At 41.4% G+C, this 144179-nt stretch overlaps 4 protein-coding genes across 7 annotated transcripts in view; 2 read left to right on the forward strand and 2 right to left on the reverse strand.

The window, feature by feature from the left end:
- The window catches only part of C3H11orf97 (chromosome 3 C11orf97 homolog), a 24395-nt gene extending 13069 nt beyond the window's left edge, over positions 1 to 11326 (reverse strand). For both annotated transcript variants that reach the window (XM_045145467.1, XM_012949527.2), the window contains exons 1-2: positions 11181 to 11326; positions 4959 to 5063 (exon numbers count right to left, since the gene is read on the reverse strand). In XM_045145467.1, the coding sequence (XP_045001402.1) occupies positions 4959 to 5063; positions 11181 to 11316 (241 nt within the window). In that variant the 5' untranslated portion in view covers positions 11317 to 11326. The remainder of the gene's footprint in view (positions 1 to 4958; positions 5064 to 11180) is intronic.
- Positions 11327 to 34669: 23343 nt separating this feature from the next.
- Ankrd49 (ankyrin repeat domain 49) lies at positions 34670 to 39908 on the reverse strand. Its single transcript, XM_004661927.2, has 3 exons — positions 39763 to 39908; positions 37789 to 38139; positions 34670 to 36160 (listed from the first exon to the last, which is right to left on the reverse strand). The coding sequence occupies exons 2-3, from the start codon at positions 38044 to 38046 to the stop codon at positions 35699 to 35701; spliced, it is 720 nt and encodes a 239-aa protein (XP_004661984.2). The 5' UTR covers positions 38047 to 38139; positions 39763 to 39908; the 3' UTR covers positions 34670 to 35698.
- Mre11 (MRE11 homolog, double strand break repair nuclease) lies at positions 39903 to 104172 on the forward strand. 2 transcript variants are annotated; one of them, XM_045145226.1, is made up of 20 exons: positions 39903 to 40032; positions 40544 to 40658; positions 43415 to 43547; positions 46039 to 46199; positions 49966 to 50053; positions 53006 to 53147; positions 54636 to 54750; positions 59834 to 60019; positions 61822 to 61993; positions 63639 to 63719; positions 64785 to 64911; positions 70386 to 70489; positions 78022 to 78195; positions 84271 to 84333; positions 91302 to 91527; positions 93456 to 93536; positions 97335 to 97393; positions 100204 to 100271; positions 101485 to 101560; positions 103763 to 104172. In XM_045145226.1, the coding sequence occupies exons 2-20, from the start codon at positions 40639 to 40641 to the stop codon at positions 103817 to 103819; spliced, it is 2133 nt and encodes a 710-aa protein (XP_045001161.1). In that variant the 5' UTR covers positions 39903 to 40032; positions 40544 to 40638; the 3' UTR covers positions 103820 to 104172. The 2 variants fall into 2 exon arrangements, with proteins under 2 accessions (XP_045001161.1, XP_045001162.1); XM_045145227.1 differs by having other exon boundaries at positions 39945 to 40028.
- A 26610-nt stretch (positions 104173 to 130782) lies between these two features.
- On the forward strand, positions 130783 to 142713 carry Gpr83 (G protein-coupled receptor 83). 2 transcript variants are annotated; one of them, XM_004661929.2, is made up of 4 exons: positions 130783 to 131142; positions 135861 to 135986; positions 138374 to 138507; positions 140208 to 142713. In XM_004661929.2, exons 1-4 carry the CDS (start codon positions 130783 to 130785, stop codon positions 140830 to 140832), a joined length of 1245 nt encoding a protein of 414 aa, XP_004661986.2. In that variant the 3' UTR covers positions 140833 to 142713. The 2 variants fall into 2 exon arrangements, with proteins under 2 accessions (XP_004661986.2, XP_045001717.1); XM_045145782.1 differs by lacking the exon at positions 135861 to 135986.
- Positions 142714 to 144179: the final 1466 nt, after the last annotated feature.

Here is a 144179-nt window from a genome sequence, read left to right on the forward strand (position 1 = left end):
CTTGTGCATCTGGCTTACATGAGTCCTAGGGAGTCAAACCTGAGTCCTTTGGCTTTTCACACAAGCACCTTAACCAGTAAGCCATCTCTCCAGCCCTCCTTAGTTATTTTTGATTAAGCTTCCTACTGAGTGCCCAACTAGTGGAGTCTTCAGGAGGTAGAGCATTGCTGTAGAAGATATATTGCTAGGGGTAGACCTTTGGGGCAGATGAGTCTATCCTACTGTGTGTTCAGAGCTAGTTGGAACTTGTTCTTTCTCTGTTGTGCTTGGATGAGGTAGTGAGCCAGCTCCCTCCACCATGATGAAGTTGTCCCTCAAAACTGTAAGCCTGAAATCAACCCTTTCCTCCCACAGGCTACTTCTGATCAGGTGTCTGGTCTCAGCAATGTGAAGGCAACTACTCCAACCAATTAGATTGTATGCATCTGAGGATGCTCTTGAATTCCTGATCCTCCTGCTTCTACCTCCCAAGTGCTTATAGGCATGTGCCACCACACTCAGCTCCCTGACTTTTTAATGTTGACAACTGGTTCTGATAGGGAACTATATATTACAGAACACATGAACTGGGCATTTGAGTCAGCAGTTTGGGATCTTGAGCCAAACTAAGTCTCATCCAATGTGGAACATGGCTATCAGGAAGGGAAGGATAGCTCTCTGCTCTTGGACCAGTACCTTAAGCCATGTCATTCAATGGAATGTCTGGTCCAGGAGAAGAAGCAAGTTGGGAATTGGTACAAGTTTTGATCCTGAGTACTAAAAGACATTCAGGAGAAGTTTTGCTAACACACAAGATTTCAGAAACATCTTGCTGAGGTCATAGTGGGGGTAACAATGGGAATAGCTTAGGGAACCCTGGGTGAGTTTGTGGAGGATTAGAAGACTGAGCAACACCCAGGTAAGCCTGAACACTTGGGGAATGATGATAGCAAGAATTCTTATTTTAAAAAATATTTTTATTTATTTATTTATCTATATGTAAGAGAGAAAAAGAGAGAGAGAATGGGTGTGCCAGGGCCTCAAGCCACTGCAAATTAACTCCAGACACATGCACTACCATGTGCATCTGGCTTATGTGGGTTCCAGGGAACTGAGCCTGGGTCCGTAGGTTTTAGGTGCAAGCACCTTAACTGCTAAGCCATCTTTCCAGCCCAAGAGTTCTTAAAGAAATATGAAAAGACAGAACAATTTAAGAATGAAAATATTAAAGAAAGCCACCAACCACATTTAATTAAATATTAAATATTAAGTCAATGAAAGGAGAAACAAAGTCCACTGGGCTCATCTTTGTCACCAGAGACACCATTGTGAATAGAAGGTCAGTGGGATTTGGAATCAGACTTGAATTTGGAATCAGACTCTGCCATCTATTGCATAACCTTGGAAAAATTTTAAAATATCAAAACTCCCAGCTTACTTATCCTAAAATTAGGTCATAGTACTTAGGTCACATAAGTTTTGTACAAGTTTATCATAAGCAAAATAAAGCCACTGTCTTCAGGTAACTTATACTCTGTTTGTGATATACAAATAAATGTGTGGTTTCGGGTAATGACGGGACAAAGCAGAAAGCAGTAGAGGGGCCGTGGAGTGAGCCGGAGAAGCATAAGGCTTCTCTGAGAAGATGTCCTAAAGCCAAAACCTGAGTGAAGAGGAACACATGCAGTCGTCTGGGTGAAGCAGGAGGGCCCTAAGGTAGAGATGGGTTTCCAGAATATCAGGAAAGCCTGTGTAGCTAACCCAGACTGGGAAGGCTTAGAAGATGAGTTGAGAGAGGAATCTGGAACCAGACTTGAATTTGCAGTGTGATTCTACCATTTGTTACATAACCTTGGAAGAGTTTGAAAAAAAAAAAAAAAACTCTCAGGATCCCAGTGAGCAGGTTATGTACTGGGAATTAAACTCAATCTTTTGTTTGTTTGGTTTGGCTTTAAGAGCTAGGATCTCCTAGCTCTTAGTCTGACCTCAAATTTGTTGGATGGCTGAGGATGACTTTGAATTAGTGATCCCTTGCCTTCACAGTGATATAATTTTATTTATAAAAGTATAAGATCACTGGAGAAGCTTGAGTATGGAGGCCAGATGGTTGATTTGTTTGGTAACTGGTGTTCTGGTTTCTGTGCAGAGGATAGACTTATGGCATCAGAGGAGTAGCTGATACAAGAGCTACTGTTGAGCCTGAGAGGAATGGAAGGGGCTTGAGCAAGGGTGCAGCTGGGGAAACTTGGGGTAAACTTCACATGTAGATTCAGTAGGATTAACCAATGGGCTAGAATTGAGCTTAACAATTTAACATCTAAGTGTGGTGCTGGTCAAGTAAGTGAAGGTGCATTGTTTCTTGATGTGGGGAAGACCTGTTCAAGAGTCATTTTTTAAAGTCTAGGGTACAGAATTGGAGCTTTGTTCAGGACATGTTAAGTTTGAGATGTCCATCATTCAGCCAATTTGGAGAGTCAAGTAGGCTCTGGAGATCTGAATGGGAAAGTAGAGGCTAGAGAGAACACATTTTGGAGTCATTATCACAATAGGACTAGGTTGAAGTTTCAAGAAGTGAGTCTAGGTACAGAGTGAATGAAGAGAGAGAACTTGCAGACTGGATCCTCCAAATTTTGGAGATCAGGAAGAGGTAGATTCAGCTAAGAGAATAGGGAAAAGGTGGCCAGAGGGGTAGAAACAGAGCCAGGGGGATGGAGCATGGTGGCCCAGAGGCCACACTGGGGACTGGGATTTAATCCATTTTGTCAGATGCTACCAAGAGGTGAGTATGCGGAGGGATCACTGGCTTTGACTTTCAAGAGGAAGGTGATTTGCAGGCTGGAAAAGAACAATTTCCTTAACCCATGGCAACAAAACTGTAATTGCAACAGGAAAAAGAAACAATGGCTGAATAAAAAGTAAAGACAATGGGTAAAGTGTGCCTCTCTTAAGATCTACAGATAGCTACTATAGGACCCACTCACTCACTCACTCATGTCCCTAAAAAGAAGTATGCACAATCCCAAGTATGTGTGACAACTGATGTCTTCCAGGAAGGGATCCTATAGCTGTCATCAGGTATTTAAAGGAACAGGATGTCCCTGCACAGTCCTCCTAAATGTTCCAGTGGCTGAGTTGGGACTACCAACACTGTGGGACTAGGTAGGAAAAGTATGGCATTCTCTCTGGGATCAAGTTTCCTATTCTGGCTAATGATATGTGGCTTCTAGCCATTAAAAAGCAGGTTTCTTTTTCATAAGAAAAGCCTTTTAAAACCCAAACTTAACATGACCTATTTTTAGCTTTTGTTCCCCTAGGCTAAAATATTGCCTTTGTATGACCTGTGGTAGATGCTATAAAAATGCAACCCAGGCATAATCTCCATTATTTGAAAAAAGAATTTTTATTTCCTATTTCCCTAGGTGGTCTCACATCAGATGTATCTAGTAAGAATGATAAAGCATGCATTCCTTCCTCAGAAAATAGTGACAAGGAAGATAAAACAATGAAGATAAATAAAATAAAACAATGAAAATAAATCCAAAGTATAATCATAACATTTTTAATCACCAGGGAAATTATGCATATAGACTGGATAGGCCATTCATACAGTTCAAGCTTTCCTTAAAGACTTCATATGAAGCTGGGTTTAGTGGCGCATGTCTTTAATTGCAGCATTCTGGAGGCAGAGGTAGGATGATCACTGTGAGTTTGAGGCCAGCCTGGGACTATAGATGAGTTCCAGGTCAGCCTGGTTAGAATGAGACCCATACCTTGAAATAACTAAAAATAAAATAAAATAAAAGACATTGTAGGAGCAAATTTGGCTACTGGTTATACAGTAAGACCCAAAGGTGTTTCTGTGGCTATTTACAAATATGAAGCGGTTCTATGTGTTTCTTTTTAGCAAATTCAGGAACGCTCAAGCATTGTAACAAAGTCCTATTATTTGACAGACATGAAATATTCAGCTAGTACTCAATGAGAAGAAACCATGACAACCTTGGGCTAGCCATTCTACAATAACATGTGTGCTGGCCTCTGCAGCATGTCTGCTCTCACAAGAACTATCAGTGAGCATGTTCTGTAACCAGATCATGTAATTTACTCCCTGGATGTTTCTAGGATAAAAATCTTTGTCTGATTTGACCTATTTAAGTGACTTAGATCCTGCTGGGTCAGTGGTTGGCAAAGTGGGACCTCTAGACCAGGAGCCCCAACTTCACCTGGGAAATTGGTAGAAATGGAAGTTCTTGGGCCCTCCCCCAGACTTTCTAGGCACTGGGGCCAGTGATCTGTTTTTAACAAGCTCCTGAGTAATTCTGATGCAATCAAACATTAAGGAAGCTCTGGTGTTGATCACACCCACATTGCTCAGACTGAAGATGTTTCTGTGTCTCCCAGGCATATAGAAAAAAAAAAAAAATCCTACTTGCCATGAAATAGAAATAATGCCATCCAAAAAAAGGGGGGGGGGTTACCAAAGTACACACTGATGATCCAATTCATTTTTCTCTAATTGTAAAGTGGAGTTTGACATAGACAAAACAATGCTAGACTAGTTTAAGAATTTCTGGTTGGGGAAATGGCTCAGCAGATAAAACCCACAGAAAGCTTGACATAGTAGTGAGCAGCTGTAATCCCAGTACCTGGAAGGTAGAGACCAGTAATTGTAGCTGGCTAGCTAGTCAGTGAAACCTTGGCTCAGTGAGAAAGCTCTGTCTCAACAAACAGGTAAGAAGAAATTAAGAAAGACACCCCATGTTGGCCTGTGACCTCCATATACCCCTATACATCTGGGCCCATGCACCTCACATGTGGCCACACAATCTGAACAGGCATACACACATGCAAAAAAATGTAATTTTCCCAGAACCCATTTTTTCTTTTGAACGTTATAGTTTAATCATAAAATAATCTCCTTTCCATCAAATAGAGAATTTCCTCTTTATTTAAAAAGCATGATTTGTCCTGGAGATTACCTGCAGGTGGATTTTTAATGTGGCATTCATCTCTCTTAATATAAAGTTCTTCTTCCAGGACCTCCTTAATTCTCTTGTGTGGCTCACAATATAAAAACGTCTTCCCTGTAAAGACATCAAAAATAGTTTTTATCATAAATTCTGCCCATCCTTCTAGCCATTATAACTACATGGATAACTTTCTTTTAAAAAATGACCTAGTATCCCATAGAAACATCAGACAGCCTCTATCTTGGAAAGATCTCTTCGTTTGTAATTTTGGGTTCTTCAAGGACTTCATTCGTTCATGTCATTCCAGGGCTTGTGCAGTAAGTTTCAAGTTCTTCTTTTAGGGATTGAAGGGAATACATACAACTTTATTATTTGTCTTAAGAACTTTCACTCATTAAAACAATATTTTCTCTTTTTTTTTGGTTTTTCGAGGTAGGGTCTCACTCTGATCCAGGCTGACCTGGAATTAACTCTGTAGTCTCAGGGTGGCCTTGAACTCATGGCAATCCTCCTACCTCTGCCTCCCGAGTGCTGGGATTAAAGGCGTGCACCACCACGCCTGGCGAAACAACATTTTCTTTAAGAGAAAGTCTTACTATGTCTCCCAGGCTGGCCTCAAATTTGCCCCAGTCTCCTGAATATTGAGATTACAAGCCTACACCACTGCATCCAGCAATCAATTCTTCCTTAAGACCTGTTCTGTGCAAGGCATTTGGTTCATAGATGAAGACAGAGCAATGGATGACAGATGTGTGCATGAGCTTGAAATCCATATGTAGAAAAGAACCACCTCAGCACATTTGGCCATAATTTAAAAACCTGACAAAAGCCTGAAGTACAGAAGTGAGCCAGAGATGGACTTACGATATTTTCCTGGCCTCTAAACTTGCCCTTATCTCTCTCTGCTAGTACAGCCCACGGCAGGTGTTTGTTCTCAGTACCTTGTGCATGGCTTCTGCTCACCTCAGAGGGACAAATGACCTCTGTGCTTCCAGGCTCCTATCTGTCTCTTCAGTCTCACTGTTGGCCTTTCTGTATTGTACTCTCAGCCACCAGGCCAACCTATCTGTCCCTACCACTGTACATGCTATCTTCTCACTTGGTTCACATTTCTCCTGATTTTTGCCTGTATTGCATCATTCACATTTTAAGTGTCAGCTTTAGTATTAGTAACTTGGGGAAACTTGCCCTGATTCTGAAACCTAGAAATGTCTTTTTCACTAGTACCCTTCTTTTCTCTTTTTTTGCAGTTTGAATACAGATTCATATAATTATTGTGCAGATGTCATTTTAATATCTGTCTTTTTTAGCAGATCATCAACACATAAGAGTAGGGATCTTGTGGTTAATGCATGTGCAACAGATGTGTGCTCAGGTAGAAGAACTAGGCAGACCTGGAAGGACTTGTTTGGGTGCAGTCTTGCAACTGACAGACAAGTGGTTCCAGTCTCAATACCCACAAATGCAATTTGAATGCCGTGGAGAGCTTCAGCAAATTCTTTAAATGTTTAAGGTTTTGTTTTAAGTCAGGTGTGATAGCACACGCCTTTAATCCCAGCATTCGGGAGGCAGTGGTAGGAGGATTGCCATGAGTTCAAGGCCACCCTGAGACTCCATAGTGAATTCCAGGTCTGCTTGGACTAGAGTGAGACCCTACCTCAAAAAAAAAAAAAAAAAAAAAAAAAAGATTTTGTTTTAAGGGCTGGAGAGATGGCTTAGCAGTTAAGGCACTTGCCAGCAAAGCGTAAGGACTGAAGTTCAATTCCCCAGGGAAGCCAGGTGCACAAGGTGGCACATGCATCTGGAATTTGTATGAAGTAGCTAGAGGCCCTGGCGTGCTTGCTCTCTCTCTCTCTCTCTCAAATAAATGAATAAAAATATGTAAATATTTAAGCACATAACAATATGGCAGGTGTATAATATTTTCCATATTTACCAAATAAAAATACAGTGAGTGCACTTGACCTGAGAGTGCAGATTGGCTCAAAAAGGGCAAGAGTCAGGCTGGAGAGATGGCTTAGTGGTTAAGGTGTTTGCCTGCAAAGCTGAAGGACCTCAGTTTGATTCTCCAGGACCCACGTAAGCCAGATGCACGAGGGGGTACATGTGTCTGGAGTTCATTTGCAATGGCCGGAGGCCCTGGTGCACCCATTCTCTCTCTCCCTTTCTCTGCCTCTTTCTCTCTCAAACAAACAAATAAATAAAAATATAAAGTTTAAAAAAAATAAAGGGTAAAAGTTCTGTTGCCTCTGACATTAGCCATTCCTGGCCATAGAACTCAAACACATTCCCGGATGCAGACAATGTCCACTTCGACACTTCAAGGTTCTCACTCTTGTTTCCAAAGTTGTGAGTTATATGAATGAGGTAAGAGTCAGTATTACTCAGCCTAACTTTGTTTTAAACTTTCCTATAGAATCATGATCTTTAGGCCAAAAAGGCTTTGGTGAATTTGGCCAAGAAAGAAGCAAAGTCTATATAACAGAACCTCAGAGAGAAGAGTTACCTGCTGGAAGTTCAGGTTTCCTGACAAATTTCCACTTTGCTGCTGGGAGTTCACAGAGGAACTAGCAAAAGGTAGCTTGTGGAACTGTGAATAGAGTCATAGAGAGCCATTGGGGAGAAATCCCTCGGCTAAGAAAAAGTAAGGGAGTGGAGAGAAAAGGAGAGAATGGGGAAAGGAGGGATGGAGAGAAAGTGAGGAAGGCAGAGAAAAGAAGGGGAAATGTGTAAGCTATGCCTAGCAGCTGTCTACTGTGAATATTTTCAGTGCCAGTCAGCATGCAGCTGTGTGCAGAGGCTTTGAGGCTCCTGTTACTGAGCAATGAGGGCTGCTAAGAACTAGAAGGTGCTAGCCTTTCATTTGGAATAATGCTTTTACAGGCTTTCTTTGTTGAGAGATAACATCAGTTGATACAAATTGTTGCTCTCACAATTACCTGTGAGCAAGTACAATTGTTGTTGTGTTCCCGATGAAGGAAATAATTTCCTGAAATCATAAAACCAGATTCATTAAAAACTATAAACCACCTGCCAGATTGTGATAGTTAATCTTGTCAATTTTATGAGATTTAGGATCATGGTGGAAAGAAACCTCCAGGCTTATATGTAAGGGAGTTTCTAGAATAAGTTGAGAGGGAAAGACCCACCTTAATTGTGGGTGGCACCATCTGTCTCCCATGAGCTAGATTTCTGGGTTGTTATAAAAATAAGGCACTTTCTCTCTGCTTACTGTGGACTGAATGTGACCAGGTGCTTCCTGCTCCTGCTGCCGTCCTTCCATGCGTGGTGGGCTGTAACCCTGAACTGTCAGCTGAAACAAACCCTTCCTCTGAAACTGCTTGTCTCAGGTATTTTGTCACAGTTGATGAAAGGTAGCTATTACATTCTCCTAGACGGGAGTCACTAAACTACCAGCTTTGATAGACAGCCATAATGGATTTGCACTTCAACAGTGCACTTAGGGTGGGGATGTAGAGGGTGGAGGGCATGGTCAAGGATGCCAAGTAACAGATCATTAGGCTTCCAGACACTACTGGTCCTACTTGGATCATCATCTAGTTTGATTAGATTCTAACTTGATTCTAATCTGATTTGAAGAATGGAATCACAAGCAAATTCACCATTTATGAGAATGGCTTAAACTTGGATGAAGAGTTAAACAGTAGAATAAGAGACACATGACTCAAAAGGCAATGTCTGTTCTTCGAAGAAAGTGTGGAAATCCGCAGGATGGTATTAACAGGGGTGAAGACAGTGACTCGGATTTAGGGTCAAACAAATGAAATAGATAAATACAGGATTGAAGAAGCTCAAATCTCACCTGCCAAGAGACCTGAACACAGGCCAAGGGAAAAGACACGTTTCCTAGGTGTTGATGTAGTGTCAGCTAAATGGCTTATGCAATTTGTAATTTAGATCCAGTTAATGGAAGCTTAGGTCCAGAGAGTTTACAGTCCCTACGAATCGTGTAATCCAGTTGTGCCTAGAATTCTGTATTAGGCTATTTTGTTGACTGGACCGGAAGGCAGCCAGAATAGTGAGAGTACCACAAATGAATTTCAAGGTGTAATTAATTACTTCTGTGATACATTTGGTGAGTGCTTAAACACCTTTTTTTTTTTTAAATTTATTTGTTTGCAAGAGAGAGAGAGAGAGAGAGAGGAAAAAGAGGCAGGAGAGAGAGAGAAAATGGGCATGCCAGAGCCTCTAGCCATTGCAAATGAACTCCAGATACATGCAATACTTTGTGCATCTGACTCTACATGAGTACTGGAGGATATCAAATCAGGTTGTTAGGTTTGCAGGCAAATACCTTAAATGCTAATCCCTCTCTCCAACCCTTAAACACCAACTTATTTACAAGATACAGAACAAAGAGAGAAGAACATGGGCGGGGGAGTGGGGAGGAAATGGGCACATTAGGGCCTCCAGTCACTGCAAACAAATTCCAGATGCATGTGTCACTCTGTGCAACTGGCTTTACATGGGTTCTGGGAGTTGAAAACTAGGGTCTTTAGGCTTTGCAGGCAAGCACCTTAACTGGAAGCTATTTTTATGAAATTTGGTGTTTATACGGGAAAGGACCTGGCACCCCTATTCACATTTGAGACCAGTCTGTGGTTCAGGAGTTGATGCTATGGAAAGATGGAAGACTCCCCCAATGACTAGAGACATTTTACAATTGAATGGATACTTTCTGTACTCACTGAAGTCCTAAAAGACAGTTCTCAGGAGTTTAGGCCCAAACCTTTAGCATGCCCTTTACCCAGGTTTTGTGAGCTGGTGAACATTCACCTGCAGCATTAATGCTTGACTCCTTCCCTTGTAGTCAGCCAAACATTTTGGCATGTGGGAAAGACTTGTTATGTACTCAATGGGTGAATGAGTGACAAAGTCCATCTTGTACTCCAAGGACTAGTCCTTTATCAGAGGACTAAGAAACATTTTAGGTACTGACATTTTAATGGGGAAGTTGCCATGAAGAATTTTAAATAAAAGTAAGGAATTTCATTGCCTAAGTACTGAATTTAATTGCACCCAAATAAAAAAGTCTGCATGCTGTTGGTAATAATGTATGGGACTCACAGTGGGACTGATGCTGAGGAAGAGGCTGATCACCAACATGCAGTGGTTCTGTGACTGGTTCTTTGATGAGGTCTCAGGGGAAGAGGGTGTGGGGTCCTGAAGCACAAATCCTGAACTCTTCAGCCCAATGCTCCCTTGTGTGGGCAGTGCCCTGAGCAGAGGGAGCCTCCAAACCCTCTGGCTCTCCCCAGAGAGGCAATTAAGGAGCTGCTGTGGAGCAATGGAAGCTGTTCACATTCCTCCTGGCTGTTATCTCACCATCATTCCCCACCACAGAGCTGCAAGAGGCTGTGAACTACCTGTAAATTTATGAGCACTGTAACCTGATTAGGAATTATTGCGGTTAAAACCATGCTGTTTGTGGCTGTGGAACAGACCTGGCTATTATTTATTTGAATATTGTTTGGATGTTTGGGGGGCAGAGAGGAAAGCACCCTGTGCTGCAGTGTGAAATTCTAGAAGGGTCAGTTAAGAATTTGGGGACTCCAAGTCCAAGCGATGAGAGACGAAGGCCTTTAAGAAATGGCTTACCTTGGCAAGCCACTTCCTTTCTTCTGCTCTATTCTCCTGGTATGAAAATAAAGGAACTGGCAAAATGATCAACATGTGTCTGTGCACATACATTCATACACAAACACACATAAGTAAATACCTATGCAGGCAGTACATACATTTAAACACATAATTATACAAACGTCCAGGGACGGGCATATACACATAAATATAGAAATGGGAGGGGAGGTTTTTTAACCATGGTTTTCAGACATTTTGTTTTACTTCAGTGCTGGGGATTGAAGCTGTTACCTGAAACATGTTAGGCAAGTCCTCTGCGACTGAGATTTATCCCTAGCACCTAGACATACATAAATATCTATATATAATATACATGTGTCTATGTGAATAAACGCATGACCCTTCTTAAAAAACAATTAATGTCATTATCAACCAAGTAAGTTGGAGATGCCAGGGTCCGGAGTGGGCGCCAAGGGACAGGATGCTTTCTGCCAGTATCACCTCAACTCTCCATCTCTCTCAGACTGTCTGGGCTCCAGCCAGTTCCACCTGAGGTCCGCAGATCAGCTTTCCTTTGTCCTTCACAGCCCCACCTCCCCTCGCCATGACCTAGGCAGTAGCTGAACTCACACTGTTTGCGGGGCTCCTGCGGGCAGCCGCCGGGCTCCCCACGCGCCCTGCACCCCAGGCCTGCGAGCTGCTCAGCATCACGGCCGGCCTCCTTGGCCATCCCCGCAGTCACCACCAGCGCGTCTTGCCGCCTCATACCCAGTGGGTCTTCTCCGCCCGGGCCACCGGGCTTTCTCAACTCCTGCTCAGGAACGCGAGGCGTCTCCGGTTGCCATAGAGACGCCGATGCTCCCCGCCTCCAGCAGCTCTGACAACTTCCCCCTGCCAGGGTGGGAGGTCCTGCGCTGTTCATCACTGACCCAAGCAAAGGTCCTTCCGTTAATCTCTCCCTTGTGTCCACCTTGGCTTCTCAAGAGAGGCTTGAAAGATCCGTGGTAGAGGGTTGGGAAATTGTCTGAAGCCACAGGAGTCAACTGTAACTCAGAGAAGCTTGGCTCCAAAGCCTATCGGACAGGAAAGTAACTCCAGACACATGCACCACTTCATGCATCTGGCTTTAGGCGAGTACTGGTGAATCAAACCCAACCGGTTAGGCTTTGCAAGTGAGCACCTTTAACTAATGGGCCATCTCTCCAACCCCAGCTTTGGTGTTTGTTTTTTTTAAATTTCCACTTACCATGTGTGTATTATCTGTTTTACCTCATTTCAAATTCTCATGGAAATTTGGCTACAAAATATGCTTTCCAGGCTAGAGAGATGGCTTAATGGTTAAGGCACTTGCATATAAAGCCAAAGGACACAGGCTTGATTCCCCAGTACCCACGTAAGCCAGGTGCACAAGGTGGTGCATGCATCTGGAGTTATGCAGTGGCTGGAGGCCCTGGTGTGCCCATTCTCCCCGCCCCCATCCCTCTTTCCCTCTCTCTCAAATAAATATAAATAAAATAACTTTAATTATGCTTTTCTTTTTTAATTCAAGAAAAGTAAATATGAACAATAAAAACAGGGTATTTGGCTTATTATTTTTCCAATTGAATAAAAAAGATCAAAATGTCCACTAGATGGAGGCCAAATGCAAGACCAAACTTTCTTATAAAAAATTTTTAAAAATACATTCAAGTAAAAACATATTTGTTGTTGTTGCTTTGTTTTTGGTTTTTCAAGGTAGGGTTTCACTCTAGGCCAGGCTGACCTGAAACTCACTATGTAGTCTCAGAGTGGCCTCAAACTCATGGCAATCCTCCTATCTCTGCCTCCCAAGTGCTGTGATTAAAGGCATGTGCCACCACACCTGGCTAAAACATAAAATTTTTTATCAAAAATAAAAGCTAATATATTATTGAAGTCAATATATTATTAAAATTAGTGATATTTTAGTAAAAATCTACGTGAATTTTCTGCTTAATTCTATAGATTTAGGACAGGTTTCAAGATAACATCTGTTTAGTTTTTGAGTAATTAAATAAGCAACTGGATATTTCATACTATTATTATTTCTTCAAAGAAGTACATTCAATGCTAACTTCAGTACCCTATTCTAGAGTCTAATAGTACTTATGTAAAATATTTAAAAGTCAACCAATCCTAGCCATCATTTCAAACTTACTGAACACTTCCAAACTGATTAAACTGTGGGGCAATTATTTTATTTCCCATACTATAAGTCAATGGTAAAACTGCTACTTACAAAAGGGGCTTGTTGCTTGGAATTTAAAAATTCCAGTGAGGGAGCCAGGCGTGGTGGTGCATGCCTTTAATCCCAGCACTCCGGAGGCAAAGGTAGGAGGATCGCTGAGAGTTTGAGGCCACCCTGAGACTACATAGTTAATTCCAGGTCAGCCTGGGCCAGAGTGAGACCCTAAATTGAAAAAAAAAATTCCAGCAAATTAGGACTTCTGGGTAAGATGATGGCATAGGAGTCACGTCAAATGAGCTTAGGGAAGGATTTATGCAAAATCAGAGCAAAATATACTCTTCTTCCAAAAAGTGAAGGTGTATACATTATTATTGGCCATAGCAGAGAAGCAGGAGAGACCAGATCTACCAGAAAGGAGGAAACCGGCCAGAACCCCACCAACGTGCTTGAGTCAGACAGGATGGGTTCACCTGCCCTGTTCAGTGCCAGTGAGCTGTGGGGGATTCTGCACTCACATCAGCCTCCTTGCAAAGTGAAAACCTGAAGGGCAAGATAACAGGTGCTATATGAGGAGATGCTGAAGGAGATCAAGACAGGTCACAGGAGCAGTTCCAGTACAACTTCAGGCTTCCTGCACTCTCCCATCCCCCAAACGGCAGGACCAAGAACTTCTGGAGAACTCATTCAACCCCTGGCAGCAGGGCATCCAGCACAGCTGATCAGAACACCAGATCCACAGCACAACCCAAAGGGATTGAGGTGGGCACTCAGCATTGGTGAGATTGGAAGCCACCCCAAAAGGTAATGTGGCTGACTGATAAAAAAGCAGGTACATAGGCCTGCAATGGAAGTGCTAATCTCTCCTTCCACATAAAGGCAGGTTATAGGTTACATATTCTTGGTTGGCTTTACCATTCTCAATTAAACTGTAGTTGGGGGCTGGCTATTGTTGCCTTGGATGCTTTAATATTTATAGGGCCTTTGTCTTTTGCTTCTGTCTTTATTGAGGGCAGGGTCTGATTCAGACCCAAGCTGATCTGGAACCCATTACAGAACAGAAATCTCAACCTCCCAGCTGAATGTATTAAGGGTGTAGACCAACACACACACCTAGGGACTTTGGCATTATAAGGTTATCTGTTTATTTTAATCCTCACGTTTGCATACTCTACTTATTTGGAAATGTTATTTTATTTTATGGAATGTGTATGTTGCTCAGTTGAATTTTAGAATTTTCAAGTAAATTTTTCCAACCAGTCTACTAGAATACTTAAATAGCAGGCAAACTCAACACCTGTTGTCTTGGAGGAAAAGTGCTACACTTGACTTCTTAAACTCCTACCCTAAAGATATATAAAGTTGGATTTGCACAGAACAAACACTCACACTGTAAAAGATGGGATTGGGTATAGCAAAGAAATATTCAACCAATACAAGATTTAAAACAAAAAGGGCAAACATCAAACTCTGTAGCTCCAAGCCCAACAACTCTAGCCAGTGACAAATCTCCAAATCCAATAATTCTAACCAACAACAAGTCTCTGGAGTTCCAATTCCGCCCCTCCAGCTAGGCTACTCACAGTCCTGGAAAACTTCATCCAGGGCCAGCAGCTTTCCTTAGCAGCCATCTCACAGTCCCAGTATCTACACTGGGTCTCCACTGCAACCCACAGTTCAGTCTCATGGCTCCATCAGGTCTCCATACAGGCATCCAGCAAACCTGCTTCACACTGCCCATGGCCATTTACAAAACACACGACTGCATTGCAAACTCAATGACCCTCCCTTTCCTGCATTTCTTATACTTCACAATACCAGATAGGGTGCCAATCTGTTAATCCAGGGGGGAATAAAGCAGACTTTGAGGAACAAAACACTCCTTGAGCACTCAGGCCCCTTAAAAGACTCTACATTCTTCCTGTTGCCCCCGTGTAGATCAGCTGGCCCAATCTCAAAGGTTTTAATCTCATATAATTATAGCTGAGCAGTAAATTTCAGCTGAAAGATTTCATTTCTATGCCATATCCTTCTGCTCAAACCAGTCCATTTCTATGCAATGTAACACTGCACAAATTCTCAAGACATGGGTATAACAGCAAGCCTCTCACACAAACTGCATCTAGCCCAGTCCAGGCAAAGCTCTTTCTCACCCTCATAAGCCAAACTTCATAGTCCATAGTTCTTACTGCATTCAGGTCTTTCAACTCTGACCAGAATAGTCCATCAAGCTGTACTTACACCACTGCACAGCATCTCTTAGGCCACAGTTTCAAATCCTTCCACATTCCTTCTGAAAATCAGCTCCAAAAGGCCAAAGCCACACAGTCAGGTATCTAGCACAAACCCCACTCTCAGAACCAATTGTACTGTTGCAGTCATGTTCACATTGCTGCTTTTGGGGGGAAAAGGGTTTATTTTGGCTTACTGACTCAGGGGGAAGTTCTGTGATGGCAGGGGAAAATGATGGCATGAGCCAAGGGAGAATATCACCCCCTGGCCAACATCAGGTGGACAATAGAACAGGAGAGTGTGCCAAACACTGGCAAAAGAACACTGGCTATAATACCATAAGCCTACCTCTAATAATGCACTGCCTCCAGAAGGTGTTAATTCTCAAATCTCCATTTGCTGGGAACCTAGCATTCTGAAAACCTAGGATTATGGGGGACACCTGAATCGAACCACCACACCACTTTCATCAATGGACAGGTCATCAAAGTAAAAAACTAAGCAGAGAGACAGACAACTGGATTAAATGATGTTATGGAACAAATAGACCTGACAGGTATCTACAGAACATTCCATCCAAATACTGCAGAATAAACATTTTTCTCCACAGCACATGGACCATTCTCTAAAATAGACCATATATTGGACACAAAGCAAATCTTGACAAATACAGGAAAATTGAAATAATTCCTTCTACTCTAGCTGGCCACAATGGGATTAAACTACAAATCAGCACCAAGAAAAACTACAGTGTATATGCAAATTCATGGAGACTAAACAGTATGCTGTTGAATGATGATTGGGTCATTGGAGATATCAAAAAGGAAATCAATAAACTCATAGAATTAAATGATGATGAGAATACAACATAGCAAAACCTTTGAGACACAATGAAGGCACTCCTAAGAGGGAAATTTATATCTTTAAGTGCCTACATTAAGAAATTAGAGAGTTCATAAGTAAACCATTTAATGCTTCACCTTAAGGCCTTGGAAAAAGAACAAAGCAAGTCACAAATAAGTAGACAGGAAGAAATGACAAAGATTAGGGCAGAAATTAATGAAAAAAAATCAAAAGAATCAATAAAACAGAGTTGATTCTTTGAAAGGATAAACAAGATTGATAAACCCTTAGCAAATCTGACCAAAAAAAAGAGAGAAGAGATAAAAATCAATAAAATTAGAGATGAAAAAGGCACCATTACAACAGATACCAAAGAAATTCAGAAAATCCTAAGGACATACTTTATATATCCCTCTAAGTTTTAAAATCTGAAAGAAATGGATGATTTCCTTGATACCACAATTAAATCCACATGAGATTAACCACTTAAATAGACCTATAACAAATATGGACATCCAAACATTTATAAAAAGTCTCCCAACTAAAAAATGTCCAGTACCAGCTGGATTCACTGGTGAATTTTACCAGACCTTCATGGAAGAACTAATACAAATGCTTTTCAAACTTTTCCATAAAATAGAAAAGGAAGGAATTCTACCAAATTCCTTCTATGAAGTTAGCATCACCCTGATACCAAAACGAGACAAAGACAGAGCAAATAAAGAAAATTACAGACCAATCTTCATCAGTGATGTAGATGCAAAAATTCTCAACAAAATATTAGTAAAGAGAATATCAAAAAGATCATTCACCCTGACCAAGTATCCCAGAGATGCAGGGATGGTTCAACATATGCACAATAAATGTAATACATTACATAGATGGGCTGAAGGACAAAATTCACATGATCATCTCCATAGATGTAGAAAAGACATTTGACAAAACCCAACATTCCTTCATGATAAAAGTCCAATAGAAACTGGAAATAGAAGGAACATATCTCAACATAATAAAGGCTATATATGACAAACCTACAGCCAACATAATACTAAATGAGGAAAAACCTGAAGCTTTTCCACTAAAATCAGGAGCAAGACAAGGGTGTCCACTGTCCTCACTTTTATTTAGTATAGTACTTGAAGTCTTATCTATAACAATAAGACAAGAAACACACATAAAAGGGATACAATGGAAAGGAAGAGATCAAATTATCATTTGCAGATGATATGATTCTATACATAAAGGACCCTTGGGCTGGAGAGATGGCTTAGTGGTTAAGCGCTTGCCTGTGAAGCCTAAGGACCCCGGTTCAAGGCTCGGTTCCCCAGGTCCCACGTTAGCCAGATGCACAAGGGGGCGCACACGTCTGGAGTTCGTTTGCAGAGGCTGGAAGCCCTGGCTCGCCCATTCTCTCTCTCTCCCTCTGTCTTTCTCTCTGTGTCTGTCGCTCTCAAATAAATAAATAAATAAATAAATAAATAAATAAATAAATAAATTTTTTTTTAAAAAAAGGACCCTAGAGACTCTACTAGCAAAGTGTTAGAGCTGATAAACACTTCTAGCAACATAGCAGTATACAAAATAAACACACAGAAATCAGTAGCTTTCCTATATACTAACAACAAACATGCAGAGGATGAAATGTGGGAATCAGTCCTATTCACAATTGCCTCAAAAAAAAAAAATAATAATAATAATAAGGTGCCTTGGAATAAATCTAACCCAGGAAGTGAAGGATCTCTACAATGAAAGCTTTGAAACAGTCAAGAGAGATATTGCAGAAAACATAAGAAAATGGAAAGACATGCCATGTTCTTGGATTGGAAGAACCAATATTGTGAAAATGTCAATCTTACCAAAAGCACCCTATACATGTAAAGCAATCCCCATTAAAATTCCAATGGTATTCTTCATGGAAATAGAAAAAACAATCCTAAAATTTATTTGGAGGCACAAAGAACCTTGAATAGCCAAAACAATTTTGAGCAACAAAAAAATAAAGCTGGTGTTATCACCATACCTGATTTTAAGCTATATTACCAAGCCATACTAACAAAAACAGTGTGGTACATAGATCAATGGAACAGAATAGAGGACACAGATGTAAATCCAGGCAGCTACATCCACTTGATTTTTCACAAAAATTCCAAAGACATACATTAGAGAAAACATAGCCCCTTTAACAAATAGTGCTGGGAAAACTGGATATCTGTATGCAGAAGGATGAAAATAAATCCTTATCTCTCTCTCTATGCACAAGAATCAAGTCCAAATGGATGGAAAACTTTAATATCAGACCTGATACTCTGAAACTACTAGAGGAAAAAGTAGGAGAAACCCTTCAACATATTGGCATAGGCAATGACTTTTTGAATATAACCCCAGTTGCTCGTGACATAAAACTACTAATCAACCCATGGCACTTTATGAAACTACAAAAGTTTTGTACAGCAAAGTACACTGTGAATAGAACAAAGAGGCAACCTACAAAATGGGATAAAATCTTTGCCCAGCTATTCATCTGGCAGAGGATTAATATCTAGGATAGACAAAGAACTCAAAAAAACTAAATAATAAAAAAAATCAAGTAACTGTATTTAAAAATGGGTTAAGATTGATCTACCATATGACCCAGCTATAGCACTCCTAGGCATGTATCCTAAGGACTCATCTCATTTCCTTAGAAGTACGTGCTCAACCATGTTTATTGCTGCTCAATTTATAATAGCTGGGAAATGGAACTAGCCTAGATGTCCCTCAACTGATGAGTGGATAATGAAGATATGGCACATTTATACAATGGAGTTCTACTCAGCAGTAAAGAAAAATGAAGTTATGAAATTTGCAGAAAAATGGATGGATCTAGAAAGGATTATACTAATGAGGTAACCCGGGCCCAGAAAGCCAAGTGCCACATGTTCTCTCTCATATGTGGATCCTAGCTACAGATGATCGGGCTTCTGTGTAAGAAGGAAAACACTCAGTAGCAGAGGCCAGTAAGCTAAAAAAGAGATACAAAGGAAAGAGAAAGTAAAGGAGGAGGGTACTTAATATGTTGGCATTGTATATATGTAAATAGAATAATAGATTAATTGGGGTAAAAATGCCCAAACATAACCTCTAGAACTCAGGGGAAGGTCATCATATGTCCCTGTTTATATGTAAATAAAATGATAAACTTTAGTCATCCTTGGAGGATATCCGCCCTCACTGAGACACCATGGTGGAGGAAGCACAAGCTGTAATCCCAGCCCTCTCGAGGCTTAGGCAACAGGGTCATGAAGTCAAGGCCAATCTGGGTTTTATAAGGAGTGTGTCTCAAGAAAACATTAAAACAAAATTGGGGCTGGAGAGATGGCTCATCAGTTAAAGGCACTTGCTTGCAGAGCCTAACAGTCCAGGTTTGATTTCTTAGCATTCATGTTGTTATAGGAAAAATCTGAGTCAGTGAGAGTAATCCAGCAAAACTCACTTCAGAGAGAGGAGAGAACCTTTATTGAGTTTCATGCACAGACCTCTACTGGCTAATGCCAAAACCGACAGAGGCCCCCAGTACAGAGTGAGTAAGAGTTATATACCTTTTTAAATCATTAGTCTAAAGTTTCCTGTACCTGGAGAGGAGAAATTTATGAGTGAATGCAGAGTTCTGTTAAATAAGATTAACTACAGGTTGCTGTCTCCCAGGATAAGGTAGTTATATATTATTTAAAGGGGTCAGGTTCAGAGTCACAGAATTCTTGATAGCTATCATAAATTTTAATTGTTTGAAGGAATCTCTACAGCTGCAGCTTCAGGAAAGGGGAGTGATAAAGGTTAGAAACATCAGTAATATGTTAATTTCCTCAGGAATGTAAAGCCAGATGCACAAAGTAGCATGTGTATCTGGAGTTTGTTTGCAGTGACAGAGGCCCTGGTGCACCCATTCATTCTCTCTCTCTCTCTCTCACTCTCTCTCTCTCTCTCTCTCTCTCTATCTCTCTGTCTCTACCTTTCAATAAATAAAATATTTCAAAAACTTAAAAAACAGCATTGAAGTATAATTTGCGTGCAAGAAGTGCATTCTGCTTACAGGAGTCTAGAAGTTCATGCTGGTTGAGAGTCACATTTTCATAATCAGCAACAGCCAGGAGACAGTACATTTCAACCACCTTCAAGGGTTCATTCTGTCATTTTGCAGTCCATCCTTAAGGAGTTATTGTGACAAACCACTGTTCTTTCTGTCTGTAAATGAGATCACGTCTTCCCAGATGAAGAGCCACTTATTTGAGCATCATTTGCTTAAATTTCTTGGCACCTTTGTAAAGAGTCACCTGGTCACTTTTATCTGGATATCGTTCTACTCTGTTCTGTTGATTTCTATGTCCCTCCACTAATACCTGTGGTGAGTGCTGAATTAAGTAGTCAAGAGGAGGATTATGTTAATTTAATTACCATATTTTAGTCACTCTTCACACATGTTAATTAGGCCAAATCCTTTCCTTTATCCTTTCAACTAGTCTAGCCCCTTAGGCACTCACCTTTGATGTCTCTTGGCCCACGGGCAGCATTGGGTCCTCCTCCCTCTGCTCCACTCCATGCCCGGCTGCCAAGGGCTCCCACAGACCGCTCCTTCTTCTCCTGGTGGGCATCAACACAAAGAGGGACGTGGAGTCTACCTCTCTGAGTTGAGTGGAAGTGTTCTGAGCTTTTGCTGGGGTTTTCATACACATTTTTTCCTCAGTCCCTTTAGTTGCCAATAGCCACTCAGGGTTAGCTCATTTGCACACCCAAGCACAGCTGGTTTCTGGTCATAGCCCCTGGTTGCTATGGTGATGCCATCATTGCTAGGTGAGGACCTTTATTTTTCCTTACTATTACTAGTGCTCCTAACATCTCACTCCCTGGTGCCCCAAGCCTATGAAGGGGCGAAGGGGCAGCACAATTGCCCCCCCCAAAAAAGGTCAAAATATAACACTACAAATCAATGAATAGTAAAATTGAAAAACACTGCAAACAATCACATCACAACAATTCAAAACAACTCAATATAACACATTACAAGGGTGTTTCAACAGTCTGTATTCAATAAATGACTGTAAGACTGTTGGTACAATTTTCAAGTCAAATAAACAGAAAGTTGAAACAAAAAAAACTTAGTAAAAAGTTGTACCACTTCTCTTAGGCAATACTCCTCCAAAGATCTAGTAGGAATTGCTGGGTTTTTATCAGTATGTTCCGTAGATCTCTGAGAGAAATTTAGCATAATGGCCACAGAATCAGGGACATGTCTAATCAGTTGGATCACAGCAGAATACATATAATGTCTGTTAGAGACATACAAGGCTACCAAAAATCTAACCATAACAATAGGCACTATGGTTGTGCCATTGGCTAATATATATTGCCAAATTGTGGTGACAGATATGGCACAAAAATGTAGCAAAGAAAGAATCATTTTGTTCATGCCTGATACCAATAACTACCCACCATCTCCATTTACAAAAGTAGCAAGTAGATGCTGGTGTGTATCCTATCAATTGATGCAATATGCATCTAGTCTCATAGTCCAAGCAATGTTTCCAACATTCTCTAAAAAAATCTATCTCCCAAATGGACAGAACAAAACCTGCATTTGGAAAGATATTTTATATTAGGTTGTTCCAATGGGAGTTCTATGGACGGGCTGGTCTTCTTGTCAATGGTGTTGTGCAATCTCCATCTGCAAAAGAAAAACAATACTCTCAAACAATTAGTATAACGAGGCAAATGCATGCATAGAGAAGTTGTTTAAGCCAATGAAGCAGGTTCCAAGTCCAAGTACATGTTGTGTCCAGGTGTGCCAGTCTTCCAAGTGTGTCCAAAAAGGTACAATGTCTGATGTCTCGAACTTTAGACAGCCAGGCCAGAGTTTTGGTCTGTAAAACATGCACCAAACGAGACATATGATTGCCTTGTTTGTCATATTTGTGGAACTATTGTTTGATAGCATTGTCCATGGTGGTATACAGCCTCTGGTTATGCCGTAGGAGGTCTATTCACTTTTGTACAGAGGCTTCTGCCTCCCTGTAGTACCTGGCGTCATTGAATTGTTTAGCTTGTATGTCATGGAGTCAAAGATGTGAGATTGTGGTATCATTATTGTGGAGATACGAGTCATGGAATTGGTCAAGAACTTGGTGGTCACTCTATATGTGTTAGAAGCCAAATGGCATCCTTCAGGTAACTGCCATAAGATTGCAAATATTCCCAAGATGTGATATTGAAAAAGTAAGTGGTAAGATTTAATGGCATAGTCCCACAAATTGAGAATACAAAGTTACCTAGATCGTTCATCGTGTCATAAAAGGTGGTCAGCATGACTCCTGAAATCTGCAGTTCAGTAAGCAGAGTTTGGTGGCTACGTAGGTATTAACTCCAAGATGTAAAGTGCCACCCAAAGGATAGTACTGACGTTCATTAGAAATGTTCACCCAGGGCTGGAGAGATGGCTTAGCGGTTAAGCGCTTGCCTGTGAAGCCTAAGGACCCCAGTTCGAGGCTCGGTCCCCCAAGTCCCACGTTAGCCAGATGCACAAGGGGGCACACACATCTGGAGTTCATTTGCAGAGGCTGGTAGCCCTGGCGCGCCCATTCTCTCTCTCCCTCTATCTGTCTTTCTCTCTGTGTCTGTCACTCTCAAATAAATAAATAAATAAAATTATTTAAAAAAAAAAAAAGAAATGTTCACCCAGATGTATGGTCATATAGATTTGATGAGTGCTTTACCCAGCTTCCGTGGTAATGGCACAGTCTAGTATGCAGGTACTGCTCTGTCTACAAAGACCTGTAGGTAATTGATTGCACATATACCATTTTCATATGAAGTTTTGTGACCTTCTAGAATGGATTTGAATGTTGGGGTTTCTGCACCCATGCCAGTAGCAAACAGTGTTCAACTCTACTTCTAGCTTATTCATAAGTAATTGAAATTGCATGCATCATTGCATAGATCTGGTGTCTTTAATGAGTGTCAACAAATTGTCCAGGATAACATGAGTAGACTTCACAGATTCCTGCAGTAGTTGTACTTCATTCTGCATTTGGCTAACTAAAGCATGAGTAGTCTGCAGAGCATGTGACAATGCTGGAATTGCTTGTCTCTTCCTGTTTCATATGTTTAATATCTTTGATACCTGCTTGTATGGGTGCCATCATGGCTGATGCAATGCTAGTGCTTAAAGCCATATCCACTATGAATGTGCCAACTACCAAGAATTGAAGTGGCTTCCTTGTTGACCATCTATTATTAGAAGAGTAGGAAAATACTAGGAGAGGTTGTTCCTGGCACAGCCCCTTTGGTGGTGTCTAGTCCTTTAAAGGTCACTGTCATGGGTTGGATACAAGATTGAACTACAAGTCTTGCCAGAGTTAAAAAGTCAGGAACCAGCATCAGTACCTCTGTGACCTTAGGTGTGTCTAGCAAGTTCATGGTTCGCAAGACTGCTCTCTCAAATAAATAAATAAAGTATATATTAAAAATAAAGGGAGGGAGCAGGGTTTGCAACCTTATACAGCATCACAGGTTTTGTTGATTCTGTTGTGAAAAATACTGGTATAGTCAAGTTGGCAAAGTATAATTGCTTCTGTGTTTGCCATTGTGTATGAACATGTAGGTGGAATTATATGTTATGTTGACATAATGTCATATAGGTGTGGTTGTGGTCGCTGTGAATGTCCAATCAGCTGTTATCCCATTCAAATGGAGCTGGTTGGGGCTGATAAAAGTAGCTGTCATATTGTTTAGAAATAAAAAGTAGTAATTACCCTTGGACATAATCATCACATTGTGTGTGCTCCACAAATATTTCATGGTAAAAGGTAGTCTCTGGATGCTGCACACATAGGGCTGCAGGGTACACCTGGGTTTAGTAGATTTATACAACCCAGGGGCTGCCAGAGCCACAATACATATGGTATCATATTCAAGGCATTTATAATTTATCTGGGGATCAACATCACAAGTCTCATAAGGTTGTGGTATTGGTCAGTAAGGATAACTGGGAATTGATAATGTTAGGTACCCAAGGTCAGTACTTATGCCAATCTGGTACTGGTAAGAAGCTCTCATGAAACCAGGCGTGATGGCACATGCCTTTAATCCCAACACTCAGGAGGCAGAGGTATATGTATGACTGTGAGTTCGAGGCCACCCTGAGATTACATAGAGAATTCCAGGTCAGCCTGAGCTAAAGTGAGATCCTACCTTGAAAAACAAAAACAAGAAAAAGAAGCTGTCATTAGTGACGTCCATATCTACTATCTGTGAATTCCATCCAATTTGCCATAATACGGCAAATTGGGAATTTTCGCCAGATACACATAAAATAGTATAATTGGTCGAGTTCAGCCTTCAGCACAATCCTAACAGTTCTTTGGGGCAAGGAGCCCCATACAGTGATGGGATTGGTGCCCACTTAAAACTGTCAATTAGCTTAGGTTCCCAGTGGGGAGGCCAAGGATAGGCAGTAGGTGGATCGTTTGTTGTCACGTTGTCTGTGCTGTCGTCACAATCATAAAAATCCCCAGCAGGACCCAGCATCTGTTTAGTCCATGGTGCAAAGAAGGCTGACAAAAATTTTGTTTCTGTCCCATATTTGCATGTGAAGGTTTGATCTGTACTTCATTTTCCCATTCAAAAGTGTATCTGGAGGTGCCCCCATTGCAGTGAACTTCCGTGATGCACCTGGTGTGGACATCAATCTTGCACATGTGCATTACATAAATTGCAGAAGCTGGCATGACCTGGTGCCAGAGTTCAGTACCCTGACAATGTAACAGATTTTCATCATGAATATTCATCTGATCTATATCTTTCATAGTTCTGACTACTGAGCTATGCTGGGCAGTTGCCTTTCTATACTGTTCACAGTAAGAATAGCACACATGGCAGTCCACATGTTGGCACCAGTCATATTTAGCCCAAAAGGAGTGTCTTGCATAGGTAACATTAAGGCCAATATGGTAATGGTTCCAATATTGTGGGACCAAACCCTGTAACTCTGGTTGGGGTTTAGTTCATATTACTGGTGGTGCCACTGTGGTGGTGATTGTGTTGCGATGCTGTCACTGCCAACAGCCCACTTGTCATGAATAATAATTACAATAATATAAAAAGCCACCTCCTTCATCCTCCTGGGGTGCCTTATTCCACAGGTTCCACATATCATTGTGGGAGGTGTCTATAATACAGAGGGTGTAATTGGTCACCTATGCATGGGCCCACTGAATGGTCTTGTTATTATAGTTCCTGCTACTGCAGAAGGAATAGTGCCCCAGCAGCAGGATCACTATTGCCAGTGTACACATTATGCCTATGACCCAGCCAAATAGCTCCACTATTCCCATGTTGAATTGCATTCCAGTGATATCCTTTAATTTCATCATGTGTAGATCACCATTTCCCCCTGTTGTCCAAACTGTGTTACCATCACCAGGCATGACAATTTCCTGAGGGGAGATAAATTTGTCAGCATTGCGCTGTGTTATCTTGTATGGTAATAACATTACAGGTGTATCATTTATTTTGGATAGGTCAATGACCCCACACCCACATACCTCATCCAAGGGGCTGGTTCTTTGCTGTCTATATCTGGAATTTAACTCAAAACAGGCTATTTCCAATGCTTTCTTTCTTTTTTTTTTTAAATTTTATTTATTTATTTATTTATTTGAGAGTGACAGAGAGAAAGACAGATAGAGGGAGAGAGAGAGAATGGGTGCGCCAGGGCTTCCAGCCTCTGCAAACGAACTCCAGACGTGTGCGCCCCCTTGTGCATCTGGCTAAAGTGGGTCCTAGGGAATGGAGCCTTGAACCAGAGTCCTTAGGCTTCATAGGCAAGTGCTTAACCACTAAGCTATCTCTCCAGCCCCCATTCAGGTTTCTCTTATGTTCCAATAGATGCCTCTTTTGGGGGAGGGTTACTCATGGTCTGGGTATCAGAAAGAGCATAATTGTAAAAAACCAGTATATCCATATATATGTCATCATTAGTTTGTATAATATATATGTGGCGAAACTCAGATATATATGCACATCTTGATCAAAAGCTTGTTGTTGCTGTTCTCCCCATTGGAAGCCAGCAGCATTCCTGGTGACTTTATATAGTGGTTTCAATATTAATTGTAATTATGGTATATGGAGATGCCAATATCCAAATAATCCAATTAGGTATTGCATTTGTGTCCTATTCTCGGGTGATTTTAAATTAGCTATTTTATTAATAACACTTGAAGGGACCTTAGGTCCTTCACTTGTTCAGATTACTCCTAAGGATAGTATCTGGGGGGGGGGGGTGAACTTTTTGTCATTGATAGTCCATCTATCCCACTATAAAGTCTTCATTAGAATATCTAACACTTCCTGCACCTTCTCATTGGTATGGCTACAAACAGTTAGGTCATCCACATAAGATAATTATCAGGATATCAGGTAAATGTTCCACCTTATTTGGGCTCTACTACATGTTGACATGTGCAATGATTGGGCTGTTGTGATATCCCTGTGGGACTCTAGTAAATTGGTTCTGTTTATTTCTGCATATGCATGTAGTATATTCTCTACTATTAGGATGCAGAGGAGCGCAAAAAAACATGTCTGACAAATCTACCGTTATAAAATATTGCACATTAAATTCCTAATTTTGTTAAATATTTCATCTACTTCATGCAAATTTCCAGGCATGGCTGGTGTTTTTGTGTTTAAATTTCTGTAGTCCACTCTTTTTTTTTTTTTTAATTTTATTTATTTATTTATTTGAGAGCGACAGACACAGAGAGAAAGACAGATAGAGGGAGAGAGAGAGAATGGGCGCGCCAGGGCTTCCAGCCTCTGCAAACGAACTCCAGACGCGTGCGCCCCCTCGTGCATCTGGTTAACGTGGGACCTGGGGAACCGAGCCTCGAACCGGGGTCATTAGGCTTCACAGGCAAGCGCTTAACCGCTAAGCCATCTCTCCAGCCCTGTAGTCCACTCTTCCTCACAGGCCATACTGGGCTGTTATATGAAAAGGATTGGGTGCATTCAATAATAGCTTCCTCTAGGAGTTTCTTCACATTCTCAATTATTTCACCATGTCCCCCTTCAATGGACACTGTTTAGTAAAAGACGGAGGAACCTTCGGTAGTTCTACTGGTGGTGGGTGGACAGTACTCAGCAGTGCACTGGCCGCCTTCAGCCACTTATATGTATCCATTGAGGGAAGATTATATTTATTGTATCTATCCCTAATATGTCTGTTGGAGCTGTCATAAAGATAGTATTATAAGGTACAGTGGTATCAAACACTTGAATATTTATTCTCTCTATGGGAGCTCTCTGGCTAGTTTGGTGGATGCCTTCAATTTCTATTTCCTTTCCAGTTCCATTGGCAGGCAGGCTAGTTATTATTGTAGCTTGACTCCCTGTGTCCACCAGAAACATGAAGCAGTGAAGACTGCCTCTTATCTTGCAGCATAGCTACGCACAGAGCCAGAGATCCTACGTGGCTCCCAGGGGTACACCATGACAGGTCTTATGTGTGTCCATGGTCCTCACCTGTTGAGCCTGTCTGATAGCATGGGCCCCTCCTCCCGTTGGGGGCAATAGTCCCCATATGGCCTCATGTTCTTGAAGAGCCCCCTGGGGAACATTGCATCCTCAGGGCCCTGTCTTTTTTTGGTTGTTGTTGTTTATTTTATTTCTATATTTGAGAGGGACACACAGACAGAGATAGAAAGAGGCAGAGAGAAAGAGATTGAGAGAGAGAGAGAGAGAGAGAGAGAGAGAGAGAGAGAGAGAGAGAATGGGTGCGACAAGGCCTCTAGCATGTGCCACCTTGTGCACCTGGATTACATGGGTAATGGGGAATTGAGCCTTGAACCGGGGTCCTTAGGCTTCACAAGCAAGCACTTAACCACTAAACCATCTCTCCAGCCCCCCGCCCCTTTTTCACGCATGTACAGAGTCTTTGATTGCACCGGGGGTCATTTATGTGGCTGGGGCTCTGCTCGCACCATTAGATTGTACTCTTGCACCATAAAGGTGGCTCTTGACTGGGTAGTCTTAGCAGGTAAAGTGACAACCTTATTAGTTTCTAGCTCTCTTGTTTGTTTAAAGAATTCAGTAGCTTGGGCTATAGTCTGGCTGTAGCCAGGGATATAGACAGGGTCATCCTCATATGTTGTGGTGTCCCTTTTATAACTATTTCCTTCATTCCTGGCATCAATGGTGCCTCTTGTGGGGTAATTGTCACCATATCATAAATCTTGTATAAAATCCCTAACTTGCAACACAGCTCCATAGCTTCCTGCATGATCCTCCATTGCCCCTCAGCCTCAAAGGCTGCAAAATCTAAATTGGAGAAGGCATAGACCCATGCAAATGCTACCCAGGAAAATAAGGAATGCTGATCCCCAGTGTGCTCCTCAAGGATCGTGCTAAGACTTTATAAATATGTGGATTTTCCACGGTGCCAGCCAGGCTACGCATTTCATCTGACATCAGAACTAATGTGTCACTGCCTTTTCCCCAAATTCTAGTTACATAAGTAACATTTTTCTGCCCTGTGAGGAAACTCTTGTCCATATGTTCATAATTCAACTCTAGTTAAAGTCCTGGTTTCCACTCTTTGTTCTATTTCCACTCCTTGTCCTCTGGAAGCTTTATGGGGAATATTTACCACCTTCTGTGTTGACATTGGTAAGCTAGCAGTGCTGGTTTTGTCCCCTTCCCATTTTTCAATGGCATCCTTAAGAATGGGTTATTTTACATCTTTCTAGCACTTGTCTGGCTAGTCTTTTCCCTTTCATTCTATCTTCTTCAGTATCATTTATAATTTACACACATGGCAGGCATTTCCTTTTTCTTAGCTTGAGCTATGATTGGCTCTACAACTTCTGGCTTGTGGAATAGAATTTCTGTCTTACTCCCCTTCTCATACCTAGGTAATTTTTCTTGAGCTATTTTTTTTTTTTTTTCTGTTTTTCTCCATTCTGACTATGGCTTAAGCTCCTTCCTCTCTGTACTCCTTTGCCCTCCACCATTCCTTTAAGGTGGTATATTTTGTGGCAAGACTAAGTAAGAATTTCACATACTTCTTTCTGAAGTAGCAGCTATAGGAATTTGTACTTTATATTTCTGATGTTAGAGTTTCCAATTTTCTTTCTGCCCATCTGATTTTTTTTGTAAGCCAAGTTCCCATATGGCAGTTGCTCGAGCCTGAGTGCTGTGGGTCTGCTCCAGCTACCTGGTCTTTGGGTGGTTAAGCCCTTGCCATCGTAGGAGTCTGGCCTCTCATCCAGGATTGGCCCCTGTGTCCATCCAGAATTAGGACTGTTAAGCCCGCGTCATCATGGCGTCGATGCACTTCCATTGGTGGCACTCAAGCATTTTGCTTCCCTCTGAGTGACCTGCACCATCTCCATATGGATTACAGTGCCAAAGTTTAGGACTACAGTGCCATCTCTGGCTGATGCCCATGTCTTTGGAGGACCACAGTGGAGGGGCAATGAGTAATCCCTTCAGGAAACTGCCTGTTGCTAGGGTAGTGGTTTGCCTTATGCCAATTGCACCACAAGAAGTGGATAATGCAGTTCCACCTTTAATTTATATCCTGCTGACTACACCAGCTGTCCCAAGCACTGAATTAAGTAATTGAGAAAAGGATTGTGAATTTAATTACCACATTTTGTTTACTCTTCACACATGTTAATTAGGCCAAGACCTTTCTTCTTTTATCCTCTCCTCTAGCCTAGCCCCAGAGGCACTCACCTATGATGTCACTTGGCCCGTGGGTGGCATCTGGATCCTCCTCCCTCTACTCCAATTCATGCCCAGCTTCCAAGGGCTCCCATGGAATGCTCTTTCTTCTAGAGGCGATTATCAACACAAAGAGGGATGTGGAGTCTGCCTTTTTTAGTTGAGTGAAGTATTCTGAGCTTTTGCTGGAGTTTTCATACCTATTTTTTCCTCAACCACTCTAGCTGCCAATAGCCACCTTAGGGTTAGCTCATTTGTATATTGGCACACAGCTGGTCTCTGGTCATGGCCCCTGGTTGTCACTGTGATGTCATCATTGCTAGGTGAGTATCTCCATTTTTGCTTACTATTACTAGTGCTCCTAACAATACCACATTGTTGTGATACTGCTGTTTCATGGCTAATCTTAAAATCAGTTTGCATTGTTATGGGGTCCAGTGTCACACAAGTAAGACCATTGACTCATGTAAGGCGAGACAAAGTTTTATTGGGTAAAAAAGAAAGAAAAGAAAAAAAACGTTAGTCTGATATATCAGGTCTGCTCCCTAGAGGGAATCTCAGGGAGACAGCAGCCGTGAACTGTTCAGTGTCAGCTTTTATTGGAAATAACCACATGATGCTAGGGGGAAAAAAGGCAGGATGGGAGTTAAACCCTAAATCACAATTTACATGTGATAGTTATAGACATAAAAGTAAAAAAAAGGAAATTATAAACAGATATGTTGGTCAGTTACAGGAAGCACCACCTGGTGGTTGCGAGGTAGGCCTGTGACCAGGAATCTGCTTGTCTTAAGGAGTTTGCTCAACAGCTCAGGCCCCAGGAAATGCTGCTCATCCCAGCTGAGCCTCCTCACTTCTGTTTCTCTAGGGTAGGTATAAAGAAATGTAGAGAAATATAACATTTTGCTCTCTTTACACATAAGTTAACTAACTTTTTTTTTTTTTTTTTTTAATGCCTTGGCAGGCTGGAAAGCCAGTTTAACAGTTAAGGCACTTGCCTATGAAGTGAAATGACCCAGGCTCTATTCCCCAGGAACCATGTAGTCCAGCAGTACCACGTGGGCCATGCACTTGGAGTTTGTTTGCAGCACTAGAGGCCCTGGTGCACCCATTCTCTCTGTCTCTCAAATAAATAAGTATATTAAAAAATAAAAATAAATTAAAAAATGCCCTGGCTCTAGTAATTGTCTAGTAAATGATTTTTGCTTATTTGTGCCTTTATGTCACAAAATGCAATTTGCTTCTTACTATATGGTTTTACTTATATAGTTAAGCACACTAATCAAAGTAGACAGAATGTAGATGTAAGGACTGGGCAGAGCAGGAAATCGGGAGATGTCTAATGGGTATAATGTCTCAGTTACACAGATGAGGTTCTAGAGGCCTGCTGGACAGCACTGTCCCCATGGGCAGCAATACTGTATTGTACACTGTTAAGAAGGTAGATTTCATGGTAAATGTTTTTTTCACAATAACAAAATCATATGTAAAAAAAGCATGAAATTTTACATGGAAGGAAATCAAATTAAAACATTCACTTATAGTTTATGTGTTATACATATTTTATATGTGACTGTGGTATACATTTTTAATTTCTCTATATAAATCATCAAGCTTTCTTAAAAATCTAAACTTCTAAAAACAAATGCAATTTTTCCTAAGCATCTGTATGTCTTCAAACTTACCATAAATAAACCACATAAAATAATATTAAAGAAACTAGGATTTTTGTTGTTATGCTTACTGGCAGACTAGTGGTTAACAGTTACTGGCTGCCAATTTTTCCTGTTTTTTTTCTTTTTCTTAAATTACTTGCCAAATTCATCACAGTTTTACTAAGTAACAAAAACTTACACTTGTGACAGTGCCAAGTATTAAGGATCAGAATAGGTTATGGTTTCTGCTGATACACAGGGATCAGAATTTCCTGCCTTCTAAGACTCGATACATTGTGGAAGAGAGGGCAGCAAGAATATGAGCCACTGAGGGGGAAGGTGTATTCCATGGCACTGGACCCCTCCCTGAGACTGAGTGGTGCACTCATGACCCCACTCTGAACACCTACTAACTCCACTGAGGAAGGCCCTCACTGGAATAGGGGCAGAGGAGCGTAAGAGTATAACCAAATGGGGATATTACCAATATGCAGTGTGTTTATACAATAAAGTTCTCACTAATAAAAGAAAAAAACCCCAGAATTTTCTAAAGATGGAAGGGGTGCATTACTTCAAGGCTAAAACTGGTAGTATGGGAACCGTCTTTCTTTCAGACACCTAGCATGGGGTGGGGGCGGGCTATTATTCTAATTGTTTTTTTCCAAGGTAGGGCCTCACTCTAGCCTAGGCTGACCTGAAATTTAGTCTCACAATGGCCTTGAACTCAGGGTGATCCTCCTACTTCTGCCTTCCCCAAGTGTTGGGATTAAAGGCATGAGCCACACCTGGCTTTTGCCCAGCTTTTTAATGTTTTAAATAAGCTCATTGGTAAAGAATAAACATCAACAGTGTGGAAGTTGAGAAACCTAATACCTTTTCACATGGATTCCCAAGTTGTTGAAGGGTGGAAGCTAAAATCAAAAGGATGAGTGGATTATAATACCATTTATCTGCTTTTGTGTGTGTGCACGTGAAGGTCACAGGGCAAATTTCAGATTGGTCTTTGTCTCTCTACCTCATTTGAGGCAAGGTTCCTTGCTCTGCACTCCTGGCAAGCTTCCAGAAACCCTCCTGTCTCTGCCTTTCATCTTGTGTGGGTGTCAGCATACTGGGATTACAGAGGGCCACCATGGCTTCTAACTTTTTATGTGGGATGTGGGGATTGAACTAGGATACTAAGTGAGGACTTTATTCAGTCAGCCATTGCCCCAGGTGCCTTTTCTTTATCTCCTTTAAGAAAAATCTCCTCATAGGGTTTGCATATGGTCAGATTTCAAATGGAATATGCAGAAGTAGGTGAAAGCAAATATGAATCCTTGTGCTTTTTCCTGGTTGATGCACGTCCCAGAGCATCTACTCTTATCCAGGATCTTCAAGTGACTCTCACAGCAGAGCTCCAAACTCCAAGTTAGTCTCCACAGCCAGTGTGCATTTTCGTCATACATTATGAAATTATTTTTGGAAAAACCTGAGAGGTATCTGACTTTATTTATATTTAGTTTTAGTGATGGCAATCACTAAAAGTTTCCTCAGACTGACTGAGGTTGCTGTAGCAATCCACGATGGCTCAGAGGACAGGGCTTTTCTGGAACACAAATTAATTCTTCAATGTTTTCTTAATGTGCAAGCATGACATACAACTACTAGAGAGGAAATGCTGACTAGACTGTAATGCAATCAGGATTTAAATTCAGGTGTGTGTACATTATTGTAATGCTCCTCTTAAGTATAACGCAATACCTTTAGGGAGTAACGCAGCCATCAAGACCTGGACTGTACAATGAGACATGGGGTTCATATTATGGTTCTATGTGATAGCACTGACTTAGGTCATTTTTATTTAGATCCTCAAAAGGAAAACTTGTGGATTTTCAAGGGCAATGAAATTTTCAGGGACTGAAAATATTAAGTCTACACTCAATACTTCCTATGTTTTGAACTAAGTAAACACAGACCTCAAGCTTCATTTAGAGAAAGCACTTTATACACCTAAAATCAGATAGAGGGATCAACCAATCCTTGATAAACTAGTTACAGGAAAAGCATACCTTCCCCCGACACACATTATATATTAACATGAGAAGTTGATATATATATGAGAAATTGTTTGGGAGACTTCATTTTGCTAAGAGACTTAAGTCTCAGGTGGCCTCTGGGCTTCTTTTGGTCAGTCTTTAACAAATGGTGGGATGCCATCAACTAGAAATAAATGAAAGCCCTCACATCTCTGGTGATGGACTAAATTCCATTACTGTCATGGGTTGTGGGCCAGAAGGCTTCCTACAGCAATGTATTTGAGATTTATAAAGGTAATGCCAACTAGTTTTTACCATGAACCTATGAAATATTTCCTTTAAATAACAAATGTCAACTCTTCCTAAAGCACATAATCAAAATGAAACCCTTTGTTTTGAAAGGGGTTTAAAACATTTTTTGGATAAGTTTTGCTTGTAAACTGAGCTACTTTGCGTGCATAAACTGGAAAGTACAGGTATGAACACCACCTCCAAGCACCCTTAGTGAATGTCCCCTGTGGACAAGAGTCTAGTAAAGGCTAAAGGAAGCAGAAAGGAAAAAAAAACAACAATTCAGAAGGGACCTATGGGAGGGTGGACTTCTATATGCAGGTTACTCTCTGGCTTTTGTGAGGGTTGAGACACATGTGAACTCCTTATCAGAAATAAGGAAGGTAGGGCAATGCAGCTCTGAAATCCTAGAACTTGGGAGGTGAAAGCAGGAAGATCTTTGGCTATATGTATCAAAAATCCAAAAACCAACAAATGAGCTTCTTTGACCCCATACTTAGATGGACATTTTACATGCAGCCCATTTCTAAATAGGAATGGAGCCAAACTAGGCTTTTAGTTCCAATGCTCAATAGTTAGAGACCAGGAAATCAATCAGAAACTAGGCTGAAAACTGAGGTTGTAAATGTTAACTACATGTGCACTGAGTAAATGTGCTATGGGCCCAACAAACTAATATGCAGCTAAAAAAATAAACTCAGGCCTTGGTTTTGCCAAAACTTGTACTTTATTTGTATTGATTCTTTTTGTCACTATTTATACATTTTTTTTTTTGAGGTAGGGTCTCACTCTAGCCCAGATTGACCTGAAACACTCTGTAGTCCCAGGCTGGCCTTGAACTCACAGCAATCTTCCTCTGCCTCCTAAGAACTGGTATTAAAGGCATGTACCACCACACTTTGTTTGTTTTTGGAGGCAGGGTTTCACTCTAGTCCAGGCTGACCTGGAATTCACTATGTAGTCTTAGGGTAGCCTCAAACTCTTGGTGATCCTCCTACCTCTGCCTCCCAAATGCTGGGATTAAAGGCTTGTGCCACCATACCCGGCTATATATATAAATTTTTTTTTTTTTTTTTTTTTTTGTTTGCCGAGGTAGGGTCTCACTGTATCCCAGGCTGATCTGGAATTCACTCTGTAGTCTCAGGGTGGCCTCGAACTCACAGCAATCTTCCTACCTCTGTCTCCCGGGTACTGGAATTAAAGGCGTGCGCCACCATGCCCGGCCTATATGTAAATTTTTTAAAGAAAGCCTGAGCCACTGTTCAAGTCCTCATATGATAATCATCTCTAATTTGTAGAATCCTTTCCCCTTGTTACTTTGCCTTTGTAATAGTCTGTAGAAAATAAGGACCTTGGTGGGGGGAAATCAGTCAAGAGTCTTTATGAGCAGTGCCTAGCCCAATAGTAAGAGGCAGGTGAGAACAGTTGGAGGGCAAATATAATATGACTTTCTGAATCAGTATAGAGTTCTGTGCATGCCTAAATGGTGACAACTGACCCTCAATAATAAGTACTGTGTAGGTGCAGTCCACAGGTTGGGATGTGTGGCAGGGGAAGTGATGTGAGTCATGGACTAAAACACCTAGATAACGGCTTTCCTCAGAATAGCCTAGCCTACATTTTAAAATATAAAGATCTAGGTTTTTGTATTATCTTTAACTTACAACCAAGTCACTAATATGTCAGTATTTTTAGTTTAGAATGAAAGCAACTGCTGATGGTAATGTAGAGAAGACAGCTAAACTGCACCAGTATATTTAAGACTTGTAAGTTAAACTGAGTTATCTTAGCTTATAAAAATACATGTCAACATATTAATACTCAACAAAGACCCATGATAAAGGATATTTAAAAATACATTTCTCTTGGATCAGCACCGAAAATATCCTTAGTTTCTGTATTACCCGTGTCAAATTTTTAAGTATAGGTAAGTTAAAATTACTTCTGATAAAAAAATCACAAGCTCCAAAGAAATCATTACAGATGTGTCGAAACAACTCTCAAAGGTTTGACATCAAGATCAGGCAAGAATATGATGAGTACTAACTGAATTTTTGTAGTGTGACATTTGATGCTGACTCTGTATTATGGGAGTATTTTACATCTCACAGGAAGGAGGCACTGATACTGATAAACTTAAGATGATGACCAGAACCATTAAGACGGAGGTGAAGAATTCGTACAGCCTTCCACAATTTCAAAGAGGTAGTGATGGATACTTGTCCTTCTGGCGATGTCAAATGCTGTTTCTTCCGAGTTGTTCTTCAGCCCTGGTTTGATGTAGCGGTTCATGAGGAGTAGTTCCAGGGTGTCTTTGCTGTCTCTATTTCCAGCAGCAAGATGCAAGGGGGTCAAGAGGCCTTTTGTTTGGGCATTGATATCTGCATCATGCTGAAGTAAGAAAGAGGCCACTCTGGTGTTATTCCACTTACAAGCACTGTGCAGGGGTGTCCAGCCATCCACAGTCACAGCATGAACATCTGCCCCTTGTGCGATCAGCTCACGGACGACATCTAAGTGTCCACTGTAGGCTGCTCGATGAAGAGGGGTATACTCATCTTCATCCCTAGTGTTCACGTGAGTGGCCTTCTCAGAAAGTAGCCTCCGTACTGTCATAAGCTGAGGACAAAGAGAGAGCTATAAAAACTACAACTCAAAGTAAAACAACAAAGATAATTAAACTTGCCCAGCTTTAATTAAATAAATCTTATTAATAAGACTTTAAAATCAATATGATTTAAGATTTTGGTTTTGAAGGAGGCAACTGATTTAATCATGAGTAAGTTAACATCAGCTAGTCAGCTGACTCTAAGGATATGATTCTTTGGCTATCAAACCATACATTTATCATTTATTCTGACTTAAGGACTTATTGCCCAATGCCTTGGCTCCAGACAAACAATATAGGCTACTTAATATTTTATACTTCATCTATAAAGGGAACATAATTGATCTCCTTTTCTTTTAAAATAATTTTTATTTATTTGTGTGTGTGCATGCCAGTCTCTTGCCACTGTAAATGGATGCCTGCCCAGCTTTACGTGGGTGGTTGGCAAACTGAACTAAGGCTAGCACCTTTCAACAGCTAAGCTGAGTCCCAATTTTTCTTTTCTTTTTCTAAAGGTGAATATGTACGTGTGCATGTTCGGGTATGCTTATGTGTGTGTTTGTGCAGGCCAGAAGACAACCTCAGATGTCACCATCAGCAATGTCATCCACCTTCTTTTGAGACAGAATCTCTCTTTGGCCTGGGGGGGCTTATAGTCATCAATTTGACTATACTAGTTGGCCAGTGAGGCCCAAGGATCCCCTTGTCTCCATCTTCCAAGCACTGGAATAACAGGAATGTGCCACCATGACTACTAGGGACTAAATCAGTTGTGATGCTTGTGAAGCAAACACTTTATCAACTGAGCTGCATTCCCAATTAATTTTTCTATAAAATCGTATCAATATACAGTACATAAAACTTTAAAAATAAAACCTTTAAATGATCAGCAGATCTAAGGACTAAAGAGCTCATTTTCTTCTAATAAAGCATAGAATCATGGCAGCAGGCAGTTAAGTATTGGTCTGTTCTATAGATTTCTGGTGGGCTCCAGTATGCTCTGGAATTAAAAAGCTATTAGCTTTTTTCATTTTTATCTTACAATCAGACATGGGAGAACTAAGTTCAAAGTGGGAATAATTAATTTTTGGTGTTTTTTTTTGGACAATTCTGGACAAATTATTGTAGGGAGTGTTTGGGGATTAAGTAAAAACAATGCACTAAGTCATTTGGTATAGTTGTTATTAATAAATGTTAATTTCCGTCCTACCTGTGATAGGTATTTATCCTAATGACTTAAAAGATTAAGGGCTGGGGAGATGGTTGACTAGATAAAACACTTCCTGCTCTAGCCTGAGTACCCAATTTAAATATATACACAAATGCATAAACAAAAAATAATAGAGTTAAAAAAAAAGACAATTTCTTTCAAACATCTTAACCTCTCCCCCATAACACCTAAAGCTGTAGGTTGTAATTTAATATGCATTTTCCTGAATATTGCCTCAGTGATTCTCAAAGTGCTCTATAAAAGTTACAGATATTATGATGACCACTTTTACAGATAAGAAACTAGAGGGTCAGGCATGGTAGAATTTGCCCAACTGGCTAACCAGAGGTTCAAGAGCAAGACTTTGGGTTCCAGACCAACCCCCCAAATGAAATTCTATTATGCAACAGTTTCCTTGTTTGTTTTTACCCGATTTTTTTCAGCAGCCCAAAGAAGCAATTTGCTTGGATCCTTTTCCATTTTCTTTTCTTGCAATTGATACCACTCTTCAGCATTTACATCTGGCTCCTCATCTTCATCAGAACTGCCTACCCAGAGACTCTGAGTGCCAGTGGGAATAAGGTGTCCGTGTGTTTCCAACAATTCCAGCTGGTTAAAGTGTTCAGAAAAGTCCAAGAAATTCTCTGGGTCTGGTTTTCCATCATCATGTTCTTTCTCTTTTTCCATTTTTACTACTACTCTAAATAAAAAGCATTTCAAATGCTAGGGTATAATTTTTCCAGAGATGAATTATGCCTGCATTATTTTACTCATTCAAATCTGAAAAGAGAAACACAAAATTTATTAGCATCAACAGCAACAACATAGACAACAATCTTGTAAACATACACAAATAAACTCTTGAATTCTTTGCTAGTTTCCTCATGAAACCCATTAAACATACTAAGCAGCGGAACTGAGAGATTTCAGCTATCTATTCTTTTTCAGGCATAACACTTTTTGTTTGTATGTTTGCTTTGGTTTCTTGAGGTAGGGTCTAGCCCAGGATGACCTGGAATTCACTCTGCAGTCTAAAGGTGTGCACCATTACACCTGGTCAACACTTGTTTCTTTTCTGATTTTTTTTTCAACTAAGTCAATGGCTATATTATTTTGAATGATAGGTATGATAGTATTAAAGAATGATGAATGCTTGAAAAATTTTAATTACAACTAATGTAGCATATTTAAGATTTTTATAAATTAGAAATAAAGATAATATAAAATATTGATATACATTTCTAGTTCCCAAAATGCCAAAGGATTGTTTTGTTTGTTTTTGAGAAAAGGTCTCAAGAATCCTAGGCTGTTCTTGAACTCTCAATGAAACCTCAAACTCCTGATCCTCCTTCTACCACCTCCTAAGTGCTGGGATTACAGGCATGTACCACTGTGACCAGTTTATGTTCTTTAGGGATAGAGCCCAGGGCCTAGTAAATGCTAGGGAAGTAAATCTACCAACGCTGCCAGTCCTTCAAAAGATTCTTTACTGTTTTTTAAAAATATTTGTTTATTTGAGACCGAGAGACCATCAGAATTGCTTTGTAAGTTTTTTTGTAGACTCAAATTTTTCTTTTAATCTCTAACTAGTTTCTGCAAAGTAAGCATGTATTAATTCATTAAATACTTCACAGGTGCCAATTAGTAAGGTTCAGTTATAATTAAAACAAATAAAGCAACATTCTAGTACAGATCTTAGTCATCTCTCCAACAAGGTAAGCCTTTTATGAAAGCTTCCATCACATTAATTCTAGACTTCACCTTCCGGATACAGTAAATTACATGTAAATTTTTCTTGGTTTATTCAATTTCGAAAGTCAAACTGAGACGCATCTCCTTGATTCAGGGTTTAAAATAAATCCTGACACTATGCCACCGGGAAGAAACTGGGTTTGCTTCCTAACTCAAAAAGCACGTTCCACTTTGAGATACATCGGAACTGTCAACTCATTAAACTTGGTGTCAAACTGGGGCGGTGCGCCTCATTTCAGAGCAATGATCTGAGGTGCCGAGAGACTCAAACAATTCATAGTTCAAGACCCTTGCAAGGTCCCGACAGGCCAGATCTGCTAGCTCGAAGCAGCGCACTATTTTTGTATGCTCAGCACAGTGCTGAACCCAGGGGTCCCGGCACGATCAGGGGAAGCAAGAAGCAGGGTCTGGGATGCGGCGGACGAGGAGAGGGCGACGAGGCCGGCCCGTCCTCACCCGCGCGGGCTCGACCCTCTCGGGTCCTGGAGTGGCGCCCGAAGCCGCCAAACAGCCCGCGGCGAGCAAACCGCCACGGAGGACCTGGGCCAAGACGCGGCCGGGACCTACGAGGGGCCGCTGGCCGCCCCAGGGGCTCTAGATCAGCTCCCGGCCCCGAGAAAGCGTGGGAACCGGCCGCGACACGCTACTCACCTGAACCGAGAGTCTCCTCCGCGCACTCCGCTTCCGGGTTCGCCTCTCCGCTGCCAGGATTGGCTCCTCCGCGGGCGCTGCGAGTTTCCCGGCCCGCGAGGCGTTGGGTCATCCACGCGATCTCGCGAGAAGCGCGAGGGCCGTCCTCTCGCGCCTAATTCAGGTGTCTGGCTGTGCGGTGTCTTCCCGTTTCTCGCCAATGCTGCCGTCTCTTCCTGGATGAAGACGGCGTCGGGTCGCGTTGGTGGGCTCTGAGGAGTCCAGCTGTGGGTAATTTAGGAGTCGTTCTCGTCTCCTAGTGTGTCTCTTCCGGGGCGGTCCGGGAAGAGCGTGCGTGCCGGGTCGGCCGCGGAGGGGCTGCAGGCCGTGCGTTCCCACTCGGAGTCCCGGGCCAGCGCGCGGAGCGTCCCGGGCAAGCGCGAGCTCCGCCTGCCCGCCTTGTCTCACCGTGGCAGCGACGCTTTGCCAAAGCCGACCACTTTCTGCTACCTCTGAGCGGTGCAGCTCTGCAGACCACGTGTTTGTTTGTTTATTTGTTAATTTGGGACCCTTCTCTTCCAAAACATGCCCATTTCTTTTTAATAACTTCACGTTTGGCAGAAATAATGAGGTTGCTGGTTTGCCCCAGACAATCCTGTGTGTACAACATCAGATTTCTGCATATCTACATTTGTAGGTTGAACTTGAATAAACCCCATGTATTCAGTATACATTAATATTAATCATAATAGTGAAATTAGAGCTGCACTCAGAGATGTGATATTCTGTTATTTGTTTTTAGAATTCGGAATCGAGTGAATTTGCTGATACTTGAATACAGGACCCAAGGGTATTTGGAGAGGGCCTCGTCCAGAGAAGCTTTACAGACTGTAAAAAATGAGTCCTGCAGATCCACAGTAAGCCTGTCACTTTTTAGTGACCTTATATGACCACCTTAAAGCTTACTTCATAGCTTAACAAAAATACAAAAGTTGCCTGTGATCAGCAATGTTCACATCAGAAAGAATATTTGGAGTGTTTGAAATTCCACACCACCATATGCTTATTAACTAAAAGATAATATGGAGTTATAGACTATTGAGCTTGGAGTAATCTGTTACTTTGCTATCTTACGGAAGCTTACGTTCTTATGTTTTGTCGTAAAAATGTTGAGCCTGTCTGCAAATATCCTTGAATTTTCATGATGCAATCTTTCTAATTGTTGCAATCCTTTTAAAACATTAGTGTTTTTAAAAGACATTTCATTTGTTTATTTGAGAGCAAGAGATAGAGAAAGGCATATAGAAAGAGATTGTGCACACTAGGGCTTATAGCAAAGGAACTACAGATACATGCGCCACCCTATACATTTATTTGACTTTATGTGGGTACTGGGGGAATTGAACTGGATCCTTAGTCTTTGTAGGCTAGTGCCTTAACCACTGTGCAGTCTCTCCAGCACAGTTGTTAAGTATTGGAAAAACTGAAAATTAATTTTTTATTTTTGAGGTAGGGTCTTGCTCTAGCCCAGGTTGACCTGGAATTTGCTATATAGTCTCAGGTAGCTTTGAAGTGATATTCCTACCTTGTCCTCCCAAGTGCAGGGATTAAATCGTGTACTGTAAACCCAGCAGAAAATTAATTTGATTGAAGTGGAACTAAAAGGACTATAGAAGTTAGGGGGGAGAATCCTTAAACATGAAGAATTTTACCCTGGTTTCAAGTTTGTGGTCAAAACTAGCTGTGTAATGTTGGACTGGTCAGCCACTTACTAACCTTCCTGATTTTCTTGATTTCTGTAACAGGAGTAATAATGCCCTTTTCAGGTTAATTTTGAGGTCTAAATAAGATAACTCATGTAAAAGTACATTCCTGTGGAAGGATAAAGCATGTGCTGTAAGCAAGAAGTTTGTACCTAGTAGTTAGGACTTAGTATATATCATTGGTGACGTTTCTGAAGAGCAGTCCCAGTGCATATGTCTTTTATTTTATTTTATTTATTTATTTATTTGAGAGTGACAGAGAGAGAGAGGGAGAGGGAGAGGGAGAGGGAGGGAGGGAGAGAGGGGGAGAGAGAGAGGGAGGAAGGGGCAGGTAGAGAATGGGCATGCCAGGGCCTCCAGCCATTGCAGACTAACTCCAGACACATGTTCCCCCTTGTGCATCTGGCTAATGTGGGTTCTGGGGAGTCGAGCTTTGAACCGGGTTCCTTAGGCTTCACAGGCAAGCGCTTAACCGCTAAGCCATCTCTCCGGGCCCCATATGCCTTTTTATGTAAACATTTCGGTTGTGGTTTCTATACAAAATATTCTGTTTATTTATTTATTTTTTGAGGTAGAGTTTCACTCTAGTCCAGGCTGACCTGGAATTCACTATGTTGTCTCAGGGTAGCCTCGAACTTACAGTAATCTTCCTACCTCTGCCTCCTGAGTGCTGGAATTAAAGGTGTGTACCACCAAGCCCGGCAAAATAATTCTTATTGTATTATATTTTTTAGACAGGGAAAGAATGGGCGTACCAGGGCCTCTAGCCACTGCAGGTGAACTCAGATGCATGCACTAGCATGTTTATCTGGCTTATGTGGGATCTGGAGAATTGAACCTGAGTCCTTGTTTTGGCGGCAAGCACCTTTAACAACTTAGCCTTATCTCTAGTCCCAAAATATTCTTTTTAAGTTCATTATGGTTTAGTGAGACTAGCCTGGGTTTTTATTGTCTTCTGTTCTATTAATGCTACTTGTGTATAAATCATTAAACTTCTCTGTGTTTGACCTTTTTAATGTTTCAGAGGCCCATCTCTTTTTCCGGTGGGAGTTTGGATCACAGAGACAAAAGTATTGCAGAGAACTTAAAAGTCACAAGTTTCTGAGAGTGTTACTATTACAATGTTGTACCTTTACCACACTTGAAACAATTATGTTGTTGCTTGACCAAATCCTTTAATTAAAAACAAACTTTAGGGCTGGAGAGATGGCTTAGCGGTTAAGCGCTTGCTTGTGAAGCCTAAGGACCCCGGTTCGAGGCTCAGTTCCCCAGGTCCCACGTTAGACAGATGCACAAGGGGGCGCATGCGTCTGGAGTTCATTTGCAGAGGCTGGAAGCCCTGGCACGCCCATTCTCTCTCTACCTGTCTTTCTCTCTGTGTCTGTCGCTCTCAAATAAATAAATTAAAAAAAAAAAAAAAAAAACAAAAACAAAACAAACTTTAGAGAGAGGAGTCAAGCAAGTATTTTCAGGGGTTTGAACATAAGTTATTTTATATTATATATCAAATTTACTTTTATACTGTTTAAATACATACTGTTTAAAATTAACTTTCCTGGAAAAGTGCAAAATCATGATACATGAAGTTTGGAGACAGGAACCAGCACCTTTTGGGTTCCTGTGGTGAGACGGACATGGAAAACAGACTTTTAAATCTGGGTTACCTAAGTGTATATAAAACAAGGTTATACATTTTGTGAGCAATTATAGAACATTTCAGATTATTATTGCACATTTGTTCTGAACTGAATTAGTGGTTAAAGATCCATTGAAGATCCAACTTTCAAACTAATTTAGGGCTAGAAAAATGATTTTATCATTTTATTGTTATTTATCTCATGTTTAGGTCTCAGTTTGCAAGAATGTCCTTTTAATGAATTATGTTGAAAAGTTTTTCTTTCTGAATACAGCGACGATGAAAACACATTTAAAATTTTAGTTGCAACCGATATTCATCTTGGATTTATGGAGAAAGATGCAGTCAGAGGAAATGATACATTTGTTACGCTGGATGAAATTTTAAGACTTGCCCAGGAAAATGAAGTGAGTGTGGCCTACATTTGTGCAAGTTCTACTGTATTTCTCTAACCAACAGGCTAATTCCCCTTTAGTTAGACTTATGGCAATAAGCTCATGTGCTCACATTTCCTGATTAATATCAATGCACTAACATTCCAGAGCACCTTCTTTTTATATTTTTGTGTGTGGTGTGTAATGGCACACTGTGGAGACCAGAAGACAACTGGTTGTTGGTCCTTCCTGTTCACTTTGAGGCAGGGTCTTTTTGTTGCTCCCCACTGCCTATGTCAGGCCAGCTTCTGTGATCCTGGGGATTCTTGTGTCTCTGCCTTCCATTTTGCTATGATTACAGAGGCCTGCATCTGGCTTTATGTGGGTTCTGGAGACCCAAACTCAGGTTCTGTCACCCTTGCATAACAAGTACTTTTATCCACTGAGCCATTTCTTCATCCTCCGAGCATATTTTGTCTACTTTGTGTTAATTCACGTAAGTGCTACTTTGGCAAATAGTTTTCAGACTTATAAATACTTATGATGTATTTAATGAGTTCATAGTTTGTGGTAATTTCTATGTGACATGAAAAGATTTGCTATCACAGTTTCCAAAGAACACAACAAAGTTTTATTCTGTTCACAACGGTGGTGGTGTTAAGGATGGGAAAGAGGAAGTGGATGTGAGATGTTGCGAAGAGATTTGCCTATGAGGAAAAGGAATGAGGATGACTGAAGTGATTGAAGTGGGAGAATGATGATGGCTATAGTAGAAGTACATAGCTGAAGAAGAATTAGGCAGGCATGCAGGCCAGGGGTTCTGATATGTGCTAGTGCAGAGCCCGAGGCTACAGTAGGGAAAGGCCCCAGCAGGCAGGTGATTGGAAGGCCAGGAGAGAGCTGGACAGTGAACAAATGTTGGTGACTTCGAAATGTACATCTCTGGTTTCTACACAGTTGTCTTGTAAGGCCTCCAGTTCTTCCTCCTGAATCTGCATTGAGCCTCCTCACTGTGCCTGCACTGCAGTAGCTCCCAATAGGTCTTTATTTTTATTTTAAAATTTTTCTTTATTTATTTGAGAGAGAGAGAAATAGGTGTGCGTGGGGGGGATGGGCACAGTAGTGCCTCCAGGCACTGCAGATGAATTCCAGATGCGTGTGCCCTCTTGTGCATATGGCTTATGTGGGTCCTGAGGAATTGAACCTGGGTCCTTTGGCTTTGTGGGTAAGTGCCTTAACCACTAAGCCATTTCTCCAGCCCTCAATAGGTCTTTATACTTTCTCTCCTTTCCTCCTGCATATGCTCAGCATTGCAGCTAAACTCCTCATATCATAAATCCAAGCCTGCCATTGCATTTAGACTTTTCTAAATGGACTTCCATTAAATCTAGGCTTGAGTTCTACCACAAGGCTAACTGATCTGGCTCCTCTTGAGAGTCTTGATCTTTTGCAATCCTGCAGTGCTGCTTGATTCATAGTGTTCTGCCTGGCTAAGTCTGATCTTTTCCTTGGGATTAGATTTAAGTTTTGTACTGTTAGCTACAATACGACAGAAATGAGTCAAGCCCTTTTTAGGGTTTCTTGGTCACAAATCAGTTCTAAAAATGTTAAAAAGACACTGTCAATTTTTTTTTTTTCTTCTTTATTTGGTTTTTCAAGGTAGGGTCTTGCTCTTATCTAGCCCAGCCTGACCTGGAATTCACTGTGTAGTCTCAGGTGGGCTTTGAACTCACAGTGATCCTCCTACCTCTGCCTCCTGAGTGCTGGGATTTAAAAAGATAATTTTAAAATTGTAGTACTGTACATCTAACAAAATTTACTCTCTTAAAGTATACATTTTAGTAGTAACAAGTACTTTCATTTTGCTGTGCAACCAGTCTTCAACACCGCAAGTGATACCTGTTAATGGACAATGTCTCAGTTCCCTGATATATTTTCATGTATTTGCACCATGCTTTGGATTATGACAGTTTTTTCATTTCTTCAAATCATGTTCTTTTGGGGGTGGCATGTGTGTATGTGTTCACATGTGTGTGCTGCTGGGTGTACATATGTGTGCCTGTGGAGACTAGAGGTGAACGTCAGGTGCTTTTCTCAATTGCTCACCTTAGTTTTTGAGACTGGCTCTTTCACTGAACCTAGACTAGCTAGCCTGTGAAACCCAGGGATGCTACTGTCTCAGCCTCCCCAGTCCTAAGATTACAGGTGTGCCCCAGGGCTTCCTACAAGGGTGCGTGGGATTTGAACTCAGGTCCTCATGCTTGCATGTCCCTTTAAATTATGTTCACTCTTAAATTTCATTTCTTTACTGTAAGTCCACTAACTACTGTAGCCGTAAATTTGTGCTCTAGTTTCTTTTGACTTATCAAGAATTTTTTCCCTCCCTTCTCTGCTTTGCCCAGGCTGTTCTCAAAAGTAGTAGGCTCAAGTGCTGTGAAATCTTTCTTCAGTCTCTTTCATCTATAGTTATAATTTTTTTTTATTTGTAAAACCTCTAGTTCTAATGTCATTTTCTGTTTATTAGGTAGATTTTATTTTGTTAGGTGGTGATCTTTTCCATGAAAATAAGCCTTCAAGAAAAACACTGCACACCTGCCTGGAGTTACTGAGAAAATACTGCATGGGAGACCGACCTGTACAGTTTGAAATCATCAGCGACCAGTCAGTCAACTTTGGTTTTAGTAAGTAAGTATGGTGTTTGAGTGAATGCTCACCTGGATGTTTTTTTGTAGAATACATATAGACACATTGACAATTTGCTGCATTTTGTTTTCATAGTAAATGTAGTTCTTAGAATTTTCTATATATTCTTTTTATTTTTATTTATTTATTTATGAGAGCAACAGACACAGAGAGAAAGACAGATAGAGGGAGAGAGAGAGAATGGGCGCGTCAGGGCTTCCAGCCTCTGCAAACGAACTCCAGACGCGTGCGCCCCCTTGTGCATCTGGCTAACGTGGGACCTGGGGAACCGAGCCTCAAGCCGGGGTCCTTAGGCTTCACAGGCAAGTGCTTAACCGCTAAGCCATCTCTCCAGCCCTTTCTATATATTCTTGCATTTGTATTTCTCTAATATTCTGACTTACTCTCTTCATAGATCTTTTATCTTTGATATCTTATGTTCATTACCTTTACCTGTTTTATTTTCTTTGCCAAAGTTATTTATATATGCTAAGCTTTGTGTTGACAGAAACATTTCATTTTGATTTAGTCAAATATGTATTCTTTTTCTTTAAGATAATCACTTTTGGGTAGTGTTATGATATTCTTGTATAACCTTATATGGTAAACATGGTCTTTTTTTACAATTTATTTTTGTTTATTTATTTGACAGAGGGAGAGAGGGAGGGAGGGAGGGAGAGAGAGAGAGAGAGAGAGAGAGAGAGAGAGAGAGAATGAACGGGTGTGCCAGGACCTCCAGCTACTACAAACAAACTCCAGATGCATATGCCACCTTGTACATCTGGCTAACGTGGGTCCTGGGGAAATCAAACCTGGTTCCTTTGGCTTTGCAGGCAAATGCCTTAGCTGCTAATCCATCCCTCCAGCCCAAACATGGTCTTTTTTACGGTGGGGGATTAGGGGGTGGTGTTGGGGATGACTGGGGCCCTTGCTCGTACTAAGCAAGTATTCTGCCCTTGAACTGTAACATGAGCCTCTGCCTTTTTTCTTTTTTTCTTAAATGTTGTAATTATATCACATTGCATTTAACTAACATGTCTCCTTTTCTTCTTCAGTATCAGCTTTCTTCTAGATGTGTGTAGAATGTCTCTCCAATTTTGGCCTTTTCCCCCTTGTTTTCTCTAGGTGGGGATATGGGTTTTGGGGAAAGAATGAGAATATCTATCACAGGTGAAGGGCTGTTCTTACAGCCTTATGTCAGGTTTCATATGACACCATGATTTTCCTTGGTAAGGGTGATGTTGATCCTTTGATTCAGGTGTCTGCCAGGTCTCTCAGTGCAAAGTTATGTTTCTTTTATGCTGTTTGTTAGAGGTGAGTCTTAAGTCCAGCTCACACTCAAAAGGAAAGAAATTGAATTCCTTCCCATTTCCAGAGAGAAGAATATCAAAGAATTCATGGACATATGTTGAACTACCTTTACCACTGTGTTACATCCCCAGACTTTTGTATTTTTCACAGGCTCTTGCTAAATTACTCAAGTTGGCCTCAAATTTGTGCCGTTCCTGTCTCATCATCCTGAGTGCTTGGTGTCACAGATATGCACTACTATGCTTGCTTAGTTCTTTCTCATGTACTTCTGGTAGTTTTTCCACTAGGCATATGTGATTGTAAAGTTTTATTTTTTTATTGCTGTTGAGGAGTCTATTAGTTTAATTTCTGAGAAGACAAGACAGTGAAGTATTGTGGTTAAAAGCATGATCCCTTAGGTGTGGTAGTGTACGCTTATAATCCCAGTCAGCATCTTAGAGGCAGAGGCAGGAACCACGAGTGCAAGGCTAGCTTGGGCAATGTACTGAGACCCTGTCTCACCACACCTCCTCTCTCAGGGGGAAAAAAAAAGCGCACAAATTCTGGATGGTCTCACTTCAATCCTTGGTTCTGTCAATACCACCAGACTGAGTTATTCACTTAATCAGTTCCATCTTTGCAAAAATGAACAGGATCATGCTACTGAGTTATTCACTTAATCAGTTCCATCTTTGCAAAAATGAACAGGATCATGCTACTTACACAGAGTTGTGAAAATTGAGTTAGTGCTTAGAATAGTTAATTGACATGAAGAAAACATTCAGGTAACTGGTAAGGTTTCCTCATTTTCTTTCTTTCTTTTCTTTTTTGGAGGTAGGGCTTTGCTCTAGTCCAGGATGATCTGGAATTCACTATGTAGCCTCTAAGTCACGGCAGTCCTCCTATCTGCCTCCCATGTGTTGTGATTAAAGGCATGCACCATCATGCAGGGCTGTTTTCTCATTTTCATTGGCATTAGCATAGTACAAGAGGATCTGTCCCATCTATAATATACAAAATGATCAAATATACATGTCTATAACAAAAAAGGACTGGAGAGATGGCCCAGTGGTTAAGTGGACTACCTGCAAAAGCACACTTAGATCACTCAATTTCCAGAATCCACATAAACATTTGGTCATGGCCACATGTTACTAACCTCAGTTTAGTGGGGAGCACAGACTACTGGAGAACTGCTGGGGCTTGTGAATGGCAAGCTCCATAATCAATATGAGAGTCTCAAGGAAAAACAGGCAGGTGAATGATGGAGGGGGATACCCATTGTTCTCTGGTTGCTACAGGAGAGTACACACATGGTACCACATCACAGACGTGCATACACCGTATACCATACATACTACACACAACCAAAATTAAAAGTATGCTGAGATATTTTTTTTCCTGTCACACTGGCTTAGGTCAGTGGTTCTCAGTGTCAAGGGCATGTTGTTACCTAGGAACCTTATGAATTGCTCATGCCAGTTTCCATGCCAATGGACATACTGGTATGTCTCAAAAGATCCCCAGGTAATTAGACATGCAGCCAGAGTTGAGAACCACCAGCATAGATTTAAGAGCTTGTTTGGCTGCTGCTAGGGGAAGCACTCTGGCGCGATGTTGCAGTATTACGTACACTTTAACAAACAACCTCTGTGCTAGGAGAGTGGCAGTAATAGCAGTCACCAATGTAAACACCTTTGGGCCCAGCAGTTTCTTCCTAGGTGGTGTTTACATATGTTCTCTCCCAGGGCAACTTCCACACCATATCACTCACTACAGCATTACTTGACCAGAAAGAGTCTACATGATAGGGAAATGCTTAAACACACGTCAGTAAGCCCATACCACACCCCAGTCCTGTACAGCCAATAAGGGGCAGAGAGAAGCTCTGTACACAAGACTACTGTGGAGAGATTTCCAAATGGTTAGGTGACAAAAGCAGAGTGCAGAAATCTATACTACGCCATCATTTATGTAAGAAGAATGTATGTTATTTTCTGTTTGTGTAGATATAATTTTAAAAATATGGCATAGAGCTTGCTCACCTTAGTGCCTCCGGAAAGAGGAGCCTCCTGGCCATGGCAGAATGGGTAGGGGTCGGACTGCGAGGTGGGAGCTGCCCTGTGAAGCTCCATCTTTTGGACTAGGAAGTAAACATGTTTTCTCCCCTTCCCTCATAACCAAGAAACACTTCATACAGATGTATTAACACTTGCTTCTTAACTTCCCACTAATCAGCTATCTACTCTTCCCTGCAATTTTTTTGTTGTTGGAGTTCCTTTAAAATGCTATACTTTGAGGTATTTTCAAACTGTCTTGCAATGAGTTGCTGCCTATAGTTGTATTTTCTCCAAGTGTAAGCCAGAATCACTCACCAGTGTGGGGCACGCAGTCTGCATTTGTGCTGTGGTAGTGTTCAGGGGAGGGATTTAACACCTTTTGTCTTACAGGAACTTTGACCCTGTTCTCTTCCTTGAAGGTTTCCATGGGCGAACTACCAGGATGGCAATCTCAACATATCAATTCCAGTGTTTAGTATCCATGGCAATCATGATGATCCCACAGGGGTAAGTATAATTTGTTGGCATTTCAGAAGTCATTAGTTGAGTTTGTGTAAAGCACGCCTCCCCTTTTGTTGTAGCAATTTGCAGTCAACTTGAACCAAGAAATCAGATTTCCTTGTTTTCCATTACTAATGCTTTTAAATTTTCAAGATATCCATTAATAATTGGTAGGCTGTAGAGATGGCTTAATGGTTAAGGCACTTGCCTGCAAAGGTAAAGGACCCAGGTTTGATTCCCTAGTACTCACGTAAAGCCAGATGCACAAGGTGGTACATGCATCTGGAGTTGATTTGCAGTGGCTAGATGCCCTGGCCTGTACACTCTCTACCTCCTGCCTTACAAATAAATAAATAAATTTTTTTTTTAAAAAGAGTAAGAATTGGTCTGTGTACTATGCAATTATTAGTTTCCTTGTTTATTTATTTAATTTTAGATTATAAATAATAATTTAATTTGGTAATTGAACCCAGGCCTTCCCATATACTAGGCACTTTACCATTCCAAGCTTTCTTTTCCCTATCTATCTATCTATCTATCTATCTATCTATCTATCTATCTATCTACCTACCTACCTACCTACTTACTTACTTACTTACTTACTTATTTATTTTAAGAGTGGCAGACAGAGAGAGAGAGAGGCAGATAAACAGAGAATGGGCATGCCAGGGCCTCCAGCTACTGCAAACGAACTCCAGATGCAAGCGCTACCTTGTGCATCTGGCTTATGTGGGTCCTGGAAAATGGAGCCTTGAACTGGGATCCTTAGGGCTTCACAGGCAAGCACTTAACTGCTAAGCCATCTCTGTAGCCTCTCCTTTTTTGTTGTTGTTGTTTGTTTGTTTTTCAAGGTAGATTTTCACTGTAGTCCAGGTTGACCTGGAATTTACTATGCAGTAGTCTCAGGGTGGTCTTAAACTCATGGTGATCCTCCTACCACTGCCTCCCAAGTGCTGGATTAAAGGTGTGCATGCCACCATGCCCAGCTTGTAATTTTTTTTTTTTTTTTTTGAAGTAGGGTCTCACTCTAGCCCAGGCTGACCTAGAATTCACTATGTAGTCTCAGGGTGGCCTTGAACTATCCACGATCCTCCTACCTCTGCCTCCCAAGTGCTGGGATTAAAGGCCTGCACCACCATGCCGGGCAGTTTGTAATTATTTATTTATTTATTTATTTTGTTTTTTCAAGGTAGGGTCTCACTCTAGCTCAGGCTAACCTGGAATTCACTATGTAGTCTCAGGGTGGCCTTGAACTCATGGTGATCCTCCTACCTCTGCCTCCCAAGTGCTGGAATTAAAGGCCTGCACCACCATCCCAGGCAGTTTGTATTTATTTATTTATTTATTTATTTTGTTTTTTCAAGGTAGGGTCTCACTCTAGCTCAGGCTAACCTGGAATTCACTATGTAGTCTCAGGGTGGCCTTGAACTCATGGTGATCCTCCTACCTCTGCCTCCCAAGTGCTGGGATTAAAGGCCTGCACCACCACGCTGGGCAGTTTGTAATTTTTTATTTATTTATTTATTTTGTTTTTTCAAGGTAGGGTCTCACTCTAGCTCAGGCTAACCTGGAATTCACTATGTAGTCTCAGGGTGGCCTTGAACTCACGGTGATCCTCCTACCTCTGCCTCCCGAGTGCTGAGATTAAAGGCATGTGCCACCATGCCCAGCAGTTTGTAAATTTTTTTTTTTGTTGTTTGTTTTCTCAAGGCAAGGTCTCACTCTAGTCCAGGCTGACCTGGAATTAAGTATGTAGTCTCAGGCCTCGAACTCATAGTGATCCTCCTACCTCTGCCTCCCGAGTGCTGGGATTAAAGGTGTGCGCCAAGTTTGTAATTTTTTAATGAGAGAATTGGGGGGGGCGGGGAATGGAGAGAACTGGCATGCCAAGTTCTTTTTACTTTTTAATTTGATCCAGGATCTCACTAAAGCTGGCCTTGAACTCTTGTTCTGTATCCCAGACAGGTCTTGAATTTGGAGCTTGCAATTCTTCTGCCTCCTGAGTAGCTGGACTTACAGGTCTGTGTCACCAACCCCTCCTTTTACAAGGAGTAAGCAAGAAGTAGGGGCTCTAGCCAGGAGTGGTGGCACACGCCTTTAGTCCCAGCACTCAGGATGCAGAGGTAGGAGGATTGCTGAGAGTTCAAGACCACCCTGAGACTACATACTGAATTCCAGGTCAGCCTGAGCTAGAGTGAGACCCTACCTTGGAAAGAAAAAAAAAAAAATAGGGGCTCTGCATGGTGCTTTTTGGTTTATCCATTCTTTCTTCACTACCTCTTAAACTCTCACATTGAGAAATGATTTCCTATCATGAATATCTTTAAATCTGAGTTAGATTATTATATTACCTGTTTGATATGGAGGGAATTACTAGAGGTCCTAACTGAAAAATATCTTCGTGGTTTGTTTTGTCATTAAATCATTAATTCAGTCTGTAGCCTTCCCTCTATATAAGAGGCCCACTTTGTATTACAAAGCTTGTTTCACAGCTGATTTGTATTTTTAGTGGCTAAAACTTCATCTTAGTGATGACGTGTAAGCTTTGCATTTATTGTCTGATTCTAGCTCCTACAGGTAACTTGTAGTAGGAAGGAGATAGTGCATGCTTTACCATAGCATTTTGTTCTGACACTATGATAAGTCTGTTTTATAATTACAGATTGAGCATCCTAACTGAAAAACATTAAAGTGTACCAAAATGTAAAAATTTATGTTTAAAAATTTGGGTTTTGGATCATTTTGGAGTTTGAACATTAGTTTGGCATGCTCACTAAGTTAAGTCTGTGCAAACATTCTAAATCAGGAAAACTCTTAAAGTTGAAAGCAGCTCTGGTTCTGAGCATTGTAGACCAGAAGGCATAAGCATACCCATCCTGCAGTATGTGTGAAATTCTTTTGCCTAGTAAGGTACTGTCTGTACAGATAATAACTACTCTTGGAACCTGCTTTGCACAGGCAGATGCCCTCTGTGCCTTGGATATTCTGAGCTGTGCTGGATTTGTAAACCACTTTGGAAGGTCGATGTCTGTTGAGAAGATAGATATTAGTCCAATTCTGCTTCAGAAAGGAAGCACAAAAATTGCTCTATATGGCTTAGGTAAGATGGCTTCAATTCATTCACTATTTGTGTCACTCAGTTTTTTAAACGGTTGGGTAATGAAAGTTTAGAGTTAGCTGCCTAGCCCATTGGACAAAGAGTAGAATGAGTATGAGTCTTTTTTGACTGAGAAAAGTAGGAAAGGTTTTGGGAAAAACTTTTTTTTTTTTTCCTGTTTCTAAGAACCAATGCATGTTCATAGTTGTTTTGGTTAAAAAATTATTTAGATTTTTAAAAAGCAGTTTATATTTATTTATTTGAGAGAGAGAAAGAGGTAGGAGAGAGGGAGAGAAGGGGTATATCAGGGCATCCAGCAGCTGTAAATGCACTCCAGATGCATGTACCACCTTGTGCATCTCGCTTACATGGGTCCTGGGGAATCGAACTGAGATCCTTTGGCTTTGCAGGAAAATGCTTTAACGGCTAAGCTATCTCTGCAGCCCCAATTTTTTTTCCTTTAGATTCAGATACAGAATCCTGAATGTAAAAATCCAGAATAATTAGCAAAACTGTTTGTATCTCGTAGAAGTCTGACAGTTCTCAAGTGTCATTGTTCCATACTGTGACCACTAGCTTCAGGTAGATGGCAAGCACTTGAAGTGTGTTAGTCTGAATTGTGAAGGCTGTAAGTATAACATACACACCAGATTTAAGAGACTGAGGAAAAAACATAAAATCTTTTAACATCTTAAACAAGTTAAAGATAGTTTTGCCTGTTTACTTGCTTTACTTTGTCTACTAGAGGATTTACAATTCTGTGACTAGTGGATGTGAGTGGCTCATGTTACATTGGAGAGTCAGCTACATGCTGATCAGAAATTTACTTGATCACCTTCACTGTCTTCAGTTTATTCACTTATTTTTCTTTTCACACTATCTGGATTTTGCTTAAAGTGGAATGTGTTCCTTAAATACAACTATCTGCTGTTGCACAAGAACCTGGGACATATATTTATAAGTGACATTTACACATGGTTTCAAAATTCAGATTTGTGTTTAAATAGTAAAACACAGCACTTCTGTGTTTAATTAAATACTATTTAAATACATGAAGTAGATTTTCATACAGAGTAAGAAAAAATGACACAATGAAATTTGAGGAAAAATAGTTGAACCTGGAACAGATCATTCTCCGTGAACTTACCCAATCACAGAAAGAAAATCACCGCATAGTCTCACTTATCTATAGCACCTAACCTGAATCTACCCAGGATGCCTTACATACCCAGCAAGCATCTCGTGGACTAGAAATAGGATGGCTGGGGAGGGTGGGGAGGGCAAGGGAGAGAGTGGGAAACACAAATCTAGACCCAAACGGCAATGGTACCATAAAATTCTACATCCTAAAAGGCAGACCAAATGGCTGAACCTTCACCAGGCCCTTAGAGGGAACACCTGAGCCACAAGACACTGGAGAGGGTATGATGAAGATTTTCTCTTTTTAAAATCAAAGAATACAATTTTAAAATAATGTCATGTCCCTTTCAGGATCCATTCCAGATGAAAGGCTCTATCGAATGTTTGTCAATAAAAAAGTAACCATGTTGAGACCAAAGGAAGATGAGAACTCTTGGTTTAACTTATTTGTAATTCATCAGAACAGGTAAAGGTATTCTCTGAAACATTGATCTGTTTACCTAAGCCCACTTACGTAGTGAAATACCCTGACTCTTAAGGTATTCAGGGCAGAACCAGGCAGAACATAGATTTATTTGCTTTATGTGACCTCATGTTGAAGCCCATTTTAAATTATTTGAGAGAGAAAGCAGGAGAGAAAGAAAGAGAGGGAGGGAAGGAGAGATAATCAGCATGCCAGGGCCTCTAGCTGCTGCAAACGAAGTTCCAGCCACATGCACAACCTAGTGCATCTGGCTTATGTGGGTTCTGGGGATTTGAACCTGGGTCCTTTGGTTTTGCAGGTAACTGCTTTAACCATTAAGCCATCTTTCCAGCCCTGAAGCCAGTTTTAGCATATATTAGTGCCTATAAGAGGATGGTTTTCTTCATCATTTAATCATACGTACAATGTGTTATATATATTCATCTGTGCTTTTTATTTAATTTTAGTGTAATAGTGTAATAACCTTGCTATATATTTTAGATTACACATGTTCAATGGTTACATTATTGGTTTTCATACATTTTGATGCTTAGAAGTGTAGCTAGTTGTTTATTGACATATGACTATATTTTTCTTGTCAGTAAACTTTTTATTTCCAGCTTTTTACTTTTATAAAACTTTCAGTGATGAGCACTTCTTAGACATGTCTCCTTATGCAGATATGGAAATATCTTTCCAGAGTATATAATTATAGCTAGGACAGCTTTCTTTTGCTAATAGTTACAGGAAGCTTAATCTGTTGGAAAGTTACAGGATTAATTGAAAGGAGGAACTTTCTGAGGACACGTGATGTTTTGTGATCACAGTCAGTCAAAGTGGCAGCAGTGACAGGTGGAACTGATATGGCACCTGGGAAGCTGTTAGGGGAGTCTCTGAGGGATTTGGGCCCGATTATATTAATTGAATGGAGATGCTAAGAGCTGGTTCAGTGAAGGCTTCAGGAGCCATACCTGTGCTGCCATATATATGTACATTTTCAGATTGTGAGTTTCCAAGGAAGAACTGTCCAGAGAGGTGTCTGTCTGTCTGTTTTGTGTTGTCAGTGATGGAGCTGAAGGTCTCTTGTCTGCTGGGCAAGGACTCAGCCCAGGCCAGAGTTTTGGTAGGTCTGATTTTCCTGTACCTTTACACCACTGAGGTTCATACTTCCCTTACTGAGGGCTTCCCAGTTCTGCCACACTATAGTACACTAAAGTAGGGTAAGTTGGAAGGAAAACTTGTCAGCAATTCCAGGAAATTAAGCGAGAGTGAAAAGTAAAAGTCAAAATTGCTAAGGGACGGCTGAAGAGATAGCTCAATGGTCTAAGGTGCTTGCCTGCAAGGCCTAATGACCCAAGTTTGATATCCTAATACCCATGTAAAGCCAGTTGCACAAGGTGGCACTCTGGAGTCTTGTTTGCAGAGGCTAGAGGTCCTGGCATGCCCATTCTCTCATTTATCCTTCACTGACTACAAATAAATGAATAAAAATATTTAAAAAAATACTTGGTAAGGGAATAGGTAGTTCATGTGATGTGATATTTCATTGCTGGCAGTGTTGACTATCATGTTGATTTAGGGCTGTACTCTATATTTCTTCACTGGAAGGTTCTGATATTCTACCATGTAATTAATATTTTGGGAAAAATACTTTGTGATGACATGAATATTGTGTTTCACATTATACTTTTACCCATTAATTTTAGCATGCATTAGTGATGTCTCCAGCAATCATCACCGCATATGCGTTGCAGTTAGGTTTGCATTACAGGCAGAAATCACCTGACCAAGAGCAGCTTTTGGGGAAAATAGGGTTTATTTGGGCTTCTAGACTCTAGGGGACACTCCATGATGGCAGTGAAAACAATGGAATGAGCAGAGGGTGGACATCACCTCTTGGCCAACATAAGGTGGACAATAGCAACAGAAGAGTGTGCCAAACACTGGCATGGGGAAACTGGCTATAACACCCATAAGCCAACCCCGAACAATACACTCCCTCCAGGAGGCATTAATTCCCAATTGCCATTAGCTGGGGAACCTAACATCCAGAGCACCTCAGTTTATGGGGGACACCTGAATCAAGCTATCACAGAGTGAGTGAGTGAGTATGTGTGAGAGAGAGTTTGTGTGTGTGTCATGTTTACCATCCTTTATTCTTTCAGTGTTGTAGTTGTACTCACCCCCCCCCCCCCAACGGTAGGGACTCTCTCTCACTTAGGCTGCCTTGAAATTCACTATGTAGTCTCAGGGTAGCCTTAAACTAACTAATGTGAGTCCTCCTACCTTGGCCTCCTGAGTGCTGCCATTAAAGTTAGGTACTACCTTGTCTGGCAATTGTAGCGCTTTTTAAGAAATATATATATATATATATATATATATATATATATATATATATATATATTATTTATTAGGGTGAGAAAGAGACAAATAGAGAGAATGGGCATACCAGGGCCTCTAGCCACTGAAATGTACTCCAGATGCATGTGTCACCTTGTACATCTGGCTTACATGGGTACTGGGAAATTGAACCCAGGTCCTTAGGCTTTGGAAATAAGTGCCTTAACTGCTAAACCATCTCTCCAGCCCAATGTAGTACTTTTAAAGGAAGATTTGTTCTATCTCATTTATTTACCTAATCACAATTATGTCTTTAAGGACTTGAGGAGTTTTATTTTTCTAGTACCATCAATGTTTTGTTGTTACTGTTCCTCAGCTTGTTCCAGCTATGACTATCTTTATGTTGGCTTCTGTATTCTTTCAGCATACCCTTTGTGTGAGTGTGTGTGTGTGTATGTGTGTATGAAGCACAGCCTTAGAATTTTGGTATCACAAGCTGCTATAGTCTCACTTTGGAGTCAACCACTTCTAAGGAGCTCTGATTCCTTTCATAATGTTATTTAGAAACTCTCACATGGCCACAAGGTTTACTTGTCAACATTGGGACTCTTTTGTCCCTCTCAGTATAGAGGTAAGGGAATTGATAGATTAAATGTATAGTATTGACTACAAACACTCACATTTCTGTCTCTAGCTATATATGTGGTCAAAACCATCATAAATTCATGCTGATGAATCCAACCCTCCATTTTGTCTTCCCCTTATTTGTTGCTTTTTCCCCTAACAAAAGTCTGGCTAATATTTCATTGTTATTATTTTTGTGTGGTACTAGGAAACAAACTGAGCACCTTGCTAGGAAAGTGCTTCATGTGGTTGTTGTATTGTTAAGTTCAGTTGTTACTCTTCACATTATAGGACACTTGTTGCATTGTTAAGAGTGCTGAAAAATGACATTGTCTCAGGTGGGTGTGAATTCTTGAGCCTTTTGCAGCTTACTGTTTTTCTTGTTTCTCTGCAGTGACCTTTTTTTCTTTCTTTCTGGGAGACTGAAGCTGATGAGGGCCTTGTTTTGCTTATTGTCCTTCCTTGTTCTTGTAGAAAAGAGCCAGGGCTCTCTGAAGGCACAATGACATCTTGTCATGTTGGAGAGCGGCCTGCTTTTCCTCAGAAGCTGTCATAATCTCACATTTCACATTTTTGCTTCTTACATGAAAACATTCCAAGATACACAAGCCTGCTGCTCTCTCCATTTCATTTCCTGTCTTCCTTGCACTCTGCAGTTTGGCCATAGTGATCTTCCTGTTGTTCCTCTACTCGCAGAATATGCTCCCACCTCAGCATCTTGGCCACCTGTTCTTCCCTGCCTTGTGTGTTGATCCCCCATCTCTTCCTTGTTCATGTTAGTCCACAGAGAGACATTTCCTGGTGACCCCATGTCATTCTTCCTTTTACTTGTCTTTAGAGCAGCTGTCACTAGCAAGTTGTATTTATACATATATACATGCATCATGCTGCTGCTGTTTTTTTTAACCCATAAGAGTAAGAGCTTGAGATTACTGTTGTGTTCCTTGCTGAAGGCATTTGACACATAGTAGACAGTACTTTTTGGATGAGTAGATGGATATTGGTTTGGATTAAATGGATGCATTTAAGTATTTGAGTTATTCCCCCCCACCCAAGGTAGGGTCTCATTGTAGCCCAGGCTGACCTACAATTCACTATGTAGTCACAGGTGGCCTAGAACTCATGGCAATCCTCCTACCTCTGCCTCCCTGGTGCTGGGATTAAAGGCGTGTACCATCACATCCAGCTGAGCACTTTCTCCTACATTCTTTGTGATAGAAGTTAATGTTAGAGATTTTCCTTGTCTTCTCTCTGTAATTTGTTAAATATAAAAGCACAGCCTGCCAATGACTTCTTCATATGACATTTTATTTAACATCATGAAAAACTGTTAAAAATGAAAAGAGGCAATAAAAACTCTGTTAAATCAACATTTTCGCCCCCTCCCCCTTTTGGAAGAAGAGTAAAAGCCAGCAAAGTTTTCTTGAGAAGTGGAAGTAAAAATCTCCCTGTAGCAGAGAAGGGTCCTGAAAGCAGCTGCCCAATTCTGTGTTTTTATCATCAGTAAAAGAAATCTGAGCCGGAGGGATGGCTTAGTGGTTAAGGCATTTGCCTGCAAAGCTAAAGGACCCAGGTTTGGTTCCCCAGGACCTATGTTAGCCAGATGCATAAGGGGGCACACATGTTTGGAATTTGTTTGCAGTGGCTGGAGGCCCTGGCATGCCCATTCTCCCTCCCTCCTTTCTCTGTCAAATAAATAAAAATTGAAAAAAGGAAAAAGAAATACAATACTAAAAATCATTGGACATACTTGGAAATGTGTTATGTCACAAAGCTTAGATGTAATTTTCATTTTCTGTCGTTTTTGGAACATCTGTAATTAGGTCAGTTTGTGGGTTTTCAGTGGTCAGAGCTCTTGCTTTTCTGACTTGACCAAAGAAGAATCCTTTCTCTAAAGCCTTTTGTGCTCTTCATGAAGCATAAGCTTACCTACTATTCCTCAGGACCCTGCCTGGCTACCTGCAAGTCTGTTAATCCCTGGTTGTCAGCATTTAGATACACACAAGGATGTAATTCATCACTAGTGGATGGAGAAAGAAAGACCTGTATAGACTTATCCAATGTGAAATCTTTCTATGTTGCCAAAAATTTATGTTGTTTATTTTTGCCAATTTTGGTATAGGAGTAAACATGGAAATACTAACTTCATTCCTGAACAGTTTTTGGATGACTTCATTGATCTCGTTATCTGGGGCCATGAACATGAGTGTAAAATAGGTCCGACCAAAAATGAGCAGCAACTCTTTTATATATCTCAGCCTGGAAGCTCAGTGGTGACTTCTCTGTCCCCAGGAGAAGCTGTGAAGAAGTGAGTACTTATATTCCAAGTCAAGTTAGTTGCTACTAGATGTTACTAACTTCAAGTCCATTTATAAACAATTCTAGAAAGTCACTTAATTGAGATTTTCTGTTAAAAATGCAATGGTGTAGCCTATTTGTTTTCTTCCTTTGGAGGAGAGTGGTTTTTAAGATCTCACTATGTAGCCCAAGCTAGCCTTGAACACATGATCCTCTTGACTTTACCTGCTGGGACTGGGATCACACAAGTGGGCTGCTAAGCTCAGTTTTCTAATTTGTTTTAATTCTATCACAGAATGATGTGGCTTTAAATAGTAGTTGACAGTGAATAAGCTCAGTTTCTATTATGGGCTGTAATGTGTGAATCTACTCAAGTTCTGATGGTTAAACTAAATCAAAAAAATGTGGTAGTGGGATATTTGCTTGTTATTTATTTATTTTTTTCCCTCTGTAGCTCTGCTGTAAATTTGAATCTAGTCTTGTTAACATTAAAAAAAAATTTTGTTTATTTTTATTTATTTATTTGAGAGTGACAGAGAGAGAAAGAAAGAGGCAGATAAATAGATAGATAGATAGAGAGAGAGAGAGAGAGAGAGGGAGGGAGGGAGAGATTGGGCGCTCCAGGGCTTCCAGCCACTGCAAACGAACTCCAGACACATGCACCCTCTTGTGCATCTGGCTAACATGGGTGCTGGAGAATCGAGCCACGAACTGGGGTCCTTAGGCTCACAGGCAAGTGCTTAAAACCACTAAGCCATCTCTCCAGACCTTGTTAACATTTTATATGTATAGTTACATCTGTCTTCCTTTGCTACACTGTATTTGCTCAGACAGGGAAAATGATGGATGAATGCATATTGTTCTTGAGAAGAAGAATGTTTATCACTTTTTTCTTTGGTAAAAACATTTAAATTAAGCCAGGCATGGTGGCACACACCTTTAATCCCAGCACTTGGGAGGCAAAGGTAGGAGGATTGCTATGAGTTTGAGGTCACCCTGAGACTACATAGTAAATGCCAGGTCAGCCCGGGCTAGAGTGAGACCCTGCCTTGTAAAAAACATTAAGGTTAGACTTCCAGAAATACTTTTTTTTTGTTTTTATTTTTTTGAGGTGCTACCACACCCAGCAACATTTTTTTTTAAATTTATTTTAGAGAAAGTGTGTGTGTGAGAGAGAGAGAGAAAGAGAATTGGTGCACCAGGGCCTCAGCTACTGCAGTCGAACTCTAGACGCTTGTGCCACCTATTGGACATATGTGATCTTGTTTGCCTCACCTTTGTGTACCTGTACCTGGCTAATGTGGGCTCTGGAGAGTTGAACATAGGTCCTTAGGCTTTGCAGGCAAGTGCCTTGACCGCTAAACCATCTCTCCAGTCCCAGAAACACTTATTTTTAAGGGTACAGTTTTGCAAGAGAATGTTTTGTAGAAACTAAGGGAGAAATAGGGCAGATTTTTTTTTTTTCATTTTTATTTATTTGAGAGTGACAGAGAAAGAGGCAGATACAGAGAGAGAACGGGCACACCAGGGCCTCCAGCCACTGCAAACGAACTCCAGGCATGTGTACCCCTTTCTGCATCTGGCTAATGTGGGTTCTGGGGAATTGAGCCTCGAACTGGGATCCTTAGGCTTCACAGGCAAGCACTTAACCACTAAGCCATCTCTCTAGCTCATAGGGCAGATTTATATTGTTTGCTTGTTGATTTGTTGGGTCTTTGTATGTCGCCTAGATGGTCTCTACCATTGTTAATCGATACATACTTCTTGAGGAAATTTTCCTTTGACTAAGCTTTTAGTTCTTTACCATTTCAGACATGTGGGTTTGCTGCGGGTTAAAGGGAGGAAGATGAACATGGAGAAGATTCCTCTTTGCACAGTGAGGCAGTTCATCATGGATGATGTTATTCTGGCGAACCATCCACAAATCTTTAACCCAGACAATCCAAAAGTAACTCAAGCCATACAGAGCTTCTGTTTGGAGAAGGTAGTTGTTTCTGATAATCAGTGGGTCTACTTTGGTGAGAAACTATTTACTTTTAGTTAAAATGTTCAGCTGAGTAGTAGCCTATTGTTTTTATCACATTCTTAGGAAGTTATAAGACCTCTGTTGCTCAGAAAATGGGTGTAGTGTGTTAAAGATCTTCATTTTCTATTTACATCATTAAGACTGAGGAATGTTAGATACAGAGAAAACTTTAGTCAAACCCCCTTCTTCCAATTGCTTTCCTTCTTTATAAAAACATGCACCCTCTACTTTCCATTTTCACTCCAGTGAAAACAGACAGTGGAGTAGCTGGGAGGGGACCATTGACCTGAACCACTAATGATCACAACTATACACCCCTCATACACTGAAGGCTACTTGAAAGGAAATCTTAATATATATACAGGCATTGGCCTGTAGATTCTACATAAGCCCCATTCTCCCTTCCCTAGTAGATTGCCGCTCTTAAACTCCTTAATTATGTTGTTATTGTATGCATATGAACATAAGGTCCGTATCCTAACTTTATTTTGTCTATGTGTGTTTTTTGAGAGTCTCAAAGTGTTGCTAAGACTGGCCTGGAATTTACTGTGTAGCCCTGGCTGGCCTCACCCTTGCAGTCTACCATTTTTTGCTGTCTGGAGTGACATGGATGTGTCACTCAGCTTTTTAGCTTTATTATCTTGATCTGTCTGGCATAGAGTCGATCTGTAAATGCTGTGTAACTGAAAGAATAGCCCTCTGCTATCCAGTGTCATAGTCACTAGTATAGATGACTACTTATGTGTGATTAATTAAAACTTCATTTCCTCACTTAAACTAACCACATTCCAAGTGCACTATAGCCACATGTAATTTTTGGCACCCAAACTAAATACTGAAGAAATAAAACATCACCGAGGAGCTAGACATGATGATATATACCTGTAAACCTAGTGTTTGGGAGGCATAGACAGATCAGAAGTTCAAGGCCAACTTGGGCTACATGAGACCCTTCTCAAAAAATTAAAAGTAAAGTGTCATGAAAGTTATAGTGGATTGGGTTCTTACAGATAGTTTAAAGGACATGATAAAATCTTAGACTTGGTGGTAAAGAACTCTAGCTGTTAAGAGAGCTGTGTGAGAAAATCTCCCTCCATAGAACTAGTTCTGATCTCAGGAACAATATGAGACAAATATTTTTGTTGCAGAACTCTTCCAAGACTAAGATTTTCTCATCTTGAACTCACACATGAGACAACTTTACATATTTGAAAATGCTTAACTCTTCCGAGGTAAATAATCTAAGCTGTATAGGTGCCTGTATATTCTGTATGATGTGACCAAAACATTATTTGATTTCAAGTTTATTAAGGTAGGAAAGCTACATTGAAACATAAGTAGAAAATTAGATCTAGAGAGCAGTGTTGTAAATTCTCTTGCAAAGGAGCTACATTAGAGATTGAGAAGCTATTAGGAACTTAAGCAAAGGGAAACCACTAAGGACTAGTCATAGCTTCCAAGAAGATATATTTAAAATGATATAAGTGATCTAGGACATCAAGATGGTTGTATGGCTTAGAAGGATACCTGTGGTAAGTATACAAGCTGCTGCTCAGCCAATTTGAGCAAATTTAACCTTAGTTGTAATCTTTTTTATTTTGAGATTGAAGAAATGCTTGAAAGCGCTGAACGGGAGCGGATAGGAAATTCTCGACAGCCAGAGAAGCCTCTTATACGACTGCGAGTAAGTTGTATTTGTACAAATGAAACTTAGTTTTTATAGTAATATGTAGTTTATATGGATTTTTAAAATATTTTTATTTATCTGTCAACTGTACCTCTTGTCTCTTAGCTTGTACATCATACATTGTTGAGACCCAGGTGAACTAAATAATGTCTAATGCATATTAAGGAATCTGCCCTTTTCTCTGTCCCACTATTTTGAAGCCCTTGTTATCACATTCTTCCCTTTAGCCATAGAATCTTGCCTGGGCTGTATCTCAGTTCCTTCCTCTGTTCCCCCATGCTGATGCCAAAATATTAGTGAAACATAGTCTTCCTTGCTAAAAATAACTTAGTAGTTCCTGTACCAGTTACTTCCCTCTTGCTGAGACAAAATACCTGACCGGAAACAGTTTATGGAAGGAAGAGTTTAACTTAGTTTATAGTTTCTAGGTGAAGTTTCATCACGGGGAAGGTGTGAGAAGAGCAGGAAGTCAGCACATTGCAGTGTAGGAAAGCAGGACAACTGCAAGTGAGGCTAGACTATAAGACCTCAGGCCTACCCCCAGAGATACGCTTCCTCAGGCAAGACTCAGGCTCCTAAAGGTGCCACCATCTGGGGATTAAGAATTCAAACACATGGGCCTTCCAAGTATTATTTTCTTTTCTTTCATTTATTTATTTATTTGACAGATAAAGAGGAAGGGAGGAAGGGAGAGAGGAAGAGAGAGAATGGGTGTGCCAGGGCCTTCAGCCATTGCAAACAAACTCCAGATGGCATGTGCTTCTTTGTGCATCTGGCTAATGTGGGTCCTGGGGAATAGAACCTGGGTCTGTTGGCTTTGCAGGCAAATACCTTAACTGCTAAGGCATCCCTCCAGCCCCCAAGCCTTTTATTATTATTTTCTTAATAGAGCATATGATGACATCATTATGATCATTAACATGTAGAAAAATAATTTAGAAATTTTTAAAGTATTGAACATAAAAACTATAAATATCATAGAATGAGTGTATTTCTCAAAACAACAACAAAAAAAGTCAAGTTGTTCTTTCCTAGCTTTGATTGTTGATTCTATATTTTCAGGTTGACTACAGTGGAGGTTTTGAACCTTTCAATGTTCTTCGCTTTAGCCAGAAATTTGTGGATCGGGTGGCTAATCCCAAAGATGTTATCCATTTCTTCAGGCATAGAGAACAAAAGGTAAAAACAGGTAAGCTAGTTATTTTTACACTTTGTGCATATCACTCTTTGGCAAGATAAATATAAAATAATAGTAGGAGGTGTTTTAGTATTTATAATATATTAGACAAAAATGGTAATTAAAATAATTTAAATGTATTCTGAAAATTAGATAACATTCTTTTTCTTTCTTTTGCTATCTTCTCTGTCTGCCTTTCTCTTGTCTCATTATTATGTTTACATTCTTTTTTTTTTTAAATCGAAAGCTTCTCACTGTTCAGTCCAGTCTGGCCTCAAACCTTGAATCCTATCCCCAGAGCTGGGATTTGCTGGCATGTGCCAACACATAGCTGCATCTGTTTTAGACACTTACTGTTCAGGCCAGATGCCTGTTACTTAGCATGGATTGTTCATTTCAGTAAACTGAAATGAAAGTATGTACAGGGATTAAGCAAGACTTTTCACTTTTTTAGTAAGTATTCTGTGGTTTGATGTTTCTGCTTAATGAAGCAGGTCATTTCCAATTAAATTTTATAAAATGTAATTGCCTTGCTATGAAAGATTGTCAACTAAAATAATGCTTTTTTCATGAGAAGTACTGATCCTCTTAAATACAGAGGCCTTTCTCCTTATAGCTACTGAGTTAGAGAACTTTCACAGAAATATATGGCCTTTGTTTACAAGTAAGCCCACTCTAGTTTTCATTAGCATATATTTAATGGGTTTCTGTTTTCACTGTTAAATGGCGATAGAAATTACCAATGCTGCTGGGCATGATGGTGCACACCTTTAATCCCAGCACTCGGGAGGCAGAGGCAGGAGGATCACTGAGTTTGAGGCCACCCTGAGAATATAGAGTGAATTCTAGGTTAGTCTGAGCTACAGTGAAAACCTACCTCAAAAAACAAACAACGACAACAAAAAATAAAGAAATTAAGAATGCTATGAATTCACCCTGAAATAATCGAGAAACTTAGGTGTAGCTTATACACTTCTGTTTTAGGTGAAGAAATTCTTAGGAGAGAATTGAATCTTTTGGTTGGGAAGTTAGTTCCTTAAGAGGGAACTTTGTCTTGGGCGGTGGTGGTAGGGACTTCTTGTTAATGCTCTGCTGTAGTTGTGCATCTTTACCAGTTTCTTGAAACATCCATCTGAGAAAAGTGAGGTTCAGAGGCTTGTTTATCTTGCTTGTTTCATCCCAGAGGGTTTGACCCATAGATTTTTGTTTGTTTGTTTTAAATTCCTCACTGGAAACAGTGCTACTTTTCTGTTGCAGTTAGGCTCACATTGCTGGTAGAAATCACCCAACCAAGAGCAGCTTGTGGGAAAGAGGTTCATTTTGGCTTGCAGACTGAAGGGGAAGCTCCATGATGGCAGGGGAAAATGATGGCATGAACAGAGAGTGGACGTCACTTCCTGGCCACATAAGGTGGACAATAGGAACAGGAGAATGTGCCAAACACTGACAAGGGAAAACTGGCTATAACACTCATAAGCCCGCCCCCAGCAATACACTTCCTCCAGGAGTCGTTAATTTCCAAATCTTTATCAGCTGGGAACCTAGCATTCAGAACACCTAAGTTTATGGGGGACACCTGAATCAAAGTACCCCATTCTGCCCTGGCCCCTATAAACTGATAACCATACATGATGTAAAATGCAGTGCATTCACCCAATTTTAAAGGTCCCCATAGTTTTTATCAATTTCAATGATGTTCATACATCCCCAAGGTCCAAGGTCTTTTAACTCAGCCATAATACCAAAAAATAACCTCAGAAAACTCATAATGGCACAGAGTAAACATTCATATTTCAAAAGATGGCATTAGCAAAGAAATATTCAGTCAAATCAAGATTTAAAAGAACCAGGGCAAACATCAAACTCTGTTGCTTCAAATCCAAAAACTCTAACCAGTGACAATTTTCCAAGTCTGATAACTCTAACCAGCAAGTCTCTGGAGTTCCAGTTCCACCCCTCCAGCTAGGCTACTCACAGTCCTGGAGAACTTTATCCGGGGCCAGCAGCTTTCCTTGGCATATTGTCTTGTGGTCCTGACAGCTTCACTGGGTCTCTACTGCAATCCACAGTTCATCCTCATGGCAACATGGGGTCTCCATGCAAGCATCCAGCAAACCTTCTTCACACTGCCCATGGCCATTTCCAAAACACAAGAGCGTGTTACAAACTCAGTGACCCTTTCTTTCCTGCATTTCTTATACTCCACAATACCAGATAGGGTGCCAGTTTGTTAATCCAGAGGGGAATAAAGCAGACTTTGAAGAGCAGGACACTTCTTGAGTACTCAGGCCCCTTCAGAAGAGTCTAAATTCTGTCTGTTGCCCCAGTGCAGGTCAGCTGGCCCAATATCAATACTATTTCTCTCTCAAACAATTTGCAGGAACGGGCAGCAGTTTAGGCCCAAAGATTTCTTTCTTTCTTTTTTGTTTTCTGTGCCTTATCTCTCTGCTCACAGTAATCCCTAATCCACTTCTATGCAGTGCATCCCTGCACAACTTCTCAGGACACAGGCATAATAGTAAGCTTTTCACACAGACTGCCAGCCCAGTCCAAGCAAAGCTCTTTCTCACCCTTATAATCCAAACATCATAGTCCATTATTGCATTCAGGTCTTTCAACTCTGACCAGAATAGTTCATCAAGCTGTACTTACAGCACTGAAAGCCATCTTTTAGGCCATGGTTTTAAATATTTCCACACTTCTTTTGAAAATCAGCTCCAAAAGGCCAAAGCCACACAGTCAGGTGTGTAGCAGCAACCCCACTCTTGGTACCATTTTACTGTTGCAGTCAGGTTCACATTGCTGGTAGAAATCACCCAAGAGCAGCATCTGGGAAAGAGGTTTATTTTGGCCTACAGACTCAAGAGGATGTTCCATGATGGCAGGGGAAAGTGATGGCATGAGCAAAGGGTGGACATCACCCCCTGGCCCATATAAGGTGGACAATAGCAACAGGAGAATGTGCCAGACACTGGCGAGGGAAAACTGGTTATAACACCCATAAGCCGGTCCCCAACAATACACTCCCTTCAGGAGCTGTTAATTCCCAAATCTCCATCAGCTGGGAACCTAGCATTCAGAACACCTAAGTTTATGGGGAACATCTGAATCAAACCAGCACATTTTTTTGTCTTATTGAAAACATTGATCCCACATTTCACTACCTCAATGACAGTGTACAAATTAATAACATCTCTGCTGTCACCTTTATCATTTTCAAAGTTAGAATAAAAATAAATGTGTCAGCCTCAGGATCTTTGTGAGACTTGGATGATACACTGTATATAAATAGCCTCGACAGTGGCAAAATACAAAGTGGTGATGGTATTGAAGTAATAAGAACTCTCCTGCCTTGAACTCAAGGACTTTTGTTCATAAGAGACACACTGCCCCTGGTGCTTTTTGACTATTTAGGCCTTTGTATGTACTTTTCCTAGGCAGATGTGCTCCCCCCCCCCCTTTTGCCTACTGTATCTTACTCATTCTACAGCTCTGAGTTGAAATGAGAGCTGCATTTGATACTTGCGTACGATGCCCAGCCTTCCTGGAAAACAACTGCTTTCTTCCCTGTATGTCAGTCTCTCTAGCACTTAACACCTCCTGCTGCCATCATCTGTCCTCATGGGCAGGAAACCTGACCTTTTCTTTATTATTATTATTATTATTATTGCACCATATCTCATACCTGGACATTTTGTGTTCAGTTACCTGACAAAGGTTATCAGCAGAGCAAATACTGGGGCCAGTTCCCTTGACTTCCTGCCCAGCTTGCTTTCTGTTATTATTTATTTGTATGCAGAAAGAGAGAGAGAGAGAATGAGAATGGGTGCACCAGAGCCTCTAGCCAATTCAAATGAATTCCAGACACATGCGCCACCATGTGCATCTGGCTTACGTGGGTTCTAGGGAATTGAATCTGGGTCCTTAGATTTTGCAGGCAAGCACCTTAACTGCTAAGTCATCTCTCCAGCTCCCTGCTGTGTTTGCATCATTGGGCTATGCAGGAAGTTAGCAAAAGTGCTTTAAGTGTGGTTCCTGTACTCATTCCCATTAAAGATAGGTAATCAAGGCTGAGATCATTAAAATCATGCAACTATTTTTTAAAAGGCATTCTAAATGAAACTGGCTTTTGTTTTGAATTGGGGGTGCATGCTGGTAATGTCGGTAGTATTTTGGGCCATTAGCCTCAATTCATTGTGAGGTACTGGCAATCTACCTATGATTGCTTTTCTGTCATTGGTGCAAATGTCCATAGAGTGAAAAGGACAAGTAATGCCTTTGTACTTTCATGAAAGTTGTTTTGTTTTGACACTGCTGAATGGATTTTAGAAGGTTGCCCAAAGTTCTGGGGATCACCTTAAAAGAACATCTGCCAAGGCCGGGCGTGGTGGCGCACGCCTTTAATCCCAGCACTCGGGAGGCAGAGGTAGGAGGATCACCGTGAGTTCAAGGCCACCCTGAGACTCCATAGTGAATTCCAGGTCAGCCTGAGTGAGACCCTGCCTCAAAAAACCAAAAAAAATAAAATAAAAAAAATAAAAAAAGAACATCTGCCAGAGCTATGTTTAGAAACAGGAAAAGTTCTGGGAGTGGTGGCACATGCCTTTAATCCCAGCACTCAGGAACCTGAGGTAGAAGGATCACTAAATTTTGGGCTAGATTGACATACAGCGAGAGACTGCGTCTACAATCCTCCCTTCCCCTCCCCAGACAATGAAGAAATAGGGAAACTGAATACTGCTTGCCTGGGGAAAAACCAAGGCTATTAGAAAAGACAGCTTAAATACTTACCTGGCAGGGAGATACCATGATCAAGAAAAGATGGCTCTTATGCCTCAAAGTTTACCTTGTTGAGCAACCTGCCAGTTGATGAAAGTCTGGTTAGTCCTCTACTGAGGATCTGCTATGTGTTTGACCTCTTAACATAATAGAAGTTTTTTTTTTTTCCCTCTGTTTTTAATCATGTGTGTGAATGTGGGTGTGTGCATTGATTGCAGGGTGTGTGTGTAAAGGTCAGAGAATGACTTAGAGTGTCAGTCCTTGCTTTCCACCTTGTTTGAGGTAGGCTGTCTTGTTCAGTGCACACACTATGCAGGCTGACCCATAAGATTCCAGGAATTCTCCTGTCTCTTGTCTTCCATCTGACTCTAGGTACTGTGGGACTACATCTGCTCACACTGTGACATCTGGCTTTCTGTGAGTTTGTAAGGATCTGAACGTAGGATCTCACACTTGAACATCAAGTGCTTTATCTACTGAGCTATCTCCTTAGCCCTGCAGCTCCTGTTTTTGATGGATTCCTTTTTTTTTTTTTTTTGGTTTTTCAAGGTAGGGTCTCACTGTAGCCCAGGCTAACCTGGAATTCACTATGGAGTCTCAGGATGGCCTCGAACTCAAGGCAATCCTCCTACCTCTGCCTCCTGAGTGCTGGGATTAAAGGCGTGTGCCACCCCACCCGGCTGTTTTTGATGGATTCCTTTTTGTAGGAGAAGAGATTGACTTTGGAAAACTCATCCCGAAACCACATTCAGAAGGAGCCACTCTCAGGGTAGAAGATCTTGTCAAACAGTATTTCCAGACTGCAGAGAAGGTAATTTCATACAGAGTACATTTTTAAGAACAATTGTCTTGAAATGAGTTTTAAATGATAAGTAAAAGGAACCTTCACAGTGCTTCTATCAGGTAGGTTAACAGTGAGTTGCATTCATTGCGGTTACTCTATACCAGTGAAAGTTAGTGGTTAATGAAGTTTAAGTCATTAATGTGACATTGTTACCACTGTTAGACCTTTCTTTTTCTGTATTGCAAAAGTCTTAATCTAAGCTTTGATTTTCATGTTTGAATGCAATTTTTGAATTGCTTTACTGGTATAGTCACATGATGGTGAACCTACTTACTTTACAGTTCTCTAGTTGTATTATTTTTTTTTTTTAATTTTTATTAACATTTTCCATGATTATAAAATATATCCCATGGTAATTCCCTCCCTCCCCACCCCCACACTTTCCCGTTTGAAATTCCATTCTCAATCATATTACCTCCCCATTACAAACATTGTAATTACATATATACAATATCAACCTATTAAGTATCCTCCTCCCTTCCTTTCTCCACCCTTTATGTCTCCTTTTCAACTTACTGGCCTCTGCTACTAAGTATTTTCATTCTCAAGCAGAAGCCCAGTCATCTGTAGCTAGGATCCCCATATGAGAGAGAACATGTGGCACTTGGCTTTCTGGGCCTGGGTTACCTGACTTAGTATAATACTTTCCAGGTCCATCCATTTTTCTGCAAATTTCATAACTTCAGTTTTCTTTACCGCTGAGTAGAACTCCATTGTATAAATGTACCACATCTTCATTATCCACTCATCTGTTGAGGGACATCTAGGCTGGTTCCATTTCCCAGCTATTATAAATTGAGCAGCAATAAACATGGTTGAGCATGTACTTCTAAGGAAATGAGATGAGTCCTTTGGATATATGCCTAGGAGTGCTATAGCTGGGTCATATGGTAGATCAATCTCTAGCTGCTTTAGGAACCTCCACACTGTTTTCCACAATGGCTGGACCAGATTGCATTCCCACCAGCAGTGCAGAAGGGTTCCTTTTTTTCCACATCCCCGCCAACATTTATGATCATTTGTTTTCATGATGGTGGCCAATCTGACAGGAGTGAGATGGAATCTCAATGTAGTTTTAATCTGCATTTCCCTGATGACTAGTGACGTAGAACATTTTTTTAGATGCTTATATGCCATTCGTATTTCTTCCTTTGAGAACTCTCTATTTAGCTCCTTAGCCCATTTTTTGATTGGCTTGTTTGATTCCTTATTAGTTAACTTTTTGAGTTCTTTGTATATCCTAGATATTAATCCTCTATCAGATATATAGCTGGCGAAGATTTTTTCCCATTCTGTAGGTTGCCTCTTTGCTTTTTTCACTGTGTCCTTTGCGGTGCAAAATCTTTGTAATTTCATTAGGTCCCAGTGGTTAATCTGTGGTTTTATTGCCGGAGCAATTGGGGTTGTATTCAGAAAGTCTTTGCCAAGACCAATATGTTGAAGGGTTTCCCCTACTTTTTCCTCTAGCAGTTTCAAAGTTTCCGGTCTGATGTTAAGGTCTTTAATCCATTTGGACTTAATTCTTGTGCATGGCGAGAGAGAAGAATCTATTTTCATCCTTCTGCAGATATTTATCCAGTTTTCAAAACACCATTTGCTGAAGAGGCTGTCTCTTCTCCAATGAGTATTTTTGGCATTTTTATCGAATATCAGGTGGCTATAGCTACTTGGGCTTACATCTGGGTCCTCTATTCTGTTCCACTGATCTACATGTCTGTTTTTGTGCCAGTACCATGCTGTTTTTGTTACTATGGCTCTGTAGTATAGGTTAAAATCAGGTATGGTGATACCACCAGCCTCTTTTTTGTTGCTCAGTATTATTTTAGATATTCGAGGTTTTTTGTGATTCCAAATGAATTTTTGGATTGTTTTTTCTATTTCCATGAAGAAAGCCTTTGGAATTTTGATAGGGATTGCATTAAATGTGTAGATTGCTTTTGGTAAGATTGCCATTTTCACGATATTGATTCTTCCAAGCCAGGAACAAGGGATGTTTCTCCACTTTCTAGTGTCTTCTGCAATTTCTCGCTTGAGTGTTTTAAAGTTCTCATTGTATAGATTCTTTACGTCCTTGATTAGGTTTATTCCAAGGTATTTTATTTTTTTTGATGCAATTGTGAATGGGAGTGATTCTCTGATTTCATCCTCTGTGTGTTTGTTGTTAGCATATACGAAGGCTACTGATTTCTGTGTATTTATTTTGTATCCTGCTACATTGCTGTAGGTTTTGATCAGCTCTAACAGCTTGCTAGTAGAGTCTTTAGGGTCCTTTATGTATAGAATCATGTCATCTGCAAATAATGATAACTTGATTTCTTCCTTTCCAATTTGTATCCCTTTTATGTGTGTCTCTTGCCTTATTGCTATGGCTAAGACTTCCAAAACTATATTAAATAGAAGTGGAGACAGTGGACACCCTTGTCTTGTTCCTGATTTTAGTGGAAAAGCTTCCAGTTTTTCCCCATTTAGTAATATGTTGGCTGTAGGCTTGTCATAAATAGCCTTTATTATATTGAGATATGTTCCTTCTATTCCCAGTCTCTGTAGGACTTTTATCATGAAGGGATGTTGGATCTTGTCAAATGCTTTCTCTGCATCTAATGAGATGATCATGTGATTTTTGTCCTTCAACCCATTTATGTAATGTATTACATTTATAGATTTGCGTATGTTGAACCATCCCTGCATCTCTGGGATAAAGCCTACTTGGTCCGGGTGAATGATCTTTTTGATATACTCTTGTATTCTGTTTGCCAATATTTGGTTGAGAATTTTTGCATCTATGTTCATGAGGGAGATTGGTCTGTAATTTTCTTTTTTTGTTCTGTCTTTGCCTGGTTTTGGTATCAGGGTGATGCTAGCCTCATAGAAGGAGTTTGGTAGAATTCCTTCTTTTTCTATTTCCTGGAAAAGTTTGAGAAGCAATGGTGTTAGCTCTTCCTTAAAAGTCTGGTAAAATTCAGCAGTGAATCCATCCGGGCCTGGGCTTTTTTTAGTTGGGAGATTATTGATAACTGTTCGGATCTCCATGTTTGTTATAGGTCTATTTAAGTGATTAATCTCATTTTGATTTAATTTAGGTAGGTCATATAGATCAAGGAAATCATCCATTTCTTTCAGATTTTCATACTTTGTGGAGTATATGCTTTTATAGTATGTCCCTATAATTTTTTGAATTTCTCTGGAATCTGTTGTGATGTTACCTTGTTCATCTCTGATTTTATTAATTTGTGTCTCTTCTCTCTTTCTTTTGGTCAGATTTGCTAAGGGTTTATCAATCTTGTTTATCCTTTCAAAGAACCAACTCTTTGTTTCATTAATTCTTTGGATTGTTCTTTTTGTTTCTATTTCATTAATTTCTGCCCTAATCTTTATTATTTCTTCCCGTCTACTACTTTTTGGTTTGCCTTGTTCTTCTTTTTCCAAGGCTTTAAGGCGAAGCATTAGGTCGTTTACTTGCGACCTTTCTAATTTCTTAATATAGGCACTTAAGGCTATAAATTTACCTCTTAGAACTGCCTTCATTGTGTCCCAGAGATTTTGGTATGTTGTATTCTCATTATCATTTGACTCTATAAATTTTTTGATTTCCTTTTTGATTTCTTCATTGACCCACTCATCATTTAGTAGTGTATTGTTTAGTTTCCATGATTTTGTGTATGCTCTATAGCCTTTCTTGCTACTGATTTGTAGTTTAATTCCATTGTGGTCAGATAGAATGCAAGGAATTATTTCAATTTTCTTGAATTTGTTAAGATTTGCTTTGTGTCCTAATATGCGGTCTATTTTAGAGAATGTTCCATGTGCTGCTGAAAAGAATGTATATTCTGCAGCCTTTGGATGAAATGCCCTGTATATATCTGTTAGGTCCATTCCTTCTATGACCTCATTTAGTCCAGATGCCTCTCTGTTTATTCTTTCCCTGGATGACCTGTCAATTGATGAGAGTGGGGTGTTAAAGTCACCCACCACCACTGTGTTTGGTGTTATCTGTGACCTTAGTTCTAATAGTGTTTGTTTGACGAATTTGGGAGCCCCCATGTTAGGTGCATATATGTTTAGGATTGTAATGTCCTCCTGTTGGAGTGTGCCCTTAATCAATATAAAGTGACCTTCCTTATCTTTCTTGACTAACGTCGGACTAAAGTCTACCCTGTCTGATATTAGGATAGCAACCCCTGCTTATTTTCTAGGCCCATTTGCTTGAAACACCGTCTTCCAACCTTTCACCCTAAGATAATGTCTATCCTTTGTAGAAAGGTGAGTTTCTTGGAGACAACAAATTGTAGGATCCTGCTTTTTAACCCAGTCTGCAAATCTATGTCTTTTCGTTGGGGCATTGAGACCATTGATATTAAGAGATATTATTGAAAGGTGTGTATTTATGTTTGCCATTTGTGTGTGTGTGTGTGTGTTACTTGTTCTACCTGTGCTCTCTTCTGTTAACTGGTATTTGAGTATAGCTGGTTTTTTCTAGGTTCCTTATATGTGTGCTTTTCCTTTTGTTCAGCATGGAGGATTCTATCAAGTATTTTCTGTAGAGCTGGTTTTGTCTTCAAATACTCCTTTAACCTGCTTTTGTCATGGAATGTCTTTATTTCTCCATCTATTTGAATGGATAACTTTGCAGGATAAAGTAACCTTGGTTGACAGTTGTTATCTTTCAGAACTTGGAATATATCACTCCAAGCCCTTCTGGCTTTAAAAGTTTGTGTTGAATAATCTGCTGTAATCCTGATGGGCTTGCTTTTGTAGGTAACTTGATTTTTCTCTCTAACTGCTTTCAATATTTTTTCTTTGGTTTGTGTGTTTGGAAGTTTGAGTATAATGTGGCGAGGAGAGGTTCTTTCTGGGTTTTGTCTGGCTGGGGTTCTAAAGGCTTCCTGTATCTGTATTGGCACCTCTTTCCCAATTTGGGGGAAATTTTCCTCTATGATTTTGTTGAAGATGCCTACTATGCCTCTGGAGTGGAGTTCTTCTCCTTCTACTATGCCCTGAATTCTTATATTGGATCTTTTCATAGTGTCCCGGATATCTTGAAATTCCCATTCATACTTTTCTATAAGTTTGTCTTTCTCTTTGTTGGACTGCATTAGGTCTGCCACCTGATCTTCTAGCTTAGATATTCTGTCCTCTCCCTCATCCATCCTACTGGTGAGATTTTCTACAGAGTTTTTTATTTCATTAACTGTGTTCTTCATTGCTAGTAATTCTGACTGGTTTTTCTTTATTATTTCTATTTCCCTATTTATGTCTTGTATTGCCTTCTTTATTTCATTAAATTGGTGTCCTGCCTCTTCTTTGATTCCTTTGATTTCCTCTTTGATTTCCTCTTTGATTTCTTCTTTGATTGTTTTCATGTGTTCTTTGACCTCTTTGAACATATTTATAATTATTCTTTTGAACTCTTTCTCAGGCATTTCCTCTAACTCTTTCTCACTGGAGGACATTTCTGATGCATTAATACTTTTAGGTGGATTTATATCGTCTTGCTTTTTAGTGTTTCTTGTGCTATAATGTATATATTTTTGCATCTTGGATTAAGTTAATGCTTGGATTTTCTAGCTAGCTGTGTATTCTTAGCTGTATCAATTGGTTTGATGTAATATATTTTCAGGGTAGGACCTTAAGGTATTAGGTGTGGCTCTTAAGACTCTCAGAGTATCTACAAAGATGTTCTTAGGGGTTGAGTTTCCCTGCTATAGGAGTATTCAAGCAGGCTGAGTGGAATAAAATACTGGTAGATTCTAAAATTTAACTAAACACTGTACACATTCAATCAAAAACAGCCCCAAGTATGTATGCAAGAGTAGTTATTATAATGACCAGATCCTCTATCAACAAAGAGGTTTAGATTTCTGGTCTGTTGAGGTATCCAAGTCAGCTTGTGACCAAGTGAGTCCCTTCCCTGGTGCAATCCCAGTTACCTTGGGTGATTGTGGTCTCAGTCAAGTTGCTGCCTGGGTCATCGGGCTGCTGTTCTGATTTCTGGAGCTGGGCACTTGCTTTTCCTACGGGGCAAACTGAGCCGCTGCTGCTGCCTCTGCTGCTGTTGTAGCTGCCACCACCAGAGCCACCACCGCTGCTGAAGCTGCCGCTGCCGTGTCCACCGCCGCTGCTCACCCCGAAGCCGCTGCTGCGGGATCTGCCGCCGCTGCCACTCCTGGGTCCGCTGCTGCTGGGGCCGCTGGTACCGGTGCTGGAGCCGCTGAAGTTGCTGCCGAACTCTGCTCCTGCTTGGGTCCTGCTGTCACCCAAGTTGGCGTGGCCGGTCCCGGGCCGCTGCTGTGTTCGCTGGAGCTGGGCTCAGGCGGTGGGGGAGGGGAGGGAGCCGCAGCTGCTCTGGTTGTATCGCTGTTCCACGTGTGCTTCTACCTCGCGGTCTGCTCCTCCCTCCGTTGCTCGCTGCCGCTCTCCCCTCACGTTTCCCGAGTTGCGGAGAGCGCGGTGTGACGGGAAAATCCCGCACCTGGCTTCTCCTGCGGCTCGAGCTGAGAGTCCGGCGGCTTTCTGCCGCGCCGCGGCTGCGGCGGTTGGCCGAGCTGCCCCGGAGCCGCTGTTCCCGCCTGTGCAGGCTCAGGATGCTCTATAACTCTTCTACTTCTCCGCTGCCGCCTCAATTTCCTATACACCTCACTTTTTAGTAAAAGTGTGTATTTTGCTGAGTTTTTTTGGTCTTTTTCCCCCCTAAGCTGCTTTGGCGTGGTACCTACGCCGCCATCTTAACCGGAAGTCCTCTAGTTGTATTATTTAAAACAGCACAAATTCATTGTCTTACAGTGACATAGGTCACAAACAACAAAGGTCTCTCTGGGCTAAAATCAAGGTGTCAGCAGAAGATTTATTCTTCCCAGGTTCTAGAAGAACTCACATTTTGTGGCTCTTGGTCTCCTTTGTCCATCCTTGAAGCTGAAGCTAGTAATGTCACATCTCTGACCATTTCCCACAGTCCCATCTCCTTCTGCCTCCCTTTTTTCAGGACTGATTACACTGAGCTCTGCTGGAAATTTGCCATCACCTGTGTAGTTTGTAGTTAGGTGATGTGGAGAGCCCTGGTCACCTCCCTATTTGCTGTCAGCTGATCAGAAGTCTCCATTCTACCTACAGTTGTAGCCCCTTTGCTGTATGTAATGTAGTCTGACGTCTCCCCAGGTAGAGGTGGGGACATCCTTAGGGTCTGTTATCCTGCCTTTACCAGTGGTTTAACTTCATCCTTGCTCATCCTCAGTGGCCCTGTCATGGGAATGTATCCAGCTGTTCAGTCCTCTGCATCTTTATCTCCTCACTCCCTTCCCTTTCTTAGATTAACGTTGCTTTTTTTGGCCCTTAACTTTAACCAGTAGACTTAAATTTTTCCCCCATTCAAAAACTAACTTCTTTCTCTTTTTACTTAATAACAGGAATCTGAGAGTTTTGTTGTTGTTATTTTGCTTGTATATAATTATTTCACAAGGATTAGATCACATTTCTATATCAGGTGGCCTGTATTTCCTGTACAGAATGTTCAGCTCTCTTTGCTAACTGAAAGAGGAATGGGGGAGGCAGTACAAGAATTTGTGGACAAGGAAGAGAAAGATGCCATTGAAGAATTAGTGAAGTACCAGTTGGAAAAAACACAGCGATTTCTTAAGGAACGTCATATTGATGCCCTAGAAGACAAAATCGATGAAGAGGTGAGTGCCTGGATTTGAGTATGCATGTCTGTGAGGACAGTTTTTCATGAAGAGTATCTGCAAGTTTTTTTTCTAACAAAGTACTAGTTAACTTTCTGATTTGTTCCATTTTCTCATCTAGAATTGTGATGATAAAGTAAGTTAGGAAATGTCTAGATAGCACTTAGTACAGAGTTTTGGTTGTGGTGGGTACTGGTAAAGGTGACTTGTTTACACAGAAACTATCTTTTAGAGCTCCTGAGAGTACTTGGCAAATTGCTTGTGAAGTGAAAATTGCTGCTTGTTTCATTGTTAGTCAGTTTTGATTGAGCTTTTGAATCTCATCTAGAATATGCTTCTCCCTACACATAACATCAGAGGTATAATGACGAGAGAGTGTTTTAGAGAGGTCTGATTGGAAATTAAATGTGTGTTAAAGGCAAAATTAAAAGGTGTTGACATGAAGAAAATACTTGAATGTGTGCAAAGTTAATATTCTAAACACATTAAAAGGACCTTATAAAACTTTAAAAATATTAAACATTTCAGTAGAGTAACTAACAAAAGACATGACTAGGTGGTTCAGAGAAGAAGTATAAATGGCTAGTAAGTGTTAGAAGGTGGTGTTTAGCCAAGGGTAATCAAAGAACTTATCTTTGTAAATGGGCAGTGATTATTTAGAAAGCTGTAGTTGGCACACTGCTGGAGGGATCAGTGCATGAACAGCTTTACTGGAGGGCTGCTTGGCAGTGTAGTTGAGAGGTTTAGGAGGGTACCCTTCACCTCAGCCCTAGGAGCTTCTTCTAAGAAAACAGTAGGGTAAAGCTGGGCGTGGTGCCACACGCCTTTAATCCTAGCACTCGGTCCCAGCAGAAGCAGAGGTAGGAGGATCTTTTGAGTTCAAGGCCACCCTGAGACTCCATAGTGAATTCCAGGTCAGCCTGGGCTAAAGTGAGACCCTACTTTGAAAAACCAAAAAAAAAAGGAGAAAACAGTAGGGTAGAGCTTAGTACATGGGGTAATTAATTCTTATGTTAGTCAAAGTGGGGAATAAGTGGAAATGTTTTGTTTTGATAAATGTTGACACATAGACGATATAGAATTATTTACAGCCATAAAATTAAATTTTTGTTCCAGTGCAGTGGCACACATCTGTAATCCTAGCATCGGGAGGTGGATACGGTAGGATTGGAAGTAAATGTTGTAGGATGTTCCAGTCCAGCCTGGGTGGGCTACATGCAAGTCTCTCTAAAAAAAAAAAAAAAAACTGCTTGAAGAACATGGAAAGGCATTTTCAGTATAATAATGTTAAATGAGCATTATATTAGAATGAATATAAATTGTAAGGATTCAAAGTCATACACTTGTTTGCATAATTTATGTGCATATAAATAAAGAATTCAGTATTCCAAAATGCTAGCAAGCATGAGTTTACATATTTGAATCATAAAGGACCACTGTCTACATTTTCCAAGTTCCTTTAAACAGGAGGGCAAAACAACCTTATTTTGTAAATGCATTCCTTTTGGGTTTCATCTGAGTACATTTATTTAATGTGGGCCTCTTAAAGCCTTACTTTGTTATTGTATAAATAGTATTATTCAGTACCAAGTACTTTTAAAGTTAAGAGTATGTGGTCTTCCCTGTAAAGCCACTGTGGACTGTATGCATTGGGTTTGTTCATCTTTAACATGGTTGGATTTCTCATTTAAGCACCAGAAAGAAACACCCATCCCACCCAGCATGACACCGTGACTCCTAAGCTGCAAGGTTGCAAGGTGTGTGTGTGCGTGCGCTTGTTCTCTGTGTGTAGAATGGTGACTTAAGAGCATGGCCTCTGGACTACACTACCTATTCAAAATTGAAATCCTTATCAACTGTGTGTCCATTAGTGAGTTGTTTTTTAAATCCTTTCTGTGCCTGTGTTTTCTCATCTATAAAATGGAACAGATATTATAATCTTCTTCTCTTGTGAGGATTAAAATAATTAGTTCAGGATTAAAATACATAATGGAAGTCCTTCCCCTACTGCCTGACAGTGCTTGTTCATTGTGTTTATTCTCATCCTCTTTGTTCAAGAGACAATGAGACAGTGCTTTTGGTATGCCTCCACCACCTGGAGCACTACTGCATTCTCAGTCATCTTTCTAGAAGTTTATTATTTGTCTTCCTCAGACCTGTGCTGAGTCCTAACACGCAAACTCACCTTCCACTTAGAACTCAAAAATGAATGCTGCCTCCTTGTTCTCTTTTACAGGGCATTGCTTCAGAGTTAGTTTGTTTGTTCCCTCCCTCCCTCCCTCCCTCCCTCCCTCCCTCCCTCCCTCCCTCCCTCCCTCCCTTCCAATATCTATACTTACAATAAATCATGATATTCCCTCCCCTCCCCCACTTTCTCTTTCACAACTCCACTCTCTATCATATCCCCTCCCTCTCTCCATTAGTCTCTCTTTTATTTGGATGTCTTTTTCTTTTTCTCCTATTATGAGGGTCTTGTGAAGGTATTGCTAGGCACTGATGAGGTCATGGATATCGAGGCCAATTTCTGTCTGGACAGCTGCATTGTAAGGAGTGGTGTCCTTCCTTTGGCTCTTACATTCTTTCAGCCACCTCTTCCACAATGGCCCCTGAGCCTTAGAGGGTGTGATGTAGATGTTTCAGTGGGAGGACACTCCTCCATCCCTTCTTCTCAGCACTGTGTTGCCTTTGGGTCATCCTAGTGGTCATCACCATCGGAAAAGGAAGCTTCTCTAACCAGAAGTGAGAATAGCATTAATATATGAATATCAACATTAAGTGTAGTGCTTCCAGGGCAGTTTGGTGAGAATAACTGTACCTGGCAGGTGGTGCCAGGTACGTGTGTAGATTGGAGGCTGCTAGTGCCTCATGGGATTTTGGCCATTTTCCTTCTTTCTGGTGGATCTTGGTCTCCTGCCTCCTCACTCTAAGAATAACCTATACACACCTTCACTTTTCAGAAGAAGAGTGTATTTTGCCCTGGTTTTGCTTATATCCCTCCCTAGGTTGGTTTGGCATGGCTCCTATGCTGCCATCTTACCCGGAAGGCCAGCGCTCAACCTGGTTTCTTGATGACTTCCATCTCTTCATCCTGTTAAGTCAATCCTTGTGCCTCTTGTTCATTTACATGTCCCTTTTAATATAATGCCCTCCGGCTTTCTGGGTTTAGTGGAGACTTTGAGAAGTCTAGCAGAAAACCTCTCATCTTAGCACCAAACTTTTATAGCTAACATCCCTTCTGTATTTATGTTTAATAGACAGCTCAGATTTCTAGTCTCCCAAGCTAAATGGCCAGTCCTCAGCCCTATGCAACCTGGAGAGTTCTAATGGAAACATCCGTGTTTTAGTTGCTCAGTCCCTAAATATTGAAGTTTCCCTTCACTCTTGTATCCTGACGGTCTAGAAATCCTCTGGGCTCTGCTACTAATACTTATACAGTGTCTGATTGCCTACCACCTACAGCTGTCATAGGTCATTTCTCACCTAGATTATTCCAGCAGCCTCCAAACCGATCTGTCTCTGCCTTAACCCTTCTTCCACCCTCCCCTCTTTTGTCTTCAGCCAGCTATTCATGGAGACTATCAGATTTTGCACCTAGTTATTCCTGCCTTAAAAAGTCCTATATTTGGGTTGGGGACATGGCTCACTAGTTAAAGGTGCTTGCTTTCAAAGCTTGCTATCCTGGGTTCAATTTCCCAATACCCATGTAAAGCCAGACACACACAGTGTGTCTGGAGTTCATTTGTAGTGGCAAGAGGCCCTGGCCCATAGTCTGCCCCTCCCACCTCCCTCATAAATAAGTAAATAAATAAATAAAACTTTTTTTTTAAAAAAAAGAATGGCTCATAGTCACAAGGCCTCATTACAATTTGGCTCTCTTTTACTTTGTTACCTTTCTGTGTGCTCTGTTTCCAGCAGCCTCTTTCCTCTTCTTGTCCCTAGTGCTGGTTATTGAACCTGATGCTTTGCTTATACTAGGCAAGTGCTTTACCACTGAGCTATTTCCTCAGTCCCCTTCTTGCTGTTTCTCTCTGTCTTTTTTTCCCTCCTTGTTCCTTTTACTGGAGTGTATTTGTTGTGTGTATACATGAATGCATGTGGCCACCTGTGTGTGTGCATGTGTGGAAGCCAGAAGTTGTTGTTGGGTGGCTCCTATTGCTTCTCCACTTTTATTTTGTGAGAGATTCTAAGTGAACCTGAAACTCAACAATTTAGCTAGACAAGCTAGTCAGCTTATCAGATGTCCTCCTTTATCTACCTTCCCAGCACTGGCATTAATGGTGTATACCACCACACCTGGCATTTTATGTGGGTGTAGCAGATTCAAACTCAGGTCCTTATTATTATGAGGCAAGCACTTTACTCACTGAGCCATCTCCCCAGCTTTCCTTGCTATTTCATAACCCCCCTGAGATGCTTTTTCCTCCATGTCTTTGCACATTTTCCTTTGGATTGGAGTGATTATCCCCAAGTATTTGCATGATTCATTCTCCACTTCAAGTCTTCCCACAGATGCAACCTTCTCAGAGGCCTGATGTGACCACTAAGGTGTAGTGACTTCCTGGTGTTCCCTTGCCCTTTTTCTTTACCCAGCTTTGCAAAGATTTCATGTGTGGTGGTCGCACAAGACTCCTTGGAGCACTTTCTTGAGGTTTACTTTTAAAGTTGGAACACAGGTACACATTGGGATCTGAGGGATGCAGATGTAAGCGTCCCATGTCCTTATTTGCAAACAATGGTTGTGACTGAACACCAAGATCTGTGCAAGAAGTTCCTAGGTGATCCTTTTGTGCCCTCTGCTCACAAAATCAAGATCATGCAGTTTGAAGCCATCAGTAAACACACTGACTTCAGGGCTTTCAGAAATAAGCTTCTGCATGAGGCTTGGTCCTGGTTACCTTATAAAATAGAATGTAACTTCTTACTTGCTACTAGCTGCCCTCCCTCCCATTTGCTCACTGGATTATAAACTTAGAGGGTAAGTTTGTGACGACTTTTGCTCATTTATTTATTTGAGAGTGACAGAGAAAGAGGCAGATAGAGAAAGAAAGAGGGAAAGAGAGAGATTGGGCATGCCAGGGCCTCTAGCCACTGCAAACAAACTCTAGACCCATGTTTCACCTTGTGCATCTGGCTTATGTAGGTCATGGGGAGTCAAACTTGGGTTCTTTGGCTTTGTAGGCAAGTTCCTTAACCACTTAGCCATTTCTCCAGCCCACTTTTGCTCATTTTTGCATTATCATTTCCTATAGTAGTGTTTGACATATAGTAGGTAATCTGTACATATATGCAGAGTAGAGTATTACATAAATGGGGTTTATTTCTAGCTACATATTAGAAGAGCCTTGTGAGCAGGAGGTAAAAGAGGAATCTTTAGTATCCCCTTTTGCCATAGGGTCAAGGTCAGCAAATAATCAGTAGTTGATTGTTAATAAAGATGGATCTTTAGGGACCCACTTATTTAAAATTATTTCAAAGAGCCATGAGCACATTGCAAGCAGGTATATAAGAGTGATATGAGCAATGTAATAAATATTTCATAAAGAAGTATCGTTCTAACTGTTTTACCCAGAGGGCATTAGAATTTTTTCTTTTGTAGTCTGACAGACTATTTTTCATTGCTTAAATCATTTTTGCAACAGGAAATATAATTTTTCTTAGAGCTATTTCTTAAAAATATTTTTATTTTATTATTTATTTAAGAGAGAGAGAAATAGGCAGAGAGATAGAGAGAATGGTTGCACCAGGGCCTCCAGTCACTGCAAATGAACTCCAGATGCATGCATCTGGCTTATGTGGGTCCTGGGGGATTGAACCTGAGTCCTTTGGCTTTACAGGCAAGTGCCTTAACCGCTAAGCCATCTCTAAAGCCATTTTTAAAAGGATATATTTCTAATACTTAAATGCAGGTGACTAGTAAAATACTTCTTTTATCATTCTAGTTCATGAGGCATGCTACAGTTAAGTTATAGCATTGTTATAATGAAAAGCATTTCTTAATCAGTTAAAGCCCATTATTTTTCTGTCTATGTAATTGGTAGAAGCAGTGTGTTTGTGACTTATTCTATTGTTGCCTAGGTTCGTCGTTTCAGAGAAAGCAGACAGAAAAATACTAATGAAGAAGATGATGAAGTTCGAGAGGTAAGTTTTCTGCTGCGAATTCCCATGACCATAGATTCATTTACCAAACTAGAGTAGCTAGTAACTTTAATTAGACCAAGTTTTCCACAGTGTGGTAGATAGGAGTAAGCTTGCTTCAGTTGAGGATTGCTGTCTTTGATTTATTGCAGGTCACTTTCTGTCAGCCTCGGAGTATTATGCTTACTGTCATTACTGTTTTCCCTTTTGCTCTTGTCTAAACATATTTCTTTCTCTCTCTCTCTCTCTCTCTGTGTGTGTGTGTGTAGAGTACAAAAAGAGTCCTTTCTCATGAACATAATACCTTGTTGCTATTAGAGCATTTTGTTTATATGATAATCATACTCTATTGTGCTGACGTTACTTTGCATAGGAAAGAACAAATTTAGGGGATTGGGGAGATAGCTCAGCAGTTAAACATACTTGCTTGCATTGTAAAGCCTGCTGTTCTGGGTTCTATTCCCTGCCACCCACATAAAGTTGTACATTTATTTGCAGTGGCAAAGACCTTGGTGCAATCACATTTATGTGTGTGTGTGTAATAAAAACTTAAAGAAGAAATCTAGTATTTTGTTTAGTAGTGCTACCATGGGTAACAGTCTTAAGTTTCACTTCACATTTATTGCTCTCTACTTCATCTCTTTGTAGGTTAGGAACAAAATATTTTCAACTGCTTACTAAATTCTTGGTCCTCCATTTGGTCCTTGATGAAATCATGATTGAGATATACTGTCTTGTTTTCTGATGGCTTCCTAGTATTTTAGTTATCATACACATTATTTACTCCTGAGGTTTGCTCTTGATTGCTTTTACTCATCAGACATTTTTCATAACAAACATGTCAGACATTCTCAGTTCTGTTAGGAGGAGTTCAAGTATGGACACAGTGTGGTTTATGTTTTTTTAGTTTTGTAGGTAAGAGAAGTATGTGTAAAGAACATAATTGTTCAGTTTTGAGGCACCTTGCTTACACTATCAAAGCTTCTATTTTAGAAATGTAGAGACTATCAAGATTACATGGTGGTACTGGAGTTTGAAATTGTTTCCTTTTCCAAGTCTAGACTATCTATCATCTAGTGTCTTCAAGCAATAGCTCTTTCCTCTTATCCTAAGTGAAATGCACGACCAATGAATGGCTGCCAACTGAAAGCTGCTGAAGCATCTGGCAGCGCATCAAAACCAGCACTGGTGATACGTATAGATGCAACCGCTTGCTGTTTCCAGGCTGTGGTTTGGAAGCTAAGAGCGATTGATCAGGGATCAAGTTTTGTGTTTATATTCATCTTGCAAAGTGTTCTTAAAGTAGAAAAGTGTGGGCTGGAGTGATGGCTTAGCAGTTAAGTGCTTGTCTGTGAAGCCTAAGGACCCCAGTTCAAGGCTCAATTCCCCAGGACCCACGTTAGCCAGATGCACAAGGGGGCACACGTGTCTGGAGTTCTTTTTCAGTGGCTGGAAGCCCTGGTGTGCCCATTCTCTCTCTCTCTCTCTCTCTCTCTCTCTCTCTCTCTCTCTCTCTGTCACTCTCAAATAAATGAAAAAAAAAAAAAGTAGAAAAGTATGTGCCAAATTGCATGCAAGAAAAAACTGTTTTCTGGTTTTGGGGTCATCTAGTTTAAACTGTTTTTCTTCTAAGAGACAAGGTCTTATGAGCCCACAGTGGCCTCCAATGCACTATGTGTCTAAGGATGACCTTGAACTTCTGATGCTCCTTCTTGCACCTCCTCAGTTCTGAGATTACAGACATACACCGTACATCCAGTTTTTGTGTGCTTGGGCTTTGTTCTTTTATGTAAGCTCTTTACCAGCTGAGACACATTGCTTAAATTTGGTCAGTTCAGCAGAGTACAGAAATACTCTTTAAATTGAGTCCTTTGTATTTGAAGTTAAGGATGAGTGAAGGGCTGTGGAGATGGCTCAGTGGTTAAGAGTGTTTGCCATGCAAGCATGAGGGATGTTCAGTCCCCCAGGGACCCTAGTAATGTGGGGTGTGGAGACTGGAAAATTACAGGGTTTTCAGAAGCTGCAGCTCTGGGTTCAGAGGGAGACACCATCTCAGCATCATGCTGATGAGTCATAAAGGAGGAGATCTGATGTTCTCTGGCCTCCACATGCACACTCATGGAACAGGGGTGTTTATCATATATACACACCACATATACACACCAAAAAAAAAAAAAAAAAAAAAAAAAGGAAGGAGGTGAGAAGGAGTGGCTGGTATACAACTTTGAGGTAGAGTGTTTACTTAGTATGTGTGAGACCCTTGGGTAGGGCTAGGGACATAGCTCAGTGTAAAAAGAGAGAGAGAGAGAGAGAGAGACAGGATAAATATTTTATATTAGGAAGAAAGAATGTGACAAATTTCAAATGGAAATCTTTCAGAGGAAAAAGGTGCTGAGTTTAAATTTTTGCTTCTATGTTAAGACATTTGCAGGTACCAGGGCTTTCTGTGCTGCTCAGTCTACTTTTTGTTGCTGTATCAAATTGCCTGAGATCAGATAGTTTGTAAAGCACAGACGTTTGTTGTGCTTATAGTACGGAAGGTGGAAGTACCAGTATGGGATGAGGTCTTCCTGCTGTGTCATGATATAGCAGAGGACATCACATGATGAGGGAGCTACTCCCTTGGTAACTCATGAGTTTTAATCCATGAATAGATAAAACCATTCATGGGGGTCTAGCCATTATGGCCCAGTTAGTTACTTTTCAAAGGTCTTCCCACTGTACAATTATATGTGCCCTTGGGAATAGAGTTTTCAACACAGAAATTTGGGATGCATGTTTAAGCCACAACAATAAGTAATTCTTGAGCCTGCCATAGGATGTGGCAAAGGTCTTCAGCCTCAGCATCCTATTTAGAACCAGAGTAATAGAGCTTGACATGTCCCCAGGTTGTAATTTACAGCTTTGCAAAAGCATTGAGCTCAGAATATGAACCTTCATGCTGTGCTTAAATTATTCCAACAGACAAAAGTATTACTCCTCCAATAATGGAAAAAACTACCTTTTAAGAGTTCTTGTTCACATGGGGTAAAACCCCTCCAAAAATTGCTTTAATTGTAAGTTTACATAAACATAGGGTAAAGCAAGTCACAGATCAAGGAATTAATGTCCATATTTGATTTATTAAGGTTTCTAAAATTCAACAATGCCAATAACAACAAAAACAACATAAAAATGGACAAAGAGGGCTGGAGGGATGGCTTAGTGGTTAAGGCATTTGCCTGCAAAGCCAAAGGACCAGGTTCGATTCCCCAGTACCCACATTAGCCAGATGCACAAGGTGGCATATACGTCTGGAGTTTGTTTGCAGTGGTTAGAGGCCCTGGTGTGCCCATTTTCTCTCTCCCTCTAGCTCTCTCTTTCTCTTTGTCAAATAAATAAAAATATAACAAGTAGATAAAGAACTTGCATGGGCTTTTTAATAGAAAGATTTACAAGTGGCCAGTCAACACTTACAATTCTAAATATTCATAATGCAATGATATTCAGTAACACCAGTCATTAGAGGTGTGGGTACCATCACATACCACGTAGGATGGCTATTGAGAAAGAGAATTTTAAGAGTCTTGTACTAGCTGATAGAATTGGTGCCACTGGTGTGAAAAACAATATAGCAGCTTCCAAGAAAATTAAACACAAAACTACCATGTAGTCTTAGTAAATTTTCCATTAAGTATATAACTAGAAGAATTGAAAACAGGGACTCAAATTGGTGTTTACCTTCCAGTGTTCCTGGCATGTTATTGACAATAGCCAAAAGTTAGACACAAACCAGATATGTACCAACAGGTAAGTAGATGAACAAAGTGTATCTGATTTCAGCATGCTGCAGCATGGATGAAATTTGAATACAATGCTAAGTGGGAAAAAGCCAGATACAGATAGATGAATAGCAGATTATTTGATTTGCATGCAGTACCAATATTACTTCATAGGACTAGAGTAGAATACTGGTTACCAGGACTGAGGGAGTGGGGAATGGGAAGTGCTATTGAGTGGACACAGCTTCCATCTGGGGTGATGAAGAAATCCTAAGCTCAGAATACTCCAAAATCTGTTGCACAGAAATGAGTTATAAGACTATTTGAGGGCTGGAGAGGTGGCTCAATGGTTAAAGGTGCTTGCTTGCAAAGCCTGATGGCCCAGATACCATTCCCTTGTACCCACATAAAGCCAGTTGCACTAAGTGGCAGGAAGCCCTGGTGTGTCCATACTCACTCTGCCTTTTTCTTTCTGTCACATAAATAAAATATTTTTTCAAAAACAAAATACTATTTGAATGTTGTAGTTACCTTCATGTTGCTGGGCAAGACCCCAACCAAAAGCAGCTGATGGGAGGAAAGTTTATATTGGCTTATAGATGAGGGAAAGCTCCATGCTGACTGGGGAAACTCTGCCATAGCCAGTGGAAAACAGTAGCTGGAGAGTGAGCCAAACTGTGGCAATGGGGAGCTGGCTATAACACCCCTAAGTCTGCCCCCAGAAACACACTTCCTCCAACAAGGTTCCACCTCCTAAATTGCCATTAGCTAGGGACCAAGTGTTTAAAACACATTAGTTTATAGGGGGCATCTGATTCAAACCACCACAGATATATGATTAAAAAAATTCATGATAGAGTTTTTGGACAAAGAAGTAATATAACATTTGGAAATGATGGTTGGTCATTCAAGAAATAATCATGGGCTGGAGAGATGGCTTAGCGGTCAAGCGCTTGCCTGTGAAGCCTAAGGACCCCGGTTCGAGGCTCGGTTCCCCAGGTCCCACGTTAGCCAGATGCACAAGGGGGTGCACGCGTCTGGAGTTCGTTTGCAGAGGCTGGAAGCCCTGGCGCGCCCATTCTCTCTCTCTCCCTCTATGTCTTTCTCCTTGTGTCTGTCACTCTCAAATAAATAAATAAATAAAAATGAACAAAAAAATGTTTAAAAAAAAAAAAAAGAAAGAAATAATCATATTGAGCTGTGCAAGGTGACTCATGCCTTGAATCGCACTTGGGAGGCAGAGGAGAAGGATCTCTGTGAGTGTAAGACCACCCTGAGACTACATAGTGAATTCCAGGTCAGCCTGGGCTAGAGTGAGACCCTACCTGGGAAAAAAAAAAAAAAAAAGAAAGAAAGAAATGCTTAAGAAGGTTGTGTTTGGATTTACTTCCCTTTACTAAAACAATGAATTATGTTAATACATGTCCTATTATTGGCCTGTGCTTGCATACCTGCAAACCCCTAGAAGATGCATACCAATTTTATAGGCACTCTTGGGTTCTTTCTGTTTGCTTTCTTATTCATAAGCAAGATGCTGCCAACTCCTCTTTGTATGCACAATGCTTGTTGATGCCATCATGCTGGCTTGCTTTGCGCTCTGGCAGTAGTGAAATTTCAGTGGACTGTCTGTTCTTTGAGATTTTGGTTGAGCTTACCTGTGAAACTTTCTGGTTGTGGTCCCGTCCCGTCCCCCGTTCCCCCCCCCCCCCCCAGGGTTTCACTCTAGTCCAGGCTGACCTGAAATTCACTCTGTATACTCAGGGTGGCCACAGACTCACAGTGATTGGGATTGAAAGCATGTGCCACCACACCTGGCCTTTTGGTTGTGGTCCTTTTTGAAGTTACTGTATTTTAAACCGTTTTCTTAGGCATCTCTTCACTAACTAGATTGCTAATACCATCTGTTTATTTATTTGAGAGAGAAAGAGCCAGAGAGAATGCAAGTGCCAGGGCCTTCAGCCATTGTGAACAAACTCTAGACACCTGCATCCCCTTGTGCACATGTGCAACATCGCATGCTTGCATTGCTGTGTGTCTGGCTTACATGGGACTTGGAGAGTTGAGCATAGACTTCTTAGGCTTTGCAGGCAAGCACCTTAACCACTAAGCCATCTCTCCAGCCTCCATCTGTTTTTTTTTTAGCCCATTTAGATTATTCATTTTCCGAATTATGTAGAACTATGTTACAAGTCATTCATTTTTTGTTTTTAGCTTTGAAAATGGAATTAAGCTTCCTCCTACTTCCAAACTTGCAGCATCATCCCAGCTTCTACCCTGCCTACCTTGTTTCCTCTTTTTACCTGTTGTTATTACACCACAGATCACAGAGCTTAGAAATTCTCTGGTGCCCTACTTTCTACTTAGAACTTGCCTTTCCTATAAGAAAGACTGTGGTAATGGCACTGTGGGAAATATACATGATTCTGGTAAGCTCTCTGAGCTTCTTCCTTAGCAGGTCAGATACTCAGTGTATTCATTAACTCTTCTTCAGACATGGTATGTTTGGGGTTTGAATTACTTTCTAGCTTTATTTAAAACATGTTTTGATTTTTCTTCTCATTATATTTTGACTGATTTAAGTAATAAGATCAGGGTAGAATTGCATTTATACTATTTTTAATCAAAAACCTATTTGTTTTAGAGTTAGAATATTTGGCCTAAGTCTTAAATTAGTCTGAATGATTGTGTATAAAATTAGTGTGGCATATTCTTGATTCTAAGATTTTAGTTTCTTTTTCAAAACTTTAGTTTCTTCTTATGTAAGTTTATTAGAGATTATTTATTGCTCATGTCTTATGAATTTGAAGGTAGTATTTTAGGGAAAATTGTAGTAGTAAAAAATTTAAAAAAGAAAACACCCTAACATTTCACCTCCTCCAGAGGTAGGTAACTTTGTAAATGTTTCTTTTTTTCCTCTGTGAAGACTAGGTTTTATAAATGGAGGGAATGTTTGTCAGATTTCTCCCAGTTCTGAAAGTTTTACCTTTGTACCATTTTGCTTTTCTTAGAGAACCTTTTGAAGGTCTCATTTATAGGCAATATTGTTCTTGAGCTGACAGATAACAGTATGTGACCAGTGGGACTATCCTGATTTGTGTTTGTGTCACATAGGTAATAAAATGACAACGTGAGCAGTTAGGTAGTGCTAATGTTCTTGGGACTTGGATGGATAGGATGCTGCATCCACTAACATGACTTCCTTGGATACAGGCCATGAATCGGGCCCGAGCCCTCAGATCTCAGTCTGAGAACTCTGCCTTCAATACTGATGACTCCATGAGCATAGACCTAGAGGAACCAACGGCTGGTGACTCTGATGACAGCCTCTCGGCAGCTCCCAGCAGAGGAAGAGGCCGGGGCCGGGGCCGGGGCCAGGGCCGAAGAGGAGGCAGAGGGCAGAGTTCTGTCTCACGAGGAGGATCTCAGAGGGGCAGAGGTCAGCACTGAGCACGGTCTTTTGAACATTTCAGAAGCTGAGATGGAGATGTCAAATTGTATCTTCTGGTCTGAATTGAGCTATGAGTTTCTATTTCGAAAGCACAGTTCTTTAAACATTTATTTGTATAATGTGTACTGATGGTCTTTTTTTTTTTAGTTTTCACAATTTTTCTTAACATTTTTCATGATTGTAAGAAATATCCCATGGTAATACCCTCCCCGCCCCGCACTTTCCCCTTTGAAATTCCATTCTCCAACATATTACCTCCCCATCTCAATCATTGTAGTTACATATATACAATACCAACCTATTAAGTACCCTCCTCCCTTCCTTTATGATGGTCTTTAGTGCAGTTCTGACACATACTTTTAACTGGAATGAAGTTTGAATGGCACATGCAACATAAACATTTAATTGTTTTTAACCAATATTTTAAAAAATATGTTTTATTTATTTGAGAGAGAGAAGTAGAGAAAGAGGCAGAGAAAGAGAGAGAATGGGCACCAGGATCTGTAGCCACTGCAGATGAACTCCAGACATATGTGCCACCATGTGCATCTGGCTTATGTGGGTCCTGGGGAATCGGACCAAAGCCCTTAGGCTTCGCAGCAAACGCCTTAACCACTAAGCCATCTCTCCAACCCTAACCCATCTTTTTTTTAAAAAAGGGAAGTGTGTTTCTCTGAGTACCTTTGGGGAACGTATATTGTTCATATTTACTTTTGCATGGGCAAATTAACAATGAGACACATATGAATTACTAAAATGGCTGTTACTCCAGATCAAAAAAAAATTACTACTTATGTTACTATCAGAAGACAAAATGCCTTTGTGCTTAGTGTCTCCATAAAACTTGTTTAAAAAGGAAAGTTAGGGCCAGGCGTGGTTGTGCACACCTTTAATACCAGTACTTGGGAGGCAGAGGTAGGAGGATTGCTATGTGTTTGAGGCCACCCTGAGGCTACATAGTGAATTCCAGGTCATCGTGGGCTAGAGTGAGACCCTACCTTGAAAAACCAAAAAAAAAAAAAAAAAAAAGAAGTTAAACCCATTATTAACATTAGCTGTCATAATGTGATACTATTGTCACTGACCAGTCTAGACAATAGGAAATAATCACCCAGTGACATCCTAATCTATTAGGAAAGATTGTAATATCCTCATTACAATCTTTACATTACATTACATGTTTATCCAAAGGAATCTTAAGCATATAAAGTGAATAATGATTTAATTTAAAATCTGCAGAGAAAAAAACTTCAGGATGTAATGATTTTCATAACAATTACAGGATAGGTCCTTAAATTTTAATTGGGTGGATGGGGGCCAGTGTGGCCCAGAAGAGTATCTTTGCAAATTGACTAGTCAGACTTCGGATCTTTCTCCTTCTTGTCTATATGCTTATGGCTGTTTGCAAATAGCTTTGGCTTGTTGTTTCTTTCCTTTTCCTTTTCCTTCTCCTTTCCTTTCCTTTGTTTCCTTCCTTCCTTCCTTTCTTCTTTTCCCACTCCTTCTCTCGCTCCCTTTCTCCCTCTTCTTCTTTTTCAAGGTAGGGACTCACCCTAGCCCACGCTGACCTGGAATTCACTATGTCATCTCAGGGTGGCCTCAAACAATCAGTGATCCTCCTACCTCTGTCTCCCAAGTGCTAGGATTAGAGGCGTGCTTGGCTTTTTTATTTTATGTTTTTTTTTTAAGTTTTTGGAGGTAGGGTCTTACTCTCTAGTTCAGGCTGACCTGGAATTCACTATGTAGTCTCAGGGTGGCCTTGAACTCAACGGTGATCCTCCTGTCTCTACCTCCTGAGTGCTGGGAGTAAAGGAGTGTGCCACCATGCCCGGCAGCATGGCTTGTTTTTATTGAGCTTCCATTTTGGTGTACAGTCCTTAGTGGGGATTCTGTTTGACTACTGGTTCTCATGGCAGGTGCTGGTCTGGACACCTCAACTCGAAGCAAGAACTCAAAGGCCATCGGGTCAACATCAAGAAATATGTCCATTATAGATGGTGAGTATAGTGACCATAAGTGAATAGTCTGTAATTATTTATAAAATGTAGCACAGGAAGACTGAGGAAATTCCCATTAACAGCCCTCATTTATTTGTGTTGTATTTGCTGCAGTTAAAAAGGCTTATAAGATAAGCTGTTCTTAAGACAATTATTTTTGGGGACTGGGATGTAGCTTATTGGTTAAACACTTTCCTTGCTTGTTTAATCCCAAGCACTAACAAAAAAACTTCTTTTTTAAAATTTACTTGCAAGCAAAAAAAGAGAGAAAGAGAATGGGCATGCCAGGGCCTCCAGCTGCTGCAGACGAACTCCAGATGCATGTGCCACTTTGCACATCTGGCTCTACATGGGTACCAACAGTAGCTAATATTTATGAAGGAGTTATGCATACCTCCTTACAACATGTTAGGATAGTTATTTTTCTTTCTTTCTTTTTTTTTTGGTTTTTCGAGGTAGGGTCTCACTCTGGTCCAGGCTGACCTGGAAACCTCAGGCTCATTAAGCTGTGCTTCCTTTGCTGTAAGATTGCTAGTGTTGTCCTGACTTCACAGAGCAGTTACGGGAACATAAGCATACACAGCACCTTATGTGGTTCTTGGGTGATTCCTACTGTTTTAGTGGTAGCGGTGCAGTAAGTTTTTGAAAGTAAATGGTATATACTTTTTTTTCCTGAACTGCTGGGGATCAGACTCAGGACCCACATATGCTAGGCAGGCACTTTGCCACTGAGCTACATCCCTAGTCTAAGATGGATATTATATAAGTCACTGGTTCGTTGATTGGATCTAATTATTTTGCTATTTTAACAGTTACTTCCAATATTGGACCTTTGTGTTTTGAACAAATAAACTGGTTTTTACTGTGAGTGTGTAAAACATTTTTATCAAGTCTGGTTTGACATTTTATAAGTGTCTTAAAATAACCCTGAGGTACTTAACTCACAGTTTGGGACAGGAGCAACATCAAGGTCCATTATAAATGGAGGAGTAAAGAGGGAAATAAAATGTTCCATTACAACAAGCACTGTGGAACATGGAGATTTATTGTGCTACTGAAATCTTGTTGGAAAGGCAGAAATTGTACTCGTAGCCAGCAGCCATTGTAAATAAGAGCTGACAGTAGAGGATGGTTGCTGAGTGGATAAGTGACACCTCTGTGGTCATTGCCTTTATGTGTGATTTACATCCATGTGCTCCCACCACAGAGGCTGCATTCAGAGCTGTCACTAAAAACTCAGTGTGTGTGAGTGTCTGCTTTCTGCCAGATACTTGCTAAGCAATTTGCATTAAGTACCTCTTTATCGTTTTCCACAATTTTCTGTATAAAGTATTGGGACTATGTTACAGGTAATGCAATTGAGATTTAAATAAGCAAAGGAAGGAAGTGAAAATTTACTCCAGACCAGACTGTAGCAGTTGCTGGACAAACACCTGACCAAAATAATTTATGGGAGGAAAGGGCTTATTTCCAGCTTAAAGTTTCAAGAGGAAGTTTCGTCATAGTGGAAAGCATGGCAAAGCAGATGGTGGCTCATATCTTCACATATCAGCAGTAGAGTGGGAACAGCAAGATTGAGCTAGCTCATCAGTACCCAGTAGGGCTATATGAATAAACCTCAAGGTCCACTCTCCACTAGGGATCTAATGAAGTTTCTTATTTTCAGGAGCTTTAGGGCCTGGGGATACAGTTAGTGAATGAGGACTGAGCAAAAGTATTCTCTTAAAATGTTTTGGTCTCTGGCATTTCTATTCATTGGCCTGCTTAACATTTTTAGGAGAGGAGGATGTGAGAGCAGTTAAGAACTTGTTCAAGGACCAAACTCTCAGGTGGACCTTATACATAGAGCCTAGACTAGGAAGTGTTGGCAAATAATAAAAGTAGGCTAGGCAGAAAATTTTCTGGGGTCCTCAGCCAGGAGAGTTTGGGACTATGAGGATCCTTTGGGTGTTGGCTGTTTAAATCCCGTCTTCTTGCCTTATTTAAATTGGAAGTTGTCTTGGGGAAGGTATGTTTGATATTGGCAAACTTACAAGGCTTAGGAGAAAAATCTACCTTAATCATTAGATTATTAGGTTTTATTTAAATTTTTTTTCTGTTTTATTTATTTATTTGAGAGAGACAGACAAAGAGAGAATGAGGCCGACAGAGAGAGAGAAAGAGAGAATGGGCGCACCAGGGCCTCCAGCCACTGCAAACGAACTCCAGATGTGTGTGCCCCCTTGTGCATCTGGCTAACGTGGGTCCTGGGGAATCATCGAGCCTCGAACTGGGGTCCTTAGGCTTCACAGGCAAGCGCTTAACCGCTAAGCCATCTCTCCAGCCCAAATTATTAGGTTTTAATGCCAAGAGACAAGAAAAATAAAAGGATAGCCAAGCCCCAGGTTTCTAGCCAGTTTTTTTTTTTAATATTTTTTTTGTTCATTTTTTATTTATTTATTTGAGAGTGACAGACACAGGGAGAAAGACAGATAGAGGGAGAGAGAGAGGATGGGCGCGCCAGGGCTTCCAGCCTCTGCAAACGAACTCCAGACGCGTGCGCCCTCTTGTGCATCTGGCTAACGTGGGACCTGGGGAACCAAGCCTCGAACTGGGGTCCTTAGGCTTCATAGGCAAGCGCTTAACCACTAAGCCATCTCTCCAGCCCTCTAGCCAGTTTTATAAAGCCAAAAAAGTAAATTTTTTGTTGTTGTTGTTGTTGTTGTTGTGTTTGAGGCAGGGTCGCACTCTAGCTCAGGCTAATCTGGAATTCACTGTGTATTCTCAGGATGGCCTCAAACTCATGGTGATCCTCCTACCTACTGCCTCCCAAGTGCTGGGATTAAAGGCGTGCGCCACCATACCCGGCTATCAAAAATGTAAAGATTAAAAAAAAATGTTTTGTCTTGGAATAAAGGGCATGCTGTTTGTAGTCTCCCCTTCTGTGTTTTTCTTAGTTGCTGTGTGCTCTAAAGTTGAAGAAACATGAGCTCTTAATGTAGCCACAGGAACCTAGCATCAGCTCAAAAGGAAGGGATTAGGAGGTTTGCTTTCCTTTTACTTGTAGTTCAGTTGGCTGCAATCAGATTGTATCCATTAGTTTTTTTTGTTGTTGTTGTTTAATATTTTATTTTTATTTATTTATTTATTTGACGGAGAAAGAGGGAGAGAGTGTGAGTGAATGGGAGCATCAGGACGTCCAGCCACTGCAAACGAACTCCAGACACATGCGCCCCCTTGTGCATGTGGCTAATATGAGTCCTGGGGAATTAAACCTGGGTCCTTTGGCTTTGCAGGCAAATGCCTTAACTGCTAAGCCATTCCTCCAGACCCCCTTTTTTGATTACATTTTATTTATTTATTTATTTGAGAGAGGGAGAAAGAGGCAGATATAGAATATAGGTACACCAGGACCTATAGCCACTGCAAACAAACTCAAGCCACATGTGCTACCTTGTGCTTCTGACTTTATGTGGGTACTAGGGACTCAAACCTGAGTCCTTAAGCAAGTGCCATCTCTCTAGCCCATTTGGGTATTTTTTTATAAAGTCTTTTAGTGTGGACATGTTTTTCGAATACTGCTTGTTACTGTATTTGAATAACTTGGGAATGCATGAGCCTGACAGGTAGGCATTGCAGTATTTGAGAATGTAATTAATTAACATGTTCTTTCCAAGTTCAAAATACAAATGACTTTATAACTGGGCATCATGGGTTTTTGTAGCTTGGACCTTAAAAACCTTCAGCTCCAGATTTGCACACATTTTTCTAAATTACTTTCAGAACTACACAGTTTGTGTTTCATCCTTTTCATTCTAGCTTTCAGATCTACCAGACAGCAGCCCTCCAGAAATGTTGCTACTAAGAATTATTCAGAGGTAAGGAACATGTTACAGTAGTTGTGTTTTGTTTATGCTTCATGCTGTATGAAATGTCATCCCTTTGACTTACAAAGTGAATTAAAGGGGAAGAAATGTGGACATTAATACTGGCAAGAACTTTATGATTAAGTAAAATGAGGCCTCCTAGTTGTTTGTTTTTCTCTCTGTAAAAAAAAAAAACTGGTTCACATAATTCAAAATCCATAAATTTTATATATATAGTAATATTTTTAAGGACTTCAGTGCTGAAAAAAAGGGGCCCATGCTTGGAATACCACACTGAGGCAACTTCATTACATGGAGAGGCTGTATTACCAGTGTAGGTTCAAGACCTGCTAAAAGCCAGAGTTTTAGACTGTTCTGTTCTGTTCTAGATTTAGTATGGACCTGCACTCTGTTCGTCCTTTGGATTTTGAGAGTCCAGAAGGGGTTTGGCTGTCCTGCTCCCTTGCTTTCAAAACTTACATCTTAACTCCCAAGCTAGGATTCTTTCTCCTGTGTCAGGCCTTCTCTGTGGTTGTACTGTTGATATTTTAGAGAAAGTCATCCGTTTTGGTGAAGAAATGTCCTCACTTGAGGATGTTGAGCAAACTCCTTGGCCTTGGATGCTATGGGAATTTTGTTCTTTGTTTCATCCTCATTTCTGTTTCAGTCAGAGGAAGACATTAGGGAGTGATGTCAAAATAACACAAGGGCTGGAGAGATGGCTTAGCACTTCAGGCACTTGCCTGTGAAACCTAAGGACCCATGTTTGACTCTTCAGATCTCATGTAAGCCAGATGCACAAGGTGATACAAGCATAAGGTCGCACATGTGCAGAAGGTAGCACATGCGCCTGGAGTTTAATTACAGCGTCTAGAGGCCCTGGTGCACCAGTTCTTTTTGTTTGCTTTTTTTTCCCTTTCCTTTCCTTTCCTTTCTCTCTCTCTCTCTCTCTCTCTCTCTCTCTCTCTCTCTCTCTCTTTTTTTTTTTTGAGGTAGAGTCTCAATCTAGTTCAAGCTGACCTGGAATTCAATATGTAGTCTCCCAGTCTTGAACTCACAGCAGTCCTCCTACCTCTCCCTCCTGAGTGCTGGGATTAAAGAGGTACAACTCCATGCCTGGCTTTATTATTATTATTTAGACTGGAGAGATGGCTTAGCAGGTAAGATGCTTGCCTGTGAAGGTTAAGAACCCACCCACATAAGCCAGATGCACAAGATGGCACCTTCATCTGGAGTTCATTTGCAGTGGCTAGAAGCCCTGGCAGGCCCATTATCTCTCTTTAGCTACCTCTTTCTCTCTCTCTCTAATAAATAAATAAAATACATTTTTAAAAAAATTAAAAATTTTTATCTTCATTTATTTACTTGAAGGAGGCAGAGAAAGAATGGGCACGCCAGGGCCTCCAAATGCAGTAAACAAACTCCTGACACATGTGCCACCTTGTTGTGCATCTGGCTTACTTGGGTCTTGGGGGAATCAAACCTGGGTCCTTTGGCTTTGCATGCAAGTGCCTTAACTGCTAAGCCATCTCCCCAGCATGCCAATTCTCTTTCTCTCTCTCACTCTCAATCTCTTGCATTAAAAAAAAAAAAGGCCCAGTCTTGCCTCAAAAAAAAGAAAATCAAAAAGAAAAACCTACAAAATGTAATCTGAAGATATGTAAATCCTAGCACTTGAGAGGCAGAGGTAGGAGGAGCGCCTTGAGTTTGAGGCCACCCTGAGACTATTCCAGGTCAGTCTGAGCTAAAGTGAGACCCTACCTCGGAAACCAAAATAAATAAAATAAATGAATAAATAAGAGTTGTGATTGGAGAGGGACCTTGGAGGGAGTTAGCACTTCCCTCATGGCCTGATACCTCATTTAAAATGGGAGCTGATAGCTAAGCACAGTGGCTCAAACCAGTGACCCTGGCATTCAGGAGGCAGAGATAGGAGGTTTGCACATTTTATTTATTTTTATTTGAGAGAGAGAGAGAGAGAGAGAGAGAAAATTGGTATGCCAGGGACTCAGCCACTGAATTCGAACTCCAGATGCTTGTACCACCTAGCAGGCATATGTGACTTGAAGTTGCCTCACCTTTGTGTGTTTGGCTTACATGGGATCTGAAGAGTCAAACATGGGTCCTTGGGCTTTGCAGGCAAGTGCCTTAACTGCTAAGTCATCTCTCCAGCCTAGGTTTGCAAATTTTAGCCTGGGTTACATAGTAAGATTTTCTTTCAGAAAATAAGCCAGGTAGGGTGATATATACCTTTAATCCCAACACTCAGGAGGTAGAGATAGAAGGATTGCTATGAGTTCAGGGCCAGCCTGGACTATAAGTGTGAGTTCCAGATCAGTCTGAGCTAGACTGAGACCCTTTGTGCCTCAAAAAACAAAAAATTGGAAAAAATAGAGCTGAAAGATTAAAGGTCTAACTTCCAGGAACCCACAAAGAAAACTGTAGAGCATGGTGACACTTGTACCTGTGCAAGTCACTCACTAATCTAACTACTGTGTCCCTTCAGGGACTTGGCCTTATGTGGTAGCCTGGAGTGAAGTGAGCTAAGACATGGAGTGCAAAATAACAGTTGTTTGGAGAGGGACCTTGGAGGGAGGCTAGCCTGGGTTTAGTTCATCCTGGTACTAGGGATAAAATGAATGCAGGATGTCACCAAGCCTGGTAAGGGCTCTACCAGTGAACCCTCACCCCTACTGGGTTTAGTTTTAATAACTGTTTCTTATGCGGTACACTTCTTGTGTACACATGCTTTGACATGCTGTTTCTGTTGAGCTGTCCCATTCCTAGAAACCTGCCTATTGCTTTTTTCCTACCCCCCTAAGGTGATTGAGGTGGATGAATCCGATATGGAAGATGATATTTTTCCTACCAGTTTGAAGACTGATCAAAGGTAGGCCAGGGACTTCCTGCAAAAAGAAAAGAAATATCCAGAATGTTCTAGTGATAATTTTATATGCTTAAGAAATGAAACAGAATTCTCTGTAGTAATGAGAATTTCATGTAGAAAAATGAAAAATGCATAATTCAGAATTATTGCCAGTATCATCCTAAAAAATCCCTGTGCTTCATGTCCTTCTGTCTTTATTGTCCAGTTATTTTCTTTATAAATACTCATTCCCAGTTAATAGAAATAATTTTTATATTGCATTTCAGCCTTTCTTAATTATAGTTTTTCTGAACTTAGTTACACATATTTTATGCTGGCATAGACTTACTGTAGAGTACTTAAATGTCCTTCCTTCCTGTCCTTTTGGAGTTTTGCCTGTTGCTTTTAAACTTGACTTGGTTCAAAATTACCATTTTATTTCATGTATTAATATTTTGGGTGAACACTGCTTATCTAAAGCTCAATTAATGAAAATCAAATGATCAATAGCCCTTTTAAAAACTGCTTTCTGTTTAAGCATTAATTTAGGTCTGGTGGGCATAAGGGGTCGCAGACATAGCCTGATTTTATCTGGATGCTGTCTTCAGGCAGTTGTTCTAGATGAAGTTAAACACATCTGAGTTCACTAAAGGATGATTGAAAGATCAGCGCATAATTATGTGTGAAATTCAATGATGCAGACTCTTAACTGGGAGTGCTTATGGAGAACAGAGAGCCTTGTGGGCTTGGGAGAAGCAGCAGCTCTGGAAAGGGCGGAGCCTGTTCTAAGAGCTGTAGCCTCTTCTGTAAACAATTGGGATTTGGATAGGGAAAATTTTGTGTTAATTTTGGAAATGAGGTGGGGGGTGGTAGTGCCCTTTACCTGCTAAGAGCTATAATGTTATTAGTAACCCTCTGTGTGGTGGTCTGTGTGCCTGGCCGCATTCTAGATGCTTCAGCATAATAACACATTAAGTCTTTAATAAAAACAAAACTGTTTTCCACATTTGACAAGTAAGAAAATTGAGGCACAGTGAGATTAACGAATATAGTAGATGCACAAGCTGGTTCCAGATACCATCTCTGTTAAGTATTTACTGCTTCTAATGTAGATTGAGGGAGTTATGTGTTATTTTTATTCAGTGGTTGCTATGGAATTTAAAATTGTACCTAGAAATACATACTTGATAAGTTTTTAAAGTCATTGTCTTCGTTGCTGTTCTTATTTTTACCTCAGGTGGTCAGGCACATCATCTAGCAAGCGCATGTCCCAGAGCCAGACAGCCAAAGGGGTGGATTTTGAGTCTGATGAGGTAATAAAAGAAAATTATTAAATTTTAATTTCTGTGTAACTGTTTAGTAAATGTGAATAGAGACCACTAGCTAGATGACAAGTCTTCTATTTTTAAATAATCCATTGATCACCTTTGAACTACAATGTGTCAAGTCCACTCAGCTCTTATTTGCCCATTAACAGGATCAGTCTTTGTTGTGACAGTGTAGGTGTATAAGGACTTGTAGTTGCTTTAATAGGAAGCTCATCAGGTCCTCTATTTCATACATGGTGCATGGTGGTACTTTTCATCACTGAAGTATTCGGGCTCTGATTCAAATGCTGTCTGACAGGGTATGTAGAAGAAACTCCAATTCAAGGTGTCTGAACCCAAAAATCATAAAATCTCCTCTAATGTGAATGATGAGTAGAAAGAAGTATAGTCAGGTCTTACCTCTGTCCTGTATTCATTTGTTGTTGGAGTGAAGCTGAACCAGAGCTCTAACTCCATAGTTGTTGAATGTTAGACCTGCTATCACTTTCATTTATTTATGTTTTATTTAAAAAATGTAATTGTAGCCGAAGCATATAATATAACCTTAGCGTCTTAACCATCTTTAAGTGCTTAATTTAGTGGTATTAAATGCATTCAGATTGCTGGAAAGTAGGACTCTAGAACTTTTTCATCTTGCAAAACTCAAACTACAACCCTGGTACAAGTCCCCGTTTCCCTCTCCCTGCAGTCTTTGGCACTCAGTGACCCTTCTGTCTCTCCTGTAGGGGCCTCTGTAAATGGAATTGCAGTGTTAGTCTTTTTGTGGCTGGCTTGTTCTACTTGCAAAATGTCTGTAAGGTTGTACCTGGCCTTCTCATTTGAGCCTCCACAGTTGTTAATCAGGTTCCTTTATCTCAGCTGTGTGTTCATAAAAGCTTATCATGGCTTGCTACAGCTCATCCCATAAAACAGTCTGCCCATTGGATGATAACGTGTTGCTTCCAGGAGGGAAGCAGGCACAACCTGCAGATGTGAAGGCCACAAATGTGTGTGCCAGCTCACATTTAACTACAAAGAACTATTAGCAGGATTCTCTGTTAGTCTTGGGTTTGGATTTGTCTTTAACAAACTCTGTCTTTGATAGAAGCAGAAAATGAATCAGCAAAAAATTAAATTTGTATTTCTTAAGACTCCATTTCTCACCAGAGAACCTCATGAACATGCCATTTAATACCATAAATAAAGTCTAATGTCAAATAATTATTCTTTGTGATATCTTAAACTTAAATTAGAAATTTACAACTTTTTTATCTTCTGAATATGTGCCTATAAAAGGTAGTTTTATATCATAGCTCATCAGATTACGTAATTCAGATACATATATGCATACACACATATGTGTATAGTTGGTCAGTTGTTTTGTATATTGTGGTTTTTTTTGGGGGGGTGCAGACTAGACATTGAATAACAGGGCAAGCAGTCTGCCACTGAACTACGTTACCAGGTTTGTTTGGTTTTTTTTTCTTTTTGAGACAGGTTCTCACTAAGTTACCCAAATTAGCCCTGAACTCACTAGGCAGGCCTTGAACCTTCAGTCCCCCAACTTCAGCTTCCTAAACAGCTATGATTACTGGCCCATGCCACCATATCTGGCTAGTTGTTTTCATCCTCTTCAAATGCTTAGTTAATATCTGATATTCCTATGTAGTCTTACCTTGCATATGGCCTACATCCCATCACTGCAGTCTTCTACTCTGCAAACCCCTGAGATAATGCCTTTGCGGGGTTTTGCTTTTTAGTCAGTCGATTAGAGCTTCTAGCATTAAATGGTGATAGGCAATGGGAAGTATGGGTCCTTTGGGTTTAGTATTTCTTCTTATGGCTTCATGATCTTTTTGCTGTGTTTCCAGAACAGTCATCTGTAATAAAATGTAAATGCCAAAAAAAAACCTATTTACAAAGCAAGTAGAAATGAGTATTCATATCATTTCCTCCTGGCTTAACCCACACCTCATTTGCCTTTAAAGTTTATAACTGAGGGGAAGTGTGTAAACTATGTATCATAGATACCTACCACCACATACATGGCATGATACATTTTTCTTCTAATGCTAAGAATGTATTTGAGCTTTTACATTTCATCCTTAAGATGAGATAAATTCCTGTGACTGTTTTGCCATAAAAATGTCTGTCTTGCTTCAGGGAAGCATGAGCATTCCCCAATGTAATGTCTGTGTGTTGTTTCAGGATGATGATGATGACCCTTTCATGAGCGTTAGTTCTTTAAGAAGAAATCTGAGGTAATTTTTTAATGGACTTACAAATTTTCAAGATGCAGGAACAGAAATCAAAACATTTCAAGCTGACTTTGTACTTGAAGATGCTTTAACTGAAAACCTTGAAGTAATCAACAGAGAAACTAGTTGATATTTTTAAGCATTATTTCCTGAACATGACTCCATTCAGAAGCTAGCTCCAGGACATAAAAATAATATTGGTTCTCCTTATTTTTCAATCTGGTTGTTACTATTGTCTGGGGTGTTGTATAAAATTTGGAATGCTATCTTCCTGGCACAGTAGTGTATTTCCTACTGAGTTAAGTGTTTTGCTTAAATATTGGTCATGAGTGAGTATTAAAAGAAACCCATTACGATACATTTCTGCTTCATAATCATATACTGTCAGTCTCCAATATTACATTTAGCCCGAGTTGAAGGAAAAAAAAATTGTAGAAGTTAAATCTCTTCATAATCTTAATAATTTCCTAGAGGCTCTGCATTTCCTGAAAATAAAGGCCTCAGTGGAGCTGGAGAGATGACCTAGCAGTTAAGGCATGTGCCTGCAAAGCCTAAGGACCAGGATTAATTCCCCAGTACCCCTGTAAAGCACATTGTATCTGCAGTTCTTTGCATTGGCTAGAGGACCTGGCTCTGCCATTTTCTCTCTCTTTGCCTCTCTCTCAAATAAATAAATAGATAAAATATTTTTAAAGGCCTAAAGTAACTGCCTAAGCTCAGTTTGTTCCTAGGTATGTGTGTTGTAATTCCTATTACAGTGTTAACCTCTAAGACTTGAGTAGACTACCTGACATTTGAATAATTAGATAATGTTTTTTAGATTTTTTAGTCCATTTGTAGCAAAGACTCAAATTATGCTCCCAATGAATGATGGTAATTTTCTTTATTATTCTCTGTCACTAATACTTCTTCCTTCTCTTGTAATGGGAGTTTTGGGGCTCCTTGCCAGTATACCAACACACCAACAAATTTAAGGTAGACTGGATCTTTGTTTTATGAATTTAAAGAGTTAAAATCCATAGACCAAAGATTTAAAGAGACTTTATTAGATTAAGAGAAGGAAAGAGAAGAAAATATAGAGAGCCCCTGCCATGTGGAAGGCAGAAGTAGATAGCCCATGTGGGAGTAGAGTTCTCTCTGTACCACCAAAATCTCGGAACTTACCAGAGTAAGTTCCTGGAAGTTCTGGAGAGGCAAAAGGCCATGCAGAGGCCTTGCCCACCTGGTAAGGATCTATTTGTAATCTTATTGTGGTGGGGTTTACCCTCAGGCTCAGGTGAGTCTGAGAGAATGCTGATTGGTCTGGGCTCAGGGGCTGGCTCAGGAGTAAGGGGTGATAGAGCTGATTGGATAGGCTGGGTCTGATGCTGAACTCCAGTTCTCCTGAAGCAGACAGGCAGAAGCTCTCTTCCCTCTTTGGACCCTCTAACTGGCTACTTAGAAATCAAGCTATCTGGCTAGTTCCCCCTCATTCTCAGCAGAAAAAAAGAACATTTTATGTCTTAAAAATATTGAAAATCTTTTTTTAGACAGATTTGGCTAAAATATTGAAACACAAGTGACAAATACCAATGCCAACTTATCAATAATATGGAAAAACATTTCTGAAAAGGAAATTCCAGAAATCTTACTGAAACCACTTGTACTTTCATACTTGTTTTTAGAAGATAAAAATATTACCTTTACAGATTTAAGTCACCAACTCTGTGAAAGATCCAAAGAGTATTCTTCTTTTTTTCTTATGAGACAGATGCATGTAAACACTCCTTATGGCATTGGGATCTTGTGCCACAATAGTTGAGGTTTCTTCATAGGTAGAAACAAATATGTTTAAACAATGCTCCTGACTATCAAAATAACCATATCTGGAATGTGCAAGCATTAGAACCATTTGATAGTGCCTACCTCTATATTATAGCACTTTGGAAATGGCCTTCTTCAAAAATTACAATGTAAGCTTGGTGTGGTGGTACATGCCTTTAATCCCAGCACTCGGGAGGCAGGGGTAAGAGTATTGCTGTGAATTTGAGGCCACCCTGAGACTACATAGTGAACTCCAGGTCAGCCTGAGCTAGAGTGAAACCCTACCTCAAAAAACCAAAAAAGTTACAATATAAAGCCTGGCATGATGGCGCACACTTCTAATCCCAGCATTTGGAAGGCTGAGGTAGGAGGATTGCTGTGAGTGAGACCCTACCTTGAAAACAAAATACAACATAACACTCTAATGAACTTCCTGCAACATGTTTTTTGTAATGTGAGTGTAGGATTATGTCAGTAAGGAGCATTAACTTGGCAGAAGGCATTGGCCAAGGAAATCCATTCAGGAAGATCTCCCCATATTTTTATTGCAGTTTAAATATTTTAGTTTTATTTACTTATAAATTTGACAGAGAAAGAAGGGCAGAGAAAGAGAGAATGAATGGGTGCGCCAGGGCTTCCAGCCACTGCAAATGAACTCCAGTCGTGTGTGCCCCCTTGTGCATCTGGCTTAACATGGGTCCTGGGGAATCAAACCAGGGTCCTTTGGCTGTGCAGGCAAATACCTTAACTACTAAGCCATCCCCCCAGCACTTTAAAGTGAAAATATTTTCAATATTGGCTTGGAGTGGCAATGAACTCTGAGGCTCAGTTGTAGAGCCGAGGCTAGTGTTAGGAACAGATGTGCCCTGCACATAGCATGCTGCACACTGAGTCCTGCGCTTTTCCCATGTGCCACTGAGGTTCCTGGACATGACCACCGAAGTTCCTGGCAGGCATGTGGGGAAAGGAGGGACACTTTTCCCCTTAACAAATTGTTCCAGGTATGAAAAGATTTATGCTGTTGCAGTTAGCTACAAAGGGAACTGATGCCATGTGATAAGAGGGTGAAAAATCTCTAGTTCATGTTGTGAATGGTGTTCCCCACTGGGAATATGGTGAATATAATGTGAAGGAAATCCCTTCTGATTACACAATATCTCAAGGGTTAAATGTGCCACATAGCCTGGATCTCCTGTAGGGAGGCAACAATATCCATTTGGTTTTGTGGTGATGGATTTCATACCTGTAGGTCATATGTTTACAGAGGTCTTCCAGATGGTCAAGCATCTATAATTGCTCTTAGAGATTGTGAGAAAGACATGATAAAAACACCTAAGGCATTTGTAGGGAGGTAGTCCTTTGATGCTTTCCAAAAAAATAAAATCTCCTCCTGGTGGTGTTATCTAGGAAAAAAAAAAAATACAAGGTCAAGATTGTACTGTACCAATAAACAATTCTAGGAAACTGAGCTACTTAGAAATTCTTGCATCTGGGCAGTTGGGTTTTACTTCAAGTACTTGTAAAACCCTTCCTATCAACTTTTAAAATTGTTAAAGTTATCCCTCAGAGAGTCCCGCTAGTGCCCCAAAGGATGGGTGTTCTCTTTGGGAAGCAGTCTGGTTTATTATTCCTCTTGTGTTGCCACAAGGTGGTGCTGCTACCAGTAGATGCTGTTCAGGGTTTTTCAACTGTAAATCTCAATTAAGAAGTGAGTTTTGCAATAAATTTAGAATCTATGCAATAATATAAGCCCTATGCAACAATGTCATAATTAGTCTTCTAGTCTTATACATAAGCTGCATATTTTACCTGTTTCAGCCTGTTACCATAGAATTGGCTAAGTTGGTAAGTTACATACAAAGAGAAAGTTCAAGAAGAAGCAAAATGCCTGATAGTTTTACAAAGAATATCCTTCATTAGAAATGTTAACTAAAATCAACTCTCCACTGTAACACTTTTCTTTGGAAATGTATTTTATCTAAAAACAATTTTACTAAACAGTGAACTAATACCTTTTCCTGGTTTCTCAGACATTCATAATATCTTATGGCTTTGTAAGGCTAGCTACCATTAAAATGGTTATAAATGTTTTCTATAATAAAGATTTGTTTGTATAGTACATAAAGTTTCTTTATTCTTGAACGAAAAGTTTCCACATTTTATTAGTGGCTTATCTTATTTCCTTTTAATAGCTTGAACTCAATGTTTTTGGATTTGTAAAGCTGTCCACCTAGCTTGCTGTTAGGGTGCGTATTTTCTATATCCTGTGGCAGATAGCCACATTTTAGCTCTTTAAGTGTAGAGCCAATGCATACTGATAATTCAGATTTCAGACATTAAAATACATGCCAGGGCTGGAAAGATAGATGGCTTAGCAGTTAGGCGCTTGCCTGTGAAGCCTAAGGATGCCGGATCAAGGCTCGATTCCCCAGGACCCACGTTAGCTAAATGCACAAGGGGGCACACGCGTTTGGAGTTCGTTTGCAGTGGCTGGAGGCCCTTGGCATGCCCATTATCTCTCCCTCTTTCTCAATCTTTTCTGTCACTCTCAAATAAATAAATAATTACATGCCAATCTGTGTTTCCCTGTTTCTCTGTATTCCTCTCGCCAGGTACTACAGCCTGTCAGCAAGAGGGTCTGTGGTTCTCCCACTTTCTTTTGGAATGACAGCTAATAAAACTAGTTGGGTTATAATTCCACACTGTGTAGCTAGATTGTCATTATAGTCCTTATACCAAATTCTCAGCTTGGTATTTATTTTGGCATCCTAATTTTTCCACATCTGCCTGGTGTTGATGGATAATATTAGTGGGAAGAGGGATAACATTACTGCTTCCCACTATGTGGTTTAAAAGCTGTTGTTTTGTTTTGGTCAAATGAAAAGATGTGTGATGTGGTACTTTGATGTCAAAGTGGTAGTGATATTTAAAGAGCTCTACTGGCCTTTGCAGCTGGAAGAGGTGTGTTGGGTTTTGGGGCCGTGTGGCCAACACTACACTTAATTCTCTTAGCTGCTGTACAGGACTGGTGGTTTATGTACAGCTACTCAGTACTAGTGGCCAAGCATCCTTGGTCAAAATGCCTATTTAATTTCAAGTTTGTTATAGCTTGTTTAAAAAGCACTATTGGGGGCTGGAGACATGGTTCACCAGTTAAAAATGTTTCCGCCGGGTGTGGTGGTGCACGCCTTTAATCCCAGCACTCGGGAGGCAGAGGTAGGAGGATCGCCATGAGTTCAAGGCCACCCTGAGACTACAGAGTTAATTCCAGGTCAGCCTGGACCAGAGTGAGACCCTACCTCGAAAAACCAAAAACAAACAAACAAACAAAAAATAAAAATGTTTCCTTGCTAAGCCTGATGCCCAGGGTTTGATTCCCCATTGCCCACATAAAGCCACATGCACAAAGTGGCACATGTATCGAGTTCATTTGCAATGGCAGGAGGCCCTGGCATGTCTATACTCACTCTGTGTCTCTCTTGAATGAATAAATACATTAAAATTTTTTTTAGTATTGGGATGAGGACCTGAGTTTGGGTCCTTGGAATCCACATAAAGCCAGACTGGATATCAGTAACTTTTGTAATCCCAGCATGCTTAAGGTGAGATGGGAAGTGGAGACAGGATAATACTCTGAAGTTTGTAGACCAGTTGGCCTGGCACATGCAGTGAAATAACAAATAGACTTTCTCAAGCAAAGTGGAAGGTGAAGACAACACACCCGAAGATGTCCTTTGACCTTCACACATATGCTGTGACACATGCACACCCTTACACACATGAATACACAAGAATTTTTAAAAGATAGTATTTTCTACACCACAATTTTATAAGCCTATTGTGCCTATTGTTGCATTTGAATTGATGATGGAGTGCCTGACTTTGAGCAAATTTTTCTAGAGCCAGGGGAAAAAAAAGTCTAAGTAAACTAATTGCTTAATAGAGTGAAAGACACAATTCCATTTATCTTGCTCTTTTGAAAGTAGGGTTTACGGGGCTGAAGAGATGGCTTAGCAGTTAAGATGTTTGCCTGCAAAGCCAAAGGATTCCAGTTCAACTGTCCAGAACCCACGTAAGCCAGATGCACAAGGCGGTGCATGCATCTGGAGTTCATTTGTGGTGGCTGGAGGCCCTGGTATGCCTGTTCTCTCTCTCTCTGCTTCTTCCCCTCTTAAATAAATAAAATATACTAAAAAAAAAAAAGTAAGGTTTAGGAAATGAGAGAATCTGTTTTACATTCACTAAGATGTTACGTGAGGGCTGGGGAATGGCTTAGTGGTACAGTGCGATAGACACTTGCCACTGCGCCAGCTTCTCTGTGGGTTATAGGGATCTGAACCCAAGTTGTCACATTTGCACAGCCCTAGTTTTACTCTTGGATATAAAGAACATAAAATCTCAGACTTCCTAAAGTCTGAATCACTCAAATGTGTGCTCAGACCTCACTCCCGGTCCCTTTTGACCATTTCTACCCACTTTCTATAGTTAACCAGCTCCATCTGCCTTTTCTACATTTCTTTTTGCCAAGATAATCAGAACTATTTATTTTCTCATTTTCCCTTCTTTTGTACATATCAAATATAGAATCTTTGAGCATTATGTCCTGGAAATTGCTTCCTGTCATTTTATGCAGATTTTTTTTTTTTTTTTACTTTTCTGTAGTTGTGTCATACTCCATTGAATTTATTCTACTATCTTCCTATACTTGTACATTTTGGTAGTTTAAAATTTATAATTACAAATAATGGTGCACTTCTGACTTTGTGTTTTGGTGTTTTCCTGGTTTGGGAACTGTATCTTCAGAGAAATTTCCTAGAAGTGTGATTACTGAATAAGAGAGTAAATGCATACATTTGTTGTTTTGTTCAGTCTGGCCAAACTCTCCTGTGTAGAAGCTGTGCCATTTTGTATTCCAGCCAACAGTGTGTAAGCCCATTTCCCCATATAATCTTGAATATAGAATCATGGTTTTAATTCTTTCTTTTAAAAAATATTCACTTATTTATTTTAGAGAAAGAAAGAGAGAGGAAGAGGTAGATAGAGAAAAAGAGAATGGACATGGTAGGACCTCTAGCCATTGCAAACTAACTCCAGATGCATGCACCCCCTTGTGCATCTGGCTTATGTGGGTATTAAACTGAGGTCCTTAGGCTTTGCAGGCACACACTGTAACTGCTAAGCCATTTCCCCAGCCCATGATTTTAATTTTTTTTTTTTTTTTTTTTTTAGGTTTTTTCGAGGTAGGGTTTCACTCTGGTCCAGGCTGACCTGGAATTCACTATGGAGTCTCAGGGTGGCCTCGAACTCGCGGCGATCCTCCTACCTCTGCCTCCTGTTAAAGGTGTGTGCCACCATGCCTGGCTGATTTTAATTCTTTACTCCATTAGTGGAGATTGAATGGCATTTCAGTGTAGATTATTTTGCATTTCTCTCTCCCTTCTCTCTCACTCTCTCCTCTCTCTCTCTATGTCTGTCTGTCTGTCTGTCTGTCTGTCTGTCTGTCTATCTATCTATGTATGTGTGTGTGTGTGTGTGTGTGTGTGTATGTATGTATGTATATATATAATGTATGTATATATATACATATACACATATATGCATATATATATTCTCTCTTTTCTTAGGCAGGGTCTAAATCTAATTTAGGCTGTCCTTGAATTAATAGTAATCCTCTTGCCCTCCTACCTTGCCTCCTAGGTGCTGGGATCAAAGGGATATACCACACTGTCTGGTTTAATAAGGAATTCCTGGCAGGTGTATAGCATTTCCCTTATTAAGAACAAATTATGTTTAAGGACCATTTTATATTGATATTTGGTAAATTGCTTATTCATGTATTTTTCTAATATTTAGTTCTTTCCCATAACATAAAAATTACTTGACATATTAGTTTTTTGTTTATAATTTATTGTAGTTTCTCTAACCTGTTATTTATATTTTGAGTTTGCTTTTCTTGTAGAGCAATAATTTGGGTTTTTTTCTTTGTTTTCTTTACCCACTGTGGTAGTTTGAATAGATGTCTCCCAATTGATTCAGGAGGTTTTTTTAAAAGCTATTTTTAATATTTATTTATTTGAGAGAAATAAGGAGAGACAGAGAATGGGTGTGCTACTGCAAATGAACTATAGACACATGTGGCACCTTGTATATCTGGCATCTGGCTTTATATGGGTACTGGGGAATTGAACCTGGGTCCTTAGGCTTCACAGGCAAGGGCCTTAACCACTAAGCCATTTCTCCAGCCCAGATTCAGGAATTTTATTCAAGCACAATTGTAGCTTATTAGAATTCCAGCTGCCTGGCTTGGAGGAGGTGTCACTGTGGGTGGATCCTAGGGTCCAGCCCCAAGGTGTGTTTGGGGGTGGATCTGAATTCTAGCCAAAGATATACAGGGTGTTTGAACTCTAACTGGGGTTTCCAGAGTGTGCTTGCTTATGGGTGGTGGATTTTCTCTCTGTGTGGACCTGTGAAAGGGGGCCAGCTTCTTCTGCCATTATGGAACTTTCCCTGGATCAGTAAGCTCCAATAAATTCTGTTCCTCCTATGAACTCTTGTCTGGGTCAGAGGTTCATCCCAGCAACTGTGAAGCTGATGGACAGAATTGGTACCACAGAGTGGGTTGTTGTACTGTTGAGTTTGACCATGTGGATTTTGGTCTTTTGGAACTTTTGTTTTGGAGGAATGGGCATGGACTTGGTCCTTGCAATTGAAGATAACTTCCACAGCAGTAAGCCAGGTCTTATGGACTATTCTGGTGAGAGTTTGAAAATGCTAAGTGCAGAGAGAATTGTATTTTCTTTTAAAATTCATTTGCTTATGAACTTTCAATGGGGAAAAGAACACTGGAACTAGGCTACTGGCAGAACAACTGGCTCCATTAAGGTTAAATTGGGAATTGGACTGATGTGCTTGGCTAAAGATAAAAAATGGAAAAATATAAGATTTAAAGTTGGAAAAACTCAAGCAAGTTTAAAATTATGGGCACTGAGACTGGTTGCTGAAGCTGCTGTTGTCAAATACATTAGCATTTGGAAGGAAAGTAGCCCAACTACTTTACATTGAACCAATGGAAAGGATGCCTGAGGAAAGACTAAATGGCAGTAATGACTGAAAGGAAGGAACCTGCTCTTCAAGGCCATGATTTATTTTGTCCCTGAATTAAGAATATGGCTGTGTCCTGCATACCAGATGTCCCCTGATGAAGAGGCTGATGAAGCACTTGGAAGATGGACCATGGTTTACATGGAGCTGGTTTGGATATACCAGGACCATGTAAGGGCTCAGGATGGAAATTTTCCCTGGTGATTCAGCCCAGTTGGCGAGGAGGATTTGTGAAATATGGAGACTGTCAGTCACTGGTTATGATATTAGACTTGAACTGCATATATTTGATGTTTGCTTGATGGTTGAGTTTGCATTGTTCCAGTCTCTCCTTGTTATGCCTTATAGCAGTTAGAAATCTTTACCCTGTGCCATTATATGTTGAAAGTATATAACTTGTTTTTTGTAATATTATTTTTATTTTTATTTAGTTATTTGAGAGTGACAGACAGAGAAAGAAAGACGCAGATAGAGAGAATAGGCATGCCAGGGCCTCCAGCCACTGCATACAAACTCCAGATGCGTGCGCCCCCTTGTGCATCTGGCTTACGTAGGTCCTGGGGCATCCAGCCTCGACCGGGGTCCTTAGGCTTCAAGGCAAGCGCTTAACCGCTAAGCCACCTCTCCAGCCCATATAACTTGTTTTGATTTTATAGGACTTACAGTTCAAAGACAATCTTAAATTTCAGGTGAGACTTGGGACTTTGGAACTATCATGAGCTGGTGAAGACTATGGGGACCTTTGAAGTTGGACTGAATATAATTTATAACATACATAGTTAAGAATCTGTTGGAGGCCAGGGCAGAATTTGACAGTTTGAATGGATGTCCCCCAATAGATTCAGGAGTCAAGCTGGTAACTTATTAGATTTCCAGCAGCCTGGCTAAAGAAGGTGTCATTGTGGATAAATCAAGCCCCAAGGTGTGTTTGGGGCAGATCTAAATTCTAGTCAGGGATATGGAGGATGCTTGAGCTCAGCCTGGGGTTCCTAGAGTGTGCTTGCTTATGGTGCGGATGGACCTGTGAAGGGAGGCCAGCTTCTTCTGCCATTATGGAACTTCTCCTGGTTCTGTAAACTTCAATAAATTCTGCTCCACCTATAAACTGTATCTGGTTTGGTGGTTCATCCCAGCCACATGAAGCTGATACAATACCCATGGAATTTACCAATTCCATAAGTGGTGCTTTTCTCATTAGTTTGTAGCCCTTTATGTAAGACTATCACCTTATCTTGACTCTAAAAGAATACACAGGGAGTATAAATTTTATCAATCTTGTTTTATTTATTATTTACTTTTTTTGGCATTAAACTCAGCATTGTGTGCTAGACAAGTACTCTTAACGGAGCAGCTCTCATTGTCCTCTTTTTTTTTTAAGGGTTGCAGGCAAAGTAATGGGTTTCACCATGGCATTGTCACATATAATGTGTTGTCATACTCTGTTCTCCTTTGTTCCCCTCCCCAGTGCCTTCCTCATTGGTACCCCTTCCTTCTCCCTTCTGCTTTCTTTTTACTTGTATCTATTCCCTTATTTTTCTTAAGATCTCTTCCTCCCTGCTCATGATTCCCTTTCTAGTTTTGTGACCTACAGAAACAAAACAAAACAAAACACACACACACACACACACACTGTGGGGGGGATGTAAATACATAATTTAAAAAAATTTATTTAATTGAGAGAGAAAGAAGACACTGAATGGGTGCACCAGGACCTTCAGCTACTGCAGACGAACTCCAGATTTGTGTGCTACCTTGTGCATCTGGCTTACATGTGTCCTGGCAAATCAAACCTGGGTCTTTTGGCTTTGCAGGCAAAAGCCTTCACCATTAATCCATCTCTCCAACCATATACATAATTTTTAATTTTGGCTTTGCATGTTAGATAAAATGTGTCTGTCTTTCTGAGTCTGACTTATTTAATGTAGTGATTTCTAGTTGCATCTGTTTTCTTGTAAATGTTATAATTTCATTTTTCTTTATTGCTGCATAAAATTCTGTGCATATATATCACATTTGCTTTGTCCATTCATCTGTTGATGTGCATTGAACTAGTTCCATTTCCTGGTTATTGTGGAGAGTACAGCAACACATGTGAGTGTGCAAGTACCTCAGTTACACATTGGCTTGAAGGACTATGGGATTGTACTTGAGAAGTATAGCTGGGCCATATGATAGGTCCAGTCATTGATTGGAGGAATCTCCATACTAATTTCCACAGTGGCTGTACCAGTTTACTCTAACCAGCAGTGAAGAAGAGTGGCTCTTTTCTCATATAGCATTGGTTGTCATTTGTTTTCTTGATGTCAGCCATCCTGACTCTGGTGGTAAAATCTCAGAGTAATTTTAAATTGTATTTCCTGATGGCTAAGGAAGCTGAGCACTTAAAGTGTTTATTAACCATTTGTATGTCATCTTTTGAGAACTGTCCAGTTCATTAGCATACTTATATATGATTTGGTTTGGGGGGAATGTTTAGTTTTCACACTTCTTTATTCTAAAGATTAATCCCTTGTCTGATATGTAGGTGGCAAAGATATTTTTCCTATTCTTATGTTGACATTTCTTCACTCTTGTGGTTGTTTCCTTTGTCATACAGAATTATTTCAGTTTCACATGATCTCATTTGTCAGTTATTGGGATTTTTTCCTGTGCTATTTGAGTCCTTCTCAGAAAGTCCTTCCCTATACCTATATTTTGAAGTATTTTCCATGTTTTCCTCTAGCAGTTTCAGAGGTTTAGGTCATATAAGACTTTTAATAGGAGTTGGTGTGGTAAGCACACCTTTAATTCTAGCACTCAGGAGGCAGAGGTAGGAGGATCGCTGTGAGTTCGAAGTTATCCTGAGATTACATAGTGAATTCCAGGTCAGCCTGGGCTAGAGCAAGACCCTACATTGAAGGAAAAAAAAAAAAAAAGACTACTAATAGATTGTTTTTTGTTGTTTTGTTTTTTTTCGGTCTGCCTCCCAAGTGCTAGGATTAAAGGTGTGCACCACCATGTCCGTAATAGACTGTTTTCAATGTAGTCAAACTTAACCTTTGTTCCCACATTTTACTGGTTTGATTTCATACTTGGACTTTATAGAATTGTCAATGATTAATGATTAATGCTTTTATATCCTGGCTGAAAGAACTACTCCCTACCATCAGGTCCTGAAAGTTCTATGTTGTCTTCTGTACTTTAATTTGTGTAGTTCTTTGTAAATTCTGGTCTTTGTAAATTCTTGTCTGCTGAGGCATAGCTAGCAAAGATTTTCTTCCATTCTGTGGGCTGTCTATTTGCTTTGCTGATGGTTTCTTTTGCAAAAACTTTTTATTGTATTCCCTTTCCTTACATCTTGGGTCTATTTCTTGTACTATATTAGAGCTCTGTTCAGAAAATTCTTGCTTATGACTCTTATCTTAGAACATGTTCCCTACTTTTTCTCCTAGCTGCTTCAGGTTTTAAAGCTTTTTTATTTTGTTAATTCATTTATTTGAGGCAGAGGTAGAGAGAATGGCCTCTTCCAACAGGTCCTCTAGCCACTGCAAACGAACTCCAGATGCATGCATCATTTTGTGCATCTGGCTTATATTGGTACTGGGGCATCGAACTTGGGTTCTTAGGCATCTCAGTCAAGTGCCTTAACCGCTAAACCATCTCTTCAGACTGTTTCAGGTTTTAGATTAAGGTATTTAATTCATTTTGTATTGATACTTGAAGAGTTGAAGACATTGGCTGGCTCTGATTTCATCCTTCTTCATGAAGATACCCAGTTTTATCAGCACCATTTGTTGAGTAGGCTGTCTTCTTCCACTGAACGTTTTTATGTTTGTCAAAGATTAGGTAGCCAAAGCAGTGTGGACTTTCTTTTGGGACCTCTGCTCAGTTCCATTGGCATAAAAATTCTGTTTTGATGCCAGTATCTTGCTCTCTTTGTCATTACTGCTCAAATTAAATGCCAAGAAAATAAAAATAAGACTGCCAGTTACCAAATGGCCTAATGAACAGATAATTCACAAAAGACAAAATACAAATAGCCAATAACTACATGAAAAGTATTCAACATTCCTAAGCAACAGGGGAATGCAAATTAAAACAACTTTGAGGTACCATTTTACCCCCCTTCCCCAAGTCTGAATGGTTATCAAGAAACCTGACAACTAAGAGTGGTGAGGGGTTAGGGGTAAAGGAACTCTGATTCACTGCCGGTGAGAGTGCATGATGGAAGTCAGTATGGAGATACCTCAAAAAAGTAGAAATATGTGAGCCAGGTGTGGTGGTGCACGCCTTTAATCTCAGCACTTGGGAGGCAGAGGTAGGAGATCACCGTGAGTTTGAGGCCACCCTGAGACAACATAGTGAATTCCAGGTCAGCCTGGAATAGAGTGAAACCCTACCTCGAAAAACCAAAAAAAAAAAAAAAAAGAACTAGAACTCCCATACAACCCAACTATAGCAATCCTGGGCATATACCCTAAGGACTCCATTAAGTGTCTACAACAGAGACACTTGCACATCCAATACACTTATAATAGGTAAGCCTTGGGATTAGCTTAGATGCCCATCAACAGATGAATGGAGGATGAAGATGTGATACATGTACACAATAGAATTCCATTCAGCAGTATGTAAAATGACTTTATGAAATTTGCAGGAAAATGGCTGGATCTGGAAAGAACTGTATTAAGCAAAGTGACCCAAACATAGAAGACCAAATCCACATGTTCTCTGTTTATGTGGATCCTAACTTGTAGTATCTATAAGTGTATATACATAGTGGGGCAAATATGAGTAGAATCTATAAAGGTAGAATGGTAACCAAGAGTGAGTCTAAAGAGATGAATACAATAGAAAAAAGGTGAAGGAGGGTCAAAGAACACATGTGACATGTAAACAAGCAGGAAGGATATTGGAGGGAGAGGAAGAAGGGATGAGGGATGAGAATCAACTAAAGTAAATTGTATTTGAAAATGCCAGAATGAATGATACCTGTCGCAGTCCAGTTCACATTGCTGGTAGAAATTACCCAACCAAGAGCAGCTTCTGGGACAAAGAGTTTTATTTTGGTTTACAGGCTCGAGGGGAAGCTCCACGATGGCAGGGGAAAACGATGACATGAGCAGAGGGTGGACATCACCCCCTGGCCAACATAAGGTAGACCATAGCAACAGGAGAATGTGCCAAACACTGGCATGGGGAAACTGTCTATAAAGCCCATAAGCCCGCCCCCAAAAATACACTCCCTTCAGGAGGCATTAATTCCCAAATATCCATCAGCTGGGGAGCTAGCATTCACAACACCTAAGTTTATGGGGGTCACCTGAATCAAACCACCACATTCTGCCCCTGGCCCCCATAAACTGATAATCATACATGATGTAAAATGCAATTCATTCATCTCATTTTAAAAGTCCCCATAGTTTTTATCAATCCCAAAGATGTTCATACATCCCCATAGTCCAAGATCTTTTAACTGAGCCATAATACCAAAAAATAACCTCAAAAAACCCATAATGACACAGAATAAATATTCACACTGCAAAAGATGGCACTGGGCATAGGAAAGAAACATTCAACCAATACAAGATTTAAAACAACCAGGGCAAATATCAAACTCTGTAGCTTCAAGTCCAGGAACTCTAGCCAGTGCCAAATCTTCAAGTCTGATAATTCTAACCAGCAACAAGTTTCTGGCATTCCAATTCCCCCCTCCAGCTAGGCTACTCACAGTCCTGGAAAACTTCATCGGGCCGGCAGCTCCTTGGCAGCCATCTCATGGTCCCAGCATCTCAACTGGGTCTCCACTGCAAGCCATGGTTCATCCTCATGACTATGCAGGCAACCAGCAAACCCGCTTCACACTGCCCATGGCCATTTCCAAAAACACCACACCGTGTTGCAAGCTCAGTGACCCTCTTTCGAGCATTTCTTATACTCCACGATACCAGGTAGGTGCCAATTTATTAATCCAGGGGGGGATTAAAGCAGACTTTGAAGAACAGGACTCCTTGAGCACTCAGGCCCCTTCAAAAGAGACTACATTCTTCCTGTTGCCCCAGCGCAGGTCAGCTAGTCCAGTCTCAAAGGTTGTAATCTCTCAGTTGCAGCTGAACGGGCAACAGTTCACCCAAAGATTTTTCTTTCTGTGCCATATCCCTCTACTCACACCAGTTCATTTCTACGCAAAGCAACCCTGCACAACTTCTCAGGACATGGCACAAGAGCAAGCTTCTACACAAACTGCTAGCCCAGTCCTGGCAAAGCTCTTTCTCACCCTCATAAGCCAAACCTCACATTCACACAGTTTTTACTGCATTCAGGTCTTGCAGCTCAGACCAGAATAGTCCATCAAGCTGTACTTACAGAATTGCAAGGCATCTCTTAGGCCAAGGTTTCAAATCCTCCCACATTCCTCTTGAAAATCAGCTCCAAAAGGCCAAAGCCACATAGTCAGGTGTCTAGCAGCAATCCCACTCCTTGGTACCACTTTACTGTTGCAGTCCGGTTTGCACTGCTGGTAGAAATCACCAAACCAAGAGCAGCTTCTGGGACAAAGAGTTTTATTTTGGCTTACAGGCTCGAGGGGAAGCTCCACGATGGCTGGGGGAAATGATGACATGAGCAGAGGGTGGACATCACCCCCTGGCCAACATAAGGTGGACCATAGCAACAGGAGAGTGTGCCAAACACTGGCATGGGGGAACTGTCTATAAAGCCCATAAGCCCGCTCCCAACAATACACTCCCTCCAGGAGGCATTAATTCCCAAATATCCATCAGCTGGGGAGCTAGCATTCGCCACACCTAAGTTTATGGGGGACACCTGAATCAAACCACCACAATACCTAAATCTCTAACTGAAAAATCAAAACTACTAAGCTAGAAATTGATTTTTATGTGTGGTGTGAGGTAGGGGTCATACATTGTTCATTCAATTTTCTATGAATGCTACTTGTCCCAATAGTATGTGCTGCACTGACTGCCCTTCCCCCTGTTCTGCAGAGCTGTCTTGTAATTGAGCTCCTAAACACACGGATGTTCCTGAACCCTCTTCTGCTCCATTGGCCTATTTGACTTAATTACTGGTTGCTCTGTCATGAGTCATTTTTACTCATAGAACAGTCTTTGCTCCTTTGTTTTTATTCTTAAAGAATGTCTTGGGAATTCTTGGCTCTACATTTTCAAATAAATTTTACAAATATATGTACTGCTGTGATCTAATATAGGGTTTTAACAAAAATGTCCAACTAGTTTCAGTTTGATTATAGTTCATAGCTATTGTTACTTGCAGTTGATTTAATTTAAACCTTGTTCTTGTTCCCAGATTAATGGCATTTTCTTTAATAGAGAAGTTAATTTTGTTCCTTAGAGTTAACGCTTGCTGTGTGGGCCTAGAAATGTATTCTATCCTTGCTGGAATCTTTCCATTTCATTTCTGAAATGTTATCAACCTCACTTGGCTGGCTTAATGTTCCTTTGCTTATTTGTGACAGCCCAGTTGAGAGAGTCATACCATTTCTTACAGTAATACTTCACCTGCCTCCCTTCCTGCCACCTGTGTAAAGCAATGATTACTGTCTTTTCTTCTTTTCTTAAGACCCTACTTTATTCATTATTTTTCTCATCTCTGTGACCCAAATACCTGACAAAAGCAGCTTAAGGAGGGAAGGGCTTCCTTTGTCTCACTGTTTTAGAGAGGACAAGGTCCATCATGATGCGGAAGACATGGCGGCAAGAGGAGCTCTAGCTGTGGTGACAGGAACTTGGTCACATTGTGTCTTTAGGAGTCAGAGAGAGATGATGATGATGCTCTGCTTGTTTTCTGCTTTTTATTCAGTCCAGGACTCCGGCTCATAGGTTTGTGCCACCTAGATTCAGGATGCCTTCCTTCCTCAGTCAAACCTCCCTGGAAATAGCTCACAGATGTGCCCAAAGGGGTTTTTCTAGATGTTTACAAATCCAGTCAAGTTGATACTAAACATAAAAACATACTATGTATGTATTTAAGGGAGAGAATGGGCATGCCAGGGCCTCTGGCCACTGCAAACAAACTCCAGATACATATGCCACCTTGTGCACCTGCCTTATGTGGGTTCTGGGGGAATTGAACCTGGGTCCTTAGGCATCACAGGCAAATGCCTTAACCACTAAGCCATCTCTCCAGCCCATTGGGCCTAAAGTTAATCCATCACACCTGCCTATAAAACAGTCAATTCAGATTTGCTTCCTGTTCTCCTCCTCAGTGTGTCTCTCCATCCTCCAGTTTCTCTCTCCACAGACCAAGTGCTAAAGAGACCAAGGCTTTGCTCCCTTCCCTTCCTGTTCTCTACCATAGCCAGCTCATATTTTATAAGGCTCCCATTTCCTATCAAAGACAACAGGTGCTATAAAGGAATTGGAGAACAGAGGAGAAAGAAAGAGGCTTATTGTGTTGTTATTCTATGTTAGGCCCAGCTGTACTTTCATATTATTGTAGAATTCTTATAGCTCTATGAACTAAGCATCATTATCCTTTTTAAGGAGAAAAATTTATACTATCTGAAGAGAAACCAGAGTATCATCATTACTCATTTTTTACAGGGAAAATAAAGGTGTATGCAGTAAGCACACACATGTGATAAGTGTTAGAGCTGAGATTTAAATTTAAGCCATAATTGGAATTTAAATATAAGTATAATTTTTAAATTAAATATTAAAGTTTAAAAACAGCTTAAATGTAAATAAGCAGTAAGGTGGAGAGTTAAACCAAATTCCCCAGTACCCATGTAAGTCAGATGCCCTAGGTGCATGTGTCTGGAGTTCTTTTGCACTGGCTCTAACTATCCCTTTCTCAAAATAAGTTGTTTTTGTTTTTTTTTTTTTTGTGGAAAGAATATGTATGTATGTATGAGTGTATGTGTGTATATGGATGCATGTTTGTGGACAATGTTTGTGGACATAGCTGCTTTGTTCCCTTAGGATAAATTGTTAGGTGTGAAAGAAATGTTACACTTAAGAATATGGTCTTGGACTGGAGGAATGGCTTAGTGGTTAAGGTTCGATTCCCAAGGACCCATGTTAGCCATACGTACAAGGGGGCACACACATGTAGAGCTCATTTGCAGTGGCTTGAAGCTCTGGCACGCCCATTCTCTCTCTCTCTCCCCCTCTTTCTATGTCAAATAAATAAATAAATAAATAAATAAATAAAAATAAAATACTCTTTAAAAAAGAATGTGGTCTTACTTAAAAGACTTAGTAACAAGCAGTCACACTGCTAGGTTGAATAACAAAGGAACATGAAGTTAAAGGGATAGGCCAGAAATTCAAATAGCTAATACATTTAAAAATTGATAGGAATGGTACAAAACTAAGTGGCCTATATCACCTTTGTCTGTTAGTTTATGATCAATGACAGAATGCCTGAGAGAAATCTTTTTACATGAGGAATTGATTTTTTTGTGGAGGTTTGGGGCTGGCTCTGCTGTTTTAGGCTTGTGTGAAGGCAGAACATTAGGCAAGGAGCATGGTCCAGAAAAGAGCTGCTTGCTTCATGGTGACCAGAGAGCAGAGAAAAGGAGAGCAAAGGTTAGGGTCACAACATGCCTTTCAAGGAGATGCCCTCATTGACCAGCCTCCTCCAACCAGGTCCCACTCCTGAAGTTTGTACCACCTCCTGCTAAGCTTTGAAACTGCCAGTGGTTGATCGTTAATGAGGGTAGATTTCTGATGATCCACTCACTCTCCAACCCCGACTCCCACAGACCTGCTTGTAAACACTGTTGCATCGGATTCCAGCCCTCAACACAAGTTTATGGAAGATGTTTCAGACCCAACTCACAATATTAGGAAAATAGAACTTTTTCATTCTTCAAAGTTGAATACTAGCTATGCATCAGTGACTGAGAAAATGATGAAAAACTATGAGATATGAACTCACAGAAAATATTCTAGATGCTGGAGAGATGGCTCAGCACTTAAGGCACTTGCTTGTGAAGCCTAATGACCCAGGTTCAATTCCCCAGTACCTACGTAGGGCAGATACACAAGGTAGAGCATGCATCTGGAGTTTATTCGCAGTGGCTAGAGGCCCTGGTGTGGTCATTCTCTCACTCTCTTCCTGTCTCTTTCCCATGAATAAATACTCTGTTGAGTTTTTTGTCTGAACCAGGACTATGCTAAGTAGTTTGTAAATATCACTGCATCTGATCATTACTAAGGCAGGTATTTTTATCTGCTGAACGGGAAGCAGATGTTCAGAGGCCTACTTGGATGAGTCACGTTGCTGTGAGTGCTGGTGATGGAAGCCCGGGTCCAACTAACCTCACCATTAGCTGCTGGGTAGGAAGATTTTTAAAACATGAAACAAGTGGAAGAAGCCTTTTATGGTACATTCACAAAGCCAATGAATGATGAAGTGTTGGGTAGGGCGCAGTGAAGGAGATGTTCTCGAGTTGCTGGTGAGAGTATAAATGGATATATCCTTCCTACAAAGCAATATAGTAAAATTATCAGAAGTCTTAAAATATTTCATCTACTTTACCTAGAGTTCTATATTTTTTGACTCTATCTTAGCCAGTGATTTATCAGTGGAAAGGAAATGGGCTGATGTTAGATGATAGATACACATCTCTTTTTTTTTTTTAATTTATTTATTTATTTGAGAGTGACAGACACAGAGAGAAAGACAGATAGAGAGAGAGAGAATGGGCGTGCCAGGGCTTCCAGCCTCTGCAAATGAACTCCAGACGCGTGCGCCCCCTTGTGCATCTGGCTAATGTGGGACCTGGGGAAACCGAGCCTCGAACCGGGGTCCTTAGGCTTCACAGGCAAGTGCTTAACCGCTAAGCCATCTCTCCAGCCCACACATCTCTTTATATAAAATGTATATATATACATACATAGATGTAAAAAGATGACCTCATCAAGTATTATTTATCATAGTGAAAAATGTATTAAGTTATGGTACTTGGTGAAACAAATTACTAATCACCCATTTAAAAGGACTTTCTTGGAGAACAATTTGAATAACATGGAAATTGCTTTCAGAATGATGTGGATGTGATATGAAGCTGATAAAATTTAATTTCAACCTTATTAAAAAGGTGTTAAGGGAAATATACTAACATGTTTATGGTAGGATCATGTCAATTATTTTATATTCCTTAGTATTTTTGTTTTTTTCAAAAATATTACTTATTTTCAGAAAAAAAATTAATTCAGAAAACAACAAGAGTGGTTTACAGAGAAGACAACCAATCTTTCCCTATAACAGGTTGCTACTATTGTCCTTGTTCAGAGGTGGTTACTGACTGGTCTGATCAGGACCCAAGCACAGCTGCCTGGGGTGGTGATACTTGGTAATGGCGAAGGCTGCCTTTGGCCAAGAGGCAGTCTAATCGCTGGCTTCCTAGATTATTCTCTGTACCCCCTGCAGAATTCAGCCATTTGTGTTCTGAAGAGGTATTTCTGTTCTCAAGGACAAAGGGTAAAATTAACAGCTCTGCTTTATTTCTGTGAAATCTTAGGATTTTTTCCCTTTTAACAGAATCTTATTTGTGTTTCCCGTATTCTTGCTTTAAGGGTTTAGTAAGAGTCAGCTCAGTGCCACCAAGTGTGATATAAAAGAAAAGCAGGGTGCCTACCCTTAAGGAAACTTAGTCTAAGGGTAGAGGCAGAGTGGCCATACTATTACATCATGTGATAAAAGGGTGGCATGGAGAAACACACAGGATGAATGCCAGACTAGGGACTTAGAAATCAGTTGCTCTTCAGAATTTTTATTTGGCAATTAAATCTTTAGGCATAGTATAAATGGGTTTCCTCACACTTTAAATTCAATTCTATTACCTTAAATTTAAATTTAATTAAATTATCTTACCCTTAATTGCAGTCATTTTTAATGTCCCTATGTGCATTTCTGGAATCTTCTAGCTAGTGGGCCAAGGTCTGAGTTACATTCTTATCTCCATGCTTAATGCACTGTAGGCAGATTTAACTCTGAGAGGTGTGGCCGTCATCTTTCAAACACTACAACCACTTCCTTTGCTGTCATTGCCAGTGAGCAGAATTTTCAATTGTAAGTGCTACAGTTTGTACCATAGCAAGTACTGTATGAAATAGAAATTACTATAACATTAACACAAAGAAGATAACTTTTCCTTTCTGAACCTCAAAATTAATAACCTTAAATGCTAATTCAAAGAATCCTATTAAGCATTTTTCCAAAGCATGTGCTAGTGATGGCTGCAGCTATATCTTGTGAAAACGAGGTATAGTCTAGTGAGGCTGTCTAGAGATATCTTCAAGATTTGATTCAGTATTGTGATTTTAAAATACCACTTTCATCATCATTCTTACCCCCTCCTCCACAAGATGCTATATTACTCAAATGGCTCAAATACCATGGTTAATTATTCTCTTTTCCATTCTGAGGATCTTGTTTGAAACAAAGCACACAGCAGGAATAACAGAAGTAGAGAAAATAGCCCAGCCTATTACAGAGCACAGAATTAGAGCCAGTGCTAAGAAATATGACTCAATTATAAAATTACTGACAATTCCTTAAAACATGAATTCCATCTCTTTAACCACGAGAGGATCTGTGTCTTTACTCTGCATTTTCAAGATCATCTCAAGTGGTTAACCATGAAGAGAACCAGAAAATAGTTAATTACAGAAGATGGAGATTTATATAATTCTAAATGATTATATAAGTCCTAGGATCCTCCTAGGTGGAGGAAGAAGTATTCAGTAAAATGATTATTTGCTTTCTGGGTTGTCTAAGAATTAGTATGACCCTGAGAGAAGCCATCAACCAAAGCTTAATGGTTTGGATGGCTCATGTCTGGCATGAAAACCTCTTTACAAGTGGAATTAAGCTCAGGTCGCCACAGTGGTGGCTGGCTTGACATTTACTTTTTTTTTTTTAATGCCATATAGAGAGAGTGTGTAAGTTGACACACCAGGGCTTTCAGCCACTGCAATCGAAGTCCAGATGAGTGCACCCCCTTGTGTGTGTGTATGCACTTGCATCACCTGGTGTATCTGGCTTTCATGGGGCCTGGAGAGAGTCCAACATGAATCCTTAGGCTTTGTAGGCAAGCGTCTCAACCACTAAGCTCTCTCTCCAGCCTGATATTTACTTTTTAGTAGTTACCTTCCCTTCTTTGTCTCACTCTGCCCTTCCAGTATTTGCCCTCACCTCCCAAATATAGTCCCTTGCATTAGAATCTTTGTCCCAGGATATACATCTAGCGAGAGCTGAGAACCAAGACACCTCGACTCCTTGTTCGGAGTGGACGTTTCAGGCAACTGGCATGAATTGCTCTCATGCCTACAAGGTGAACAGGATGAATAAGGAATGAAAATGGAGGCTCTGGTAATGTAGCCAGATTAAGAATCTACCTGCTGGTTTTGGGGAGACAACTCAGTGGTTAAAGGTGCTTTCTTGCAAAGTGTGCCAGCATAAGTTCAATTCCCTAGCACCCACATAAAACCAGACACGGTGGCACATGCATCTGGAGTCCTTTTGTATTATCAAGAGACACTGATGTGTGTGTGTGTGTATGTGTATGCATGCACATGCATGCGCACACATGCATGCACATGCCCACTCACATGAAAATAAATAAGAATAAATTTTGAAAAAGGGATGATGTGATAGATCAGTTGTTAAGGTACTTGCCTGCAAGGTCTAAGGACCCAGGTTCGATTTCCCAGTACCCACATAAAGTCAGATACACAAAGTGGTACATGTACATGGAGTTTGTTGGCAGTGGGTAGAGGCCCTGGCATGCCCATTCTCCCTCACTCTTCTTCTCTCTCTCTCTCTTTGTAAATAAATTAATTTTTAAAAACAATTTTAAAAAAACCTTCTGTGGAGCACCAAACAGGGCTAGGAAGAAAGTCCATGGAAGGACACTGCCTTAGTTTTTTTTTTTTTTTTTTCTTCTGGGAATTGAACCCAGAGCCTCTGTGCTACAGAGCTCCAGGATATGAGCTTCTTCTGTAGTCCAGGCAGGCCTTGAATTCACAACTTCCTGCCTCAGCCTCCTGAATAACCTTTGATTATTCTTTGTGTTCCCTGCTCACATGCTCTCTTCTATCCATACATTCTTTATGTGGGCACAATGCCACTAACTGTGATTATGATTCTGCGTGCCTTTTTTTTTTTTTGAGGCAGGATTTCATTGTAGTCCAGACTATGGAACTATGTAGCCTAAATTGACCCCAACTCAAAGAAATCTTTCTATTTCACTCTCCCTAGTGTTAAGATTATAGGTATTAGCCACCACGCCCAGCTTGGATTCAGTCTTCCAAGTTGACATCACATTCCAGCTGTGACTTCCTCAGCTGGCCCTGCGTCATTTTGATGGAAAGCACGTCTCTGCAAGCTCTCGGATTACATGTTTAAGGCAGTCTTTTATTTACTGTAGCTAAAGATTATTTGTTCTGTCTAACAACTTGCCGATTCTCCCAGGAGCAGTTACACAGTCTCCTATTCCAACCCCTTCATCCTGTAGGTCCTGCCAAGTCCATCAGCACCACTGAGGGATATTCACTTACCATCCTCTTCCTCAAGCACAGTGGCTTGAAATGTGAGGCTTAACATAAGTGGATTTGGGGTTCTTGTTGATACAGTGATGGAGAAAGACAAACTAACAACTCCAGGTGGAGTTGTGGTCAGAGGCAGTTTCTTTATGCTTCTTGTGTTGCATTTCAACCAAACCCATCATGATCATCTAGCTTGCTCTCTCCAGTTCCTTCCATCTTTGCTGAGCCGCCTGCCAGCACCTCAAGGACCAGATGACAATACCACTCCTGGGTCACTTGGATATAGCCTTCAAAAAGTCACAGTCTCTCAATTACCCACTCATGCTGGAATGCCCTTTCCAAAATACAAATCTGACCATATCAGGCTCCACCCAAAGCCCTTCCATGCATTCCTGTTAGCGTCAAAAGTTATTCAAATCCTGGGGCTGGAGAGATGGCTTAGTGGTTAAGCACTTGCCTGTGAAGCCTAAGGACCCTGGTTCAAGGCTCAATTCCCCAGGATCCACGTTAGCCAGATGCACAAGGGGGCGCACACATCTGGAGTTCGTTTGCAGTGGCTGGAAGCCCTGGTGCGCCTACTCTCCTCTTTCTCTGCTTCTTTCTCTCTCTGTCGCTCTCAAATAAATAAAAATAAACAAAAATAAATTTAAAAAGTTATTCAAATCCTTACCTGTAAAAACCCCTATAAGGCACTCAGGATCAGGTTCCTGCCCCACTCCTAAACTGTCTCCCGTCACCTTTCACTGCGCTCACCTCCATGTCTGGGTGAACCATGATTTCCTCCCTATGCAGAACTCATCTTTCTGTCTTTGTCCTCCACCATGACTTTCTCCTGCTGGTCCTGCAGGGCTGAGCTAAGTGTCACTTATTCTGGTAGAACTTCCCTGACTCTCTTCAACCTGGAGAAGTGTATACTGCTACAGTGGTCAGCTGGTGAGGTTGGTTGTGTCCTGGGACAGGAGGGAGTGCAGAGGCTGGTGTTCACTGTTCCTGGAAAAGTTCCACAGCGAGAGGTGACTGGGATTTCCCCTTGGGCAGGTGAGAGGAGTTTGAGGAAGGGGGTCTGCTCATCAGGGGTTGGGTGGGACAAAGACACATGCTGTCTTGGGTCCAAGTAGAAGCTCTGAGGGCACTTGAGTTGGAATTATTTGTTCAGATCTCAACCGAAGGGTCCAGCTCAGTAGGTCAGAGGACACACTAAAAAGTGTGCAGCAGCTGGAGAGATGGCCATTCAAGATGCTTGCTTGTAAAACCAATTCCCCAGCACCCATATAAAGCCACATGTACAAAGTAGCGCATGCTTCTGGAATTCCTTTGCAGGGGCTAGAGACCTTGGCACGCCTATACTTATTATCTTTGTTTCTCTGTGTGTAAATAAGTCAAGAGGTCTGTAGCAGGTTTACCAGTACAATGAGGTGTTGAGGGCAGAGTTCCACATAGTCAACAAATTCTTCATCAGAGAGCAGAAAGATGGGAGACAGGAGTCTCTGAAAACCCCACAGATGGGAAAAGGAACATCATTAACCAAGGCCAGAAAGGTTAAATAGTTTGTGCAAACTCTCACAGCTAACTAGGAAATGACAAATCTGGGCTAAGTCCCCGATTCCAGAGCTCTGGTCTTAACGGTAGGGTTAGATGGATGGATGGGGGGGGGGGGGGGCGGGGGATGACAGAGAGAGGAAAAGAGAGGGAAAGAGATACAGAGGTTGAAATGAGCAAGATCTCCTGGAGGGTCTGAATGGCTGTCATCATAAAACAAATAATAGGGCTGAAGAGATGGCTGAACGGTTAAAGGTGCTTGCTTGCAAAGCTTGACAGCCTATGTTCAAGTCCCTAGTACCTACGTAAAGCCAGATGCACACAGTGACACGTGTGTCTGGAATTTATTTGCAGCAGCAGGAGGCCATGGGATGCCTATACTCATTCTCAGTGTCTCTCTCTCACTCTCTCAAATATAACTAAATATGTTTAAAAAAAGAAACAGCGGGATGTGGTGATGCATGTCTTTAATCCCAATGCTCAGGAGGCAGAGGTAGAAGTACTGCCATGAGTTTGAGGTAACCCTGAGACTACATAGTGAGTTCCAGGTCAGCCTGGGCTAAAGAAAAACCCTACCTCAAAAGAAAAAAAAAGAAAGAAAACAACAAATGCTGGTGAGCATGGGGGAGGAGAGGAATCCTTACACTGTTGGGAGGAGTATAAGCTGCTGCAGACAGTATGGAATCAGTGCAGGGGGTCCTCAAAAAATTAAATCTGTCATATGACCCAGCTATACCACTCCTGAGGATATGTCTGACGTTTGGGCATCCCACAGAGATAATTGCATATCCATGTTATTGTAACCTAGAGATCCATCACAAGGTGAATGGATTTAAAAAAGGGGGTACATAATACACAATGGAATTTTATTCAGCCATAAAGAAAAATTAAATTATGCATATTCGGGGAAATAGATGGAACAGGAAATTATTATGTGTAATCTGACTCAGACAAATACTTCATGTTTTCTCTCATGTGACATCTAGACTATATAAGTATGACTTAAAATTAGAAAGGGGACTAGGAGAGGGACCAAGAAGGTCTAAAGGAACAGGGCAGATGAACAAGAGAAGGTAGTAGAATATATTTGGTACGAAAGCATGGAGGGAGGGAGGGGACCAAGCAAGGGGCTGTGGGAGGTGAGTAACAAGGAAGTATAATGATACGCTGTTGCAGTTACCTTTTCTTGCTGGGACAAAAGAGGGACCAGATGCTGCTTAGTGCAGTAATGGGCTGATTACAGGGTAGGTGGGTGACTGCAAAGGAGCATGGGGCTGTAACATCTCTTACAGGTACTGCTTCCAGAACTTCTAAGGTAGCAAACCCACTGTTAATCAAGACGTGGGCCCGTAACTCACTTCATCTGCGTCTGGGACCTGTCAGAGCAGTTGGGAATTTTCCCCCACATTGCATTCCCTGGGACTGTCTCTAGTACACCTTTGACATGCACACCAAGTCTGAATTCTAGACGCTGAGCGATTTCTTGCGTCCCGGGATCCTCCTCAATATTGAAACTGTGCCAAGGGCGAGTTCCGATGTAAAACAATGGAGCTATCCTTGTCATCAAACTGCCCCAGCCTTCAGTGTGGCGCCACTCTGCCCCGGCCCGCCCGCGCGGCGGCTTCTACCCTAACCGAGCCGGGCGGACGTCGGAGGAGGAGTCGCGGCGGTCCCCGCGCTTGCTGGGGGGCCGGGCTGGCCCGAGCCCCGGCGTCACGGTCGGCGTGAGAGGCGCGGCGCTGCCCAATCGGCGGAGGCGCTCGCTCGCAGCCGATATAAAAGTGCGGAGAAGCCGAGCGAGCGCGGCGCGCCCACCCAGGCAGCCGGCGGCTCGGGGTCCGGGTCCCGGTCCCCTCCGGGTCCAGGTTCTCGGGGCGGGCGGTCCGGACCCCTGCGCGTTCCCAATCCCCTCTGCAGTTGGGGCTCCGTGCGCCCTGCTCCCCACGCCGGCTCTGCGCGCGGAGTTCGGCGCGGACATCCAGACCGCGCGCCCCGGGACACGGTGGCGGGCATGCGGGTCCCGCAAGTCTTGCTGCTGCTCCTCCTCCCCTCGGTGCGAGCCACCGAGAGCCTGGAGGCGGCCCTGGCCGTGCCCAACGCCTCGCACTTCTTTTGGAACAACTACACCTTTTCCGACTGGCAGAACTTCGTGGGCAGGAGGCGCTACGGAGCCGAGTCCCAGAACCCCACCGTGAAAGCCCTGCTCATCGTGGCTTACTCCTTCATCATCATCTTCTCTCTCTTCGGCAACGTCCTGGTCTGTCATGTCATCTTCAAGAATCAGCGCATGCACTCGGCCACCAGCCTCTTCATCGTCAACCTGGCTGTGGCGGATATCATGATCACACTGCTCAATACCCCCTTCACGCTGGTAAGGTCCCCGCAAGCTGCCTCCTGCCTCCAAAGTCTCCCTCTCCTCCTCTCTCCCGGTGCACCGCTCCTTTCTCTCTCCTTCTGTCATTTTGTCTCTTCGGGGTCCTTCTCACCCCCAATGTCTGCTCTTCCACCTCTCCTCTCTTGTCACCTGTCTGCCTTCCGGTTTTAATCCTTTAGTCTCCTTTCCTTGTCAGGACTCACCTTTACTTTCCTCTCTCAATTCTCCTTGTTTTCTCAGTCTCTGTCTCTCTCGGAAGTCTTCTGTTCTCATCCTCTCGGTCTCCTTTTCTTTTCTCCCATCTTCTTTCCTTCTCATTCTTTGTGATTTTCTTTTTCTACCTTTTCTTTCCCTCTCTTATTCTCCCTCCCTCCCTCTCCCTCTCTCTCTCTCTCTCTCTCTCTCTCTCTCTCTCTCTCTCTCTCTCTCTGTCTCTCTCTTTTTCTCATATCCTTTTCCTCTCCTTTTTCTCCCCGTTACTTTCTAAGCCAAAGCTTCTGCAGATGGTGGTATTGGCTCACTGATCCGAGTGTCTATAGCTATTTGTAAATGACTGACCATTTGCTGTTTAGTCTTATTGGATACCGGCAATTTAAATGGGCAAACAACAATTTTTTCAGGTCCCTGAAATGTTAGCAGAGGTTATTGGGGCAGCGCCTATCCGGCCCTCAAGTGCTTGTCCCCACCCACAGATGTTTTTGGGTGCAACAACTGAAACGTATTAATGGAACCTTACCCACCTTTCCCTGGGCACTGAGTTCAGTTGCTTTCCGTTTTGGCCTTGACAGTGACGCTGTGTGATACTTGTGCTGGAGAAGTGAGAGTGAGGTGGGCCTTGGGCTTCAGAGTTGGTGCATTTGCACACAGTGGACATGGCCTCCTCCTCTCCACATCCTAGCTGCTTGGCATTAGTGGTGCTGTTTTTGTCCCTCAGTGGCCTGGGAGGTCTCTTTATGATTTGAAAAATGTGAGTACTATGACTGAGCAATCATAGTAACAGCCAGTATGTTTCTACAGCATGAGGAACATCTTTTTCAGTTTTGTGTAATAAGAAGATCTCCCTCCCTCTCTCTCCGTCTTTCCTTTCTCTTTCTCTACGCATACATACATACATACATACACACACACACTCATATACACACAAAAAGGGAGAGAGAGAGAGAGAGAGAGAGAGAGAGAGAGAGAAATGACAGATAACAAAAAGATGGACCCTTTAAGTCCACTGTTCCATGCACATCCTTCCAGATCTTACATCTTCAAAGCATTCTGGCAGTCTTTCCTGTCTCTTACATGAACAGTTACCCACATTTTGCAGGTAAGGAAACTAAGTTACAAGAGGTCCAATCCTTTTCCAGGCCCACTGGTAGAGCCAAACAAAGAATTGTGTTCCCTCACTTAAGTCCATTGGTGTGTCCACTGGACCACCCATGGGAGCTGAGGACACTTTTGAACCATGTTCTGCTTCCAGCCCCCAGCCCAGGGCTTGTCCTGTTCTCCTTCACCCTATTTTTTTTTGAATTTTTTTATTAACAACTTCCATGATTATAAAAAGTATCCCATGGTAATACCCTCCCTCCTCCCACTTTCCCCTTTGAAACTCCATTCTCCATCATATCCCCTCCCTATCTCATCAATCTCTCTTTTATTTTGATGTCATGATCTTTTCCTCCTCTTATGATGGTCTTGTGTAGGTAGTGTCAGGCACTGAGGTCATGGATATACAGGCCATTTTGTGTTTCGGGGGGAGCACATTGTAAGGAGTCTTACCCTTCCTTTGGCTCTTACATTCTTTCTGCCACCTCTTCCACAATGGACCCTGAGACTTAGAAGGTGTGATAGAGATATTGAAGTACTGATCACTCCAGTCACTTCTTTCCAGCACCATGATGCCTTCTGAGTCATCCCAAGGTCACTGCCATCTGTAAAGAGAAGATTCTCTACCAAAAATGAGAGTAGTATTAATATAAAGGTATGAACATTAAGAGAAGTACTTACTGAGCAGTTTGATAAGCATAGTATATACTTTTAGCCAGACAGCAGCAGACGTTATATCCCCAGGACTCATGACTACCCCTGCTTTAAGTTTTCAGTATCAGGGATGTATTCCCTCCTTGGAGCAGGCCTCCAGTCCCATTAGAGGGCAGTTGGTTACCTTCACCCTATTGATGGCTAATCAAGGTCCTCTGGGCCAAGGGCACAGGGCTTCCAGATAACACCTCTCTGATTCGCAGAAAAGCCTTATTTCTGCTCTCCTTTGTCTCTCCCTTAATTTATTACTGAGAATGGGCAATGCTGGAGTGGGCCTAGGCCACCCAGAATGAGAGCTGCAAAGCCTTAGGGCTGCAGGGTTAGACACCCAGCAGACACAACAGAGGGCAAAGAGGCTGTGGACCCAAGACTAGCTCCAGCACAAACACCTGGCCCCCACCCTCCAAGGACCTCTCTTAAGAGGACTCCTTGTCTCCCCTGCAGGATAAGCCAGGCAGCTTGGCCTTGAGCCCTACCCATGAAAACTCCCCAATCCAAACTCCTCTGAGGACTTCTAGGTTGTAGCCATGTAGTGGAAACCTGCTCACCATGGGCTCTGAAGCTAGATAAGGCATTTTGTTTTGGGCTGGGTAGTGACAGTATCTTCCCCAGCCTCTCTTCCCAGCCACTTTATACACCGCATGAAGCCCAGCTCCACACAGGGAGACAAAAGCAGATAATTGCTGATGGTCCTCATGGAAGAGACATGCTCAGAATGTGGTGAAGCCTTCGAGGAGAGAGTCCTTCATCCTGACCCATCAGAATCCCATGAAAGGGTCAAAGGAGACTTTGAAAAAGATGTGACATTTTGGCAAGTCCTGCATGAGTAAGAATCTTCCAGGTCAAGATGAACCCCCAATATGCACAGGAGGGAACCAGGGAGAACAAAGGCAAGGAGCCCTCAAAGTTCAGTGTGTTGAGAGGGCATTGAATGACTCCATGTGGCTGAAGCAGCAGAGAGACGAGGCGGAGGGCAGAGAGGGGGAAACAAGCCACAAAGAAGGGCTGGCATAGGGGGTGCTTCTTAGGAACTTGGCTGTGTCCAGATACTGCTCAGCAGGCTGGTCACAGCCATCTGAGTTTGGCTAAGAAACATTCCAACATCAGTTAGAGTGCAGGCTGCACAGCCTGGAGACTAGTGAAAATTGCTCAGAGGCTATCCCAGGGCCATGGCTTTGAGCCGGAAGTTGAGGGAACAGATTTAAAGTCCTTTAGGGATTGATATGCTCACTCAGTGAGTGGGATGTAAGGTTAGCTGAAGACTTCTGACTGTAATGTTGCTTCAGTTGTTCCCACAACCACATGGAAGAAGAAAGCCTGTGGCCTGATGTTCTGTGACATGATCTATCCAGACTCAACCCAACTCTGGTGTGTGCACAGCTGGTGAACAACCCACTCCTCATCCCCAAACTATGAGATTCTGACTCTGGGCCATTGTTTTTGTTCTAGTCTCCACACGTGCAGGTCCTTGTTCTTTGGGACTTGCTGTGATAAGGCACTTCTGTGTACTCACTCCACACCAGCTTTTATGTTTTGCTCGTTTTCATCACACCGGTTTGAAAAGGCTTGACTCTCTCTACACCTGAGGAAAGTGGGGCACGGAGGCCCTAGTGCCCTGCTCAGGGGGACAGTGGTAAGTAGCAAGAACCTATGCTGAGGACAGAGAGCATTCTTAGGCTGAACTGTTCTGTTTCCATCTCTTGTTGCTCTCTTCCTCTGCCCATACCCACTTCTTCTGGGTGGCCCTATTGCCCTTTGTCCAGGCTTCCATTGGGCACTGACCACATTCATCTTGCATTCAAGTTACTTGACCTCCTTCCTTGCCTAGCTCGGAAGCCCATGGCTGGAATCGATGCACCAACTCCCCTGAGCTTGGGGCATTCCTCACAGGAGCTGCACAAGCCTGAGTGAATGCATGTCCCTGCAAGTTGTGGGAGGACCAGGCCTGCTCCAAGGGCCTTTCTCTCCTCAGCCCATCCCCACCTCTCTAGGCCCAGAGAGTGAGTTGTAAGATTGGCTTAGACACAGGGGCCTGAAGGGTATCTCAGTGGTAGATCACATGCCCATAGCATGTGCAAGGCCCTGGGTTGGGTCCCATGCACTGGCAAAAATTTTCTAAGCACAGTCCACATACTATATTGTTACTAGACAGGTTTCTCCTCCACATTCCATTTGGCCAAGAATGAATTTTATATATATATTATATATATATATATATATATATATATATATATATATATATATATATATATATATATATAAACATGCTACTGATTATATCTGATAATTGTTCTAAAAACTCCCCAGACATTTTCTTCCACCGTTTCCAGACTTTATCCTAAACCTATCATGTAGAGATTTTGAAGACTTGTATTTCAAACATGGAGCCTTGAGATTGAAGGTGGTTACAAATAGTGGCCAAGGTTGCACAGCAACAAACTGTCCATCCCAGCTCTCCTGGCAAGGAATAGTGGAGGAACATGATTGAGGGTTGTTGAATGGAATGAATGCGAATGAGCTGTGCTGGGGAATGTCACACATGTCTATACATTGATGCAATAGGTGGGCATTTCTCAGCCAGGATGAGAGGCCTTGTGAGGCATCACTGTCTTCAGCAGCCCCTGAGAGCCGGAGCTGGGTGTCAGAGTTAAGGCCTGTCTGCCCTGACATCTGTGCCTTGCCTCCAGGTCCGCTTTGTGAACAGCACATGGGTGTTCGGGAAGGGCATGTGCCACGTCAGTCGCTTTGCCCAGTACTGTTCCTTACATGTCTCAGCATTGACGCTGACAGCCATCGCTGTGGACCGCCACCAGGTGAGGGTGACAGCCTGCTTGTCAATGAGTGCTTTTGTCTCCTTGCTCGGCAGTGTGGACATGGAAGTGAGGGACGTTAAATTCTTCCTCTAATGGCTGAAAAGGTTATTCCAGGTTTGTTGTTCGAATGGAGACTCACTGCTGGCATTTTCTGTCTTAGAATTTAATGATCTTGTTCAGGGAGTAGAAAAGCAAACCCACAAAAATCACAGATGAAGAGAGAGGCAAATATTGGCAGGTCAGGGAAGGCTTTGGGGGCTGGGGGTGGGAGTCAAAGAATCGTCACTGGCCCAGGATACAAAAGGAGCCTGATAAGAGCAGATGTCACAGTGGGGCATGATGGCATTGGGGTGAGCAGATGGGCACCCAAGGCTTGAGAGTGTCCTTCCTGGAAGGGACTGGATCCAGGCTCCTGCTATTGCTTGGACTGTACTGGATCAAGAAATGAGCTCAGAAGTAAACAATCCCCAGATCATGGATGAGCATAGATGAGGCCCCGGCATGTCTGGCTTCAAGGTCATGATCTGATCGCTAGACTGCTCTACTGGGAGAAGACTCACAGGATCCTACAAGACCATTATAGTTTGGGTCATCGGGATCAAGGGAGCTGAGATTTATTCTGAGAAACACCAGGAAGTGTAACAAGGACCAAGGGATAGTCAGCTGCAGGGGCATCTTAGGTGAGCTCAGCTGGGAGCGTGCTTGTCGCACATGCACAGAGCCCTGGCTTCAGTCCCCAGCACTGCATAGAACAGGTTTGGTGGTACAGCCTGTGATACCAGCACCCAGGAGGTGGAGGCAGAAGGATCAGCAGTTCAAGGTCATTTTCCGCTGCATAGTGAGTTCAAGGTCAGCCTAAGCTACCTGAAATCCTGTCTCAAAACAAAGATACAGATGTCATTCAATATGAGAAGTGTTTTGTTTCTTTTAAGAAATGTTCAAAGGTGGACAAAATTGTGTGGGATATAACGATTTTCTTGTCACTAGCCATACCTAAGATAGCCTGGATGACAACTTGAGAAGGGTGATTTCACAGGGGTTTGTACATCTAATGGGGAACTGGTCTGTCCGTACTTTGAGATCTCTCTCCCCCCACCTCTCTGAAATGATGTAATTTTGTACGAAGCAGCTCTTCATACATTGCAGGTACTCTATGGCAAAGTGAGAAGTTTGCAAACATTTTCCTGCCTTTGGTTAACCTTCTCCTTTAATTCAGCAAAAGCTCTGGGTTAACTTTACCCTGAGAACACAACATCTAAAGAAGATAATGCTTTTAAACTCCCATGTGTTTATTTAACCCTTTTAGAAGCATGAATTGGCATGCTGGAGCTATTCCAAGATGCGTTTCATCTCCAAGCCTGTGACACCCATTGCACTGTTATGTATGGAAGCAGGAATGCCACTTGTGACGTACTAACAGCTTTCCTAAGTGGTATACATGCAGCTTCCAGCTTAGGTGATAAGATCGCTCTGCATGGCTGTGAGCCTGGGGCCTCTTGGAACACTGCATGATTCCCAGGGTCTGTAGGAAGATGGGTCAGGTATGAGCCAGACCCCCTCTGCCTTCTTTGCTGTGGAAGCTACTCCTTCAAACTCCACTCCAGCACTCTCACTGTAACAAGAGGTCTTGGAACTTCAAGGACTCTAGGAATCCCGATGACAACCCATTGGAGGTGGGCTGTGGATGATGCACCCACCCCAGCTGCTTGATGTAGCTTAGGAGCTCCACAGTGAATGTCAAGGGTGCTTGGCTTTTTTTTCTTTACATGTGTGTTATGAATGTTCTCTTGTGTGGGGCACACACACGTCTGTGTGTGGATGTTTGTGACATCAGGGGTCTTCCTAACTCTCTACCTTAATTTTTAAAAAATATTTTAGTTTTTTACTTATTTGAGAGAGAGAGAGATGGAGAGGGGGAGAGAATGGGCACACCAGAGCTCTAGTCACTGCAAATGAACTCCAGATGCATGTGCCACTTTGTACATCTGGCTTATGTGGGTACTGGGGAATCGAACCTGGATCTTTAGGCTTCACAGGCAAGCACCCTAACCACTAAGCAATCTCTCCAGCCCTCCACCTTAATCTTTGAGACAAGTTTTTTCATTAAATCCATAACTCTCTGGTTCCACTGGGCCAGTAGGCCCCGAGGAGTCTGTCTCTTTCTCCCCAGTGCTGGGATTGCAGGCTTGTACCACAGTATCAGGCACTTACATGAGTGCTGGGGATCTGAACGCAGATGCTCTTGCTGGAGTAGCATGTGCTTTACCCACAAAGCCATCTCCCCAGCCCTCGACTTTGGATGTCTCATGGGACATGTGAACTGCGTCATCTGGATTGCCATTTGCTTCCCATTTCTTCAGCAGTGACGCCATTTGCTTGCTTCTCAGGTCATCATGCATCCCTTGAAGCCCAGGATCTCCATCACAAAGGGTGTGGTCTACATTGCTGTGATCTGGGTCATGGCCACCTTCTTTTCACTGCCACATGCCATCTGCCAGAAACTGTTCACCTTCAAGTACAGGTAAGATGAATTCCTGGGGGCAGTCTGGACTTGGGGAGCTTGTCCCTTGCCTACCTTCTTCCAAAAGCACCACAACCATGCTAGTGGATCACAGACCTCAGAGTTCTCTGTGTCTGCATCACAGAGCCACTCTCTTTGACTCTCCACCACCCCTTTGCTTCCTCCTCCGTATCTATTATTTGCATTTTTCCTGTTTTTATTCTTCATTCTAGCTTCCTCCTTACTCTCAGTCTGCATAGAGAAGACAGTGGTTACCAGCTTCTGCCACCAGAGGGCATGTGTTCACACAGACTGAAATGGAAACCTGCACCTCCTTGAGCAAGGTTTAAATTCTCACACTACTTAGAAATAAAATCTGCACATGTGTGTGTGTGTGTGTGAGCAGAATTCTTTTAAAAAATAGTTTCGTTGACAACGTCCTTAAATATAGACAATATACTACGATCATAATTGCCTCCCAACACTCTCCTTTTTCCCCTCCCAAATCCCCCTTCTACCAAATCCATTCTTTCCAACTAGTCTCTCTTTTATTTTGATGCCATAATTTTTCCCCCACCTGTTAAGCAGGTCATGTGTAGATGGTGTCAGCAGCTTTGTGTCTAAATGACAGCATTATAAGCAGTCCTCCCCTTCCTTTGTCACTTAAGTTCTTTTGTCTTCTGTAATGGTCCTTGAGCCAACAATGATAACAACCCACTGTCCCTTCTCAGCACTTTGGTGAGTTTTGAGTCACTCCAGTCATCACCAAGGCAGAATTCTTCCCTCCTCCCCACTGCCTTTCAGGTTTCCTTACCATATGCTCACACCAAATGAGAAAGTCCTTTAAAAGTCTCAAAACTGTAACCTAGTTTTTACAGTCTGTCTCTATGGAAGACTTTACATTTAGAAAAAGCTGCTTCATTTGGCACTCCAGTGAGCCCAACCCCTAGCTTACTGTCCCTCCATCCCAAACCCTCAGTTCATATTCACTGGACCAGTGATCAAAGGATTGGTCTTTATGTGGTCTTCAGCTGTTTCTGGAGGGGTTTCTCAGAAATAGGTTCTCCTTTCTTTTTCCTTCTTTCCTCCTTTCTTTTTTTTTCTTCTCAGAACATATGCAAGCATAATAAGACATGTGGACATGATTAAAGGTATATTCACTTTACTGGATATCCTCAGGACCCATCATTTAATTTGATCATTTCCTAGTTCCCCTTTGAGAGAAGAACTCAATACAGTGGGAAATTCCAAGGTTTTTCTCAAGGATGAGCTAGTATTCAGAGCAGGAGAGCTACTGTTTCTCTCACTCACTGACTGACTTATTCATTCATCAGATATCTTGAGGGGTTGAGTGGGTTAGAGACAGTGCCAGGGTAAGTGGACATAGAGATTCCAGACTCTTCCCAATCCTATGAACACACTGCTTGTGAGCAAGGTTTGAATTCTCACACAACTTAGAAATAAAATTTGCACATGTGTATGCGTCTGAGGCCCAGCCTCCTCCTCCATTTGCTGTGCAAACCAGAAGACAACTGGTTGTCTAGGTGACACCCGTGACCCCAGAGCAGGAGCACGAAAGCATGATAACTGCACGGTGTCTCCAGTGTTCTAACAGACAAATGTGCCTGAGCCCAGGGGAGGACAGACCAGTGCTCCCCGAGATGAAGCTTCTCCTGACTCACCCCCCATCCCATCCTGTTCCCTTTTTGCTCTCTCCCCAGCGAGGATGTCGTGCGCTCGCTCTGCCTGCCAGACTTCCCTGAGCCAGCTGATCTCTTCTGGAAGTACCTGGACCTGGCCACCTTCATCCTGCTCTACCTCCTCCCCCTCTTCATCATCTCCGTGGCCTACGCCCGTGTGGCCAAGAAGCTATGGCTGTGCAACACGATTGGTGATGTGACCACAGAACAGTACCTCGCCCTGCGCCGCAAGAAGAAGACCACCATCAAGATGCTGGTGCTGGTGGTCGTCCTGTTTGCACTCTGCTGGTTCCCCCTCAACTGCTATGTCCTCCTCCTGTCCAGCAAGGTCATCCATACCAACAATGCCCTCTACTTCGCCTTCCACTGGTTTGCCATGAGCAGCACGTGCTACAACCCTTTCATCTACTGCTGGCTGAACGAGAGCTTCAGGGTTGAGCTGAAGGCGTTGCTGAGCATGTGCCAGAGGCCACCCAAGCCTCAGGAAGACAGGCTTCCCTCCCCGGTCCCTTCCTTCAAAGTGGCCTGGACAGAGAAGAGCCATGGTCGGAGGGCTCCTCTAGCCAGTCACCTCCTGCCTTCCTCACAGCTCCATTCTGGAAAGACAGACATGACATCCATGGAACCCATTGTGGTGATGAGTTAGGGGAGCATAGAAAGAGCTCGGTCCTCTAACACTTGATCTGATGTCTGCAGTGCTGGTAAGTTCGTAGAGTGATAGAATGTTTGAGGTCCTAGGAACCTGCCCAGCCTTCTCCGCGATTTGCTGTGCAAACCAGAGGCAATTGGCCATCCAGGAGATGCTGTGAGGTGTAACACCCCTAATCCCAGAACAAAAGCCTTGAAAGCCACCTCAGCTCCAACAAGGACCTGATCAGTCCACCACCTCCGAATGTCCTGCAGTCCCTGCCCGCCCTTGGCCCTGCTGATCATGGAGGAACCTGCGAGCTGCTGGGGGTGCGGACTGGCCCAGACGCTGGAAACGACTTCACAGGAGATAACAGTAAACCAATGCAGGCCTGGAGATTTTCCTGCCTCACCTTTTGAAGTCATTGGACTAATCAAAATAAGTCTTCAATGGCCTGGTCCTGTCCATGACAGGCAGGGCCCATTTAGGCTCCTTAAACAGAGATTAGTGTCATCACTTTTGAAAAGTCAGAAAAGCACAAAGCAAACAATCAAATCCATTCCTTATCCTATCAGTTTGTGAAAACTTATGTTAATGTCTTATGAATTTTATCTGCCACTTTCTCTCTCTCTCTGTGTGTGTGTGTGCATGTGTGCATGTGTTTGTACTTATAAAATTCTGAATAGCACAGTTCTATATAGATTATAATAATTGTCAAGAAACAGAGGTTCATCCAAGTATTTCTGAGCTTCTCCCTAAGAAACGATGTCCGAACTGGCTACATCTCCTCAGATAGTGGGCGGCGTGAGGAGCCTGGAGACTAGCACGCTGGGGTGCAGGTCCCAATCCTTCTTCCTGATACTCATGAAACAAGAGGCTGCGGCATTGTTCTGCTTTCGCAGGAGATGAGAGAACTCACTTTCCAATATGCTGAAAATAATGTGCTTAGACACTTTATCCACGCCAGCTGTCTAGACAGGCCATGTCTCTGCGTTCTCTGAATAATGAAATATGTTTCATGCCATTTCTGAAAGAAGATTCACTGTCCACACCTTAGTAATTCACATGTCACTTCCAAAACCCTATGAGATCCTTAAAGGAATCTTATTCCTTGAAGGTTCATCTGTCAGAGAAATCTCACTGTAGACATTAAATATTTTCATCACCTTTTACCTGGACTCATGGTGTCACCCGGAGGAAGCAGTGTTAGGTGAGGCTGAGCTAAGTTCTTCCTAGGCTCTAAACAGTTGTGCTGTGCTGCTTGGTTAAGATTACCATCAAGCCTCAGACAGATCCTAAAAGCAAAGTGTTTATGTAGAGCTGAGTGGGGAACAAGGTTGGAGAACAGGTTTGTGTAAGATTCAGTTGGATCTCTTGATTGCTAAATGGAAACACAGCTTGATTACAACACCTGAATCATGGGAATTCCTTAGATTAGTCTATGTTAGAAAATTTTCAAGATAGAAAAAAATTTTAATCAATCCACTGAACTGCAGATTTTTTTTTTTTTTTTTTTTAAAGCTTGCATGGGGCTTCTAAATGCACTGGGATTCTCAAGTGACTTTCAGGCCAATGCTTCTGTGTGGACCTTACTGTCTTTGTTATGTCAACAAGTGAAGCTCATCTTAATGGTGCCCTGGAAAGCATGTGCACAGTGAGGACAGGCGTAGGATATACAGCATGGCCAGCCAAGCTTCAGTTACATCTCTCTGAGAGCATCGAGAGATCCTGCCGTGTCACACAGCTCACCCTCAGGCTGGGGTCTCCTGTTAGTACTTGTCTGCACCTGTCTTCTCTTCCCTGTGTGCCTCTGAGCACAAAGTGACTTGTAATTGTGGATGTGAAATTTGTAAAACTTGAGTATTTATTTCTAGTGTGCTGAAGAGCACTTTATTGTAAACTGACCTAGTCTCAATAAAATATCTTTGTGTGTTAACTGTGTGTCTTGGACTGGTGGCTGTGTGACATTTGGTAACCTTTAAAATGGAGATCAACATGGATTATATGAAGGGAACTGGATATTATCAACCCAAAGCCCAGTATTTCAGCCTAGTAAGTTCACACTTGGGCAGAGTTAAAGAACAAAGGAGAAACCCCCGCTCCTGGTCCAGAGCCCCGTCCTCTGTGTTGAGGGCAACAGCCCCTTTTGGTGGTGCCACATCTGTGTAGTAGTTAAATCCTGAACTCCGTCTGTCCCAGGCGATTCAGGAGGAGTCTGGAGAGCTCATCTCTTGCTGGCAGAGACAATGGACAGGGGATACTCACCGCCCCCCCCCCCCAGCCCCTTGTTTGCTGTGATTCCTGACACACAAGGCCTGGGATACCACAGTATGGAATTACCCTGAAGCTATCCAGAGCATCTGTTAAAATACATTTTAAAGAGTTTCACAGATGGTTATAAAGAAGGGTGATTTGCTGGATCTAGACGAAAATTGAGAGAAAAATAAAAGGTGTGGGAGAGAAGGGAGCAGATTTATGGGCACTCCTGTGTTCGGCACTGTGCCAGGTATCTCTCAGCTCTTGATCTTACTGACCCAGCAGTCACCCAGGGTAAGCATTAGTACTTCTGTATCCCAGAGTAGGAAACAGCCTCAGAAAACTTAGAAAACTGGTTGAGCATCATGGTCTAAACTGAAAGACACTATCTGTTTGGAAATTAGTTGGTGAAAGTATAGGAAAGAATCTTTAAACAACTTAAATCCTATATTCTCCAAGTTTTAATAATGGCAAGATATCATGTAAGTAAAATTTGTTATCCATCCTAAAAACCAGGGCTTGAGTCACATATTTTGGGAATGGCTTGAGTAAGTGAGCCCAGAAGGCCCCTACAGCTCAGAGGTTGGTGAATCATGGTTCTGGTATAGGCAGGATCGCAGGCTGCCTACTGTTCCATGCAATCTCCACAGTATCCCTGGTGTGGCTGGTGCCTGTGGGGCCCTGGCAGGTTGCCAAGGCCAATCACCATCTCAGCCAGCCTGGGCCTCAAGGTCCTCACTTAGAGTAACAACTCCAATACCCTTGCCACTGCTGAGCTTGTTGTGACGGGCCACCGGGGTCTGACTATGGTGATGGGAGCCTGCACTGGTTAATATTCATGGTCAGTTTGACTGGATTTGATATCAGCTAGGAGACACACCTCCGGGCATGTTTCAAAGGTGTTTCCAGAGAGGTTCAGGTGAAGAGAGAAGACCCATCCTGACTGTGGGCATCCCATAGCTGGAGTCCTGGACTGACTAAAAAGGGAAAAAGGACAGAGCCACATGAGCCCAGCATTCCTTGGGCTTTGCTTCCTGATCTGGGGAGATGTGACCAAACATCCTTACTCTCTGCCACCACACCTGAGCACCATCCAGCTGCCATGACTT

This window comes from Jaculus jaculus, chromosome 3 (assembly GCF_020740685.1).
Source record: "Jaculus jaculus isolate mJacJac1 chromosome 3, mJacJac1.mat.Y.cur, whole genome shotgun sequence".
NCBI classification, from domain to species: Eukaryota; Metazoa; Chordata; class Mammalia; order Rodentia; family Dipodidae; genus Jaculus; species Jaculus jaculus.

Bases quoted from the DNA above. Each gene is read 5' to 3' on its own strand.
- Ankrd49 (XM_004661927.2), bottom strand. From the start codon at position 38,046: ATGGAAAAAGAGAAAGAACATGATGATGGAAAACCAGACCCAGAGAAT. The intron at 36,161-37,788 runs GTAAAAACAAAC...CTTTGTCCTCAG, and splicing joins GGGCTGCTGAAAAAAATCGG to CTTATGACAGTACGGAGGCT.
- Mre11 (XM_045145226.1), top strand. From the start codon at position 40,639: ATGAGTCCTGCAGATCCACA. The intron at 61,994-63,638 runs GTAGTTGTTTCT...TTTTATTTTGAG, and splicing joins AGAGCTTCTGTTTGGAGAAG to ATTGAAGAAATGCTTGAAAG. The intron at 84,334-91,301 runs GTAAGTTTTCTG...CCTTGGATACAG, and splicing joins AAGATGATGAAGTTCGAGAG to GCCATGAATCGGGCCCGAGC.
- Gpr83 (XM_004661929.2), top strand. From the start codon at position 130,783: ATGCGGGTCCCGCAAGTCTTGCTGCTGCTCCTCCTCCCCTCGGTGCGA. The intron at 131,143-135,860 runs GTAAGGTCCCCG...CCTTGCCTCCAG, and splicing joins TCAATACCCCCTTCACGCTG to GTCCGCTTTGTGAACAGCAC. The intron at 135,987-138,373 runs GTGAGGGTGACA...CTTGCTTCTCAG, and splicing joins TCGCTGTGGACCGCCACCAG to GTCATCATGCATCCCTTGAA.